Genomic DNA, 144,179 nt, shown 5'->3' on the forward strand with positions numbered 1-144,179 from the left:
ATAGCGATGTGATGATAAGCATCTTTGTGATCTAATATTATCATAAAACTCAAATGAGAGATGAGAGATGACAGGTAACAGGCTGTGAGGGGTCAGCAGTTTGAATTTTGGTACTTTCACAAACATGGTAAGAAATGAAAGATCTTTAACTGGTCTCCATGAAAGCTCTTTCTTTGGAACCAGAGACTTTCTGGAGTAGAAGCCTTTCTCACTTTGATCTAAAGACACAGATTCAATGACTCCTATTGGCAGTAAGTGATGAAGAACCTGAGGGGAAAACTCTGGTTCAGAGGCTGGTGAGGTATTTCTATCCAGTGCCAAAAATAAACCTCCTTAAATACTTTTATCACTCAAGAGTCCGATACAATCTGTTACCAATGGGGCATGTACAGCGCTAATTTCTGGGATGGATTTAGACAGGAAGGGACGGGCAAAAGGATAGAATGCTGGCATAATCATTCTAAAATATTACACTGTCCGTTTTTGAAAGCATTGCTGGTTTTTGTTGTCCCCCCCCCCACATCTCTTTGTTGATCCACTTACCAGGAGGTAGCAGGGATTGCTTGTTTTGCCTCTTAAAGGGAGTAGAAGATTTTAGACACTCCCTGAATTAATTTCCCACTTTCATCAACTTGTTCCAGGACCTGAGTATCAGCAGTTGGGCCAAACAGAATTTGCTTATCTAACATAGAATTTCAAACTTCAGACTTTACTTCATCAGCAAATGTTTGGTTACACATCTAGGCATACCACCTCAAAACTGTAGCATTAGTAGTGTGGCCCTAGACACGGTATCTGTATAATCATGCACACTCTTCAAAGCATGTTTAGAAACTTGGGATAGATTAGAAATAAAAGGATTCAAAATGGAGCTACCTTCTGAAGGAAGTGTGGAAGAGTATTCCCTCAAACTGTATACACAACAAAGAATAACTTCCATGTGTGCTTGGTGGAAGAACAGAAAATACTCTGTTCAAAATTGCCCAATACCTTACCTTCTTTATCCACTGTGAAAGAATCAGTACTGAGCAAAAGTCTGTTTCCAACTGGTGAAGAGGTCATAATGGCAGCGAGTTCTGATCTTAGATGAGAAAACAAGAATTTGTTAGCTTGAGGTACTTTATAAAGTCTATGCCTTTTCAAGGACTGAAGGATGAGAGTCAGGGTTATTACAGGTAGCATTAAACACAGCTTCCCATGCTGACAAAATATGTGTTGGGTGTAGATTGAGGTACGTTCCCTTATTGTGATATCATTATATCTCCTCAGTTCAGGGCAAGCATCCAATTGCTCCCACAAAAATAAGGAAATAGTCTGTGGAACGGAAAATTCCTCCACGATAGGCACAGAGGACCAGCTTTACTCAGAATCAGGGATTTGGGCTTGAGAATCTCCAGGAGAAGCCTTGTCTCTGTCAATATTGGAATCCTCTGACAAACTTTAACACGTCTCTTTTCCCAGCCACCCCCAAAAAGAACCTCTCATAGTGTCTCTCAGGTCCAAAGAAGATGGTTCTTCCATGTCCATATCAGACACTCAAACAGCTGTTGAGGATGTGGCTAATTTTTGAAACCCAGAAAAGCAAGTGAGTAGTCAGAGGAAGAACTGCAGACTGGTACACTAATGGCTGAAGCACTGTCAGCACTGTCTGAGCCTGCAGTGCCATCAAAGGTTCTTAAGGATAATGGCCAACAGGACCAACGTAAGTGTCCATGCTGTAGCATAGAAAGAAGCCTGACTACTGGTAAGTGTTGATGGAATGGGTTTTCTGGAAGGTAAGTTGTCTTCCAAGTGTTCACAAGCAGTGCATCCACATGTACTTCCCTGTACAGTCCCCTTTCAAAAGTAAAAGCACAATTTATTTTCAGAAATGAAGACCTCTTCACAGAAATGCGCTGATAGAAAATGCAGCAGGTAAGTTGTGACTCAATGTGCACAGCATTAAACACAAAAAAAAAATATGTGCCCTCATATAATACTTCCAAATTCTGAAACTTACACAAACAGTTCAAGGTTTTCAAAAGCAGTATATATTTACTACAAACATTAGCCCCAATAGTAAATAATAAGCCTGAAACTAAAAGTAGCGGTGCCTGATAGGAAACTTTCAATATTGTAAGAAATACTGAATTGCTTAAAGGGGAAATACTACTGCTAATCAGAAAATAAAATACAAAAATAGGGGCTTTGGGTTGGCAAGATCATCTTACAGACACAAAGTCCAGAGTTTGATTGTCAAATAAAATAACTGGCTAGGTTTAAAATGGTCCACAAGGACAGTTAACCTAGTAGCAAGTCTATTAATCTATATAAGTATTTTCTTAAAAGGGCAGCAATGTTTGTATGGAACATTCCCTTGTGGAGGCTTATCAGGTAGAAATAAAGCTTGAAGCCATCCTGTGAAGCCTCAGAGATGCTTCCTCTTGAGACAGCAATGAAGTACTGAAGTTTTCTATACTCTGACTGCTAATTTCTCTTCAAGGTGCTAGTCAATCAGCCATTAGATTGTAGGCACGAAAGACAGCCAAGGCTTTGTAAAGCTGGCTGGTTATCCTTGACAGAATGCAACACTTTTAGCCAAAACGTTACTGCAACAGTGAGAATGATGAACATCTAAAATACAGCTTTAGTGCAATGCATACTTTTCACTTTCTTTGCACTTAATGATAACCTCCATCAGGTATTTAAAAGATGCAAGCAGAAATATTATTTTTGATGTTTAGCCATCTGACTTCCAAAAAGGTGAAGTTACTTGCCATTTCAGGTGCAACATCATAAAAAAAAATTACTTGGGATTCAACCATATTAATAGGTATGTATTGTTAGACTGATTTTAGTGGTAACTTCTCTTTGTCCAGATACTTTAGTAGTTTAAACATAATTTTTGCATATGATCTCTTAACTTTAATGCTGTACTCTGTAATAATGGTATCACCCAAAAACAGTTTAGCAACTTCAATGACTTAATAACTTGACTGTTCTCTTCCCCTTCTGTCTCCTCCTTATGCCTCACAAGTCAGAGGTAGTTATTCCATATTCTATTTTCAATATTCTCCTTCCAGACGGCTAACAACTTTATATCATTTTAAGAATGTACCACTGCCTAGGTATGTCTTGGAAGTGGATGTCTTGCACATTTAAGGTGGTTTTAATAAATGTGACATTAGCAGCCTGTTTGCTGTCGCTTAATGCTTAGGTTTCACTATGTTGATTTCTGCGGATGCTTCAAATACCCTAGAAACCAAAGTAGTCAATGTGTCCAATTTATCTACCAGAGGTTCTCAAAGTAGGGAATTGAGAATGGCCCTATTTGTCATTTTTACCAAAACTTCAGTGATATGGTCATTCATCCTATATCCAAAATGATTTTCTGATAAACTCTGGCTGACTACCGAGGTTTCAGTGGCTATATATTAATTCAATTATTACATGCTGCTGTATTCTAAAACGATTAGTATATTTTAAAGAGTAAATTAACAGTCAGTATTCCTGAGCAAGCACTTTTATGGAGATATCACTTTAGTCATTTATTTCATACCACAGTGCAAATATTTCAGACTTGTCACTCTTGCTTTATACTTGCATTTAGTTTACATGACTTATGTTGTCTTGTTCTATATATGCATTTAAGTAATTGTTTGAAATTTCGGGACTTGTTCTGCCAGGTCCTGAAATGTGGAGACCAAATGGCTAAAAGTCTGAATTCAAGGCCAAGATTGCCATTTCTCTGAATTATCACTTTTTCTGAGGCATGGTGATTTCATAATTGGTATACATAGGTTTGGGGAGGTGGGGGGCTTGCCTCCCTACAGAGAAGAAGTTTAAAGGAGGAGTGATGTTTGATAGCTGCTCTTTTCTCCTGTACTTTCGTATGTTTTTTCAGTCTCATGGCACAAGGCAATAACAGTCTTGAGATTTCAATAGGCTGTCATGTATTTAACAGTTGTATATGTTTTAACATAACTTGTGATTCATCTATTTAACAGTTTTTAACAAGAATTCTGCAGCATCTATTTAACAAATGCAAATGCCTCTTTATATGCTCTTCTTGTGTCTGGCACCACACTGACTATTAGTTACACTTACAACACATTTAAAGTATTCAGTTTTCTGCTACAGCTCTTTGGGACACTTCAGGTGTTGATGAAATATCATTGGGAAAACTATGAAATCTGTACCTTTTTAATGACTTATTATAGATGCAACCTTTTGGAGCTTTATTCGATTACAGGTATCTTCCAGAATCTCTAGTTTGCATCCAGTTCAGAAACTAACTTATCATTTCACCTTGCTCAGACTACTTCACATATAAGCAGTGGATAAAGTTCTCTTTAAAACACTTTAGACAGATACGGCGGGGGTGGGTCAACAGAAATGTGAAATTTACCTTGTCTTATAACAGTAATCATACTATTCTCCTGCTTTGTTGCCACTGTTTATTACTGTTATCTAACTTTTCCATTCACTTCAATTCCTGCTCTGTTCTACACCTGAGGACTACTGGTACTTTCTTAGGACCCTGTGTCAATGGCTTATAATTAGGATTTATTTGCATATGATATTCTGGCAAACTTACTAAGCCTAAACATACATCAGGATTTTGTTATGAAGAATATAACTGCAGTGGCTCTGCATAATACTTTAGATGGATTATCTTACTTTGACCATGCACATTCACTGTTTGTTTTTATAATTTTAATTTATTTTAACATTCCTAGCTTCCAAAAAGGCAAACAACCCCAAATATTAGGATAACACTTTAAGTGGCACAGTGTGAAAAACATAATGGTGTACTTTCTTATATTTCTATTCAAATAAGTAGCTTTTGCTGGTACACTGACCTTTTTTTCAGAGCCTTTTAACCCTCATGTCTCACAAGACTCTTTCAGAACAGATAGTATACACTGTATTTTCTTCTAATCTAAATTCAACGTCTTACTATTAATTCTTAGTATTTCTTGCCAGCAATCCTGTTGACTTCTATTCCTGTCTCAGCAATTCTGATTCATTATCAGACCACAGTCTATCAACTCCTTTTCTCTTTTCATTTCAATAGCACACACCAGATATTTGTGCAACTCATTTTCAACTCTTTGATCAAAATATGCAAATTATTTTACAGACATTTTCCCCTTTTACACATCTTTGTAAAATGATTCTCTCTTGCACAGTTTGTACAAAACTGATTAGAACCAGAACAATGCATCTACAAATGTTTCGGCCCACAAAGGACAATATTTCCTTCTCATGCTTATAGCCATATCCAGGACAGTTCATCTCCAAAATTCCAACTGCTTTATATTTTCTGTATACTGCATGGCACTATTTCTTGTTTCCACTGCGACTGCAACACATTCTCACCTTGTTTCTCATGTTTACCTTTGTGTTGGATTTGCACATTTTTTTCCTTTACAAAGATGCATTTCTTCTGCTGAATTTTGTGGTCTTACTCATTGTGCACATTTTTTGATAAAGCAGGGTCTGTGTCTCAGGTTGGCCTCATTGTCCGTCCATAAACCTTGGACCATCCTTCCTTCAAAATGCCTTCCCACCCCAGGGAGAATGTAACAGTTGTCACCGTTGCTACTGGAGACAGGGTCTGAAACTGTCTGCCTGTCCGAATTAAAGGAGACTGCAACTACCACATGTCTGTCTATGATCTAGTAATACCTGTCGTGAACAGAGATTGAAGACTCTAAGACCACTAGCTCTGAAGCAAGCACTGTAAAGTTCTCATATCAAAGTGGGAAGATTCCACCATAAAAACTGAAGAAGCCATCATCTCTAGAACTCTGAGAACTAAGGCTGCTGTTGGATGGCAGATGGTTAATAAGAGGCTGACCGCAGAATAGAGGATCTGAATTCTGTCCAGATGGACAGAGCTAATGCAGAAAATGGTATGTAATGACAGGCAACGAACACCAGCCTTCGAGTAGGAAACAGATTTGACTTGGGAACATTCACTGAGATGCCTAGGGATTTGTAGAGAAGGACAAGATAATTTCTGGCCTTAGCAGGGATTCCATCAAGACTGCAGCCAGAAGCAAGTCATCCAAGTAAGGGAAAATCTTGTGTCCCTGAAGCTATAGATGAGCTACTATGAGGGTCATGCATTTGGTGAACACACTGGGGACTGTGGAGAGACTAAATAGCAGTAGTTTGAAATGATTATGGCTGTTCCCTATTCAAAAGCACAAAAATGTCCAGGACTCCTTCATTCTCTTTCACTATTTTTATATGTTCAAAAAATAAACTGAGAACATCCCTTCATTTTGTCTGGGACAGGGTAAAAGTGAATGTCCTGTGCCCATTCAGAACGGAGCCTTTTTGATAAATGTGTTCAGAAGGCTTAGATCAAAATAGGACTAAGATCCTTGGATTTCTATGGAAACAAAAAGAATCAAATACAATGCTGACCCTATCTGGTCTGGTGGGACCTCCTGGATGGCTCTTTTTTTGCCACACAGAGGAACCCTCTTTTAATGCAGCCTTTGCCTATTGGGCAACAGGTCCAGCAACTCTTATGGGGGAGGAGGGAGGTTTCCAAAAATGGAAAGTAGTAGACTCTGGATATTATCCTTCATGCCCAGTTGTCTCAGGTGATGATGAACCATGTCCATGGGAAGAAGGACAGACCTCCCCTGACTGCCCCCATAATGGGGCAGTCAGGCAGACCTTCAGGAATTCTGAGGTCTCGTGTCAGATCTATCCATCTAGCCAGGATAAGCAATATCCTGGTTCAACAGACCTCTTCAGCTTACCCACCCTCTAGCCATTAAAGGGGCTACCTCTGCCACTATCTCTAATACCTGAGAGTGAGTCAAACTGATATCCTGACTTCTGAAAGCAAAGAGGTCAAGGGTTTGCTTCCTACTGTAAGATCATTGCAGGGCCTCAAACTTAACTCCTACAGCAGAAAAGAGTCTTGGCATCTTGTTCACTACATTGCAACTTTTCCTTGACTGACTGGCCAAAAAGAGATGACCCATCAAAAGGGGCATCTGTAAGGGACACTTTAAAATTGTCCACAAGATCGAGGTGCAGCCAAGCATGGTCCTACTTGTAATACTCACTCCAGATGCCCTGGCCATCCACTGCATTCTGCATCAGGCACATGAACAGGTTAGTTGTGCTGGACATGGTGGTCAAAGTAGCTTCCAGTTGCTTCTGAGACTCTGTCATAAGCAGGTTCTTCAAGGTAGATAATGCTTACTGCAACAAATCTCTCTGGAACCTTTTCATATAGATGGCATAGTTCAAGGCACACAAGGCAAAGATAACCAAAGTATATGCCTGCTTTCTGAGTCTATCCATCACTCTGGACGTTTTGTTAAAAGAAGACAGGCAGATGAAGAGTCCTCTGACAGTTATCTCTTAATGGCCATTGCCACAGTGAAGAAGTCCACTGCTGGTGATTTATCCCAATGGGACTGTTGTTTAGGGGAGCACAGAATCTTATCCAGCTTTTGGAATACCAGTTCGCAAATGTCAGACTCCTGCCATGACCTCCTAACTGACATTTCTATTTAACTTGTCAGCAGGCGGTACCACCCAAAACATAGACTGTGTCATTCCACTGGAGTCAAACAATACCTCCTCATCCTGACAGGGTGGTTCTATGGGCCAAGACTTCCCCCAGTGCATTAATTCTAGAATTTCGGTGAATGTGGCAACTTCTGGAGAGGACTGTAGATAATCCTCTTTTATCAAAGTATTTCAGGCCATAGTAATGACTCTGACCCATGGATGTTTGATGAGAAATAGATTACATTTGAGAAGGACCAAGGGATGGAACCGAGACTGGAGGAACCTGCTCATCCCCTGGTTTGTGGGTTGAAATCATTCTTCTGGAAAGCTGACTCAAATTTCACTGGATCCAAAGAAATCCTCCTTATAGATAGATCCTTCCCTCCCTTCAGAAGAACATCTGCAGCTTGGGGGGGGGGGGGATTCCCGGACCCAAAACAGAAGTTGGCACAGATGAGGAAAAAGGAACCAAAGAATCAAAGGTTAACAACTCCAAAACCACAGACAAGCCAGTGGGAAATGTCTAGTAGATGGAACCAAAATGCTGACTCGAGTCCTTGGATCAGAGACTGAAAACAGTTCTGAAGATGCTGAAGTCAAATGAGTCAGATCAAATGCCCTCAGTGCCAAATAAGCCAGGTGATTTGGCCCTTGAGTCAAAGGTTGCAGAAGTAGCAACAATTCCAAAGGAACAGTGCCAAGAGATGAACTAGTGATGGAGCAAGGATGGGTAGGTTAAGGCCAGATCCAGGCACCCCCAGAACTGATGTCAATGGAATGGCCTCCTTCTTGATCTGTGTTCTTAGAAATTTCTACATCAAACAGTCCAGACTTGCTTCTAAAGTACTCCTGAATAACTTAAAGGAACAGTCTACAACAGCAGACAAGAATCTAGAAACAGGGCACTACTATTTATTGGAAATCTTAGGAGGAAAATCCTGAATGTACATTGGATCCGCGAGTTTCAGATCTGGTGGTGGTATATAAGTTAGTGTCCAGGCCCTTGGTTCTTTGAGCCCTGGAACCTTAAGGGTAGAAAATGGACATGATGAGTCACTCGGCTGCTTTTAAGATCCACATCCTTAAAAATGGATGACTTAACTGTGTCCAGATTCAGTGGAAGGAGACTCTTAAATATCAATTTGTTAATCGTGTCCTTCAAAGGCCTGGTCCTAAAGCCAGCACAAATCTCACACTTAGTGGACAGAGGCACTCCTAAACAGACCACACACAAGTCACAGGGATATTGTGGTGGAATCTTGTAAGAACATTTAGTGCACTTTAAACTAGACTGTTTCTCCATGACCAACAACACTTCAGAAAATATCACACTTGCTTTGCTTTCAATGCAAATGTAAGTATTTATATAGTACTTGTCTCTCTCTCTCTCTCTCTATTATATATATATATATATATATATATATATATATATACATATATACACACACAAACACACACACACACACACACACACACACACACACACACAAATGCATATTATTTTAGCTGCTTAGCTGCTATATAACTATCTTAAAAATTCTGAAAGTACAAAAAGCATTAATTGCAAAAAGAAGACATGGAGCATTTAGCAGACAGAAATCATGCTTCCGGTTATGAAGAACAGTAAATAAGATCTGAGGTAAGGAGAGACAGTGGGGCATTATGGAAATAATTTTTTTTTAAAAGGGCTCATGGTTGGAGCACTAAAACTGCCAGGTTAGATCTGACAAGTGTGTCAAGGTCCCATATGTTGAACTGAATGGACTAAATGCATAGGATTACTATATTTCTTAACATGAGTCTGTGTACAATAGACTAGTGTTAAGACAGAGAACAGTCACCAATTTAAAGAATGCCAGTGGTTGTTATGAAACATAACTGTTACACTTTCCTGTACACTATTCATCATTTAGATCACAGTTTTCCTTGCATTATTGTGGGTGTCATTTAAGTTAAGAAAGAAGGAGGGGGCTGCAAATATAAAGCCCACAGGGTACTCCTTGAAGAAGAGAAAGTGAACTTTACTGGTATCTGAAGAAAGATCATTCAAAGCTGTTACGTTTCTCATATGGAATCTTTTTTTCTAACAAGAACCATAAAATGATTGGTAACTTGTACATTTACCTTGAACGTTTGGTTTTCTGATATCAGAAATGTATAGCACTATACTTTGCTTCCTTTTTTAGATAACTTCTGTCTACAGACTTTCCTATGGCCACAAGTTCTTTTGCAAGGTGCTCTTGTTTTCCTCTGTATCTCAAGCTCGTGTTGTGAGGTGAACTGACAATGGTTCAAACTGATGACGTGTGTGTGTGTGTGTGTGTGTGTGTGTGTGTGTGTGTGTGTGTGTGTGTGTGTGTGTAATGGATTGATGTCACATTTAGGACAGGACAGAAGAACCAGTTGTCTAGCTTATTCTAGGTCTATATTGGCTAATGCAGGTATCACAGAATGAATGAAAAAAATAAAGAAAGAATGAAAATCTCATGGATTACATAAGTGATTCTATATATCCAGATTCTGTCATTTTTCAAAAAATGTACAAGTGAATTTCTAGCACATGTATTTAGTTTTTTTTTTTTTTTTTGACTGTGGGGTTTCTCATAGGGAGTAAATGCATCCCTTTGGAACACTGACTGACCAGTCAAATGTCATTTTTTTTAAGTCTGCTTTCTAATATAAGTAGAGCTTTAAGCATAAGCAGACACTTAACAGCAGAAGATGATGTTTCAGTAAGTATTTTATATACATATAAACTCCTCCTCACCAAAGGTCCAGTTTGCTAAACAACTGAAATATTAACAAAATAAAGCCAGGCTGATAAAACAATACAACAGAGCAATTTATTAAAATAACAAAAAACACAGATAAGTACTTTCAGGTTTATCCTTCTATCAGATACACAATGTTAAACCTGAACATTTAAAAGAAATGACATCCTATAATATTTCAATATTGGACTCTCTGCCTCTTTAGGGTGGGTTTGAGAGGTATGACACCATTCAAACCAGGGGCTTTATCTGCCCTTAGCTCAATAATCCATCTTGTTTCATTGAACTCAGTTGGATTCACCACCCCTGGCATTTAATTTCACAACTTGTAACACCATGAAATCAAATGTATGCCCCACATTACTCATAACATGTTGGTATAAAGCATTATGGACATTACCTAGGCTTATTGCTGATAAATCTTTTATGGCAGTTGGTCTTTCCTACATAAAATGAACAGCATTCTGTGTACTGAGCCGGGTATATAACATTACAAGTTTGACAATCAGATTACTGAGTGAAAGAATAACATTTGCCTGTTTTGGGGTGAACAAATAGGTTTTGTCTCATAATGTAGGCACATACCTTGCAATGCCTACATGGAAAAGTACCTTGTCGCTGTGATGGAATTTTCACACCATATTCTGTTCTCTGCAAAGCAAATATTACAAATTTTGTTACGCTTAAAACTAAAGGAAGGTGTTTCCCCAACTACATGCTTAAGATTCTCATCAGTTAACAAAATCTTCCAGTTATTTTATATAATATCACATACTTCCCCTATATTATTGCTATACCTTAAAACCACACCCAACTTATCTGCCTTTTTATTACTATGGACCTGTTGTCCCATAGTTTCTGTTACATCAGAGAACCAGGGCTTTGCCTTCATTAACCTATCCCTTCTACTTGCATCAATGTCATCTTCAATAACTTCTCTACTATAACCCCTATTACCAAAATTAGTAATCAAGCAATCAGACTCTCTATTAAACTGTTCTTCCTCAGTGCAGAGTCTGGATGGCCTGTAGGCCTGCCCCTTCACAATATTCCTAAATAAATGCTGGGGTGCATACTATCAAAAGTCAAAAAGCTGTTCTTCCAACAACTTTTCCTATACATGGAAGTTTGTATAACACCCTCACACCTAAAACTGGCAAATGTTATTCTCTCACTCAGTATGCCTATTGTCAAACTCGTAATGTTTGCTCAGTGCAGAGAATGCTGTTCATTTTATGCAGGCAAGACCAACTGCCATTTAAAAGAGAGAATTTTAAAACATTTATCAGCAATATGCCTAGGTAATGTCCATAATGCTTTATACCAACATGTTATGAGTAATGTGGGGCATACATTTGATTTCATGGTGTTACAAATTGTGAGATTAAATGCCAGGGGTGGTGATATAGTGAATATGAGTTCAATGAAACAAGATGGATTATTGAGCTATGGGCAGATAAAGCCTCTGGTTTGAATGGTGTCATACCTCTCAAACCCACCCTAAAGAGGCAGAAAGTCCAATATTGAAATATTATTGGTTGTTATTTCTTTTAAATGTGAATTTTTAACACTTTTTAATTTCTCCAAGTCTTTTCGGTTTCTAATACCGTGACAGGAATGGACCCCATTCCTAAGTCAAAATACGATTAAAGTTCATGAAATTAGTATTGTTTCAATCTTTGATGTCAGTCAAAAGTGTTCTTCGGAGAACCCGCAATGTTCCCAGTAATGACTCTTTCTGCAATTCGTATGGATTTACATGTATTAGTAAGATATCTAAATACCATTGTAAATTCTTTTTTATAAGACACATTGCTCCTACTACTATTGAAACTGTCTGGGTAACTTTCTTCCACATTATTCTCATTTCTGCCTGCAGATCCTGATAACTTTGTGTGTCTGTGTGCAAGACACAGTAGTCACTGGGTGTGGTGATTTCAATTATCAATGCTACTCTTGTCTTCTTTTCTTGAACTACTATATCCAGTTTTCTAGCATCTATCTTTTGAACTGTTGGTAATGGGTGAGCCCATGTGATATAAACTTCATCATTTTCTATGATGCTTTGTGGCTCATGTTTCCAGTGTTTTTCAGCCACTTCAATACCATAATGTTTGCATAATCCTCAGTGCAACAATCTTGTCACATTATTATGCCTTTCAGTATACAGTCCTTCTGCCATTAGTATGTTGCAACCTGCAACAAGGTGTGCAACTGTTTCCAATTCGGTTTTACAAAACCTACATTTGTCTGTTTCTCCCATGTTCAATGGACTTTGTAAACCAACGTTTACATAGTTCACTATCTTGGGCTGCCAATATTAACCTTTCATCTCTTTGTTTGAATTAGCCTCTCCTTAACAATTCCTGCATTCATTCCTGATCAACATGAGGTTCTTCCACGAGTTTTCTGTACTTGCAACTATATTTTGCTTTTTCCACATTTCTTGCCTTCTCATCTGGTCCTTCAGCTTATATTCTTTCTTTTGTTTTTTTGGCACATTCAGTTGCTGCCTGATTTTTATTCACTTCTGGTTTGATTTCCATTCCTGCTTGATGTCGGTATGTTTCTGTTAAATTAAGAAGAGAAGTCATCTTAGATTTATTCTCCTCATGTTTTAAAACTTTCACTACGTTTGGGTCTTGTGAGGTCAGCAGATATCTGTGGAATCCCACGATTGCAGATCTATACATATAATCAATTTCAAGGGGGCCCATCCCTCTCACAGAAAGGAGAATATATAATCTTGGTGTGCACTAATTTTTATAAATCATTTGGTGAGCATGAAGCATCCTTCTTTTCCTGTTTAATCTATCCAACACATTTTGGGCCAGTCAATCACTCCAAAACTAAGTTAGGACAGGAAGAGCAAATCGGTTTATAGCTTGAATTTTGTTCCTAGATGTCACTGCTGTTTTCAGGATTAATTTAACTCTTCTGAAATATTCCTTCCTAAGTTTTATTTGCATTTGTTCATGTTTTATTGTTGATCCCTTATCAATTCCCAAGTACTTATACACTCCCTTTTGCTCAAGTTCTTTTATATTACATTCTTGTCCCAAAAAAGAAGTTATGTACTTACCATAACGTTCCATGTTTGTAGTCCATCTCGCCTACATTCTTGCTGGAATCGGCTCCGACTCAGCCTATACTAAAGCTCGAGAGCTTTTACTGGCTCGAGGCTAACCCCTATCCCATGATGCCTCACGGCAATTCCCCAGACCTTGTTTGCAAGAAAGTAAATAGGTACATAATAGTCAGCAGCTATCAATAACTATGCCCATACAAACAGAATACTCTGTATTATTATCCATGCCAGGTGGATGGACAACTACAACCAGGTCAGACAGCATAATTGATAGTCCATCAGTTCCTCCAGAAAACAGGAAGGGGGAAGGAGGGTGGGATGCAAGAATGTAGGCGAGATGGACTACAAACATGGAACGTTATGGTAAGTACATAGCATCTTTATGTTATGTAGTCCTATCTCGCCGTAATTCTTCCTGGACGGGACAGCATCCCTAGCACCTCTATCCCAGGTGGCTCAAGCGAAGAGACTCTTCAGCACAGTGGACCCAAAGGATGACCTGTCCTGGGAGGCCAAATCCAATTTGTAATGAGTGACAAAGGTATGAGGTCTTGCCCAAGTAGCTGCTGCACAAATGGTATCAATTGGGAGATCCCTTTGAAGTCTAGTAAAATGGGACAGGTAATTCAACGATCTTAAGGTAAATGCCGCTGAAGAGAAGGTACGCTTTCCATACCTATCCATTGTCCTGGACTCCTTATTAGGAGGATGGATATTAGAAGATGTCTCAGACAACTCCTTTTTCATGGCCGCTGCTACCACCATAGCATCAACAGGAACTCCCTTAGAAAGAAAGGACTTACCTTCCGGAGCAGTCATAAATTTGTTTGGCCTCCTCAGGATAGGCTCCACTGTGTACGGGGAGGCCCAGGCTTTCCGGGATATGGCCCCCAAGAGCTGGTCATAAGGTGGTGTCACCCAGGAGGTGGAAGGTCAGGAACCAAAGGCCTCAAGGTACACTGATTCGTCCTCAGTAGGGTTAGAGGTCTTCCAATTGTCCCTCTAAGGATTTCAAGGATGTCAGAAAAAGAGACATCCTCAGAGGGAGATCTAGGGGACCCTTCTGACTCATCCAAATTAGTGTCTGATGTGACAGACTCAGATGAGTCAATGTGCTTCCTCTTAGAAAATCTCTTCTGAGGAAGCTCTCCAGTGGGATAATCTGGGGAGGTCTCGGAAGAGGAGACACCCCCAATGGGAGCTGTTTGAGTCTCTGGTTCCTTATGCTGAGGGGGGTGGCAGGGGAAAAGAGGTTTCTGCCAGCTGCTGATAGGACATCAGGTCCAAAGGCAGTGCTTTGGCACCGGCCAAAGCTTTCTCTGTTGCTTCGAAGGCCTTTCCACCCTGCTCTGAAAATAACCTCCATTCCGAGGAGGCGGAAGGTCGGCTCCGAGCAGGAGGGACAGGTTCCGAAGCAAACGTGGGAACTGAGCTCAGTTGAGCTGAAGCACTGAGAGGGAGGGTGGGTTCTGAAGAAAAGCCGGGGTGGCTATCCCTCGCGGGAGTCGACTTGAGAGCATCGGCTCACAGATCCCTTGGCTCCAGATTGAGCTGCTGAGGATAGAGTTATCATTTCCAAGGAAGCAGGAAGAATTCTCAGAACCGAAGGATCAAACACGGAAGAACCCAAAGTGTTTGGCTCCAAGAACAAAGCAGTCCGGGGAGGAGCAGTAGTCTGTAAATGGGATGGTTTCGAAGCCTTTGGGTCTGGAAGAGTTAACTTTTTCGCCAGAGCCGGGTCACAGAGCAGCCTCTTCACCACCCGCTCGATGTCCTCATCTGAAAGTGTCCTGGAGGAATGGGTGGAGACAGAAGGAGATCTCCTCCTCTCTAAAATAGGAGACCTCAACATTGGTGAAACAGGGTCGATAGCTGGTGAATGTCTCGATACCGAAGGTTGCCTTGACACCGAAGAAACCAATAGCACCAAGACAGAAGAAGCGGAATCAGAGCCAGAACTCCTTGGCTCTGTCGCTTTAGACTTTTTAGATGGCTCCGACATTGGAACTGAAGATTTTCTCTTCAAAGTTTTGAGCTGTCTGACCAAGTTCCAGCTGTTCCTGGAAGGAACTAGTCATAAGACCCCTGTCTATTAATTTGCTTTTCCTCTCATTAAGAACACTAGTACTGAAGGCATGACAAAAGGTACAGGGTTCTTGTAAGTGAGCCTCTCCCAGACAGTACACACCTAATGTGACTGTCAGTCAATAACATTTTTTGGGAACACTTGTCACATTTCTTGAACCCCGAAGGGTGGTGTTCCTTATGTTCTCTTTCTCTTTGGACATGCTGACATGAAAACCAGGCTAACAACAATTTTCAATAACAACAACACTAACTATAACTATAGCAAAGTTGAAGAGAAGAAAAAGTTTTTTTTTTTTTTTTTTAAAGGAAGAAGGACTAGCACTCAGGGAGGGAAGGCCCTCTAATTTAAATGGGCAATTACAGCCCTCTAACTAAAACAGGCCATACAATCCTAAAAAGGTGGAATAGAGGATCAAGCACTAAACCACAATCACACAGGTAATAACTAACAACTATTAAAGGTAGAAAGTGAAGAAAAAGGACGAGAAATAAGATTTATCAAAAAAATCTTCTACTTAGCCAACAAGCCAGTAAGGAGACAACCTCAAAGCTTTCGTGACAAATGAAATCTGGGGAATTGCCGTGAGGCACCATGGGATAGGAGTTAGCCTCGAGCCAGTAAAAGCTCTCGAGCTTTAGTATCGGCCGAGTCGGAGCAGTGAATCGGCTCCGAACCCATCCAGTAAGAATTATGGCGAGATAGGACTACATAACATCTGATGTTTTCCTGATGTTGCAGTTTTCCTGACATTGCAGTTTTCCTGCTTTAAAGGTTGCTTTTACACATTTATCAAGACCAAATTACATTCTTATATCATCTGAAAAAGTATTGACAACTTGCAGTTGTGCTTTCAGTTCCTCATCTGATGAGCTATACAGTTTTAAATCATCGACAAAGAGAACATGAGAAATCTTTACACTTTGTTGTTTTCTAGGAGCCAAATTATAGCCACGGCCTAAGCTGTTAAGTAGACAGCTTAATGGGTTAAGAGCAAAGCAGAATAGTAGAGGTGACAGAGAGACACCCTGGAATATCCTCCTTTGAATTTTTATCCCTGGGATAATAATTTGTCCTTTATCATGGCTTAATTGCAAAGTGGTTTGCCACTGTTTCACGGTCACTGTAATGTAGTCGATCAGTGTAGGGTGTATCTTATACAGTTTTAAGCACTCTTTTATCCATGAATGTGGGATACTATCAAATGCTTTTTTGTAGTCAATCAATGCCATACTTAGATTCTTACCCCTTTTATAGTTCTCCACTATGACTTTAACAACAAATGATTCTTTGTTCCATATGACTTTCTTTTATTGCCCTTTTGTTCTACTGCCATAATTGAGTTTTCTTCTAAATGACTATAAACTCTGTCAGCATCAATTCCCATGTACAGTTTATACGTCGTTGGAAGGCAAGTTATTGCTCTATCATTTTTAGGGTAGCTTGCAGGTTCACTCTTAAGTAGGAGCATTGCTTTTGCTGTTGTTAACCAGGTTGGTGTCTGTTCGGGGTGTGCATACAAATAGTTCTTACTCATGGCTAAATCTTTGTGCAAAGATGTTAATACTTTCAGCCAAAAATTAGGTACTGCATCTGGGTCTGGGGTTTTCCGGTTAGAGGCTTTTCTCAACTTTGTTTCAAACTTTTTGGCTGTTACTTCATCCCATTTCATATCCTGTATCTTTGAACCTCTTATTCTTTCTTCAACTTCTTCTATCCATTTAGCATCTTTGTTATGTTCCACAAGATCTTTATAGATACTTCTTCAAAATGTATCTATTTCTTCTTTTTTGGCAGTCTTTCAATTCCATTTACCTTATTTCCCAATTCTCTATAAAACTTTTTTTGATTATCAATAAATTGCTTATTTTGTACTTTTCCTTTATATTTATTTTTGTATCTTCTAAGTCTTTCTGCCTGTGCTGAAATTTTTAGTTTGTTATTTGCAGTAGTGCATGATAGATCTATACTGTTCTAATACTGCTCATTGCTTTTATCACATTTATTTTCTTAGTATTTTTGTTGATCTATTCCCTCTTCTATAAACTTCTAATAGTGACACTTCTTGTCTTAACTGCTTTATCATTTTCTCTATTCGATATTTCCATGATGGCATTCGATTTCTCCCCTTCCTTTCCCTCACTACTCAGTGTTCTTGTGGTAGAACTTTATCAGTTATTAATTCAGCTGCACAGTAATATATCCTGTTTACTTATAGCACATGGGTCTCTATGAACAGTCAATTACTTTGTTCATTTGTTTTATCAAACTTCTGACTTTTTGGGTTTCATTAACCTTCTGCAGTCTATTTTTTTTCATTGATCTTGATATATCTGTCTATGTCTATTAAATCAAGCAACTCTTCTCTTAACTCATTTTCTTCCAAACTAAGGACACATTTAGAAGTTATGTACTCACCATAACATTCCATCTGAGTAGGTATCTTCATTTGTCTGCAACCTTTGGGACACGGATCCAATCTCGGATCCGAGCCTGCAACTTTTACCACAGCATAGATCCGAGCTCCTAGCTCCTCCCTTTACCCATAATCCCCTGCCAACCCTAACTGACCTCAGATCAAGTTTGCCCGATATAAGCAATATAAAGGTGCCCGGAAGGCTAATCCAAGACAGATCCTAAAGGTCAGGGGGAAGGAGGGGGGGATGGTTGCAGACAAATGAAGATACCTACTCAGATGGAACGTTAAGGTGAGTACATAACTTCTAAATCTGAAGTAGGAACTTCATTTGTCAGCAACCTTTGGGACAGAGTCCCCAGCTACCTGAATCCTGGGTGGCCTTTATGGAAGAACATTCCGGAGCACTGCAGAGCCAAAGGACACACTACCTCTGGAGACGACATCCAGTTTGTAATGGCTGATAAAAGTATGAGATGAGGCCCAAGTGGCTGCGGAACAAATATCATCTAAGGGAACCCTAGATTTAAAAGCCGCCGAAGCAGCGACGGCCCTAGTAGAATGGGCTCGAACCCCTTAAGGTGCAGGCCTTCCCGAACTCTGGTATGCTAAAAGGATACCGTTAGCTATCCACCGTGATAGAGTAACTTTAGAAATTGACTTGCCTAAACTTGTTTTGGCAAAGGAGACAAACAACTGGTCAGATAGCCTATGACCAGCAGTTCGATGAGTATAAAAAGGTAATTGTCTGTGCACATCCAAGGAATGCAGCTTATATTCTCCTTTGTTCTGGTAATGGGGAAAGAACATGGGAAGATTAATGGTTTGATTAATATTAGCTTCTGAAGACACCTTAGGCAGAAAAGACGGATTGATCCTGAGGTAAACTCTACCTGGGTGGAAGGACAAATAAGGCGGCTTAACACATAGAGCCTGAAGTTCAGAAACCCATTTAGCTGAAGTAATGGCCACTAAGAAGGCTGTTTTCCAAGAGAGATGTGTAAGATCAACCGTGGCTGCTGGTTCGAAAGGGGGGCTAGTCAAGGCTTGGAGGACCAAGGACAAATCCCATGGGGGTACTACCTCCCTGACTGGAGGTCTGAGAAGGAAAGTACCCTTGAGGAACGTCTTACAAAGCTTAGCAGTCATCAGAGGGCCTGATTCATGCCCTACATGATAATGCGAAATCGCTGCCAGTTGTACTTTGACTGTAGAGCAGCTAGCCCCTTGATGAAAGAGGGTAGTTAAGAACTCCAAAACCGACGTGAGAGGCGCCGTGAAAGGATCCAAGTGATGGTGCTCTGCCCAGATGGAGAAACGCTTCCACTTGCTTCGATAGACTTTTCTGGTGGAAGGTTTATGTGCTGCTACTAGGATGGCTTTGACTGGTGAGGAGATTCCGGGAGTCCTAATCAGGAGTGGAACTGGAGCAACCAAGCCGTTAGCTTGAGGTTGACCAGGTTGGGAGTCTGGAGACCCAGAGGGTGGGTAATGAGATCCGGGAGTGGATCTAGAATCCATGGTGGATGAATTAGGTGAGACCACAGGTACGGGAACCATGTTTGACGAGGCCAGAATGGGGCAATGAGGATCATTCTGCTCCCCAGCCGACTGGCTTTCTGTAGGAGTTTCAGCATCATGGGCAACGGGGGATAAGCGTAAAGGAGACCGGGAGGCCAAGCATGTACTAGAGAGTCTCTTGGGGACTCCCCCTGCGGGGGAATTAGAGCGAAGTAACTGTTGCATTTGGTATTTGAAGGAGAGGCAAAAAGATCGCAACAGGGTTGCCCCCATAGGGCAAATATTTGCTTCACTACTAGGGGATTGAGAGACCATTCGTACGGAGTCAGAATCGAACAACTGAGCCTGTCTGCTAGAATGTTGGACCGTCCCGGAATGTGCGTTGCAATAAGAAAGCGGTTGGTGGAAATCGCCCATTCCCACACTCTCATGGCCTCGCGACAAAGGGGATAAGACCTGGTTCCCCCCTGTTTGTTGATGTACCAGACAACTGACCTGTTGTCCATCTGTACTGCAATTGTCCCAATCGGTAGAAGGCTGTGAAGTGCCTGCAACGTCAAAAGCACCGCCCTCATCTCTAGGACACTGATATGCAAGGAGGTCTCTGTGTCGTTCCATGTGCCTTGGACCATTCTGCCTGAATAGTGCCCCCCCCCCACCCCAGGCGAGAGGCATCCGTGGTCACTGTGGCGATGGGGGAAGACATCGAAAATGGTCGTCCCATGTGGAGACTCGGGAACTGGAGCCACCACACGAGCGACATTCTGCAAGCCCTGCTTAGGGGAATAGGATGAGACAGGGACCATTGTACTTGGAGGGTCCACTGCAGAACCCTCATATTTAGGTGGGCTCAGGGTAGAAGAGGAATAGCTGCCGCCATGGACCCTAGAGCCCTCAGGATCAATTCCGCAGGTGGAGCGGAAAGAATGAGAATGGCCTTGACAAGCAACCTCAGGTTTTGAAGCCGATCGGGGGTTAAGAAGGCAAGCATTCCCCTGGAGTTTAATCTGGCCCCTATGAAATCTATCACCTGTGAGGGGACTAGAGATGATTTGATCATGTTGATAGTTAACCCTAGACATGGAGCAAGATCGAGGAAGTAATCCCTGCCTGAACAGAGTAGATGCCTTGTTGGGGCGATGAGGAGCCAGTCGTCCAGGTACGGAAAGACCTGAATTCCCTGAAGCCTCAGTTGGGCCGCTATGACCGCTAAGACTTTGGTGAACACCCTGCGGGCTGAGGTGAGACCAAAAGGAAGGGCCCTGAACTGAAAATGACTGGCTCCCAGCCGGAAGCGGAGGGACCTCCTGGAGCGTCTGTCCACTAGGATGTGGTAGCATGCATCCTTGAGGTCTATTGAGCACATCCAATTGTTCTCCCGTAATAGGGGGAGAATAGATTGTAAGGTGACCATTCAGAACTTTTCTTTGGGTACTGCCAAGTTCAGGAGAGAGAGATCGAGGATGGGTCTCAAGTCCCCCGTCTTTTTTGGCACCAGAAAGAACCTGGAGTAAAACCCCGATCCAAACTGATCTGGGGGGATGGGTTGGATGGCTCTTTTTTGTAAAAGCTGCTGAATTTCTGTAGCAGCTGCCTCCCTCTGATTGGGTGGTACGTCGGGGAGGCTTCTGATTTTGGGGGTTACAATAAAGGGAATTTGGTAACCTCTGGATATGATGCGAAGCACCCAGCGATCTGTTGTTATGGACTCCAACATTGCTAGATGCTTCGAAAGACGCCCCCTGACTGCCTCCAGAGTGGAGCAGCCGGGTAACCCCTCAGGGGTTCTGCGTGGGCCTCTCAGAGAAGGGTTCTCTGGACCCAAAGTTTCTGGGACCCCCTCTGCCTCTTGGGCGGCGTCCTCCCTGTCCTCCTCTGCCACGAGAGAACTGGTTGTCCGGAGCAGACTGGGACTGATGTGATTTTCGGAACCACATCTTCTTCTGACCCTTTTGGTTCTTAGAAAAAGACCTCTGGGGAGCAGAGAAGTGGACTGACGGCAGACAACGTCTTCCCGTCTTTCTCGCTCTGGACTAAGGTGTCGCGAATGGTTTTGCCAAAAAGTGCATAACCATCAAAGGGTGCATTCGCGAATGATGCCTTAAAGGGTTCCAAGAAGTCACAGTGTCAGAGCCAGGCCTGATGTCTGATTACCAGGCCGGCTCCGCCGGCTCTAGCGGCTCCTTCAGTGGCATGTGACAACAGCCACATAGAGGTATTAGAAACTGAGCGTAGAGTAGACATTCAGGAGGAGTACAGCTGCTTGTCTCCTTCCGACATGGACTCCGGGGGGATGCAGCGTATTCTTTTATTAGATCCCGCTGCATCCGGATAACGTGTGCCATATAGTTCAGCGCTCTCATGGAGAAGGTTGCTGAACTAAAGACCCGCTTCCCCAGGCAGTCCATCGCTCGAGAGTCTTTACTCGGAGGGTGGACCGCAGAGCTCTCCTGAGCCAGCTCTCTCTTGGTGGCCGCCGCCACCAACATGGCACCCACAGGGGGACCTCTACTCCAGTGGGTTCTCTCAGCAGGGGGACTCAGGATCCTGTCCAGGCGCTTGAGGATAGGCTCCACAGTGTCCGGCTCCTTCCAAGCCCTGGTGGCAATAAGGTCCACCAGGGGATCGGGGGGAGGGGACACCCAAGAGGTAGATGGCCCTGCTTCGAATGCCTCTAGGAATACGGACTCATCGGAGGAAGCCTTAGGGGCAGACCACCCTCCCTAATCCTGAGCATTTCCATGATGTCTCCAAAGGAGACATCCTCGGGGGGTGATCTTGGGGAGCCTTCCCCTTCATCTAAGTCCGTATGTTCGGTAAGGGACTCAGGGGAGTCTATGTGCCTCCTCTTACACTTGGCTTTGTGAGGTACCTCCTCGGGGGGGCTGTCCGAGGAAGACTCACCAGCAATATGAAGTTCCGCAGGAACACCCAGAGACATCGGAGCAGGCTGTCCCGAAGGCCGGGTGATGGGAGCCCGGACCAGCTGAGAGAGAGTGCAGGGAGGAGCCGAAGCCAGGACCGGGGGTCCGGATACACTCAACAGTGCCCTTTCCACCACAGCGAAAGCCGAGGGGGAGCCACTCTCAATAGGCTCCGAGAGTCGGCTCCCACTCGGATCCGAGGCAGGGACCGGATCCGGGGCCGAGACCCTCGGATCCGAAGGACCCATGTGCTCCGACTGGGACTGGGCCGAAGTCACACAAAGTCCCTCGGATCCGAAGCTCCGCCCATGGCTCCGAGAGGTCAGATCCGACAAACTCGACGGACCAGTCAGAGCCAAAGTAACTAGTACTGTCGGCTCCGACATACCCCCGGATCTGACGCAGCTCGGCTACGAGTGCTCCGAACCCGGGAAGCGGGACGGAGAAGGAGCGATTGGGGAAAAAAAGGGGGTCGAGCTCCCCCCCAGAGGGGGGGGGGCAAGAGCACTCCCATCTGCAGCTGGGCCTGGATGAACCTCCTCATCATCCGGTCCATGTCTGCATCTGACATGCTGTAAGTAGACCTCAAAGAGGCCACCGAGGCAGACCTAGAGTGACACCTCGATGACCTCGATGGGGACCGGGTTGCCTCCTTCCCAGGTCCTGGTGAAAAGCAAGGGGACCGGAGCCGAGGAGGAGGCGATCCAGAAACCCTGGAAGGAGAAGCCTGCTTGGCAGGCGGGGCCGAGGAGGAGTCCTCGGCCCGCCGCTTATGGTGCTTCTCCTTCTTCTTGGTTTTTCCGGCCTCCCTATCCTCCGGGGCCAAAACGGGAGGTTGAGTCCCGACCGGAGGGAGGGAGGAAGGGGTGGTCGCTACCAAGGACTGGGTAGTGGCCACTGAAGAACCGGAGGTCGGTGCCGAGTCGGGGGGCAAAAGGCCCGTCAGAATCAGCTTCGATCTTCGGTCCTTAAGTGCTCTGGGGTTGAATGCTGCACAAATCGTACATCCCGAAGAGAGGTGTTCAACCCTAAGGCACCTAACGCACCGAGTGTGGCCATCCGCCGGTGAGAGTTTATGGCCACACTCGGTACATTTAGAAAAGATGGCTTTGGGGGCCTCCGACATTGTTTAAAGTAAATCACACTCACTAGGCCCCTAACACACCACAAACACAAACTACGGTACAGCGAGGGTAGGGAGGAAAAAATTTTAACAAAAAATAGATAAATAGGAGGGAACCTACACAAACTCACTCAATCACACAAGAAAAAATAAAAATTCTTAGCTTTTCTTCACAAAAAACTACCAAATGCCAGGAGCTCAAAATCCAGCTTGTTGGCTTGAAGTGCGGCAAACTAGATCTGAGGTCAGTTAGGGTTGGCAGGGGATTATGGGTAAAGGGAGGAGCTAGGAGCTCGGATCTATGCTGTGGTAAAAGTTGCCGGCTCGGATCCGAGATCGGATCAGTATCCCAAAGGTTGCTGACAAATGAAGTTCCTACTTCAGATCCCTTGTTTTCCAATTCATGCAGGCATTCTATAGAAGATTCTATAGCATCTTCCTGTGGCACATTCTCTTTAACTTCATCCCATGCCATTTGTTGCTCTATCATATGGGAACTCATTGGCCTATCACTCCTCAACATTGACTACATCAAAGTTTCCACAGGTTCCTGTTCCTTCCCTTGCTGTCTAGCTTCAAGTGAATGTTTAAACTGCTTTCCTGTAGAAGGCTCCAAACTATTTTCATATGGCACCTGACCAATTGGTTCCTGTTTCACTGATTTCCCCTTAATTTGAATATCAATTATTCTATCCTGTTGTGCTTTCTGAATTAGATTTTCTACACTGAATCCTTCACTTTGCAGGTACTCCATGACCTCAGTTTCTATTTCTTTAATTTCTCCATTACTAATCTCCTTTTCTACCTTTCCTCATTGTCTTCTTATCTTCTTATTTTTTTGTATTGTAAAGTTGTCCATGTCTGGATTCCTTTGCCTGTATTTCTCTTCAGATATCTTTGGTGCTGCTCATTTTGTATTGGCTAGTTTTGCTTTCTCCTTTGCATAAATATTACACCAAATTAAATCTCTTTTTCTTTCCCATGTCCATTTGTCTTCTTCAGATGTTTCCTGATATTCCTGTTTCTTCCTACTTTGGAGACTCACTCCATCCTGTTGTGATGTAAACTGTGCTAGGCCTTTTATACCTAATCCTTCACTTCGCAGGCACTCCATAACTTCAACTTCTATTTTTTTTAACTTCTGCTTTACTAATCTTCTTTTCTATGTTCCATCTTTGTGATGTTATTTTTTATTGTGAAATTTTCCATATCTGGATGCCTTTGCCTATATTTCTCTTTGAATATCTTTGGGACTGCCTTCTTCACATTAATTTGGCTTTCTCCTTTGCATAAATATTGCACCATATCAAATTTCTCTTTCTTTCCCATGTCCATACTTCTTTTTTATACTTTTTAAATAGCTCTTGATTAACATTTAACATTATGTGTGTCATCTGATGAAGGGATAAACCCAAAAGCGCTTATCTGTGTTCTTTGTTATTTTAATAAATAACTCTGTTGTATTTCTTTATCAGCCTGGTGGTCTGGTGGCTTTATTTTGTTAATAAGTATTTTAATTGACCCAAACACTATCAGCTACAAGATACAGAAACCTAGCATGTAATACAGTTTAAGCCAAGGGCAGTGAAGAAAAATTACTCAGTAGTTAATGTTTTTGAGTGTGATAATTACAGTGGATGCCTTGGAACAGCTAAAGCAAGAGAAGAGATTACAAAAGTACCACAACCTGTGATACATGAAGGGCCAGGATGGTGAGGTCAATGTGAGGCTATATAGCTACAATAATGAACTGCTATGGCAGATCTGACCAGAATGTTATGCCCTCTACGTAACCATTCAGGCTATATGCTCATGCACACAAAGGCCACATGATTGGGGGGGGGGGCACTTCCTTGACATTCAATGGCACTTACTGCTACTTCTAAAAAGCATTATTTGAAAGGCAATGCCAAGGTTTCTCATAAAAGAGCTGTGCACAGACTATTTTACTAAAGAACTAATAATAGCAAACTGGCATTTAAAATTATGTCACCATGTGCTAGAGAAGTCTAGTGATTTTTCAAATAATCTCAGGTATTGCATCCCATCTATTTTCTCATTTAGAAGTCTTTTTCATTGTCAAGTGCTAACATTTTTACATACTATTAGCTTTGTATTTTATTTGTAAAACAAGGCACTTTGGAGAATTGGCTGCAGTAATTGTATTCTAATTAGAAATAAATGTACTTTATATGGCATAATGTAAACTTAGTCATCTGAATTAATCATAAAGCTCAATAAATGGTTCTTCACGTTGTAATGTACTTGAAATATTTTATTTTCAAACACAATGTTAAAATAACACACTAGGAGCATTATGTTCTACATAGACTTTCAACAGCAAAAAAGAAGAATGTTCTACCAGCCAAGCTAAAATACCAGCCTAAATGTGAAACATAATAGTCAAAGTAGAAATATGCAATAATCTGTTTAAGAGTAACAGACTTGCACCAGCAAATGATAAACAGAATCTTTATAACCATGTATGTGTTCATTACATATGGTTTTAGTTTTTGCCATTTAGTAAACATGCAGCTCTGCCTATTAGTGTGAGCAAGGGGTTCATTCTTCAGTATGCTGCAGTTTAACCAACAAAGTATATGTTTATTTATTTTAACCTGTAACAAAGTGCACTAAGCAAGGAAAATCTTTGAGTTAATCTGGGAACTGAGTGGGGGCAACTAATTTGACCTAAAAAAGGACAACACAATATCAAAGAAAAAAAAAGTTATGTACTCACCATAACATTCCATGTGAGTTGTTTATCTCGCCTTTATTCTCACTGATGGGTTCGGAGCCGATCCTCAGCTCCGACACGGCTGATAGCAAAGCTCAAGGTTTGCCAGTAGCTCGAGACCAAGCCCCTTACCCGACAATGCACTTCTGGAATTACCTCAGATCTTGTTTGCTGCGAGTATATATACCCCTTTTTATTTTTTTATTTTTCTACAAGGAAGCACTTCCCAAAGGGGAATAAGAAGTATTGAATAACCAGGATGGTACTAGCCTCTAAGTCAACTGTCAGCCAGGAGGGGGAAGGAGGGAGGGACATGAGAATAAAGGTGAGATAAACAACTGACATGGAACGTTATGGTGAGTACATAACTTCTTTATGTGAAGTTGTTAAATCTCACCGTTTATTCTCACTGATGGGTAGTGTCCCTAGCACCCTCAATCTTGAGTGGCTCATGGAAGTACGTTTTGCAGAACCATGAAACCAAAGGAAGACCTGTCCATGGAAGCCTTATCTACTTTGTAATGTGTGATAAAGGTATGAGGCTTAAACCAAGTGGCTGCAGCACAAATATTGTCAAGGGGCAATTTAGCTTGAAAGGCAGAAGACGTAGAAATGGCTCTGGTAGAATGAGCCTTAGGTTTGTGTGTCAATGGCATGTTTGCATTCTCATAAACAAAGGATATACAATCTGATAACCATTTAGATAGGATTGTTTTAGCCACTGGATTACCTTTTCTGGCCTCCGAAAAGGATACGAAAAGTTGATCTGATTTTCTAATATCCTTAGTTCTATCAAGATAAAATCTGAGCTGTCTGTGTACATCAAGTTTGTGTAGCATGTATTCCAATTTGTTAGAGTGGTCGGGAAAAAAGACTGGCAACTCAATGACCTGATTGATATTGGATTCAGAACAGACTTTAGGCAAAAATGAGGGGTTTGTTCTGAGAGATACTCTATCAGCATGGAAAATCATGTAAGGAGGCCTGATAGATAATGCTTGAAATTCTGACACTCTGCGGGCAGAAGTAATGGCTACTAGAAATATAGTCTTCCAGGACAAATATCTGAGATCACAAGAAGATGCTGGTTCGAAGGGGGGAAGAATTATTTGAGACAGCATAAAATTCAAATTCCAGGGAGAATAAGGGATTTTGACATGAGGTCTCATGTGAAAAGCACCTTTAAGAAAAGCCTTAGATAACTTGTGGCCCATAATGTTCAACCCATCGAATCCAAGGTGGAAATTTGATACGGCGGCTATCTGGACTCGAACTGTGGCAGCTGCTGCTCCTTCCTTAAAATTCTTTGTCAAAAATTCTAAAATGGACAATAGAGGAGCTCGGAAAGGGTCGATTTTCTGTATATTGGCCCAACTTGAGAACCTGTTCCACTTACTGCGGTATAGTTTCCTGATGGATGGCTTGTGAGAAGATAAAAGGATTTGTCTTGTATCATCTGAGAGCGAATGAAGCCTGGCAATTAGGGGAAGTGGATTAGCCAAGCAGTCAGTTTTAGGAACTGCAGTGAAGGATGGAGGTCCCCTGACAGGTGTGTCAGAAGGTCCGGAACTGGGTCCAGGATCCATGGATCCTCCAGTATATGATGGTGAAGGAAGGGGAACCAAATCTATCAAGACCAGTAGGGGGCTATGAGGATAACTGTCCTTCCCAGCGATTTTGCTTTCTGTAAAACCTTGGGTATCAATGGAATAGGTGGGAATGCATATAGGAGACCCGGAGGCCAATAGTGTACGAGTGCATCTCTCGGGGAATGTCCTGGAGGTAGAATTAGGGCAAAGTAACTTCTGCATTTGGTATTGATGTGACTGGCAAAGAGGTCGCAGCAAGGCTGTTCCCATTTGTGGAAAATCAAATCCGCAACTCGTTGGTTGAGAGATCACTCGTGAAGCAACAGTATTGCCCTGCTCAGCTTGCCCGCTATCACAGTGGATTTCCCCGGGATGTGCATTGCTATCAGAAAACGGTGGGACGACACAGCCCACTGCCATACCCTGAAGGCTTCTCGACAGAGGGGGTAAGACTTGGTTTCGCCTTGTTTGTTCAAGTACCAGACCACTGACATGTTATTCGTCTGAACTGCAATTGTCCCTAGAGGAAGAGAGTCCTGAAAGTACTGCAATGCCAAAAGTACTGCTCTCAACTCCAGAACATTGATATGCAGATGTGACTCTTGATCCATCCATGTGCCTTTGGCAGTCTTTCCTTGAAAATGCCCCCCCCCCTATCAGGGAAGCATCCATGGTCACAGTGGCTACTGGGGGGGGGGGACAAAGGTCTTCTGATTGTAACATGAAGACACATCAACCACCACCGAAGGTCTCTCTTGCAAGAATCTGTGATGAGAATCATGTGGTGCATCGGTAGCTTTTGGTAAGACCACTGAGCGAAAAGGAGCCATTGAAGGATTCGCATATACATCCTTATGCTGCCGCCATCAAACCTAGCACCTTCTAGACCTCTGCTGCTGTAGCTTTGTTCTTTGACACCAGTGAGATGACGTGTTGGCGAAGAAGTGAGACTCTTTCGATTGGAAGACGTAGAGTGGTGGTTGAGGTATCTAACTCAGCTCCTATAAAAAAATGGTATGCTGCGATGGCAATAAGGCAGACTTTTCGAAGTTGATTGTAATGCCTAATTGATGGCAGAGTGTCAGAGTATATTGTGTTGCCTGAGTCAACTGACACCTGGTGGTAGCAGTGAGGAGCCAATCATCTAGGTATGGAAACACCTGGAATCCTAGATGCTTCAGGTGAGCCGTGACCACTGCTATGCATTTGGTGAACACCCTGGGGGCTGTAGTGAGACCAAAGGGCAGGGCTCAAAACTGGTAATGATCAGCTCCCAGCCGGAAACGCAGGTGATCCTTGGAGTGTCTGTTCATCTTTATGTGATAGTATGCGTCCTTGAGATCTATGGAGCACATCCAATCACCTTTCCCTAGGAAGGGAAGAATGGACTGAAGCGTGACCATTCAGAACTTCTCTTTCTTTACAAATTGGTTGAGTCTGCTTGAGGTCCAAGATAGGTCTCCAGTCCCCTGTTTTCTTTGGTACCAAAAAGAATATTGAGTAAGTTCCGAATCCAACTTGGTCTGCTGGGACTGGTTGGATGACTCTTTTTTCTAGCAATTTTTAGACCTCTACAATTGCTTGTTCCCTGAGACTGGGTGGAACATCTGGGATTCTGTTAACAGGAGTAGGAGGGGAAGAGAACGGTATGAAATATCCTCTGGAAATTATGCTTTCTACCCATGTATCTGATGTTATGTCTAGCCAGGCTTCTGGGTACAAAGATAAGCGACCACCGACTGCCTCCAGAGCTGGACAGCCATGCCTCCTTTCAGGAGTGCTGGTACGGCTGACTGGAGAACTGGCCTCTGTCACCCTGTTGCTGCGGACCCCCTCTGCCATGCAGGCGGCGTCTTCCATTATAACCCCCTCCTCTGCCTCTAGAGGGGGTTTCTCCATGTGTGTCCTGAAAGGCTCCCTGTGCTTTTCAGAACCACATTCTTCTGCCCTTGGGGCCCTTAGGATAGGGCCGAGTAGGGGCAGAAAAATGGACTCCAACGGCAGATAGGGATTTGCCCTCCTGCTCACACCTGGTTAGTTTCCTTTACTTTAGGTTCAAACAGTGATGAGCCATCAAATGGGATGTTGATAAAGGAAGACTTAAAGGGCTCCGCAAAAGAACAGAGATGCATCCAGGCTTGTCTCCACAGAGCAATGCATGAACTAGCAGCTCTACTCGAACCATCAGCTGCATAAGATATGAGACGCATGGACGAGTTCACAACCGAGTTTAGGGTAGCGAGCTGTGTGTTGACTTTGTCGGCAATCCCTGCAGCTACTGTACCCTGGAGAGTATCTCCTAGCTCTTTCAGGAGATCTCTTTGTAATCTCTTGAAATGGGTTAAATAGTTCAGCAATCACAGAGAAAAATTCACTGAACTAAATTAGAAGTTATGTACTCACCATAACGTTCCATCTGAGTAGGTGACTTCATTTGGATGCAACCTGTGGGTATCGGATCCGACCTCGGATCCGAGCCGGCATTTCAAAAGCTTAGGATCCAAGCTCCTAGCTCCTCCCTCTACCCATAATCCCCTGCCAAGCCCTAACTGACCTCAGATTGAGTTTGCCTAGTGAATACTAGTAGAAAAAGTATCTGAACACAGGAATAAACTCTTACTCTATATAGGTCAGGGGATGGAGGGGGGGATGGTTGCATCCAAATGAAGTCACCTACTCAGATGGAACGTTATGGTGAGTACATAACTTCTAAATCTGAAGTAGGCAGACTTCATTTGTCTGCAACCTGTGGGACAGAGTCCCCAGCTACCTAAATCTTGGGTGGCCGTCATGGAAGGATGTTCCGGAGCACCGCTGAGCCAAAGGATGCTCTCCCCCTGGAACCAACATCCACCTTATAATGAGAAATGAAGGTATGAGATGAGGCCCAAGTGGCTGCTGCACAGATATCATCCAATGGCACTCGGGACTTAAAAGCGGCTGAAGTGGAAACTGCCCTAGTAGAGTGAGCTGTAACCCTCTGAGGAGCAGGCCTACCTGAAGTGTCATAAGCCTGCAAAATACAATTAGCAATCCATCTCGATAGTGTGACTTTGGGGACTGCTTTACCCATAGCAAATTTAGCAAAGGAGACGAACAGTTGATCTGATTGTCTATGACCAGCCGTTCTGTGAATGTAGAAGCGCAATTGTCTATGAACATCTAAAGAATGCAGCTTATATTCTCCTTTGTTTTTATAGTTGGGAAAAAAAAACAGGTAAATTGATTGATTGGTTAATATTAGATTCCGAAGAAACTTTTGGAAGAAAAGATGGATTGGTCCTGAGGCACACCCTATCGGGAAAAAAGGAGAGGTAAGGCAGTTTGACGCATAGAGCCTGGAGTTCTGACACTCTTCTGGCTGATGTGATGGCTACCAAGAAGGCAGTCTTCCAGGAAAGGTACTTTAGATCTACAGAAGCTGCAGGCTCAAAGGGGGGAGCAGTAAGGGCCTGTAGGACTAAGGATAGGTCCCAAGGTGGTACAGCTTCTTTGACCGGGGCTCTCAACAGAAAAACTCCTTTAAGAAAGGTCTTGCAAAGTTTTGCAGTCATGAGGGGAGCTGACTCATGACCCACATGATAATGGGAAATCGCTGCCATTTGTACCTTTACCGTGGAAGAACTGGCCCCCTGAAGAAAGAGGTCTGTTAAGAAGTCCAGTACCGCAGACATTGGTGCCGAAAAAGGATCAACATTGTTCTGAATCGCCCAAATAGAAAACCTTTTCCATTTGCTCTGGTAAACCTTCCTAGTGGAAGGTTTATGAGCCGCCACTAAAATGGCCTTGACAGGTGACGAGATACCGGGAGTCCTAATCAAGGATGGAACTGGCGCAGCCAGGCTGCCAATCTCAAGGTGTGTAGATTCGGAATCGGGAGTCCTTGAGGATGGGAAATGAGATCCGGGATCGGATCCAGAATCCAGGGTGGATTCACTTTGTGAGACCATACATAAGGGAACCAAGGCTGACGAGGCCAGAACGGGGCAATGAGAATCATTCTGCTCCCCAAACTGTTGGCTTTCTGCAAGAGCCTCTGCATTAGAGGTAGTGGAGGATAGGCATAAAGGAGACCAGGAGGCCAAGCATGCACCAGTGCGTCTCTCGGGGATTCCCCAGGTGGGGGAAGCAGAGTGAAGAAACTGTCGCATTTGGCGTTTGAGTGAGAAGCAAAAAGATCGCAACAGGGTTGCCCCAGATGGCAAAAATCTTCTTCGCTACCAGAGGATTGAGAGACCATTCGTGAGGGGAAAGAATGGTGTGACTGAGCTTGTCTGCAAGGATGTTGGACCTTCCCCATGTGCATTGCTACAAGAAAGCGTTTGGTAGAAATTGCCCATTCCCAGACTCTCATGGCCTCTCGACAAAGGGGATAGGACCTGGTTCCCCCCTGCTTGTTGATGTACCAGACTACCGACATGTTGTCTGTCTGGATCGCAATAGTCCCTGTAGGAAGAAGGCTGTGAAGTGCTTGCAACGCTAGGAGCACCGCCCTCATCTCCAGGACATTTATATGCAATGAGTTCTCTGAACTGTTCCACATGCCTTGGACAATCTTGCCCGCAGAATGCCCCCCCCACCCGAGGCAAGAAGCGTCCGTAGTCACCGTGGCTAGGGGGAATGTTGCACAAAAGGGTCTCCCTGCTAGAAGCTCCGGTGACTGGAGCCACCAAAACAGGGAGTCCCTGCATGCCTTGCTGACCGCTATCGGGCTGTTGAGAGAAGAGTACAGCGGAGACCACTGGACCTGTAGGGTCCATTGAAGAACCAGCATGTGTAAGCGAGCATGGAGAAGAAGTGGAATAGCTGCTGCCATTGAACCCAGGGCCCTCAGGACCGAAGCCGCTGTCGGAAACGGTAGCAGGACTGCTGTGATATGACACCTCAGGCTGGACAGTCGATCTGGAGTGAGGAAGGCTCGCATTGATCTTGTGTCCAACCTTCCTCCTATGAAATCTATAAGTTGTGTGGGGTGCAGTAAAGATTTTCCCAAGTTTATGGTGATGCCCAGCCTTGGGGCTATAAGGAGGAAATAGTCCCTGGCTGAGCACAGTAGATGCCTTGATGATGCCGTGAGGAGCCAGTCGTCCAGGTACGGAAAGACCTGTAATCCCTGGAGTCTCGGATGGGCCGCTACTACTGCTAGTACCTTGGTGAACACCCTGGGGGCAGAGGTGAGACCAAAGGGAAGGACCCTGAACTGGTAGTGGCTGGCTCCCAGCCGGAAGCGAAGGAACCTCCTGGACCATCTGTCCATCCGAATGTGGTAGTACGTGTCCTTGAGGTCAATAGAGCACATCCAATCGTTCTCCCGCAAAAGGGGGAGTATAGATTGTAGAGTGACCATCCGGAACTTTTGCTTGGTTACAGACAGGTTCAGCAGGGAAAGGTCTAAGATCGGTCTTAAGTCCCCCATTTTCTTTGGCACCAAGAAGAACCTGGAGTAAAACCCTGATCTGGTCTGATCTAGGGGGACGCGCTGGATGGCTCTTTTTTCTAACAGCTGCTCGATTTCGACAGCTGCTGCCTCCCTTTGGTCGGGTGGTACATCGGGGAGGCTGCGGGATCTGGGGATTTTGCTCAGGGGAATGGCATAACCTCTGGATATCACACGAAGCACCCAACGGTCTGATGTGATTGACTCCCATGAAGTCAGGTGCCTCGAAAAACGCCCCCCGACTGCCTCCAGAGATGGACAGCCAGGCAACCCTTCAGGGCTGTTGCGTGGGTCTGTCAGAGAAAGGTTCTCTGGACCCAAAGTTCCTAGGAGCCCCTCTGCCTCTAGGACGGTGACCTCCCTGTCCTCCTCTGCCACGGAAGGACTGGTTATCCGGAGCAGGTTGGGACTGCTGCGACTTCCGGAACCACATCTTCTTCTGTCCCTTTTGGTTCTTCAAGAAGGACCTCTGGGGAGCTGAGAAGCGGACTCCGATGGCAGACAGCATCTTCCCATCCTTCTCGCTCTGGACTAACGTTTCACGAACGGCTTTGCCAAACAGGGCAGAACCATCAAAGGGGGCATTCACGAAGGTCACTTTGAAGGGCTCTGCAAAGTCACAGTGGTGGAGCCAGGCCTGACGCCTCATGACGAGGCCCGCTCCACTAGCTCTAGCAGCTCCCTCAGTTGCATGAGAAAGTAGCCGCATAGAAGTATTAGAAACTGATCTGAGAGTGGCCATTTGGGTGGAGTACACGTGCTTGTCCTCCGCCGACATGGACTCTGGGGGAGATGCCGCGTACTCTTTAATCAGGTCCCGCTGCATCCTGATGACATGCGCCATGTAGTTCAACGCTCTCAAAGAGAAGGTTGCTGAACTAAAAGCTCGCTTCCCAATGCAATCCTTCGAGCGGGACTCTTTGCTCGGAGGATGCATAGAGGGACTTTCCTGGGGTAATTCCCTCTTTGTGGCTGCGGCCATCATCATAGCATCCACCGGGGGGCCCTTGCTCCAATGAGTGCGGTCCGCCGGTGGACTCAGGATTCGATCCGGACGCTTGGGGACAGGCTCAACGGTGTCCGGTTCCTTCCATGCTCTGGTGGAAATAAGGTCCACCAGAGGATCGGCAGGAGGGGACACCCAAGAGGTAGATGGGTCCGCCTCGAATGCATCCAAGAACACAGACTCGTCTGAGGAGGCCTTGGGGGCAGACCCCCCCCCTGATTCTAAGCATCTCCATAATGTCTCCAAAGGAGACGTCCTCCGGGGGTGATCTTGGGGAGCCCTCCCCTTCATCCAAGTCTGTGTCTTCGGTAATGGACTCAGGGGAGTCCACGTGTCTCCTTTTACACTTACGCTTCCGAGGCACTTCCTCGGGGGGGGTGTCTGAGGAGTCCTCTTCAGCAGCCAGATGTTCCAAAGGAACTACTTGGGACATCGAGGCGGGCTGTCCCTGGGACCGGCTGATGGGAGCCTGGCCCAGCTGCAAGGGAGTGCGGGGTGGAGCCGCGGCAGGGACGGGGGTCCGGTAGTCTTCAACAGTGCCCTTTACACTACGTCGAAAGCCGAGGGAGAGCCGGCCTCTCTAAGCCCCGAGAGCCAACCCCCACTCGGATCCGACGCACGGATCGGAGCCGGTGCCGAGACCGTCGGATCCGAGAGACCGATGTGCTCCGACCTAGATGGAGTCGAAGACACACCAGCTCCCTTGGATCCGAGGCTAGGCCCTCGGCTCCTAGAGGTCGGGTCCGAAGTACCCGAAGCAATCAAGGGATGGATCGGATCCGAGGTGCACCGACCAATCGGATCCGAACCACCACCGGATCCAACTCTGCCCGGCTCCGACAGCTCCGAATCCGGGAGACGGGTCGGAGAAGGAGCCAAGGGGGCGAAAAATGGGGTCGAAGCCCCTCCCGGTTGGGGGGAGGCTAAGAGCACTCCCATTTGCATCTGGGCCTGGATGAAACGCCTCATCATCCAGTCCATGTCTGCTTCTGACATTGAGAAAGTGGATCTAGATGAGGCCACGGAAGCGGACCTAGAGAGCCGCCTCGGAGACCTCTCCGAAGAGCTATCCTCCTCCTCCTCGGGTCCAGAAGAGAACCGAGGGGAATGGAGCCGAGGAGGAGGAGATCTAGAAGACACAGGAGAGGCCCTCTTAGACGGAGGGGCCGAGCTTGAGGTCTCGGCCCGCCGTTTGTGGTGCCTCTCCTTATGTCTCTCCTTCTGTCTCTCCTTCTCTCTAATGGTCTCCCTATCCTCCGGCTTCTTGGTGGGAGGTTGAGTCCCTGCCGGGGAAAGGGAGGCCGAAGCACCCGTGGAAGGTTGCTGGCTAACAGGGGCAGAGGCCGAACCTGTATCTGGAGGGAGAAGTCCCGCCAGTACTAACTTCGACCTCCGCTCCCTTAAAGCTCGGGGGTTGAACCCTGCGCATATGGTACAACCAGATGACAGGTGTTCAACCCCCAAGATGAGACGCAGTGTGGCCATCAGCTGGGGACAGCTTGTGGCCACACTCGGTACATTTCGAGAAAACTGCCTTAGGGGCTTCTGCCATTGCACCCTAGGCCTAACACACAAATAAAAACACACAAATAAAACGAAATCTCACACAAACTACGAAAAACCCGAGAAAAAGTTTTAAGGTAAAGAGAGGAAAGCCTAAAACACACACACAACTAAGAGAGTAAAAACTTTAAAGATTTTTTTTTTTTTTTTTTTTTGTCAAAACTTATCTGAACAGTAATTCTGCCAGGAGCTCGAGGAATCCGTTGCTACTTGAAACGCGGCAAACAAAATCTGAGGTCAGTTAGGGCTTGGCAGGGGATTATGGGTAGAGGGAGGAGCTAGGAGCTCGGATCCTAAGCTTTTGAAATGCCAGCTCGGATCCGAGGTCGGATCCGATACCCACAGGTTGCAGACAAATGAAGTCTGCCTACTTCAGATCATGCGTTTCCCATATCTCTCCATGATCCTAGAATCTTTGTTAGGAGGATGGATAGATGCGGATGTTTCAGACACTTCTTTTTTGGTGACTGCAGCTACCACCATGGCAACAACAGGCACTCCTTTGGTCAAAAAGGCTTTGTCCACTGGGGCAGAGATGAACTTATTCGGCTTCCGAAGGACAGGTTACATGGCCTCCGGTGACTCCCACGCCTTACGAGAGATCAGCTCCATGAGCTCATCATAAGGCGGAGACACCCAAGAAGTGGAAGGTTGAGACCCAAAAGCCTTCAAGAGCACTGACTCGTCCTCAGTAGGGGTTTTGGACTGCCAATCACCCCTCTGGCTCAGGATCGCTAATATCTCTGCAAAGGAGGTATCCTCAGAGGGGGATCGAGGGGACCCTTCTGACTCATCCAAGTCAGTGTCAGATGTCAAAAACTCCTGTGGGGAGTCTAAGTGCCTCCTCTTGCACAGTCTCTTCCTGGGTACCTCCTCAGTGGGGAGATCTGGGGAGGTCTCGGAAGAGCAGGGGATGCCCTGTGGGGCTACTTGAGGCTTGGGGTCTCTACACTTAGGGGGACCAGTAGACATAGAAGCGGACACAGGAGCTTGAGGGGAGAAGGAAGCCTGAACTGATGCCGACGATGTCTTAGGAGACAGGACTCTCCTCATGGCATCGAAAGCACTATGGCTCTGACGAGAAGGGGTAGACAGAGGTGGAGGGACCTTCCCATCCTCCCGCAGCGAAACCATGGGCTCCGAGCCTGAGGTAGGAGCCAAGCTCATCCGAGCCGAAGCCCCGAGAGGAAGAGTCAGCACTGACAAATCGGTCTGATTATCCTCCCCGGACCCGACAGGAGAGTGTTGGCTCCTAGCGTCCCCGGTCGGCGCCGTGGACGTCCGAGTAGATGGAACCGATAACAAAGGTGCAGGTCTCGGTTTCATAGGTTCGACAACTATCAGCTCCTTCGGCTCCGAGAGTCCAGTACGGCTCGAAGGAGGAGTAGTCAAGTCCGGTTCAATGGTCTTCGGCTCCGACGAAATGGTCGGGGCCAACAACAATTTAGCAAGTCCTGGTGCCCGTAGAAGCTTCTGCACTAGCAGATCCATATCCATATCAGAGAGGCTGACCGAAGACTTCGAGGAATGCACCGAAGGTGCTGACTGGAGCAGAGGAGATGAGGGAACTTCGGAGATCAGCTCCAAGACTGGGAGCTGGCTCCAAACCAAAGGGATACTCGGTTCCAAGGACTGTGGAACCGATGACCCTGTACCCTCTGATCTTTCTGCCTTCTTGGTGAGTTTAGAATCTGAAAATTTAGAAGATTTTGAAGAAGTGCTGGCACCTTCCTGGCTACCCAACACCTCAGAGAAAGTATGCTGCAGCAATCCCCTGTCAATGAGTTTTCTCCTTCTCTCTAAGAGTACCCCAGAGGAAAAAGAGTGGCAAATACTGCAACAATCTTGGAGGTGTTTAGCCCCCAGACAGTAAACACATTGGACATGCCCGTCAGTGACGGACATTTTCTGTCCACAATCTAGACATTTCTTAAACCCTGATTTGGGGTGAGACTTTTTCCTCTCATCTGACATGTTTAAAACAGACACACCACAAAATTAACCTGTAGAGGTTAAATACAAGGCTAACTATGCCCACACTAAAAAAATACTAATAACAAGAATAACATTGTTAAAACTAAATAGGGCTAAGAAAAGGCCCAGCACTACGAAAACTAAGCCAGCACAGGGCACTATCTCTACAATCTAACCTACTTAAAACTATATTATTTTAATGAGAAAAACACACACACACACACACACACACACACACACACACACACACACACACACACACTAAATAAAGAATATCTATCAAAAAGAAGGATAAAGAACTTTTTTAAACTTGCGATTTAGCAAAAAACGATCCAAGCTGACTGGATCACCGAGATCTCTCTTGCCGTGGCAAACTAGATCTGAGGTAATTCCAGCAGTGCATTGTGGGATAAGGGGCTTGGTCTTGAGCTACTGGCAAACCTTGAGCTTTGCTATCGGCCGTGTCGGAGCCGAGGATCGTCTCAGAACCCATCAGTGAGAATAAACGGTGAGATTTAACAACTCCTCATCAGAAATTATTTAAGATGTTGCAGCATATTATAAGTAGCTGTTAAGAAAGAAAAGCAATTGATTAATTATTGGTTGTTGATGCATTCATTTTACTTACACAAGGCAGTAACACCAAGCCTTATAAGAAAAGTTGTTCAATACAGACAGTGAATGAACACTCGGCCTTTGAAACAAAGTAGAAGTATTTTTACGACAAACAAATCATAGACAAAACAGTTAAACATAACTGCAAAAGCAGACACTGCATACAGCATTACTGGCTTACAGGTTAAATATCATGTATAACTGCAAGGAGATGGGTTGCCACCCATTATCTCCTGCTGACTTTTCTTAGTAAGTAACTTTTTAACTAAATACATAACATCCTCTGAAATAAAGAGAAACTTTCTGAGTTAAGAAATGAAATGCATTCAATAAGGTACTTCACAGTGAAACTGACAGCTGACATTTGAATGCTTAGCCTAGATCACTGCTAATCGAGGTAGTGAGGTTGGTTAGTCTCCTTTGCATTAATTAAAGTCTGTAGCACTTTAGAAGAAAATCCTAGTTTAAAGCCTGAATCTTCGATTAGAAGCTCAGTTTGAACATATTACTGACAGCTCAAAGCTACAAGTTCTCCCTCGATGGCTCCATAGGCAACCCAGACCAGTTCAGTCTTCTACTCACTCACTGGAAAAGCATTTTAAGTAGCTCCTGCAGCAGAAGGGTTTATAGTTGTAATAGTTAAAATGCATATGAAAGGGCAGAGGCAATGCTAAGCTGGTATTGCTAATAAAAAATAACTGCACAAAGATGCCTAAAATAAAGGAATATCAAGTAAGATTCAGATACAAGATGAATATTCAGTGTGTTTAATGGATTTTCGTAATGCTCAGTAAATCTGGACTTTATATTTGCACAGTAATCCTAGATGTGTGGCTGGCATTTTCTGTACTGTTATTCATTTTTAGTGAAAACTTGATTTCAAGCAGGCCATATTATAGGACCCACTTGTAAAAACAGCACGTACGAGAAGGCATATTATTCAGCTGGCATTAATCAGTAACGTTTCCTTTAAAAATAAGACATTTAATAAACACTTAAGTTAATGTGTTTTAAAGCAGAACAGAGTATTATTAATGGCGCAAAGTCTGACTCCTTTAAATAACAATGATTTACGTTACTTGGCTGACAGCATGCTGACTGAAAGAAAACTATGGGCCAAAGCAAGCTGACAAAAAAAACAGAAAGTCAAAAATGTTTTTCTGTGGAATTTTTTTGTTGTGGGGGACAGGAAACTGGATAGGTTTAAAAATGGCCCACAAGGCAGCTAGGCTAGTACTTAACTATGAAGCGATGAACAACAACCCCCCAACTCACAGACTCCTCATATAGCAAATTTTGCTCCCTCTATCGCCTACTTTATTTACTTAACTCAAGGGCCATTTTGTTTGGGGAGAAAAAAGGAAAACCCCATCTGCCTTGGCAATAAAAAAAGATACTTGTCTAACAGTTTTGTCTGGCTGCCTTGATTTTATGACCATAATGATCTTTTGGCTGTGTTTCTGACAAATCAACACTCTGCTTCCTTAACAGGGAGCCATACTCTCTGACAAAGGTGTTGACACTACAGACCTGTGGCCTCCAACTTCTTTTCTTAAAATCTGAGGCAACCAGAGACCCACCTAATATGATAACAGCCAGTAGTTTGGAATTCAGAGGGTGAAGTTCACTTGCTCAGAACAATATCAGCTAACCTTGTCAGAAAGAACAGAAGCCACCCCAAGATCTGTCAGCAGCGATTGCAAAACATAACTAATCAAAGAATGAGGATCTTCAGCTATTAGATTTTATATTAGATTGCAACATTTACATGTTCTGAAATAAAGAAACTATGCAGTTGCCATCCCCATAATGTGGCACTTAGATAATCAAGATTTATCAAGAAATTAGTTATCTATTGTCACTTTCGTGTTAGGACACCAATAACCTAATCTTTGTGGATTCTGTTCAAGCAGCTTTATTATCTACTAACACATTACTATTGTTGACTATAGACTGTAACTTAAGTAACTTATATACAATTAATGACTATGATCATGCATGCTTACTCCCTAGCTGCTCTTTCAAAATAGCACTAAGGTTGTGCACGTGTGCGAGTTATATATGTGCACATACAGCCTTGCATGCTTCTTAAAAATACAAGCACACGCATACTTTACACTCTGATCTACATCCTCCATCTTTGAGAAATAGACCATGCAATTGTTATGAGACTAAATCACAGACAATCTATAGACTTGCATCATGCATTATACAATATTAGACATACAGGTATGCGCAATCAAGTCCACGTTGCTGCATATTTCACACTTGGTTTAGACATTCGTCCATATAATGTGACATAAAACTGAGAATTAAATTTATCAACTGGGACAGTTTCTGCAAAAATGGTTGACCTGTGGAATGTTTGAATCACTTTCTGGAACAGAATCAGACTTTTGAACACATTCTGGTCTGGAAACAGTGCTTGACTCATTCTTTGATTTAGAGTTTGCATCACAGATACAATGTCATGATTACAATGATGATGATGGTTCTGGAACAGGAAAAAGATGATTGCAATTCCTCCCATACTCCACTCCCTCGGAATTTACCAAGTAAGATCTCAGCTCTGCTCAGATGCCTGTAATCTGTCCTATTCTATCAAAACCTTTTGTTTTCTGGATTTGTACCATCTGTCCTTCCCTCAACAGATGAAGTAATCTGCTCGATCTGTCATAACTAGATTTCTGGTTATTTTTCTTGTTGTTGTTGTATCTTTTGGCTTTTCCTGGTTAGGGGTCACCACAGCGGAACTCCGGTCTGCTAATGATTGGCAGCAGATTTTTACGTACTGAGTTGCCAGCCCTAAAGTACAACCTTCAACGAAGGTACGCCCATTCATTCATGTCTCCACACAGAAGACGCTTTAGCTGAGAATCGAACAGGACAACGTCTTACTGTGAGGCGACAATGCTACTTATGCCTCTTAAACAATTGAGCCTTGATGGTTTTATTGTTCTTGGGTTTAGGCTGCAACAAACTTGAGGAAATAAGTAGCGTAGTTCTAGGTTGCCTGGAAAGTAGTCTTTGAGCAGGTGAGCCAAGAATATCATCACAGGGTATGTTTCTGAGATAAAGTAAATTCAAGAATACTTTGGTTTTGTCATGCTTTGACTTTTCAAGTAACTGCTTTTCACTCTGTACTGCTCATTCAGCTAGACAACTGGACTGCGGGTATTCAGGACTATTAGTGATATGTACAAAGTCCCAATCTTTTGTAAATTTCTGAAACAAAGGGCTAGTGAATTGAGTACCATTGTCAGAAAAAAAGTTTGTGTGGACTACCATGAACTAAGAATAAGAAGTTATGTACTCACCATAACGTTCCATCTGAGTAGGTAAACTTCATTTGTCAGCAACCTATGGGATCCGGATCCGACCTCGGATCCGAGCCGGCAGTTTTCAACAGCTTTAGATCCGAGCTCCAAGCTCCTCCCCCTACCCATAATCCCCTGCCAACCCTGACTGACCTCAGATCAAGTTTGCCCAACAGAAGAGATTGCTATAAAATTATCATTCTCAAGATAAGTGGGTAAATCCCATGGACCTGAGTATGAAGACATTCACAAGTGAGGGGGCAGGAGGGAGGGACGGTTGCTGACAAATGAAGTTTACCTACTCAGATGGAACGTTATGGTGAGTACATAACTTCTTAATCTGAAGTAGTTAACTTCATTTGTGCAGCAACCTATGGGACAGAGTCCCCAGCTACCTAAATCTTGGGCAGCCTTCATGGAAGGATGTTCCGGAGCACTGCATAGCCAAAGGATGCTCTCCCTCTGGAGACAATGTCCAATTTATAGTGATTGATAAAGGTATGAGATGAGGCCCAAGTGGCTGCTGAGCAAATATCATCCAAAGAGACTCTAGCTCTAATAGCCGCAGAGGTAGACACAGAACGAGTAGAGTGGGCATGGACTCCCTTTCATATGCTAAAAGGATACACTGCGAAATCCATCTAGACAGTGTGACTTTAGACACAGATTTACCCAAATTAAATTTGGCAAAGGAGATGAACAACTGGTCGGATTTCCTATGACCAGATGTCCTGTGGATGTAGAAGCAAAGTTGTCTATGCACATCCAGTGAGTGTAATTTGTATTCCCCTTTGTTATGGTGATTAGGAAAAAAGACCGCCAGGTTGATGGATTGGTTAATAGTAGACGCAGAGGCAACCTTGGGAAGAAAGGAGGGATTGGTCCTGAGGTAAATTCTATCCTTGTGAAAAGTCAAGTATGGGGGTTTTACACAGAGGGTCTGTAGTTCAGAGACCCTTCGAGACGAGGTGATAGCGACAAGAAAGGCCGTTTTCCATGACAAGAATTTAAGATCCACTGTAGCTGCAGGCTCAAACGGGGGAGCTGTCAAGGCCTGAAGCACCAGCGTTAAATCCTAAGGAAGGACTACATCCTTCACTGGCGGTCTGAGCAGAAAGGTGCCCTTCAAAAAGGTCTTGCATAATTTCGTGGTGATCAAAGGGCCCAGTTCGTTTCCCATGTGATAATGAGAGATAGCTGCTAGTTGAACCTTGACTGTGGAGGAGCTAGCCCCCTGATGGAACAGTCCTGACAGAAAGTCTAATACAGTGGGTAAGGGAGCTGTAAAAGGATCCAAATTTTTGCGTTCCGCCCAAATGGAGAAACGTTTCCATTTGCTGCTATAGATCTTTCTAGTAGAAGGCTTGTGCACTGCTACTAGAATAGTTTTAACTGGGGAAGAGATCATACCTCTCAACCTGGAAACATCAAAAATCTGGACAAGGCTCATGATTAACATCTAATTTGCATACATACTTGCGTAACCGCACCCTCTCCAATGGAATTGTGGGATACCAACTTTTAAATGCAAACTGAAGCACAGACGACCAAAATATGGCACCAGAGTCCCCCTGCAGCCATTCTAATGTCCTATTACCTGGCTATTTCACCCCATTTACCATAAACACTAATGTGTGCATACTGCTTTACTCCTACAATGATTATTTGGATTTTATTTTTACAGCACAACAGTGCACAAACACTAATAGGCATCTGGTAAATAAAGCAATACTGTCTCGCAATGAAAATAGACTTGGCATTAAAACTTCTCTGTCCTTGAAACTCATATTCATTGAAACAGCATTGAAACCCACACCACATCCAAAGAAAATGCATCTGGCCACTGGTGGATAAAGATTATCTTTGGGATGTTTTCAAATCATTGGCCCCTTGCACACAAAACAAGAAACATACATGTATTCTTTGATACACCTTTCTGACTTTATTAAATTATATTACTTGTATAATACAACACACTTGTTAGATAGAGAGCATTTTACATTTATTGTTTGAACATTTTTCCAGTAGGTTGTACTGTAGGCAATGAAACAAAATGCATGAACCAATAATGACAAAACTGCCCAATTCAGAACATTTCCATAATAAAAGTCTACTTTCACACCCGCACTATAAATAGAATGACAGTAGTGTAAGCCATAGGCATCTTGCACAGCTTCTCGCACTTATTTTCAATTTCATTTTTTTTTGGGGGGGTGGACAAAAGGTCAAAAACCAGGGACACATTTTAAACATTGCTTGTATAATTTTGTAAAGTTGCTAGAATAACATGTTGTGTTACCACCATGCATTTCACTGGCAAGTCTGGAACCTATGCACTACAGTCAGAGCAACATAGCACTATGCCAAATCAGCAGGTTCCTGAAAAATAGGAAGACTGAAACTTAATGGCTATCATTTAGAGAATTCATTTCTCACTTCTCACCATAGATGTCAACCTTTTAGCACAAAAAACCTGGACAAAGCTCACAAGTGGTTGTGGCTAGGGACTTTAGACTCTTTTTACCCTGTACTCAAGGTACAGGGTTTGAGCCTGAGTATCTCTAGCCACCAATGGGGGGGCATTTTCACACACACACACACACACACACATATAATTTTCACGAGTGTGGGAAGCATTTATAAAGCATACTTGACAAGCATTGTATTTTTTCATAACAGCTGTCAGCTGATTGTTGAAAAATAAATTTGTGATTTGCAGTGCTTCTTATAATATTTGCTATAGACTTATGATACAGTTTTTTTTTTAATTTTTACATTTTGAAATTACTTGATGCATTATGACAATCTTAGTACTGAGGTAAATCCTTTTCACTATTTGTGCATGTGACTTAAAGATCTAGAATATAGTTTATAACAATAGGAATTTAACTTCTGACTTACCTAAAAAGTGCAGCATAAATAACTGTTATTAACTACATGTAAATGAGGGCTGGTGTACATGACGTATCTTTTTTATGTCTATTTTTGTTAACTAAAGTGTAACTGTTAGTGCTGCTGCCACACAGCAGCCCCAAAAATGTAAGTCAAAGCAGATAAGTCCTTGGGCCGTATATCAGTCAGGAAATAAAACAGAAAAAAATGGCTCAAGAAAACCACAAGTATTTAATGTTAACAAGGACGCATATAAAAAACACAAGCCCTCAGAGCCTTCGCATTACAACTTTCTCATGTGTTAAAAAACAGTTGCTTACAAAGCACATCCTTTTATACACATTTATCACATGACAATTAATTAACAAGCAATTCATAAATTGTCTTCTTAAGCCGCTTTGCTTAAGATAGGTATTAAGCAGACAACCCAATGTAAACCAGGTCCTAGACCGCTCTAAAAGTACTGATCCACTTATATTCTAAATGTTTAGTTTTACCTCGTATATTACTACCTCTGCCATCTAGCTTTAATTCTTCTAATACAATTCAGACATATGATTAACCCCTTTAACTTGTATAAGCTTGTGTAACGCATTTGTCATCACTTTCTTGTTTGTATTTGAAACATAATCACAGATTCTTTCTCTCAACTTCCTATTCACATTTTTTGCACAGCGGAGTATAAACTCTATACTCTATGCACAGAATCAATCTACACACACACACACACACACACACACACACACACACACACACACACACACACACACACATACACCCCTTACCTCTAGTTACATCCAGCAAGCGTACGTCTTCTTCTAAATAAAATCCCAGCTCGCGAACATTTTCTAAATAAATAATCCAGCCAGTGTCTTCAAACTCCTTTCCTCGAGCGTCTTCTCTGCTAATTAAATAGATCCAGCCAGCGAAATCCTTTCCGGCTCTTCTTTACTAACTAAATAGATCCATCATCCAGCCAGCGAAAACATTTCCGGCTCTGGTGATTGCCGCTCACAAAAGCATTTGAACCAGAGCCGGAAATATGTGGTACGTGATAAGTACGAGTGCAAGCTGAAGTCCGACGGGCTGGTGGAGCTGACGTCATCGCGCACATGATGACGTCAGCTCACAAAGCGCGAAAATTAAAAAAATAAAAAAACAGCGTGAATAAATCGGAAATGAAGGGGTGCCACTCGGGAATCATGGCACCCCTTTATCTGGACCCCAAAACTCGGTAAAAAACGAGTAATTCGGGACAGTTGAGAGGTCTGGAAGAGATGCCGGGAGTCCTAGCTACGAGTGGAACTGGAGCAGCCAAGCTGTGAGCTTGAGGTTGACCAGGTTCGGGACTGGGAGATCTAGGGGGTGGGATATTAGATCCGGACTGGGATCCAGAATCCAAGGAGGATTCACCAGATGAGACCAAAGGTAAGGAAACCAGGTTTGATGAGGCCAAAACAGGGCAATGAGGATAATCCTGCTCCCCAACTGACTGGCTTTCTGAAGAAACTTCAGCATCAAGGGAAGAGGAGGGTAAGCATAAAGAAGACCGGGAGGCCAAGCATGCACCAGAGTGTCTCTCAGGGGTTCCCCGGAGGGGGAAATGAGAGCGAAGTAGTCGTAACATTTTGTGTTCGAGGGAGAGGCAAAGGGATCGCAACAGGGTTGACTCCATTTGGCGAAAATCCGATTCGCTATCTCGGGATTCAGAGACCACTCGTATGGCAACAGGATGGTGTGACTTAGTTTGTCCGCTAGGATGTTGGACCATCCCGGAATGTGCATTGCTACGAGAAAGCGGTTGGTGGAGATCGCCCATTCCCACACACTCATGGCCTCTCGGCAGAGTGGGTAAGACCTGGTTCCCCCCTGTTTGTTGATGTACCAGACAACTGACATATTGTCCGTCTGAATCGCAATTGTTCCTACAGAAAGAAGGTCCTGAAGTGCTTGCAATGCTAACAGCATTGCCCTCATCTCTAGGACATTGATATGCAGTGAGGCCTCCGTGAGGTCCCACGTGCCTTGGACTGCCCTGCCCGAACAATGCCCCCCCCCTCCTGAGGTGGGAGGCATCCGTGGTCATTGTGGCTAGTGGAGGGGTCATAGATAAGGGGCGTCCTTGCTGGAGGTCTGGGGATTGGAGCCACCATAGGACTGCCCTCTTGCAAGCCCTGCTGAGTGGAACGGGATGGCTCAGAGGATAGTGAAGAAAGGACCACTGCACCTGAAGGGTCCATTGTAAGACCCTCATGTTCAACCGAGCCATTGGCAATAGGTTGATTGCTGCCGCCATCAAGCCAAGAGCCCTCAGGACCAATTCTGCTGGGGGAGCTAGAGACTGCAGAATGGCTTGCACATGTAGCCTCAGGGTTAATAGCCTGTCTGAGGTCAAGAAAGCTAGGAGTTTGTTCGTGTCTAATCTGGCCCCTATGAAGTCTATAGTCTGAGTCAGAGTAAGAGACAACTTCTCTATGTTGATAGTGATCCCCAGCCGGGGAGCTAGAAGAAGAAAGTAGTTTCTGGCTGCACAGAGTAGATGCCTTGTCGGGGCGGTCAGGAGCCAGTCGTCCAGGTACGGGAAGACCTGAATTCCCTGGAGCCTCAGGTGGGCCGCTATCACTGCTAACACTTTGGTGAACACCCTGGGGGCTGTGGTGAGACCAAAGGGGAGGACCCTGAATTGGTAATGACTGGCTCCTAGCCGGACGTGGAGGAACCTCCTGGATCACCTGTCCATCAGAATGTGGTAGTACGCATCCTTGAGGTCTATAGAGCACATCTAATCATTCTCCCGTAAAAGGGGGAGAATGGATTGAAGAGTGACCATGCGGAACTTCTCTTTGGTTACTGACAGATTCAGGGAAGAGAGGTCGAGGATTGTTCTTAAGTCCCCCATCTTTTTTGGCACCAAGAAGTACCTGGAGTAAAACCCGGACCCGCACTGGTCTGGGGGGATGTGTTGGATGGCTCTTTTTTCCAGCAAATGTTGGATTTCCATTGCTGCGGCCTCCCTCTGATCGGGTGGGACATCGGGGAGGTATCTGGGGCTGCGTGGGTAACGAGAGAAGGGAATCTGATATCCTCTGGATATGATGCGAAGCACTCAGCGATCTGTCGTGATGGACTCCCAAGCTGCTGGGTGCTTCGAGAAACACCCCCCAACTGCCTCCAGAGTGGAGCAGTCGGGCAACCCCTCAGGGGTGTTGCGTGGGTTCGTCCGAGAAGGGTTCTCTGGATCCAAAGTTCCGCGGGCCCCCTCTGCCTCTAGGGCGGCGTCCACCCTGCCCTCCTCTGCAGCGGAAGGGCTGAGAGTCCGGAGCGGGACGAGATTGTTGCGACTTCCGGAACAACATCTTCTTCTGTCCCTTTTGGTTCTTAGAGAAGGACCTCTGGGGAGCAGAGAAGTGGACTCCAAAGGCAGACAACGTCTTCCCGTCCTTTTCGCTCTGGACCAAAGTATCTCGCACGGTTTTGCCGAAGAGGGCAGAACCATCAAAAGGGGCATTAGCGAAAGATGCCTTAAAGGGTTCCGCGAAATCACAGTGCCAGAGCCAGGCCTGACGTCTCATAACGAGGCCCGCTCTGCTGGCTCTAGCGGCTCCTTCCGTGGCATGAGAAAGTAGCCGCATAGAGGTGCTAGATATGGATCGCAGAGTGGCCATGAGGGTGGAGTGCAATTGTTTGTCCTCCGCCAACATGGACTTGGGGGGCAACGCAGCATACTCTTTGATAAGGTCCCGCTGCAGTCGTAGCACATGTGCCATGTAGTTCAGCGACCTCACAGAGAAGGTAGCCAAACTAAACACCCGCTTCCCTAGGCGGTCCATCGACCGAGACTCCTTGCTCGGGGGATGAACCGAGGGGCTCTCCTGAGCAAGTTCCCTCTTGGTGGCCGCCTCCACCAACATGGCATCTACAGGGGGGGCTTTGCTCCAGTGGGATTTGTCAGAGGGTGGGCTGAAAATCTTGTCCGGGTGCTTGGGGACTGGCTCCACAGTGTCTGGCTCCTTCCACACCCTGGTAGTAATCAAGTCTACCAGGGGGTCGGCCGGAGGAAACACCCAAGAGGTAGACGGGCCTGCTTCAAATGCCTCCAGGAACACGGATTCGTCCCAGGTAGGCTTTGGGGCAGACCACCCCCCCTAATTCTGAGCATCTCCATGATGCCACCAAATGAGACATCTTCGGGGGGTGATCTTGGGGAGCCTCCCCCTTCCTCCAAATCCGTATCCTCAGTCAAGGACTCAGGGGAGTCCAGGTGCCTTCTCTTGCACCTTCACTTATGAGGAACCTCCTCGGGGGGGGGGCTGTCCGAGGAGGTCTCAGCAGCAACGTCTTGTTCCAATGGAACTACCTGGGACGTCAGAGCAGGCTGTCCCTGGGGCCAGGTGATGGAAGTCGGACCCAACTGAGAAGGAGTGCAGGGTGGAGCCGTGGCAAGGGCCGAGGGCCTGGAATCCCTTGACAGAACCCTCTCCACCACATTGCATGCTGAGGGAGAGCTGCTCTCTCTGGGATCCAAGAGCAGACCCTCCCTCAGATCCAATGGACAGATCGGAGCCAGCGCCGAAGCAATCGGATCCGACGGACCAGCATGCTCCGACATGGACGGAGCCGAAGCCATGCCGATACCCCCGGATCCGAAGCTCAGCCCTCGGCTCCGAGAGCTCGGATCCGAAGAGAATGGACCCGACAGACTCGAGGGAAGTGTCGAAGCCGAAGTACTCGAGACTATCAGCGCTGACACACCCCCGGTTCCAAGGCTGCCCGGCTCCGAAGACTCCAAACCCGGGAAACGGGACGGAGAAGGAGATATCGGGGCAAAGAAGGGGGTCGAGCTCCCCCCCCCATGGAGGGGGGGGGCAGGAGCACTCCCATCTGCAGTTGGGCCTGGAGGAATCTTCTCATCATCCGGTCCAAATCTGCATCGGTGAGACTTCGGGTCGATCTCGACGAGGCCACCGAGGCAGGGCGGGAGTGTTGCCTCGATGACCTCGATAGAGATAGGGTCTCCTCCTCCTCAGGACCCGGTGAAAAGCACGGGGACCGGATCCGAGAAGGAGGAGACCCAGAAGTCCTGGAGGGAGAAGCCCGCTTAGCCAGGGGGGCTGAAGCGGAGGTCTCGGCCCTCCGCATGTGGTGCTTCTCCTTCCTCCTTTCTTTCCTAGCCTCCCTCTCCTCTGGGCCAAAGGCGGGAGGTTGAGTCCTGGCCGGGGGGGAGGGAAGCAGGAGTGGCGGCCACCTCAGCGGGAGCCACGGGAAGACCGGAGGTAGAAGCTGAGTCCGGGGGCAGAAGACCCGCCAGAATTAGCTTAGACTCCGGTCCTTGAGTGCCCTGGGGTTGAATGCTGCACAGATGGTACAACCAGAGGACAGGTGTTCAACCCCAAGGCACATCACACATCGAGTGTGGCCATCCGCTGGGGACAGCTTATGGCCACACTCGGTGCACTTCGAAAACAATAACTTTGGGGCCTCAGACATATTAGAAGGAAAAAACCACAAACACTAGGCCCCAAACACAACCCTGACAGAACCACGAAGGGAGGAGGGAGGTTAGAACATAGGACAAAATAAATTAAACTACGATGGTTCTAACGGATAAGGGACCTGAAAACACAATCACACCAAAAGTTAAGTAAAAGGGTTAGAAAAGTTAAATTTTCTCACGAAAATTACGAACAACGCCTGGAACTCGGGATCAAGCTGCTGAAGTAAACCGCGGCAAACTAGATCTGAGGTCAGACAGGGTTGGCAGGGGATTATGGGTAGGGGAGGAGCTTGGAGCTCGGATCTAAAGCTGTTGAAAACTGCCGGCTCGGATCTGAGGTCGGATCCGGATCCCATAGGTTGCTGCACAAATGAAGTTAACTACTTCAGATATGATGTTTCAACTTGGTAATAACAGTATAAAGCCACAAAAAAATACCAAAGGATCCGGACAAACGTTCCACTTAACAAAAATGAAGAGCCAGCAAACAGAAAGAAAACGGAACAAACCGATGGCTCCAGAATCTGGTACAATATAAAATATTTATTTAACAAATGTGAACGCTTTCACAGTTGAACCTAACTGCTTCATCAGACGTTAAAATATATATAAGACAGAGGTACATTTAAACATGCAAGTATTACATCACTTCCCTTAATTATCCCTTGCTCCCTATTACATCCCACTTAAAACCTTAAAGTAACCTCACATAAAAACATATTGTCACAATCTAATGACCTTAAAACATCTCATATAAACCATAAAATATACAGAAGGAACATGTAGAAAAATCTAAAGATAACATAAACAGATATATAAAGTACATAAAACTTATATTCATGGTACTTTCACTGATACAACCACATTCCTTAATAACGGAAAATAAAAGTACATACTAGTGTATCATACTGTGTATATATATATATATATATATATATATATATATAGATAGATAGATAGATATCTATATATATATTTACATTCATTCAAAGCTACATATGTACATATAAAAAATAAAAATAACCATGTATGTAAACATATTGCTAGACAGACTATGTACATAGAATCACAACTGGCTTCCACCCTGAATATGCATTTCCTCTTAAAATCAGAGTGAAAAGACTCACCCAGCATATCAATATATTTGCAAAAATTACAAACCCTGCAAGGTGTGGTGGTTTTGATTACCTCATTGAAGCTACCAACTTCTTCATTCATCGGGTAACATAATAATCTCTTAAGGGACTTCATATTCTTATATAGAAAAGTGGGTCTAGATCCTATGACCGCTTTAATTTGATCATCAGCTGTTAAAACTGGCCAAAATTTTCTATATATCCACTGCTTGTTTCACATTACTGGAATAACAAACAGGCATCCTAACAACTACACCTCCTGTAACCATCCTATTATCACTATTGTTGCTGTTTTTGCTACTAGAGCTATCTATGCACATAGTCTATCTAGCACATTGTTTGGTCTATGAATTATTTTACATAGGCAAAACAGATAGACGCTTAAGGGACAGGGTCAGACAGCATTACTATAATATAGGGAATATGAATATAACCAATGCATTGGTGAAACCTGCCCAGGAAAATGATAATACACACCAGTTTAAGTTTTTAGTTATAGAGAAGTCCAGCATAGAAGGAAGGTTGTGTGACATCAGGAACAGAACCAAGGTTAATGAGACTAGGTGGACTATAAGACTGAGGGAAGATTCTGGGAAAGGTCGGAATGATGAGGTTCCTATTAAACCCCTATTAAAAGCTAGACTACTTCTTAGGTAGGAGGGGATATATCATCCTGTTTTCACAATGCATTTGTACACTCTGAACTTTTTATATGTCTCAATATGCTTACATACATGTTTTTATTTTTTATACATGCATATGTTTATATTTATGTAGGTTTGAATGAGTATATATATATATATATATATATATATATATATATATATATATATATATATATATACATATATACATACATATATACACAGCATGATACACTAGTTTGTTTGTTTGTGTCTTTCGGCTTTTTCCTGGTTAGGGATCACCACAGCGGAACTCCGATCCGCTAATGATTGGTAGTGGATTTTTACGTACCGGGTTACCAGCCCTGATGCACAACCTTCAACGAAGGCACGCCCCATTCATGTATGCCTCCACACAGAATACGCTCTAGCTGAGAATCGAATGAGACAATGTCTTGCTATAAGGCGACAATGCTACCGCAGCACCACCACCGCAGTCTATGTACTTTTATTTTCAGTTAGTAAGGAATGTGGTTGCATCACTGAAAATACCATGAATATAAGTTTTATGTACTTTATATATTTGTTTATGTTATCTTTACATTTTTCTACATGTTCCTTCTGTATACTTTATGGGTTATATGAGATGTTTTAGGTCATTCGATTGTAACAATATGTTTTTATGTGAGGTTACTTTAAGGTTTTAAGTGGGATGTAATAGGGAACAAGGGATAATTAAGGGAAGTGATGTAATATTTGCATGTTTAAATGTTCCTCTGTCTTATATATTTTGTAACATCTGATGAAGCAGTTACGTTCAACTATGAAAGCGCTCACATTTGTTAAATAAATATTTTATATTATACCAATTCTGGAGCCATTGGTTTGTTCCATTTCCTTTCTGTTTGCTTAGTAATAACATTAGTTGCTGGTAAGTTTGGTAGTAGATCAATCTCAAACCTATTTGAATAAGAGTCTCCCAAAACTAATTAGTGTTGATTGTTCCGCTCAAAGGTATCAGTTGCTACAGTAGACCAAGGTAGTTCAGGAATTGGATGCAGCTGAAAAGGTTCTCTTTGCAAATGCGGTCTAGTACTATTGCATACTGAACAAAAAGAAAGAACTCTATCAATGTCTTTTGATAATGTAGGCCAACATATCAATTCTCTGGCTATTCTCTTAGTGGATGTGGATCCTGTGTGACCACGATGCAAAATTTGAATATATTCCTGTTGTAAGGAAGCAGGACCAACAATTTTAGGACCTTTGAAAATAATGCCATCTTACATCAACAATTCATCTCTGTAAGGAAAAGAAGCTTGCACCTCAAGTGATGCACTAAATTGCTTTGACGGCCATCCAGCATAATGATTGAGCTTCTGAGCTTCTGTGAAACTGGATCAGTCTGAGTGCGATCTCTTAACTCATCAAGTCTAGTGGTGGAAAAATTATGTACTGACATCACATCAAAGTCAAAAGTCTCAGCATCAAACTGTTCTGTTGCATGTCTAGAAGATCTGGATAAAGTATCAGCCAGATAAAGCAACTTGCCTTTAGTGTAGACCAATTTGAAATTGTACTTTTGTAATTTGAGCATTATTCTTTGCAATCTTGCTGGAGCAGAATGCATAGGCTTCTTTAGAATAGTAATTAGAGGTTGATAATCAGTTTCAATCTGAATAGCATGAAATTTGGAGCATGCAAATACTATAGCCAAAAAAGCACTTTCACAGTTTGAGAATACTGCATCCCAGTTTGGGTTAGTGTTCTAGATGCATAGACTACTGGTCTGCCCTCTTGAAGTATGACTGTGCCTAGGCCAAATTTTGAAGCATCACAGGAAAGAATAACTGGTTTGTTCACATCATGGTATCTTAACATAGGCGCGGTGGCAATTGTCTGTTTAAGGTCTTCAAATGCCTTTTGATGATGTTCCAACCATGACCATGCAACATTTTTGCATGTTAGCTCTCTTAAAGATGCTGTTAACTCACTGATGTCTGGTACAGATGTGCCTAAATAGTTGACAATGCCCAGAAAATGCTGTAAACTTTGTATATTGTCTGGCACTGACATCTCTAGAATAGCTGCTTGCTTGGTCAGGTCAGATCTCAAGCCTGTACTTGTAAACAAATGTCCTACGTATGGGACTTCTGGAAGTCTGAATTTTCACTTCAGAGGATTGAGCTTTAAGTTTACTTCATGTGCTCTGTCTAGTAATTTCTTGAGATTTCTGTCATGCTCTTCTTCACATTGCCTCCGACCAACAGATTGTCTACTATTATGGCACAAGGATAACCCGAAAAATGTGTTCCATTGCACTCTGAAAAACTTCACTTGCAGAATTTATTCCAAATGGCATCCTTACGAATCTGTATCTGACAAAAAGAGTACCAAAAGTAGTCAGAAATGAGGATTTGTGATCAAGCGTCACTTGCCAAAATGAACTCTCTGCTTCCAAAACAGAAAATACAGTGGCATTTGGCATTAGAGCTGCAACTTCTTCAACAGTGCGCATTGGATGATACGGTCTTTTTATTGCTTTGTTCAAATCTCTTGGGTCAATGCATATTCTGATTTCATCTGAGCCTTTTTTGTGAGTGGCTATCATGGACAATACCCATTCAGTTCTGTAATTGGACAAATCACACCTTGCTGAACCATCTTATCCAACTGAGCTTTTACTTTATCTTGCATAGCTGTCAGAACTCTTCTTGCTGGTCTGACTACTGGAGAGATCTCTGGGTCTCACTTCATGGAATATACAACCAAACGCTTTCCCAATTTGTCATCAAAAACATCAGCATACTCTGAGAAAATGGCTTCGGAGAAACTGGAACATGGAACTGCACTTACATGATTAACTGCTTTAGCAAGAGAAAGCAGATTCATTCTTAAACTATCTTTGATACCCAAAAAAGATTGAACAAGCCTTCAGACTGCGTAAAATAATAAGTTGTAACATTTCTTGGCCAAATAACATGAACGTACCACTCAACCTTCGGTTTGAATTTCTTCACCTCTATATGCAACAAGTCTCGCACTACTGGTTACATTGAGTTGTTCATTAGTTATCACTTTTACAAATGTATCCGTTGATATAACATTATACTTTGATCCAGTGTCTGCTTTGAGCTCTGTGGATTTTCCATTCATACGGACTGTACAAAACACCTCACTTCTCGTTAATAAGTTTACTGCATCAACTCTTTCACCAAGCACTGATACACCATCTACAAAGAAAGCTGACTGTTTTGGCTCTACTTAATCAACTAGCTTTTTTGTGTGACCTTTCTTTACAACTGCATGAGGCTTACCTGATTTACAAAACTTTTGAAAATGGTTCCATTTTTTACACTTGTGACTTTGCTGATCAAATGGTAAGCACTTTTCTCTTTTAGACTCATGATTCACACCACAATCGCAACAGTTAACAATAAAGCTAGATTTGAGTTTTGCTGATTCACGTGTGTGTTGCACTGAGGTGGCGTTGAAGATTGCACGTTTCTGGAACGATCTAGAAAACCTCATGGCTTCTTTGTAAATACTGTAGCTGCTATGTTCTTAGGCCTGTTCTTGTATGTTATGTGTTGCATACTGTCTACATGTGCTCTGGAGCCAACTGAACCCATGCTTTTGTCACTCTCAAGCATTCTTGTATGTTGTTTTGTCACCTCATGGATTTGACAAATCTCTATGGCTTTGCTCAACATTAAATCACTGTCACAAAGTAAAATCTTTCTCACAGTAGCATTATTAATACCACATCCAATCCTGTCCATTATTAGCTCATCTTTTCGCTCACCAAACTGATATGTCTTAGCTCTGTTTCTCAAGTCAGTTACATAAGCTGCAAATGTTTCCCCTGGTTTCTGCTCTCTTGTGTAAAAGAAATGCCTCTCTAATGTAACATCCATCTGGGGGTTGCACATTTAAAAAAACTTCTGCTTCAAACACTCGGGGTCTTCCTTGATTCAGCTTGTACACCAATATGGTAGTCTGTACCTTCTCCTTCATACACTGCTGGTGCATACACAAATGAACACTCTCTTTCTATGGCCTCTGACCCTGCTAGGTTTAGCAAAATGAATGCCCTGGTGCATGCATCTCTATCTGCATAAGCTGCTTGTATGAAAATATTGTACTCTTCCTCAAATATTCTCCAGTTCTCTGCAATATTCTGATCAAACTCAAGAGGTAGGGTTTTTCGCAATCTGTCTGCCATATTAACACATACCATTGAAGGTTTTTTTGCAAATAAGCATGAACATACACACATACACATATGCAGGAGTTTCTGGCATAAGCAGAACTTGTCCATTGCCTTCATGCTCTGAACTTATATTCTCATTGGACTTATCGGAATTATGTGAATGAACGAACTTATAGTACTTATGAATAACTGGACTTTGCAAAATAAACTTCTCAGGCTTTTCGATACTTTACTGAACTTGTGAAGTAACTTTTCGCTACTTTACTGAAGTTTGTGAAATAACTTCTCGGGCTTTTCGATGCTTTTGGAATATTATCAGTAAAGGCAGAAATGCTAATGTAATTTATCATCACTTGTGAATTTTATCAGTAAATGCAGAAATGCTAAAGTCATTTACCATCACTTGTTAAAGTCGTCACTCTAAGAAACATTCAAGAACTTCATGAGGCGAAGGAATAATTCACGAGCACTGTAATCCTCTTGTAATGTAGTCTTTTGCAAGAAAACACCTCTTATCAGTGTAAGAAACATGTCAAGCAACTGAACAATGTGAATAAATTGAACATCTGTTATCCAAAACTCAATAACTTTCGAGGTAACTGCATACACCACACTATAATGCCCCCAAAATGGCAGTATCTTGCTAAGAAACTCTTTACAGTACAAGAAGCACTCTGTAATGGCGACACTTTGTGACTAGACACACCAAGCACAAGAACTTTTTCAGAATAGCTATACATTGACTGGATTACATGAAATAGTTGCACTTTGCACACAATGAACTTTTTGAAATACATGCACAGAAATAAGCACATACTGTAAGCCCTTTTACACACTCTAAGATACTTAGAATAATAAGAAGTTATGTACTTACCATAACGTTCCATGTTTGTTGTCCATAATCTCACCTTCATTCTTGCTGGTTGGGTTCAGAATTGAGCATCGGTTCTGACTCAGCCTATTACTGAAGCTCGAGAGCTTCCACTGGCTCGAGGCTATACCCTTTCCCATAATGCCTAAGGAAGATTACCCTGATCTTGTTTGTAGATTACTAACATATTAGAAAACATATACTAAAAACAATGATAATAATTCTTAGCCTATGTCTCATGAGGCAAGAAGGGAAGCAGAGAACATTTTACCACCAATAAAAATTTCCTCTTGATCCTCCAAGAGCGAAGGTTGGGGGAAGGAGGATGAAATGCAAGAATGAATGTGAGATTATGAACAACAAACATGGAACATTATGGCGAGTACATAACTTCTTAAAGTTATGTTGTTCCATCTCACCTTCATTCTTGCTGGTTGGGACAGCATCCCCAGCACCTTCTTTCTCGGGTGACTCAAGGGAATAAGCTCTTCAGAACAGTGGAACCAAAGGAAGCCCTGTTCCTGGAGGCCACATCTACTTTGTAATGAGTGATGAAGGTATGAGGACTGACCCATGTGGCTGCAGCACAGATTGAGTCCATAGGTAGTCTGACCTTAAAGGAAGTCGAAGTTGACATAGCTCTTGTTGAGTGGCCTCTAATCTTTCCCTGCAGTTGTTTATGCTGAGAATTATATGCATATGTAATAGTGTCAGTAAGCCATTTTGACAAGATAACTTTTGAAACTGGTGCACCTTTTCTGTTATCTGAGAAGGAGATGAATAGCTGGTCAGATTTTCTAAACTCCTTTGTTCTATGCAAGTAGACACGTAACTGCTTCTGGACATCCAGTTGATGTAGTTTATATTCTGCCTTGTTGCCATAGTTTGGAAAGAAGACAGGCAGGTCAATGGACTGATTCAAATTGGTCTCAGAACATACTTTGGGAAAGAAAAATAAGTTATGTCTTACCATAACGTTCCATCTGTGTTGTTGATCTTCTTCCATTCATCATTGATGGGTCAGCTCCAAGCCCTTCGGAACCGTGTCGGCCTAATACCAAGCTCATGTACACCAAAAAAACTCTCGAGCTAAGCTGCTACCCACAATGCCCTTCTCCCTGTTACCTCAGATCGAGTTTGCATAAGACATACAGAAATAAAGTAGAGGCCATTTCTGAGCAAAAACCCAGACACACCACAAGGACCCATGAGATCCACCAGGAGCCTTTAGTGGGCGACTGAGGGTGGGGTGTGATGAATGGAAGATCAACAACACAGATGGAATGTTATGGTAAGACATAACTTCTTTATCTGATGTTGTTAATCTTCTTTCCATTCATCACTGATAGGACAGAATCCCAAGCTACCTTGACACATGGGTGGCCCTGATGGAAAAAACATTCCTGAGCAGCACTGAGCAGAAGGCCGCTCTTCCCCTGGAGACCATATCCAACTTGTAATGTTTGATGACAGTGTATGGTTTAGCCCAAATGGCTGTTGCGCAAATGTCGTCCATAGAGGCTCTGGAGTGAAAGGCTACAGAGGTTGCTATAGCTCTAGCTGAATGTGCTTTGATATTGTGAGCTCTAGGCTCGTTTCCACATGAATATGAAAAAGAAATACAATCTCTGAGCCACTTTGATAAAGTGACTTTTGAAACAGCATATCCCGTTCTTGGACCAGAGAAAGAAATGAAAAGTTGGTCCGTCTTGCGGATAGATTTAGTCCTATCTAGGTAAAAATGTAGTTGCCTATGCACATCCAAGAAGTGTAGGCAGTATTCTCCTTTATTCGAATAGTTCGGGAAAAACACTGGGAGCTCGATGGACTGGTTCACAGAAAAATCAGAAACCACTTTGGGGATAAAAGATGGATTAGTACATAGAGATACTCTGTCTTTATGAAATATTAGGTATGGTCTCTTGATGCATAAGGCCTGTAATTCTGAGATCCATCTAGCTGAAGTGACAGCTACCAAAAGAGAGATTTCCATGAGAGAAATTTGAGATCACATTTTGCAGCAAGCTCAAATGGGGGTTGAGACAGTGACTGCAGTACTAGGGACAGATTCCACGTGTCTAAGGGACGCCTAATTGAAGGTCTACTGTGAAACACTCCTCTGAGAAAGGTTTTGCATAGATGAATGGACATAAGTGGAATGCCCTCTAATCCATTATTTAAATTGGAAATTGCTGCTAAATGGACTCGTACAGTCAAGGCTGATGCTCCGTTTTCAAAGAACTCAGATAAGTATTGAAGGATAACAGAGACCGGAGCTGAGAAGGGATCATTATTTAGACCATAGAGAAACCCTTTTCTGTTTATCTCTATAAAGTTTTCTGGTGGATGGTTTATGGGAGGCCAGAATAATATCTCAAACATGTGAGGAAAGGGCTTCTTGCCTGGCAACTATTGGAAGTGGAGAAACCAAGTTGTCAGCTTGAGACTGGACAGATTTGGGTGAGTCAAGCCTTGGGGGTGAGAAATCAAGTCTGGACAAATGTCCAGGATCCATGGAGGCTGTAACAGATGAGGCCGGAGGAAGGGGAACCACACTTGAAGCCAGAATGGGGCAATGAGGATCACCTTGCCTCTCAACCGAGTAGCTTTCTTTAAGAATAGAGGTACCAAGTGAATTGGAGGATAGGTGTAGAGGAGACCTGTAGGCCAATCGTGAGTCAGAGTGTCTCTCGGGGACTCCCCCTCTGGGAGAAAGAGGGCAAGGTAGCTGCTGCATTTGTTGCTCATAGGGGAGGCAAAGAGGTTGCAGCAGGGCTGACCTCATCGGCAGAAAGTTTTTGACATCACTTTGGGATTGAGAGACCACTCGTGTGGAAGGAGAATGCATCTGCTCAACCTGTTCATAATCAAGATGGAACTCCCCGGGATGTGCTTTGCTATTAGAAAGCGGTCAGAAGCTATCGCCCAGTGCCAAATATCATGGCCTCTAGACACAGGGGGTACCTTGGACTGTCTTTCCCTGAAAATGGCCCCCCCACCCTATCAGGGAAGCGTCCGTGGTCACAGTGGCATTGGGGTGAGGGGGCTGAAAGGGGCGACACTAAAGTTCTGCATCTGGCCTCATCCACCAAAGGAGATCTTGCTTGCAAGAGTTGGTTATGAGCACCTGCGAGTTTAGGGGGTGAAGATTTGTAAACCACTGGGACTATAGGAAGCATTGTAACAGTCTCATGTGTAACCTTGCCAGAGGAATTATTGGAATGGCTGCAGCCATGGTCCCCAGAGCCTGGAGAACTTCTCTTGCTGACACCTTCTTTTGACAGAGTATCACACGCACTTGCAATCTTAACCTCTGAAGCCTGTGAGCTGGGAGAGATACCAGACAGGCTTGAGTATCGAAAACTGCCCCTATAAATTCCTGCTGTTGGGTAGGTTCTAAGTTGGATTTCTCCCAGTGTACAGTGATTCCCAGGGACTCTGCTAGTGAAAGAGTGTATCGGAGGGCCATAGTCAGAAGACGCTCGGTGGGGGCAGAGAGGAGCCAATCGTCCAAACATAGAAACACCTGGAATCCTTGAATTCTCAGATGAGCTGTCACCACTGCTAGACATTTTGTGAACACTCTGGGGGCCATCGAGAGACCAAATGGCAAGGCTCGGAATTGGTAATGATTGTCTCCTAGCCAGATGCGAAGGAGACTCCTGGAGCATTTGTCCATTTTGATGTGGTAATATGCATCCCAGAGGTCTATCGAGCACATCCAAACATCCTCCCTTAAAAAGGGAGAATGGATTGAATAGTGACCATGCAGAATTTGTTTTGCACAACTGATTTGTTTAAGTGGCTGAGATCCAGGATGGGTCTCCAGTCCCCGGTCTTTTTTGGCACTAAAAAAAATCTTGAGTAAAACTCGAATCCACATTAGTCTGGAGGGACTGGTTGGATGACTCTTTTTTGACACAGCTTTGTTATCTCTGAAGCCGCTTCTTTCCTTTGATTGGGTGGAACATCAGGAAGGTTTTTTGTAGGTTTTGGACAGGAGGTTAGAGGGATGTAGTAGCCTCTGGAGATTATTCTCTGCACCCTTCGATCATTTGTAATAGAGCTCCAGGCAGTTTTGTGCAGAGAAAAACGAGCCCTGACTGCTTCCAGAGGAAAGCAATCAGGCAACGCTTCAGAAGCACTGTAAGATGGCCCATAGAAGGAATCTCTGGAGTCTTGGTTTCAGGGACCCCCTCTGCCCCTAAAGAGGCATCTTCCACCATTGTAACCCCCTCTACCTCTGGGGGAATTCTCACCACGTGTGTTACGGGAAGGACCCTGAGATTTCTTGTGCCAAATTTACCCAATTCGCTGGTTCCTGGAAAAGGAACATTGAGGCTTGGAATAAAGTAGGCCAATGGCAGACAGAGTTTTTCCACCTTGCTTGCACCTGGCTAGCGTGTCCTTCACTTTAGAACCAAATAAGGAAGATGGTTCAATAGGGGCATTCAAAAAGGAGGACTTGAAAGATTCCGCGAGGTTGCAGATGTCTATCCAGGCATGACACCTCATGACTATGTCTGCACCTGCAGCTCTGGCCGCCCCTTCAGTTGCGTGGGAGAGCAGTCTCATGGAAGAACTGGAAATAGATTCAAGGATGGCAAGTTGAGATGCAGCCTTGTCCCATGCCTCATCAGAAATTTGATGAGCGAGGGATCCAGAACGTTTGGTAATCAGATCTCTTTGGAGCCTCATGAAGTGTGCCAAGTAGTTCAGGGACCTCACAGCAAAGGTCGCTGAAGCAAAGACTCACTTCCCCAACCTGTCCACTGCCCGAGACTCCCTGTTGGGCAGATGGACAGTAGGAATTTCTTCCGCTAGATACTTTTTAGTGGCCACCGCCACCACCATAGCATCTACTGGCAAACCTTTGGACCAGTGTGGATGCTCTTCCGGGGGAGAAAGAATCTTATCAGATCTCCAGGGAATAGCCTCAATAGAGTCAGGGTTCTGCAAGCGCACTGCACGACGAGCTGGATTAACTCATCGGCAGGTGAGGTCACCCAAGAGGTAGAAGGCTGGGAGCGAAAAGCCTGCAGGAATACGTATTCCTCTGAGGAGGGGTTGGAGGGCTTGGATGAAGTTCCAACGTCGGAGCACTTCCCGAAGCAAGCACCCTCTCCATCACCTGGAAAGTGGGCCTGCCTGAACAGGAGTGGGAGCCCTGAACCAAGAAGGACAAACTTGGAACCAGGGTCACACTCCCGCTCCGCTGGACCCACTCCCAGAGATAGAGCCTCAAGCAGGATCAGGGCAGGCGTTATCCCCGGATCCAAGGATGGAACCAATAAAACAATCAGAACCATGCCCTGAACCAAGGACTTTGCCCCCCAACCATGAGTCTGAGGAAGGTATGGTTCTATCGGAACAGAGAACTAAAGGGATGGCCTAGAAGCCTCAGTGACAGTCACTGTCGGCGCCGAGGAACAGGGTTCCACAAGAGACGTCAGAGCAATGGGCTTTGGAGCTGATGGGTCCAAAGGAGGAGAATACGTCAGAGTCCTAGGAGACCTAGACTCAAGTTCCAGAGGGGGATGAGTCTTTGAAACATTTGGTATCCCTCTGGCCATTAACAGCTGATCCAACAGGCACACCACATCAAGTTCGGAAAGACTCCTGGTGGACCTTGTGGATACTCCTGAAGGGAAGTCGGGTTGATCCAAAAAAGGGCTATACATTTGACACAGGAATGGATTCTAAGAGGAGTATCGGGTCTGTGGTGTCTGAGCTAGTGGCACCGTAGTCTCTAATTTGGAGACTGTAAGTAAAGGAATCAATGGTGTAGTAAAAGGGCTCTGTGCCGATGGGACACTCAGAGTAGATGTCATCAGTTCCAAAGTAGTAGCAGAGGTCAGTACTGCTTTCGATGTAGTCGAAGGCAAGGTCGGTGCCATAGCCAGAATGGTCGGTGCCGAAGGCGGCACCAACATCGAAAATCTGGTAGTATCCAAGGCTTGAGTCGTAATAGTAGTCAGAGCCAAAGAAGCAAGTCTATGCTCCAAGGAAGTTTTGTGTGCCTTATGTTTAGGCGTCTTACCTCTATCACCAGCGGATGAAGAGGGATCAGAGTGGAGACATTTCTTCTCCTTCACTGGAGAGATTGAGACCTCTGACACAGAAAGGGCCTCTGAAAAAGGAGAAGCAAGAAGGCCTTTCAAAATCAATTTGTTCTTGTGTTCATTCAGTGTCTGCTGACTGAAGCTTTGACAGATATGACAGGGGGGTTGAACAGAGAGATGAGGAACCCCCAGGCAAAAAACGCAGTCATCATGAAAGTCATTATTAGGAAGTTTAGCATTGCAAGAGGTGCAATGCTTAACTCATTAACCTCGAGTACCTTCTCATGGCATCTCTGTGCTTAACCCTGAGCACGCCATGAGAAGATAGGAATTCCATCATGTTAACCCCGAGTGCCTTCCAACACTGCAAGTAAGTTTACAGCCCTAATTTGAAGTTATTGTTGAAAAATAACTTGATAAAGTAACTGAACCTTGTCAGTTACCTTCTCAACTCAGGATTTAGAGTGGAGTTACCTGATGGTCTTATTGGACTTCTATGAGTAAATCAGGTTGGAATGCTCCCTGTCTTTTCCTATGATTACAGCAAAGCCGACTCTGTATGTGTTTCCTAAATGAAGCGGTGGCAGCCAATTGGATTCGTATATAACTCTTGAGTGTGTTACGTGATTTATCTATGCATAGTATATTTATATTTCTGTACTGTTTTAGTAATTTTTTGAGGAGTGCTGAGTACATGTTGCTTAGAAAGTGTTCTTACTAAGAAAGGAAGGGATACACAATATTGCATCATGCTGCTTCTTGAATATTTAGTCAGGTTAAGTAGTGATATGTACATGTGCTAATTGTGAGTTTCCCAAACAGCTGTTTCTATGTGCAGCCCCCCTTATCTCCTAACTTTTTAACAAGGAGGAATGCTGAGCGCCAGTCTGACAAGTTTATATTGCTGCTGTGACTTTCCCTATTGTGTTACTTGTGGGTGTGTTCGTAGATTACATAAGGTGTCAGTCGAGCTTTCAAGGAGTTCAACGCTGTGGGATGCTTCAACTCAGATTTGACATACAATTACTTTGTGTTATAATAATAATAATATTAATAAACTAGTGCTGTCTAAGGCAAAATAATGTTTAACAATTAAACTTAGACAATTATTTTAAATAAGCTGCGTTGTGCTGTGTAAAATGTTCTGCCGTCAGCTGTTTTGAGTAATGGAGGCGGGGCTAGCACAATTTTGCCGGTTTTAATAGGTTTTAGTACCGGCAAAGAAATCATTGATCACTATGAGCAAGACATTGACTTGCCTGTAGTGTTTCATTTTAATGGGCTTTGTCTGACTTTCTGTAGGAGTATATGACCCCCCCCAGCAGCCTTGGTCATTGTGGCCCTTTGAACATGTATTGCTTCCTTTTTTTGCACCATTGATGCTCCATTTCCTGTGGACTATACTGTTGATGTTTTACTAAATGTGTGCTCTGACTACCCGTTACTGAGTATGTGTACGTCAGCAGTAGTAACATCATCAGACCTCAACATCTGTAATTAACTCTAAGATGCCAAACCAATATCTATATAGTAATATTAAACTATGTACTTTAACATGTATATTGATGTGCGACATCATGTTTTACATCATTATTCTGCATATTATTGGACCAAATAGTTATATATACTGATCCTTTATTCATGCTGTTACATTCCTTACCTGGTTTATCTGTTTTGTAATTATTTTTACACTGCATCTGCTGCCTTAATATACTACTCATTTTTCATGGACCGTGGCTAAAATGGTACCTTTTGGGCTCAGTCTACTGTTCAGTTAAGCCAAAATGAAATAGACTGAAAAGTCCCAAAGGATAACATGCCTCTCAGAAACAAAACCACAAGTATCACAAACAAACCAGTGAAGCACAGGCACGGCTGTAAAAATGAAGTGAAAGCGCTTACTGTTTAGATCACTACTCAGTTAATAAACTTCAATAAATAAATACATTAAATAAATCATGCACAAAAAGTAAAAAGGCTAAATGTATCTTTCAGAAGAGGCCATAATGATGGAAAGATCTTCTCTCGATTTGTAGGTATAATCAGGGTAGAGCAGGGCAGTCTCTGTCGGAAGAGGAGATGTAAAAAGACAGGGGTGATAAAAGACTCCAAGTGGCAGCAAGATATTTCTTTGCAGAACAATATGGATGCTGCATGGAAATGGAAAAGTGGTGGTGGTAGCAGATGCAGTGATTTTTATAGGGAATACCTGTGGCAGGGCATAAGACATATTGAAGAAATTACTGAAGTAAAGACAGAGGTAATGTGCATAGTCGTTTGCAACATAGGGAAAAGAGTAGATTCCATGAGCTTAAGGTCTTATTCTGCCAAGAATGTCTCTCCTATAACATTTCAAATATTTATTTTATTGGTGTTGCTATGGGTTGCATTCATTTAAGGGAATAAAAGCAAATGGGCACAGACTGTTAATGTAACTCCCTAGTGGAATATGTGACATTCCTCCGTGACTCTTATCTACATTCAGCAAAGAAGCAAATCTTTTCAAACTTTTGTTTGAACAAACAAAATGTATGTCTTTGGGGCAGTGAGTCCATTGTAACTTTGCCTCACCAATCTGCCTGCATTGAGCCTGCTCCCAAATTCAGGTAATTGAGTCCATCAGTTTTCCCTGCATTTCTGCAGCATTAATTGAAAGTATTGTACTGCCAAAAGTGCTGCAGTATAAAGGAAATCCTGTGACTTGTCTTACTAATAAACTTCTGCAGTGGCTGAAATGTTATAGTGAAATTACTTGTATGAATAAAATGTCACAGTTACGGGATGCAGTGGTTAGCATTATCGCCTCACAGCAAGAGGTTCTCTGGTTCGATTCTTGGCTGGGGTGCCTTCTGTGTGGAGTCTGCATGTCCTCCCTGCAGTTACATGGGTTTCCTTTGGTTGCTCTGGTTTCCTCCCATGTTCCATAGACATGCAGTAGGTGGACTGGACACTGTAAATCGGCTGTAGGTGAGAGTATGTGTGCAAGTCAGTGGTACATATCAACTACTGTGGCACGGCTAGCCATCTGGCATGTTAACCTTGGCTCGAGATGATTGGCACTGCTTAATTTGATTTAAACTGTGTTGAAGGAATTTTAACTGAACTGGCAGTTTTTCTGCTCTTCTGCTCTTTAGTAACTTGAACAGAAGCTAGTGTTTGCTGAATTTTGTTATTTGCTAGTAATTACAGGTGTGGGGGTAGCCCCATTCTTTGATTTCCTGTCCTTGCCTAGTTAAGTGGTGCATTGTGAAGTATTTTCTGCTTAAAAACCTCAGCTTTGGCCGGCTAACAACTTGGTTATATTCAACTGGACGTATAAGAGAATTTAAGTACCTTTATCTGCACTTTTAAAAAAAAAAAAAATATATATATATATATATATATATATATATATATATATATATATATACGGTATTTAATTTGATTTAAACTGTGTTGAAGGAATTTTAACTGAACTGGCAGTTTTTCTGCTCTTCAGTTATTCCCACCCACCCTCCCTGTCCCTGGTTTTGTTTTGGTGTTAATCTTAGTGGCTTTGAAACTGCCCACCCCTCAGCCTGCCTCTGGGCTCATCTCATTTGCTCACTCAACTGAGTGCAGTGAGATCATATTCTGATTTCAGGCATTCCTACTGTGTACATGGGAAACAGACAAAAAAAAATTTAAGCTCATTTCCTGCCTTTCCTGTTAAGTGGTATAGACTATTTGTAGGCTTCTGAGCCCCCAAGCCCTTCTGTGTTTGAGGGAAGCCTTCTAGCTTGTTTTTTTTTCTTATAACTAGCCAGTTTTCTAGTTTCAGCTCTCAAATCTGTTTCTTTGATCTCAGCACTTGTTCAGATAAAAAAAAAAAAAAAAAAAAGAATTTTCATCTGCTTTTACTGTACTTGTGTTTCTACCTACTTCATTTTACTTTTGCATCATCTTAAAAATACTCAATTGTATTTATTACTGCTTGGTGTAACTCATTCTAAGCCTTTTGGTTTAAACACTTGGGCTTCGGACCAGTTGTTTTGCACTGAGAGGGTTTGTGGTCTGCACTGTTGTGGCAGAACAGGTAGCTTACATCCTTCTAGGTTGGGAACTGCTGATTGAGGGCTCAGTGTCTGTTATTCTAAAAGTGTATTAATTCTGGTTTAAGCACTTGGACTTTCAGGCCAGTTATTTTACATTAAGAGGGTTCGTGGTCTGCACTCTTGTGGGATGAGAGGCTGGACTCTGCCCTTCTGAGCTGGGAATTTCTGGTTAAAAGCTTATAGTGCATGCATATCTGAACTGCTTCTTACTGAAGTTGGTGCGCCTTGTTTGCTGTGGCATAGACTGGATTCGGGCCTGCTGGATCTAGCGTTGTTTGTGTAACTTGAGCACTAATCCAGACATTCTCTAAAGTATTCAATTGTATTTATTACTGCTTGGTTGTAACTTGATAAAGTGTAGCTATCATTCTAAGTCTTTTGGATTAAGCACTTGGGCTTCAGACCAGTTGTTTTACATTAGGAAGGTTTGTGGCAAGCACTGTGGTGGCAGGACAGGTAGCTTTCATCCTTCTAAGTTGGGAACTGCTGACTGAGAGCCCAGTGTCCAAGTGTATTAGTTCTGGTTTAGGCACTTGGGCTTCAGGCCAGTTATTTTACATTAAGAAGGTTCGTGGTCTGCACTCTTGTGGGAGAAGAGGCTGGACTCTGCCCTTCTGAGCTGGGAATTTCTGGTTAGAGGTTTATAGTGCCTGAATATTTGAACTGTATCTTACTGAAATTGGTACACCTTGTTTGCTCTAGCATAGACTAGATCCAGGCCTGCTGAATCTAGCTTTGTTTATATGCTTGTTGTTTGTTTGCTTGTTATTTCCCTGGAAGCTAATTCCACCTAATACGTGGCTTCTCAGTGCTTCTGTGGATCACTAGTGATATCTGCATTGCTTACTGTACTTATTTCCTTGTTTCACTTGAAAGAAAGTTACTGTTTGTCGTTTTTGCATTTAGTTACTTGTAACACATTGCACTCAAGTTACCTGGCACTTGCTCACTAAAGCAATTATATAAGTCAGCACTAAAAATTAAAAGCACTACACCCTCACTCCCCACTGGCCCTTGTTTTCAATTATTAAGGAATTCCCAATATTATTCTAGCATGTCCAAAGGTCATTTGTCAATCTCCTCTCCGGTCCAGCTGGTGGATCTGAGAATCTTGAGGCAATGTTATAACTGCCTCATGTACACAGACAACCCTCTCCTCCTCCCACATAACACAAATACTTGCGAGAGATGCAGCTATTTAGCCAAACTGGAGGCTGAGCTCTCTCAACTCAGGACTGGCAAGACCAGACAGGAGGAGAAGGCAACTACACACACCACAAAACCAGCCTCACATAATGCTACCACACCACTGAATCAAACACATAAACACACAAAGACATACTCGGAGACTCTGAGTAAAAATTTACCTAAACAACAGAGGCCTCCAAAGCAGACACCCAAACAACTGCTACCTCAAGACACCCCACAAGCAACACATAAACCACAAAAGCAGTGTGCAAAGCAGTCACAGCCCTTAAGGCCAAATACAACACCAAACATACTTGTCATAGGTGACTCCATAGTCAGACACACTGACGTCCCACTCACCAGGCTGAACAAGGAGAGGGTCACAGTAAGCTGCCTATCGGGCTAGAATCCGCCACATAATACAAGCACTCGGGTCACTCCACGGCAAGTACAAATATGACACAGTCATTGTCCATGCTGGTGTGAGCGACCTGAGACGTACCTCCCTGGACTACATGAAAAGAGACATAGAGGAGCTCTCTGATTATGTAGCCCAGGCAGGTATGACCCTAACCCTGAGCAGTATCCTTCCTTCACCAAGAATGATGCCACAATATAGAGAGAAGATGATCAGCTTTAACAATTGGCTTAATGTCTGGTGTCATTCAAAGGGGATCCAGTGTCTGTCTGCCTGGGATGACATGCTTGACAAGCCATGCTGCCAAGGGACGGCTTGCACCTGTCACCCTGGGATTCGGATATTGACTAAGGCTCTTGCCACCCCCATAGTGCCTTTTTTAGGCAAGGCTCAAATTCTAAACCTACCACCCTAGAAAACAAAAATGGAAAGAAACTGAGGGTAATGCTGCTCAATGCCAGAAGTCTAAATCTCAAAATGCACGCACTCGAGGCCCTTCTCAGTATGGAGAACATCGATGTCTGTGCTGTAACTGAAACCTGGTTCCAGGCTCCTGAGAGCACCCCTGCACTATTTGGTTTTACCTCATATCATGCGTTCCGGCCCCAAAACCCAGACCACACCACAAAAGGAGGGGGTGTATCCATATTCATAAAGGATACCCACCCCGCCAGGTTGGTGGCAACGCACGAAGCTTCGGAAACCATCCAGGTGCAACTAACCATAGGCAAAACTGCTCTACAAATTGTAGCATGCTACAGGCCGCCCTCTCAAACTCAGGAACCCCACACAGCCTTCCTGAAGACACTGGAGGGTATAAATGTATCTCCAAACACCATCATATTGGGTGACTTCAACTACCCGAATATAGACTGGGAACATTACTCAAGCCCTAACTTTCTAGCCCAATGGTTCCTGGAGTTCATAAATTCAAATGCCATGGAACAGCTAGTCACTGTTCCCATGAGAGGAGAAAATATACTAGATCTCATTATCACAAACATGGGGACAAAATGCTCCACACGGAAGTATATCCCTCATTGGTGAGATCTGATCATAAACTAATCTCACTGGAAATCCACATCCCGCCCCACCCCAAACAAAAAGACCACAGTGAAGAACTTCTCTAAAGCAAACTTCACACTACTCAAGACTGGTGTGGTATCCTTCAAGGCCCCTGAGACAGTGGAAACCACAACCCAAGCTGCGGAAGCCCTTACAAATGCCTTCTATGAACACCTCCAGGACTGCATGGATCAGGCAATCCCAAATAAAACCAAGACTCTTTCCACAAAGGGCAAACGTCCAGTCTGGTGGACCCCAGCCATTAACAAACTTTACAATAAGAGGAGAAAGCTATTACATGATAGAATAAAATCCATAAAAGGGAAGTCACCCCTGATCATTATTAGTAAAAAAATACGAGCACTCATAAAATCAACTAAGGCCAATTTTGAGAGAAAAATTGCCATGGATTCAAAGGACAATCATAAGCTATGTTAGGAACCTGGGTGGAAACTCCCAGATATGCTCAGAATTAGTCCAAAATGATACAAAAATCACTGAACCCACAGACATTGCCAACATACTGGCAGACAGGTTCAGTGCAAACTTCACCCCCCTCTCCCCCCCTAAAGGAGAGATAACTATCCCAGCGGAGTGTAGCCTCCCAGACATCTCAAATGCGCAGGTGAAAGCTGCTCTCTCTAAAGCTAAAAACACAGCATCAATGGGACCGGATGGTGTCCCCTGCTGTGTGCTACATGAGCTAAATAAGGAATTAAACCCACACATAAGGCAGCTGTTTAATCTCAGCCTTACCACAGGATACGTGCCCAAGGAGTGGTGTACGGCAACTGTGGTCCCACTCCACAAAGGCGGTGCCTCTACGGACCCTGGTAATTACCGCCCCATAAGCTTAACAAGTCTAGTCTGCAAAGCTATGGAGAGGATCATAATGGAGCTCATAAACAAAGATATAGGGGACTTGCAGACATTGGACCCAACCCAGTTTGGCTTCGTCAAGGGAAGATCATGCCTTTTGAACTTGGTCGACTTCTTCGAAACAGTCACCAAGGCCATTGATGAGGAAAGGCAGTCCATACAGCCTACCTTGACCTTGCAAAGGCTTTCGACACAATACCCCACTCGGGTATTGTAGAAAAACTTACCAGCTTAAATGTAAACCCATATGTCACAAGATGGGTTGCAAACTGGCTTAAGGACAGAACCCACAGGGTTAGAGTTGCTGGCGCTATGTCAGACTCCAAGCCGGTCACAAGTGGTGTCCCACAGGGCTCGGTCCTTGGCCCCCTATTGTTCGCCATCTACTTCTCAGAAGTACAGGCCAGCATGGGAGGACTTTGGCTGACAAAGTTTGCAGACGACTGCAAACTGGGCGCCATAGTGGAAAGTGCATCGGACACGGATATCCTTCAGAAGGGACTCACGGAAACAGATAGCTGGTGCCAGAGCCATGGCCTGAAGTTAAACACCAAAAAATGTATTGTCATACCCTTGGGGAAAAACAAGGTAACCCCAAGCTACCATATAGGTGGCAATCCACTAAGCACAGAAGAGGTTATCAGGGACCTGGGGACCCAGGTTGACAGTGGCCTTTCTTTTGACACTCACGTTGCTAAAGTGGTTAGAAAGACCTTCTACATTGCCCACCTGATCATGAAGGGATTCACATCCAGATCTAGTGAGGTCATTGTTCCCCTGTACTCTTCACTTATCAGACCAATGATCGAGTACAATGCCCCATTCGGGATGTATCTCGCCCGACATCTGCAGCAATTGGAGAGACCCCAAAAGTTTCTCACCAAAAGGATAAAGGGACTCCAAAATCTGTCATATGCTGCCAAATTGAAGAAACTCCAGCTCTATTCAGTCGCATACCGTCTGCTCAGAGGTGACATGTGCCTGACATACAAGGCCATGTCCAACCCAGAATTAATGGACATGCTCCACCTCAAAAAATCCAAATCCACCAAAACCACTAGAGCAAGTGACTTAAACCTTAGCACGGATATAAATAGGACGTGCTGGAGGGATAGATTTATCACTCAGAGACTCCCTATGCTGTGGAATAGAGTCCCGGTCCATGTGAGGCAGAGCACCTCGCTGGCTCTGTTCAAGAGAAATCTTGACCTGTGGGTGGGAGATCGTAGGTTTACCCCGGGAATCATCTCTGTGTCACTGCTGGACAGAGGCACAACAAACTAATGAGTACAGTATTTTTTCATATAAGGGGTGGCGTAAGCCACAAAAATTCGGGCTAGGCTTATAAATGCCTTGGGGCAGATAGCCTAGTATAAACCTATGAACCTATGAACCTATGAACCTTAAATGACACCCCAACCCCATATGGAAAATGGGAAAAGGGGTTGAGGATGGATGAATGGATGGGATTAATGGAATGAATCTCATCACATACTCAGTTATTCTAATGAGCTTCATATAAAATGGAACAGTAGATACAAACCCTTGGATGCATCTAAGTTCAAACAAATGACAATTTTGCACATTATGTATGTACTGTACAATATATTCTGAGATTTTTTTGCACCACAATTTATTTTCTCTTGATATGTCTACTCTCATCTGAATAATAGAAAAAAGGGATAAAGATAAGAGACTAATGATTTTATGCCATTAGCAATATTGCTACAGTTTTTACAGTAGCTGTCTTTATCCAGGATTGTCTATTATAAGCACGTTTTTTCACAAATCTGTCCTTATTTCTATATTCCATTATTGCTGTGAGACCATTTTATAGGATAACTGCCTCAGTGCTTCATTTATATTCCATGAAGCTTTCAGGCCTGATGCTGTGGTAGTCCGTTAGTCTTTCAACACCTTGCAAGAAAAGGGGTCTATCTGTGAAACATTCCCATTAGATCAGTTCTAAGAATGGAAGAGAACTGGGTAGTTTAAAGCACATGGGATGAACAAAAGTGCCATGGTTGGAAAACTCTCCAAATCAGTTAAGTTATTTTTATCTCAAGCTCTCCCCAAGTAAACGTATACATGTAGACATGAAGAGACATCTCTCCTCCCGCAGCAGAAAAAAAATACTAATTAATATTGGGAGTTGCATAATGCACTTAAAACTTTTCACATTCTTTCCTTTCTTTCTTTATTTTTGTTTCATTTATAAAGGATTTTCAGTGTTAATTTTAATGCATTTCTATTGCACACATCTGTTTAGGTATCCCTGTCTGTGTGGTATCTGCCCTTATAACCAGGGAATAGATATCATTTTGTTTTGATAATTATAATTCAGAATTTAACATTAAAATTCCATCATTATAGTCTTGTAGTTGCCTACCATTTTTTTTATTTAGCAAACAAATGCTAGAAGGCTATCAGAATGGCAGAATATATGTATCAGTAGTAAAAGGTAGGAAGCATAATCAAACAAAGTTTAGGTTTCCAGCTATCTGTGTTCCTAGGTCCCTCACCAGTAGGTCTACTTTTAGGGGTGCACTATCAGTATTGTAATTTGCAGGGATATGTGATTTACTGAAGGGAAGGGTATGATTACGCATATTTTAGCATTTTGACTCAAATCGTGGTTTTGGCACCAGTCATTTGTAATTTTTATGACCTGCTTGTAGGATGTCAACATCATTTGGGGATTCAGTGATTGCTCCAAGCTTAGAGTTGTTGGCTAATTTGGTGTGCCTGAGGCCCCTGAAACTGGCCTTCACTTCAGAAAAGTATATACCACACAGGTGAGGTCCCAACACTGAGCCCTGTGGGACATCGCTAGTAAAAGGCATCTTATTTGAGGTGGATTCACCTATCCAGACAACATGTATCCTGTCAGTGAACCAGTTTGTTATCCATCTGATGATGTAGGGGTTCATGCTAACTCAGTACGTTTATCTATGATCCCTGAGTGGGAGATTGTATCAAAAGCTTTTGCCAGATATATATTAGTATATACCATTTTACCCTCATCCATATTAACAATATCCAAATACTTAGAAAAGTTGTACACAGCTCAATGCGTAAATGACACGATAGAGGCTATTAGAATTAGAGCTTTCTTCCACTTTATTAAAAACGTGAACTTCTTCAGAAAAAAGACAATGTGCCCTCCCAAACACATGTCTTATAAATCTTTTAAACAGGATATGATGTCATAAATTCTTTTTTTAAAAAATAAAAATATATATGTTACATTTCAAATATCTGAAAAAACACATTAACATTGAATACATTAAAGTACTTTGTAATAAATATTGATGGTACTTGTATGTACCATCAATTTAAAAATATATCTATGTATATTAGTAAATCAATATAGCCCTACAATAAACGGAAACGGAAATATTTCAACTGCCACAGTGATCATGTTGTCTACTTAGCTTCCTGTGTCACCTGTGAATGTTACTATGTAGGTAAAACTGTTAGAGTCTTGAAGCGTAGAATATACGAACACATTCTTGCTATAAAGAATAAAGATAAAAACAATGCTCTTGCAAGACATGCTTTGGGATGTGGAGAATTCAAAAAGTTTGAATTTTTTGTTTTAGACTACATAGAAAAAGGTACATTCATGGGAGATGTTAATAATAAATTAGAACAAAAGGAAGCACTTTGGCAACTACTGTTGGGGGCAGATCAGTTTCCAGGCCTTAACGAAGTTATCAATATTAAATGTTTTTTGTTGTACAAATAAGTAATATTTTATGTGTATATACATACAAACTAGTATAGATATTATCTGGGATGTTTTTTTTTATTTTTATTAGTATTGACTATGTTGTTAGATAGATACTAGTATATTATTTATTCAATTAGTGTTTCATGTATAATGTCAGTCTATGTGGAGATACATTCATATATATATATTTTTTTTGGCATAAGTAGATTGTTTCATCCAACACACATTGTTTGGTGCACACATCAATTTATTATATTTGTTTAGGGTATCAATAAACATATAAACAAATACATTCATTATCCATGACCACATATAGCTTTCACCAGTATGAGAGGATGTTTATTGTAGGGCTATATTGATTTACTAATAAACATAGATATATTTTTAAATTGATGGTACATACAAGTACCATCAATATTTATTACAAAGTAGTTTAATGTATTCAATGTTAATGTGTTTTTTCAGATATTTGAAATGTAACATATATATTTTTATTTTTTAAAAAAAGAATTTATGACATCATATCCTGTTTAAAAGATTTATAAGACATGTGTTTGGGAGGGCACATTGTCTTTTTTCTGAAGAAGTTCACGTTTTTAATAAAGTGGAAGAAAGCGCTAATTCTAATAGCCTCTATCGTGTCATTTACGCATTGAGCTGTGTACAACTTTTCTAAGTTTTTGGTTTGCGGCTAGTCCGTTTGTTTTGTTTTAATATCCAAGTACTGTCTTCAAGAACATTGGTGATAAATAACACTCTATAGAAATGTTGATATGCTGGATAAAAAGAACACTGCTGATAAATATATCCAAAGGTTCTGCACATATATTTTGGTTTTCATGAATAATATCAACTGAAACAGTCTTCTCTACTGAGTAATGCTGGGAATGTTACTGAAGGGTAGTTTGGGGAAATATTTCATTCAGGTGCTTGTGCATACATCAACATTTTATTGAAGGGGTCCACTTGGGTGAATGCTTCATTCTGGTGATTGCATAATAGGAAATGCTACTGAAGGGTCATTTGGGTAAATGGCTCATTTTGGTGATATATGCATACCTCAGTGTTTTACTGAAGGGGGTCAGTTGGGTGAATGTTTCAATGTTAAGTTGTCAATCTCGCCTTCATTCTTGCTGGATGGGTTCGGAGCCGATCCTCGGCTCCGACTCGGCTTATGCCAAAGCTCAAGAGCTATTTTTACCGGCTCGAGGTAACCCTGTATCCCGCAATGCTAAGTGCTAACTACCCAGATCTTGTTTGCTGCTTAGCTGCGAGGTTGTGTTTTTGCCGGCTCTCTGGTAATTTTGCAAAAAGAACAGCTTTTTGGGTAAGATTTTTTCCCTTTTTATTTCAGGTTAGTGTTCTTTATACCCCTTGTCCCCTACTTAGAGTAACCCGCCTTGTATAGTCCCCTTCTGGGTCTATTTTCTACTCCCCCGGCCCTTCCTTCCCCTTATACATCTACGCCTTAGGGCCAAGTTAGTTTTTGGGTAAATTTGTTAAAGTCTGTGTTACTTGTAGTTTCAGTCTTTGGTGTGGTGTTGTGACTGAACTAGGTTTTTTATTTACTGTAGTGTGTGTGTGTGGTGTTTGGGTGTGTTCCATTATGTCTAAGGAATCCAAGGTCTCAGGCTTCAAGAAGTGTGACTTGTGCTGCCAGAAAATGTCTCTGACAGGCGGTCACACTTCTTGCGTGTATTGCCTAGGCCCTCTGCACCTGCAGGACTCTTGTTCCGTCTGCCATGCATTCAGTCCAAGAGTCCTGCAGGAACGCAGGAACAAATTGATTTTGAGAGGCTTATTGAAGCCTGAAGGCTCCCCGGCCAAGTCTTTGTTGGGCAAGCCTTCTAAGCCCACTAAATCGTCGGCTCCGAGTTTAGAGCCTCCGACCAGTGGTGCTACTTCTGCTTTGGCATCGGCTCCGGCCGGAGCCGATGCTTCAAAATCTCAGTCGGCTACGATAGTTTTGTCGGAACTGACTTTGACCCGTAAGCGTCCCCCTCTTTGGAGTCGGTCCTCTCGGCTCCGAGATCTCTTTTGCTTTCGGAGCGCAGTCACCGGTCCCATTCCTCTCGGTCTTCTAGGCTTTCGGACCATGACCTCGAGAGGGTGGTTAGTAGACTCCTTAAGTCACAGGCACTGGCCCAGATGCTTCATAGCCCTTCTCAACAGATAGTGGCTATTCCCATTCCATCATCGATTCCTCCTCCGACTCTTCCCTTGAGTTCAGAGGCGGAGTTTGTGGGAGCCAGGACTGTCGAAACGTTGGAGCCGATACCATCCATTTCAGCTCCGTCGTCGGCTCCAATTTCTTCTATGGTACCATCCTTGGAAGGATCCAGATGCCGTGACTCCCTCGTCAGCTCCGAGGGGGCGAGTTGCATCGGATCCTTGTCCGACCCCGTTCTCCCTCTCGGAGCCTTGGCGCAGGTGAGTTCAGCTCCGACATCGGCCTCAGAGCCATCCCTCTCGATGCCGGGAGGGGTCCTTATCTCCTCAGAGCGGGGACCTTCTTCTCTGCCTGATAGGGGTGCTTTCGAGGTCATGAGGAGTGTGCTGGCCCCTGTGCCTGTTCCTCAGTTGGCTCCCTCAGCTCCTCCCACTGTAGTGCCTGCTACGGTCTATACTCATCCTCTCGACCCTGACGGCAGAGATCCTACACCTCAGGGGCCCCCATTGAGAGTATCCTCCTCTTCTGAGGCCTCCCCTGATCCATCAGGGGAGCCCCCTCAGAAGAGGAAATGTAAGAGGAAGCATCTGGACTCTCCTGAGTCCATCACATCTGATACCGACTTGGATGAGTCAGAGGGGTCCCCAAGATCCCCCTCTGAGGATGTCTCCTTTTCTGACATCCTTGAGATCCTCAAGCAGAGGGGGAACTGGTCTACCCTCAACCCTTCCGAGGATGAGTCAGTCTACCTAGAGGCGTTTGGTTCTCGCCCTTCCACCTCCTGGGTGTCTCCGCCCTTTGACCCCCTTATGGAAGTGGTGGCCAGGAAGGCATGGATGGCCCCTGACTCGATGGAACCAACCCCGCGGAGGCCTTCAAAATTTATCACAGCCCCTGCTGATAAACAGTTTTTGACCAAGGGTGTCCCTGTTGATGCCATGGTGGTGGCAGCAGCCACTAAGAAGGAACTGGCTGATCCTTCGGTACCTATCCATCCTCCTAATAAGGAATCTAGGACCATGGATAGGTACGGCAAGCGGATGTTTTCTTCAGCGACCTTTACCATGCGGTTGCTGAATTACTTATGTCATTTCACCCGTCTTCAACGAGACTTGCTCAAAGAAATGGGTGACACACTGCAGGATCCAACAGCTGCGGGGTCTCAGGTCAAAATCAACTCCCAGCTGGCAACCCTAAACTCGATTGTTAACTCCTCCATGCGGCTTATTTCTTATGCGGCCGATGGGGCGAGTAGGACTGCAGGCACAGGTGTGGCCTTAAGACGACATGTCTGGATGCGGCTTTGTAACTTTGCTGACCCCTTCAAGGCGTCCCTCACCAACTCTCCCTTTGATGGTTCAGCATTGTTTGGACCTCAGGTGAAGGATACTTTGACCAGATGTGAACAAGACGGCAAGACTCTCTCTGCCGTGGGAGTCCGTTTTCCCACCCCATCCAGACCATACCCCAAAGGTCAGAAGGGTGGAAAAATGTGGTTACACAAACCACGGGGAGTCGCGCCGGACGCACGAGGCGAGTTCCCCCCTAGAGGTAGGGGGGGACAACAATAGACGCCGCCCCAGGGGCAGAGGGGATCTGCAGAATCGGGGTAGCAGAGAAGCTGTCTCTGGCCAACCCATCCAGCATCCCTGAGAAGCTGCCCGACTGTCCACCTTCGGAGGCAGTCGGGGGAAGATTATCACTGTACCCAAAAGCCTGGCTTTCCTTTACCGAAGACACATGGGTACGGTCAATCATATCCGAGGGTTACAAAATTCCCTTTGTCCACACCCCAAAACAGCCAAACAGGCCCCTTCCAGATGTTCCACCCAGTCTAAGGGAACAAGCAGTATTAGAAATCTCAAAACTGCTAAGAAAAAGGGCCATCCAGCCAGTCCCAGCAGACCAGCAAGGATCCGGAATCTACTCCAAGTTCTTTTTAGTACCAAAAAAGACAGGGGACTGGAGACCAATTTTGGATCTCAGCAGACTGAACAAGTCTGTTCAAAGAATGAAGTTCCGGATGGTCACGCTACAGTCCATTCTACCCTTTTTGGGTCAGGACCATTGGATGTGCTCTATAGACCTTCAGGATGCGTACTACCACATCAAAATGCAAAGACGCTCCAGAAGGTTTCTCTGCTTCCGGCTGGGAGCCAGTCACTACCAGTTCAGGGCCCTGCCCTTTGGTCTCACTACAGCCCCCTGAGTGTTCACCAAATGCATGGCAGTGGTTACGGCTCATCTGAGGCATCAAGGATTCCAGGTGTTTCCATATCTAGACGACCGGCTCCTTACCGCCACCACCAGGCTTCAACTTATTCAATCCAGAGATTACACCATTCAGATTTGCGAAGAGCTAGGTATCTCATTAAACTTCAAAAAGTCTGCCTTGTCGCCTTGTCAGTCTATTACCTTCATAGGTGCCATATTAGACACAGTTGAACTCTCTGCAAAACTGATGGCTCAAAGAATCTCAGATATTCGTGAACATGTTCATATCCTGCTTCAGAACAACAAAATTCAGGCCAAGTTTGTACTGAAGACTCTAGGTTTCATGGCGGCTGCCATTACGTTACTTCCCTTAGCTCGATTCCACATGCGACTCCTGCAATGGATGCTCTTCTCTCAGTGGTCCTTCCAGCAGCTCCCGATGTCACACTACATTTTGATAACCCAATCATGCAAGAAACACCTGTCTTGGTGGATGGTCTCCCTTCAAGTGTTTCAGGGCAAACCCTTCGTCCCCCCGTCCCCCCCAGTTGCCACAGTGACAACGAATGCCTCCCTGATCGGGTGGGGGGGGGGAATTTTCAGGGCAGGATGGTCCAGGGCACTTGGCAACCTTTTGAGTGCCACCTGCACATCAATGTCCAAGAGATGAGAGCAGTTATTTTAGCGTTGCAAGCCCTTCAGGACTCTCTTCCCATCAGGACGATTGCAGTTCAGATGGACAATATGTCTGTAGTGTGGTACATCAACAAACAGGGCGGAACCAAGTCCTATCCCTTATGTCGAGAAGCACTCAGACTCTGGCAATGGGCGATCTCCTCTCAACGGTTTCTGATAGCAACGCATATCCCCAGGAAGTCCAACATCATAGCGGACAGGCTGAGCAAAGCCATTCTCATGCCGCACGAGTGGTCTCTCAAGCAGTCAGTAGTGGAAGAAATTTTCAAAAAATGGGGTCAGCCTTGCTGCGATCTTTTCGCTACACCCCAGAACAGCAAATGCCACGAATTTTTCACTCTCTTCCCGGCCACCCTCCCAGAGATGCTCTAGTCCACGATTGGCCCCGGGGTCTCCTGTACGCCTTTCCCCCCTTTTCATCAATCACTCAGTTGATTCAGAAAGCTACCACCTTGAGATCCACGATGATCCTTATTGCTCCGTACTGGCCTCGACAAATATGGTTTCCGTTCCTGCACCATTACCTCTTGGAGCAGCCCTGGCATCTGGACCCAGTTCCAGATCTCTTGACCCATCAGTCGGGCAAGCTGCAACAATCTCTCCCCTCTCTCAACCTCACAGCTTGGTTGCTCCACTTCCAACCTTAGCCAGGCTTCCCTTTATCTCCCATTCGGTACGTGACATCATTTTAGCTTCTCACAAATCTTCTACCAGGAAGATTTATGCCAGCAAATGGAAACATTATTCCTTCTGGGCAAAATCTAGGAACATAGACCCACTTGTAGCTCCTATCCAATCGGTCTTAGATTTTTTTGGCCGAACTCTTTCATTCGGGTTCTTCTTCCTCCACTATCAGAGTCCAGTTAGTGGCCATTTCAAATTTTCATGTTGGCTTGGCAGACTCCTCCATTATGTCTCATAAACTTTGTAAAGTATTCCTCAAAGGTATTTTTTTACTCAAGCCCCCAGTTAGACATCCCCCACCGCAGTGGGATTTTAATCTAGTTTTAACCTCTTTGATTCTCCCTCCCTTTGAACCTGTGGCTTCCTATTCCTTGAAGTTACTCTCATGGAAAACTTTGTTTCTAGTCGCCATAACCTCTGCGAGGAGAGTCTCAGAACTTCACGCCCTTTGCGGTTGTCCTCCTTATCTTGTTTTCCATAAAGATAGAGTGACCCTCAGAACAAACCCCTCCTTTTTACCCAAGATATCTTCTGAGGCAAATCTAAACCAGACTATCGATCTCCCAGTTTTCTTCCCTAATTAATCTGACAGAGCGGAACAAAAGTTGCATTTCTTGGATGTTCATCGCCAACTCGTTACTACTTGGATAGAACCAAGCAAATTAGGAAATCTGACCAGCTCTTCCTATCTTATGCTGAAGGGAAGAAAGGCCTTCCAGTTTCCAAAGTAACCCTTTCTAGATGGTTGGCCTCTGTCATCACTTTCATCTATGAACTGAGGCATCAAAAGCTTCCTTCAAGACCTAGAGCCCATTCATCTAGAGCCTTCGCTACGTCTATAGCCTTTCAGGACAGGTTGCCCTTAGATTCAATTTGTGCGGCAGCCACATGGGCCTCTCCCCATACCTTTATTTCTCATTACAAATTGGACATGGCCTCCACAAGCCGAGCTAATTTTGGTTCCACCGTCCTCAAGAGTCTGTTCCAACGAGCCACCCAGGGTTAAGGTGCTAGGGACGCGGTCCCATCCAGCAAGAATGAAGGCGAGATTGACAACTTAACATTGAGAAGTTATGTACCTACCATAACGTTCCATGTTAGTTGTCCTCTTCTCGCCTTCTTTCTTGCGTCCTGCCCTCCAACCCCCTAGCCTGGACAGACCGTTAGGATCCTAAGGAGCCTTGCCTTTCTCCCACTATGATCTCCAGTGGTTATCCCTTTCTTGGGATGGCTATCTATATGGGTATGTCATTCTCTCCTTTGTTCTGGGGGCAGAACTGCTATAGTGTTAGCTATCAAACGAGATCTAGGTAGTTAGCGCCTAGCATTGTGGGATACAGGGTTACCTCGAGCCGGTAAAAATAGCTCTCAAGCTTTGGCATAAACCCATCCAGCAAGAAAGAAGGCAAGAAGAAGACAACTAACATGGCACGTTATGGTAGGTACATAACTTCTCATTTTGGTGCATGTGTATACCTACACATATTAATGAAGACGTTGCTTGGGGAAATAATTTGTGTATCAGGGAAGTGCTTCTGCATACATGGTCAGACTGTCATAACATGTTTGGGTGGGATGAAAGGCTGAGTGAGATATATTATATTGTTGTTTTTTGGCATAGTTCAACCAGATATTTTGGAGAATATTGCTGCCCATTTCACTGCTAGAGGGATGGTTAGGCAAGATAAAATGATTTACTACTTTTGTAGCAATTCTTACATGGATCAGCCAGGTAATTTACATACTTACATTCATATAGTTCTGACTTTATCATTTCTGTTTATAATTATACTCAGTGTTTGGCTCAGTGACATAAATGTTATTACTTGCACAAAAGAACCAGCATGGAGAACTATATATTTTGGGAGATATTCCTGGCTCTGTCAGTCATGTGTGGAATTTAGGTGGGAGGAAGGGTACATATAAGTGTTCTCCTACTTTTACTGAATTACTCTGGTCTTCTCTTAACAGATGATACTGAGTTTCTGTTATATAACAGCTGCACAAGTTAATATAATAAATGCCTACTTAACAGGTTTTGTGCAGCAACTATTACCTGTGCCCGAATGTGCAGAACCTGGCAGCAATGAAATGCAGGTCATTATCACATTAACAATAAGTGCAGTTACAATACATCACTGAGTCATTCTCACTTGTCAGGTAAAACTGTCAGCAGCCACTGTTATTCACATAAGTAGAAGTCGTGCAGCGGTTAGCGTTGCCGCCTCACAGCAAGAGGTTCTCCGGTTCAATCCTTGGCTGGGGTGCCTTCTGTGCGGAGTCTGCATGTCCTCTCTGTGGTTGCGTGGGTTTGTTCTGGGTGCTCCGGTTTCCTCCCACATCCCACAGACATGCTGTAAGTGGACTGGACACTCTAAATTGGCCCTAGGTGTGAGTGCATGTGTGTGTGCCTTCTGTGGAAGGTTGGGTGCCGGGCTGGCAACTCGACACCGTAAAACTCCACTGTCAATCATGAGCGGACAGGTGATCCACTGTGGCGACCCCTAACCGGGAAAAGCCAAAAGGAGAAGAAGAAGATGTCATTAGCACATTGATGAGGTTAAGGGAGTTAGGACATTTTTTCATATTTTGGTAAATAACTTTGCTAGGGAGGAAGTAATTGTGCTAAGTAATACCTCATTGTGAAGACAGTTTTAGTCCTTACATCATGGGAAAAGAACTGTGCCCATGGGCTGTACACATGTACAGATATCACAGTTTGTTTAGGAATTGGGTTATGAAAGTTATGACATTTATTTCATATTCTGGAAAATAAGTTTGCTAGAGAAGTTGTCAATGTGCTAAGTAATACATCATTTTGAAGACAGTATCAGTACTTTCAACATAGTACAAAAACTGTGTATGCTCAAAACATGTACAGACATCAGAGTTTGGTTTAGGACACAGGTTATAGAAAGTATGATTTGTTTCATATTTTGGTAAATAACTCTGCTAGGGAGCATGTAATTGTGTTAAGCATTACCTCATTTTGAAGACAGTATTTATAGCTGCAACATGGTAAAAGAACTATGCTTGTATGTTGTACACATGTACAGATATCAAAGTTTGTTTTGAACTTATGGTTATGGAAAGTATTTTTTTTCATATTTTGGTAAATAACTTTGCAAGGGAGCATCTGAATGTACAAAGTAATAACTCATTTTGAAGACAGTATTCATAGTTCCAACATGGTAAAAGAACTGTGCCTGTATGTTGTACTCATGTACAGATATCAAAGTTTGTTTTGGACATAGGTTATGGAAATTATGATTTTTTTTCATATTTTGGTAAATAACTTTGCAAGCGAGCATGTCAGTGTGCCAAGTAATACCTCATTTTGAAGGCAGTGTTATTCCTTATAATATGGTAAAAGAACTGGGTCTATGCACTTTACACATATACAGATATCACAGTTTTAGTCTTGTAGGATTATGAAAATTATACCTTTCCAATACTTTTCATTATTATGCCCATATCTTTGCAAGGGAGCATGGTAATGACACAAATGATGCATCATTTTGAAGCTGACATTGAGACGCACAACTTCTACACTGATATGTAGCCTCTGTCTGTTACAGGTGATGAGATATTATGCTTTATCAATTATGAGAAATATTATATTAATCATATTTCTGTGAAAATCTCCATAAAGGAGCATCACACAGTAATAGTTAAGGTATACTTTTAAAGCTGACATTCATACAAACAAATTAAATGCAAATTGTATGGGTCTACATGGTACATTGACCAAGATATTGTGCTTTTCTTTTCCCAAAAGGTAAAAAATATGCACAATATCAGCATTCCTTGCCAAATATTTAATAATGACTTTGATACACACTAGCAACATTTATACTCTTGGAAAGGTCAGTGTCTGCTGAACAACTTTTGCGTTTACATTTTTAGTCTAGCTCTTATAGTTAAAGAGTTATGAACATTTGTTTTCTGTATGGTATTAGAAATGGATTTTATGAAAATGAGCTCAGGCTGCACTGTTGTTCCTATGGTGGAATTCAGCAGGCAGCTTTTTCTGAGCTGCTCTGGAGTGAATGAATTAAATCCCAAAGATACTTTTTTCTCAGACATGTCCACAAACACACTAACAACAAGTTTACTAAACTAGAGTCAGGAAAGATAGAGGAAAGAAAATACCAACTATGGTATCAAGAGATACCACAAGGATGAGGAGAGGGCGTAACAGCAATGGATTACCCAATGGGTAGAGCTAGTTATGAGAAAGTTACAAATAACTCTAAACGAGTAAAGTAGAAAAGAGATAGTTTTAGAAAGTGACTAGGTAAAAGATATGTATCAGAAATATCCAAAAAATACCACTTAGCTTGAGAGCTTGGTGAAACGTGGCTATATGGCTATGCGGCAAATGAGATCTGAGGTACCAAGGAGAAGGGCATTGTGGGTAGCAGCTTAGCTTGAGAGTTTTTTTGGTGTATACAAGCTTGGTATAAGGCCGACATGGTTCTGTGGGGCTCAGAACCAACCCATCAGTGATGAATGGAAAGAAGATTAACAACATCAGATTGAAGGGTTTGTTCTAAGAGAAACTGTCTTTGTGAAAAACTAAATAGGGAGGGTGTATGTACAGAGCTTGGAGCTCTAAAACCCTCCTAGCTGAAGTAATGGCTGTTAAAAAGACTGTCTTCCAGGTCAGAAATTTTAGTTGGCAAGAGGAGGCTGGAGAATCTGAGTAGTCATTACCAAACTAAGGTCCCAAGGAGGTGGTGGTTCCCTTATTGGAGGCCTTAGTAAAAATGTACCTCTCGGGAAGGCTTTGCACAATCTGCGAGACATTATTTTTGATCCCATGTCTCCTATGAGGTAGTTAGATATGGTGGCTAGTTTTACTCATACGGTAGCTGCTGCAGCACCTTTACTGAAAATCTCTGCTAATAAATTTAAAATTGTATTAACAGGGGCTGTGAAGGGGTCTATGTGATTCTTGAAAGCCCAACAAGAAAACCTTTTCCATTTGTTAGCATGCAGTTTTCTAGTTGTTGTCTTATGAGATGAAACCAGAATGTGTCGCACTGCCCGGGGATATGTCTGGAAGCCTGGCTAATACTGGAAGTGGAGCAGCCAAGCTGTCAGTTTGAGGGTTTGAAAAGAGGGACCGTTCCTGACTGATGAGTCAGAAGATCTGGTGCCGGGTCCAGAATCCATGGCTCCTATCAGAGATGGGGCCATAGGAAAGGGAACCAGATCTGACAAGGCCAGTACAAAGCAATGAGAATTAACCTGCAACTCAATGATTTGGCTTTCTGTAGGACTTTGGGGATGAGTGGAAATGGGGGAAAGGCATAAAAAAGTCCCGGAGGTCAATCATGAACAAGTGTATCCCTTGATGATTTCTCTGGAGGGGGAATTAAGGAAAGGTAGCTGCTGCATTTGGTGTTCATGCATGTGGCAATGGCTGGCCCCACTTGCGAAAACTTTGGCTCGCAACTTCCTGTTTCAGGGACCATTCGTGAGGCATCAAAATTGCTCTGCTTAATTTGTCCACTATCACATTGGATTTCCCCGGAATAAAACATTGAGAAGAGATTGCCCACTGCCATACCTTTTGAGTGTCTGAACAGAGGGGCTAGTATCTGGTTCTGCCTTGTTTGTTGATGTACCACACTACCAACATATTGTCTGTCTGTATTGCAATCGTACCTGGTGGAAGAGAGTTCTGAAATGCCCGCAATGCCAGAAGCACTGCTCCATCTCTAGGACATTGATGTGCAAATGTAACTTTTAGTTATGTACTTACCATAACGATAGATGTATGGGATCCATCTCGCCTACATTCATTACTGACGGGCTCTGAGCCGAGAATCGGCTCCGACTCGGCCGCTATAACTAGCACGAAGTCTCTCATTGGCTGGGCCAACCCTGTATCCCAGGATGCACCACGCCCAACCCCCCAGATCTTGTTTGCCCCCGTATTATCTTGGCACACACACCACACCACAAGGATATATAGGTAAGAGGAGAGAAAAAATAATATCCTCAGAGGGATCAGAATACAAGTTTCCTCCAAGTCCAACAGGTAGGGGGAAGGAGGGCGGGTATGTAAGAATGTAGGTGAGATGGATCCCATACATCTATCATTATGGTAAGTACATAACTAAAAGATGTAATGTGATCCTATCTCGCCTACATTCATTACTGACGGGACAGCGTCCCTAGCACCTAAATCCTGGGAGACTCACTGGAAAACACTCCTGAGCACTGTGGAACCGAAGGAAGCCCGACCTCTAGAGGCCACGTCCAGTTTGTAATGAGAAATAAAGGTATGTGGAGAAGTCCGAGTAGCCACTGCACATATCTCATCTATGGATAGTCTCTCATGAAAAGCCACTGAAGTTGACATAGCCCTGGTAGAATGCGCCTTAACTGGAAAGGGAAGATCCCTACCCGCTAATGCATAAATAAATGAGATGCAGTCCCTAATCCACTTAGCTATGGTGCCCTTAGTTACAGATCTGCCAATTCTATTGTCCGAAAAGGACACAAACAACTGATCTGATTTCCCCTCCTGTTGTGTCCTATTTAAATAAAACCTCAGTTGTCTATGCACATCCAACTGGTGAAATTTGTATTCCGCTTTGTTGGAAAATCGTGGAAAAAAGACCGGAAGCTCAATAGACTGGTGGAGACAAAGGGCAGAAGAGACCTTAGGGAGAAAGGAAGAATTAAGTCTCATTGATACTCTGTCCTGATGAAAAATCAAATAAGGAGGTTTAACAGAAAGGGCTTGAAGCTCCGATAGCCTTCTGGCTGATGTTATGGCTACCAAAAAGGCAGTCTTCCATGACAAAAATTTCAATTCGCAAGAGGCTGCCGGCTCAAAGGGAGAAGACATTAAAGCTGTGAGCACCACATTTAAATCCCATGGCAAAACGGGTTGCGAAATCGGGGGGTGAAGCAACCAGGCTCCTTTCAGGAAAGCTTTACACAGCTTATGACCCATGAGGGAGGGCTCGTGTGCAACATGATAATTAGAGATCGCTGCCAACTGCACCTTTATAGTGGAGGCAGCCAAACCCTGTCTAAACAGCGTTGCTAAGAAATCTAACACCGCCGACACAGGGGCTGTAAGGGGATCAAGATCACGTTGCTGAGCCCAAATTGCAAATCTCTTCCATTTACTAGAGTATATTTTCCTAATAGAAGACTTGTGGGAGGAGGACAGAATATGTACTACTTCCGGGGTAAGGATATGCTGACTGACTAAGGTCGGAAGTGGAGAAGCCAGGCAGCGAGCTTGAGAGTTCGTAGGGATGGATGGAGCTGTCCTGACTGATGAGTCAATAGGTCTGGAGCTGGGTTCAGAATCCAAGGACCATCCACCGCATACTTTCGAAGGAAGGGGAACCAAACTTGACGGGGCCAGTGTGGTGCGATCAAGATCATCTTGCTTCCCAAGCAGGTAGCCTTCTGAATCACTCTAGGTAGAAGTGGGACCGGAGGGAAGGCATAGAGCAGACCGGAGGGCCAATTGTGGACTACAGCATCCCTGGGTGACTCCCCCTGTGGGGGGATCAGAGTGAAAAAATTGCTGCACTTCACATTCAGGGGGCTGGCAAAGAGGTCACAGCAGGGAAGGCCCCACCTGGAGAAGATCTGAGCAGCCACTCGATTGTTCAGGGACCACTCGTGAGGCATCAGAATAGCTCTGCTCAGCCTGTCTGCTATCACACTGGACTTCCTCGGAATGTGTGTTGCCACTAGAAAGCGCTGGGAAGCGATCGCCCAATTCCACACTCTCATGGCCTCCCTACAAAGGGGGTAGGACTTGGTTCCTCCCTGCTTGTTCAGATACCAGACAACGGACATGTTGTCAGAAAGAATCGCAATAGTTCCCCCGGGAAGAGAGCTGTGAAGTGCCTGCAATGCTAGAAGCACCGCTCTCATCTCCAGAACATTGATATGCAAGTGAACATCGTGGTCTTGCCACATACCTTGAACAGTCTCGCCCAGATAATGCCCCCCCCACCCTATCTGGGAGGCATCCGGGGTTACTGTGGCAATAGGGGATGGGGGGCACAAGGGTCTCCCTTGATTCAGGTTGGACGAGAGAAGCCACCAACACAGATCCTGCCGGCATCTCTCCATGATGAGAATCGGATGGGACAAGGGACGATCCTGATATGTCCACTGGGCCGAAAGGAGCCACTGAAGTAATCGCATGTGTAACCTGGCTAGCGGAACTAGAAGAATGGTAGCCGCCATTGATCCCAACAACTTTAGAACCATCCTGGCTTGTGCTTTTTCCCGGGGTAGTAAAGCCAGAACTTGGGCCTGTAATACTTTTATTCTCTCTGCCAGTAGGAAAGCTCGCATTTCTACAGAGTCTAGCTCTGCGCTGATAAAGGCAACACGCTGTGATGGCAGCAATACAGATTTTGCCCAGTTGAATGAAATCCCTAGTAGATGGCCCAATTTGACAGTAGCTCTCATGGCTTGAACAAGTAGATGCCTGGTGGGGGTGGTGAGGAGCCAGTCGTCTAGATAAGGAAACACCTGGAATCCTAGACGTCTCAGGTGAGCTGTCACCACTGCCAGACACTTGGTGAACACCCTGGGGTCTGTGGTGAGACCAAAGGGCAGGGCTCGGAATTGAAAATGATTGGCTCCCAGGTGGAAGCATAAATGATTCCTGGAGGCCTTGTTTATCTTGATGTGATAATAGGCATCCTTGAGATCGATGGAGCACATCCATACTCCTTTCTCCAGCAAGGGGAAAATGGATTGCAACGTGACCATTTGGAACTTGGACTTCTTTACAAAGCAGTTTAAATGGCTGAGATCCAGAATGGGTCTCAAGTCCCTTGTTCTTTTTGGCACCAAAAATAATCTTGAGTAAGTTCCTAATCTGATCTGGTCTGCGGGGACTGGTTGGATGACTCCTTTTTCTAGCAGCCTTGAGAGCTCTATTGCTGCCTGATCCCATTGACTGGGTGGGACGTCCGGGATTTTCCTTGATGGCGGGGGGGGACAGATAAAGGGAATGGTGTAACCTCTGGTGATGATACGAAGCACCCATCAATCCTGAGTGATGGACTCCCAGGCCTGAAGATGCTCCAAAAAATGACCCCCGACTGGCTCCGGAGACGCACAGTCGGGTAATCCCTCAGGGACGTTGGTAGGAGGAACTATGAAAGGACTCGCGGTCTCCTGTATTGCGGGGGCCTCCACCGCCTATAGGGCGATGCCTTCCATTAAAATTTCCCCCTACTCTGCCCCTAGAGGGGGGGTCACTATGATGGGCAGGGGAATACTTTTGAGACTTTCTGAACCACATTTTCCCCCCCTCTGAGCCTTGGGATAAGGTCTAGTGGGAAGCGAAAAACGGGCCCCAACGGCAGACAAGGTCTTACCCTCCTGTTCACATCTAGTGAGGGTGTCTTTCACTTTAGGTCCAAAAAGGGAGGACCCGTCGAATGGGGCGTCCATGAAAGAAGACTTGAAAGCCTCCGCAAAATGACACAAGCGCATCCAAGCTTGCCTCCTAAGGGCTACGCCCGAACTCGCTGCTCTACCCGCCCTCTCGGCTGCATAAGATATGAGCCTCATGGACGAGTTGATGATGGAAGAAAGGGTAGACAGCTGGGCATTAACAGGCTGGGCCAATGCCTCAGGCAAGTTACCCAACAGGGTATCTCCCAACTCCTTTATGAGATCCCTTTGGAGCAGCGTAAAATGATTAAACCCTCCTTTGAGGAAACCTTGAGGTCGCTGAAGCCAGGGTACGCTTCCCATACCTATCCATACTCCTAGACTCCTTATTAGGAGGATGGAAGGAAGTAGAAGCCTCTGCCACGCCCTGCTGAGTGGCAGACGCCACCACCATAGCATCCACAGGTACTCCCTTGGTCAAAAATTCTTTTCCAGGAGGCGCAGATAAGAACTTATTAGGGTGACTAGGAACTGGCTCCACAGAGTCAGGGTGTTCCCACACCCTTCGACAAATAAGGTCCAATAATTCATCGAAGGGTGGAGACACCCAGGAGGTGGAAGGCTGGGCTCCGAAGGCCTTGAGGAAGACCAACTCCTCCTCAGAAGGGTTTTTGGATGGCCAATCACCCCGCTGTCTCAAGATCTCCAGGATATTGGAGAACGAGACATCATCAGAGGATGACTTCGGGGACCCTTCTGCATCATCGAGGTCAGTATCCAAGGTGACAGACTTATCTGGGAAGTCTACGTGCTTCCTCTTACACAACTTCTTTCTGGGAGGCTCTTCAGGCACAGACTCTGAAGGGCCCTCAGAAAGTAGGGGACTATACATGGAGGTATCCTCAGGCCTAAGAGCCCTGCTGTCCAGAGATAGGGGGGCACCAGAAGCTCTAGTCACAGCGTCTGGGAAAGGAGTTGCCAATTCAGGTGAAGTCACTATGGACTTGGCCAGCGCGCTCCTAATAGCCTCAAAGACAGGTCCACCAGAATCGGATGAAAAACCTGCCTCCGAGACCATGACCGGAGTCGGGGTACCCCTAGCTGAAGCACCAAGGGGGAGACTCGGAGCCGCAGCCTGAAGCACCGATGTATCCCCCTCAGGTTCGACTGAGGACACCAGAGTACCGAAACCTGTAGAAGGAATGGAAAAGGTTGGAGCCGAGGTCGGATCTGAAAGACTAGCAGGAGGTTTCGGAGCTGACCCAGGGACTTCACTCGATTTGGCAGACTCCGGCTCCGACGACACAGAGGTTGTCGGAGGAGGAGGAAGAAACGGAACCGATATAGTAGCTGACTCTGGAGCCGAAAATAATTTAGTTAACACTTGCGACTGGAGGAACCTCTGGACCACCCTATCGACATCCGAATCCGAGAGCCTGGAGGACATGGAGGAGACAGAAGGGGGTCGAGAAACCTTCTCTTTTGGAACCGAGACAAGACTGGGGGAACGGCTCCAAATCGGCTCCAAAAGGATCGAAGCCGAAAGCAGGTTTGAGAACCACCGCAACCTCCTTCGGCGCCGACGACCGTGGAGTCGAAGAAGCTGACCCCACAACAGACAAGACTTCCTGCGGCTCCGAGACCGGTGGAGCTGAGGAAGGAGACATAGCCTTGGACAGTACCTCCTGTGGCTACGAGACCAGTGGAGCCGAGGAAGGAAATATAGTTTTTGACCTTTTCTCCGGAGGCTCCAATGAACTAGTCGGAGCCAGAGACTTCATTTTAGTCTTGGACCTGGATTTCTCAGAGGGAGGAGAAGACGCCAAAGTTTCCTCAAAGGAGGGTTTAATCAAACCCTTTAGGATAAGTTTATTTTTTCTCTCCTGTAAAACCCTGGCAGAGAAGGCATGACACACACTGCAGGATTCCTGCAAGTGTATGGCACCAAGACAATATACACAGATGGAGTGGCCATCAGTCAGCGACATCTTATATGCACGTGTCGCATTTTTTAAAGCCAGATGGCTTATGTTCTTTTGGTTCCTTGCCCGACATAAGGACCACAACCCATAAGTAGAGCAACAAAAATTCGATTTAAACTATAAATCAACAGGAAGCACACTCAGCAACACAAGGTAGGGAGGGAGGAAAGGGCTCTAACTTAAACGCCCAAACACTAACGACACAAGATAGGGCAAAGGCCCTCTAACTTAAACAGGCCTAGTCCGCCAAACAGAAGGATTAACTAACAACAAACGCAATCAGTCACAAAAAATGGATACAACAGACAACGTAGCTATTAGAATAGTTTTTTTGGTATAATAACTGGAGCAACAGATATAAGTTCAAAAAAAAGAGAGGGTACTTAGCCACAGCCAAGTCGGGACCACGTCGTTACTCTAGGAGCGGCAAACGAGATCTGGGGGTTTGAGAGTGGTGCATCCTGGGATACAGGGTTGGCCCAGCCAGTGAGAGACTTCGTGCTAGTTATAGCGGCTGAGTCGGAGCCAATTCTCGGCTCCGAGCCCGTCAGTAATGAATGTAGGCGAGATAGGATCATATTACATCTCATGTTCCTGCCAAGTTCCTTAAACGGTCTTTCCTAGATAATGCCCCCCCACCTTATCTGGAAAGTGCCCACGGTCACTATAGCTACTGGTTGAGGGACAGTGAATGGTCTGCCTAGAGTTATCTGTGTGGAATAAAGCCACCATTGTAGGTCCTTCTTGCAGGGGTCTGTGATGAAGATCCTGTGGGACATGGGCAACTCCTGCATACAACATTGAGCAAATAGTAGCCACTGTAGGACTCTCATATGTAGATGTGCCAGAGATACTAGTGTTACAGAAGCTGCCATAGTGCCTAAAACCTTTAGAACAAACTTTTCCTGTACTTTCTTCTTCAAGAGCAAGATGAACACTTGATGTTGCAGTGTCTGTACCCTGTCTTGAGGCAATTTTGCTACCATGCCTTTTGTGTTTAAGTCTGCTCCTATGAATATAATATGCTGTGATGGCAACAAGGCAGATTTTTTGAAATTTATGGAAATGCCCAGTTCTGAGCATAGATGGATGGTGGCGTCTCTTGCTTTGGTTAGTAGACACTCAGTGGTGGTGGTCAGGAGCCAGTTGTCCTTAGAAACACCTGGAATCCTACACGCCTCAGGTGAGCCCCGACTACTGCCATGCATTTGATAAACACTCTGGTGGCTGTAGTGAGTCCAAAGGGCACAGCTCTGAATTGGTAATGGCTGGCTCCCAGCTGGAAGCATAGATATCTCCTGGATCACCTGTCCATTTTTATATGGTAGTACATATCCCTGCAGATTGATTGAGCACATTCAATTGTCCTGTCCCAGAAAAGGGAGTATAGACTGCAGTGTCACCATCTGAAACTTTGCTTTTTTATAGACTTGTTCAGCCTGCTGAGATCCAAGATGGGTCTCCAGTCCCCTGTTTTCTTTGGCACTAAAAAGAACCTTGAGTAAGTTCCTGATCTGATTTGGTCTGCGGGGACATCTTGGATGACTCTTTTCCTTAGCATCCTCTGTACCTCTAGGATTACCTGATCCCTTTGACAGGGTAGAATGTCTGGCACTGATCTTATTTGTGGGGGTGGGATGGAGAAGGGTATGTAGTATCCCCTGGATATTATCAACTGTACCCATTGGTCTTGAGTGATGTTCAGCCAGGCTTTTGGGTACAGTGCTAGTCTGCCCCCAACTGCCACCAGAGGTGGGCAGGCGGGCCTCCTTTCAGGAGCACTGGAAGGGTCTACCAGAGAACATATCTCTGTTGCCCTGATTTTGTGGACCCCCTCTACCATGAGGTCGGCGTCTTTCATTGTTATTTTCCCCTCTGCCCCTGAGGTAAATGTCACCACGTGTGTCCAACAAAACTCTTTGGGATTTACGGAACCACATTTTCCTGCCCTTCTGGCCTTTGGCATAAGGCCTGGTAGGGACAGAAAAAAAGTACTCCCACAGCAGACAGAGTTTTATCTTCTTGTTCGCACCTGATCAGAGTCTCTAACTTTTGGCCTGAACAAGGATGAGCCATCAAAAAAAAGTGGAGTTTATGAAGGAAGACTTGAAGGGCTCAGCAAACTCGGAAAGATGCATCCAGGAATGTTTCCTCAGAGCTATTCCTGTTCCTGCGCCCTATTAGCTCCATCAGCTGCATAATAGATGAGCCTCATAGAGAAGTTGACTACAGAACTTAAGGTAGCAAGCTGACAGGTCACCTTGTCTGACACCCCCGCAGCTGTAGAACCTTGGAGGGTATCTCCTAGCTCCATCAGGAGATCCCTCTGACGTCTGGTAAAATGACTTAAGTAGTTCAGTGACCCGAGTGTAAAAGCCGCTGACGAGAAAATACGGTACCCATATCTGTCCATCGTTCAAGATTCCTTATTCTGTGGATGGACAGACGAAGAAGTCTCAGCTAACTCCTTTTCGTTGGCCACCGCCACCACCATAGCATCTACTTGGACATCTTTGGTCAAGAATTCCTTGTCTGAAGGGGTGGTTATGAATTTGTTGTTCCTCCTCGGAACAGGTTCCACAGATTCTGGAGCGCTCCATGCCTTTTGACTGACTACACCAAAGAGCTGATCAAAAGGCAGAGACACTCAAGAGGTGGAGGGTTGAGATCCAAATGCCTCCAGGTATACAGACACATTTTCAGAAGGAGAAAGGGTCTTCCAGCCACCTCTCTGCTTTAGGATCTCTAGGATGTCTGAGAGGGAGACATCCTCAGAGGGTGACCGTGGGGACCCTTCTGAATCCTCTAAATCCGTATCCGACATGACAGACTCCTCAGGGGAGTCTAGATGTTTCCTCTTACAAGTCCTCTACCAAGGAACATCTCCAGAGGGGTCCTCTGGGGAGGTTTCAGAAGACAGTGACTTTCCCAATGGGGCATCCTGGGACACTGGTTCTCTACACCTGGGGGGAAGGGATGGTACAGAGGCAGACACCGGCACTTTTGGGGGAAGAGTGCCTGGATCCAAGGGTGGAGCCAGCAGGGGATGACAGCACACTCATCACCTCGAAGGCACCAAGACCCGGGCCTGAGGGAACCTCCAACTCTGAAGAGCCAGGAGACTTCCCCAGTACCAAGGACGTGGGCTCCAACGCCAATGTAAGCGCCAAGCTCACCTGTGCAGATGCCCAGAGAGTTAGGTTCAAATCCGACAAGGGTCTGATCCGACTCTCCTCCCTTGACCCAAAGGAGGAGCATCAGCTCCCAGACCACTCAACAGAAGATGGGAACGAAGAGGTCGGAGCAGAAGTCGAGACTGAAAACCCAGGGTTGAGTCTCAGACCCGACGGTTCCACCACAAACACATCCAAACCCTCTGGCTCTGAAACCACTCAGACTGGAGGAGGAACAGAAGACTGGGCAGTAACAGATGTCGATTCCACTTCCTTATGGGCTGGACTTGAAAGGATCTTGGCTAGAGCTGGAGTCCAAAGCAACCTTTTGACCACCCACTCCACGTCGTTATCTGACAAGACTCCTGGAAGATCGAGAGGAAGGGGTCGTGGATTTTAGACTACCAGCCACCGACTGCAAAAGAGGTGACTGAGGAATGGAGGAGACTGGCTCTAAGGTTGGGGACTGGTTCTGTCTATGGCTCCTAGTCGGTTCTGGCTAAACTGCTGGAACCGAAGGAGTTGTATTTTCAGGCATGAAAGCCTTCAGGTCCGTAATTGTGTCCTTAGATGGCTTTTTTGCCGGCTCAGAAGCAGGAGCCAAAGAAGAAGCTCTTTTTGTTGATTTTTCAGACCTTGGGGATTGAGAAGATTTAGATGATGTCTGGTTTCCTTCTAATGCCTTAACAAAAGGACATTTGAACAATTCCCCTAACTATAAGTTTATTCTTGCATTCCTGCAGGACCCTGGAACTAAAGCCATGGCAAATGGAGCAGGAATCCTGAAGGTGTACTGCACCTAAGCAATAGACACAACTAGTGTGTCCGTCAGTTACGGACATTTTCTGTGTACAAGAGTCACACTTCTTGAAGCCTGACTGCTTCACTTCTTTCCCTTCCTTGGACATAGTGGAAACACAACCAGAACAACAACACTGTCCAGGAAAAAGCTATATTAAAGATAAGAAAGGGTACCAAAAAACTATCCAAGTATTAAGCACACCACACAAAAAACAGGTAAATACAAAAAGGTTGCCCTACTACTTTTTTTTTTTTTTTTTTTTTTTTTTTTTAACAGACACGCAGAGAAGGGACTATAGGAGAGGTCTCTAACTAAAATGATAATCTCCTCTTGGCAGAAGAAATGTCTCTAACTAAAACGACGAAACCGCAGAAATGGGGGGGGGTCTCTAATTTAAACAGGCTAAAACCAGAAAACGAAGATGAACCCTCTAACTTAAACAGGTTCGGAAAGGATAAACTAAAGTTTTAGAGAAGGGATAGGGTTTGTGGGTCTAGCAGAAAGTGACAGCCAAGCACAACAGAATGCAACAAGTGAAAACTCAGAAAATTAGCACAAACTAAAGTCTAAATATACTTTAAATAGCAAGACAATAATAATTATGTCAAAAACTATTAGAATAATAGAATGTTATGACCTAAAGAAATTCACTTAGCTTGAGCCCACTGACAAGCACCCAATCGAGTTTAGAGGCAAATGTGATCTGGGTAATCTTCCCTAGGCATTATGGGATGGGATATATAGCCTTGAGCCAGTAGATGCTCTTGATCTTTAGTAATAGGCCGAGTCAGAACTGATGTTCCATTCCGAACCCAACCAGCAAGAATGAAGGTGAGATGGGATGACATAACATCTTTAGTTACGCCCTTGATACAATACGAAGTCATAGTTATGGCCAAACACAGCACTTTGCCCAAATACAAGCAGTCGCCTTGCTTCATTTTGCTTAATGGGCCCTTATCTTATTTTAATAGTTTTGCTCATTTAAGCCCTTTTCATGCCCAATGTACTTTTCTTGTGCTCATTTTACTCTAAACATGCCCACCTTTGCCTCAAACACACTTTGCTTTAAACATACTCGGTTTCTGCTTTAAACATACTAGTTTTGCTTTACAGTTAATCATTTCATCAATACTTTTATCTTAAACATTTTCTTTAGTTAACACACTTTTCGTACTTTAAGGTGTCTACTTAACAGCTCAGGTCATGGCTATAATTTGGCTCCAAGAAAGCAACAGAGTGCAAAGGCTTCTCATCATCTCTTTGTCGATGATTTGAAACTGTATAGCTCATCAAATGATAAACTGAAAGCACAACTACAACTTGTCAACCTTTTTCAGATGATATAAGAATGTCATTTGGTCTTGATAAATGCGCAAAGCAACCTTTAAAGCAGGAAAACTGCAGCACCAAGAAAACATCAGTTTGGGACAATTATGTGATATAAAAGAACTTGAGCAAGACGGAATGTATAAATATGGGAACTGATGAAGAATCAACAATAAAACATGAACAAATGTGAATAAAACTTAGTAAGGAGTACTTCAGAAGACTTAAATTAATCCTGAAAACAACTTTGACATCTAGGAACAAAATCCAGGCTATAAACCAATTTGCTCTTTCTGTCCTAACTTACAGTTTTGGAGTGACTGACTGGCCCCAAATCATGCCGGATAGATTAGATAGGAAAACAAGAAGGATGCTTCATGCTCACCAAATTATTTATAAAAATCAGTGCATACCAAGATTATATATATATTCACCCGCTCTGAAGGAGGGATGATCCTCCTTGAAAATGATTACATGTACAGATCTGCAATCGTGGGACTCCACACATCTGCTGACCTCACAAGACCCAAATGCAGTGAAAGTTGTGAAACAGGAGGAGAATAAATCTAAGATGACTTCCCTGCTTAGGCTAGCAGAAGCATATTGGCATCAAGCAGGAATAGAAATCAAACCAGAAGTAGATAAAGATGAGCAACTGAATGTGCAAAAAAAAAAGAGAGAATATAAGGTGAAGGACCAAATGAGAAGGCAATAAATGTGGAAAAAGCATAAATAGAGTTGCAAGTATAGAAAACTTCTGGAAGAACCTCATGTTGATCAGGAACGAACACAGGAATGGTTAAGGAGTGGTGAATTTAAACCAAGAGATGAAAGGTTAATATTGGTGGCCTAAGACAGTGGGCTACGTACACGTTGGTTTACAAAGTCCATTGAACATGTGGGAGAAACAGATAAATGTAGGTTTTGTAAAACAGAATTGGAAACAGTTGCGCACCTCATTGTTGGTTGCGACATACTAATGACAGAAGGATTGTACACTGAAAGGCATAATAATGTGGCAAGATTGTTGCACTGGGGATTTTACAAACTGTGGTATCGAAAAAACACTGGAAATATGAGCCACAAAGCATCATAGCAAATGATGAAGTTTATATCACATGGGACCACCTATTACCAACAGTTCAAAAGATATATGCTAGAAAACCAGATATAGTTGTCCACAAAAAGAAGACAAAAGTAGCAATGATCATTGAAATCGCCATACCCAGTGACTACAATGTTCTGCATACAGAGAGACACAAAGTCATAAAATATTAGGATTTGCAAGCAGAAATGAGAGCAATGTGGAAGAAAGATACTCAGATAGTTCCAATAGCAGTAGGAGCAACAGGTCTTATAAAAAAGAGTCTACAATCATATTTAAATACGCTACCAATACATGTAACTCCATATGAATTACAGGAGTCTTTACTGGGTATATTGCGGGTGCTGTGAAGAACACTTTTGGCTGACATCAAAGAGTGAAACAATACTAATTTCATGAACTTTAATCGTACTTTGATTTAGGAATGGGGTCCATTCCCATCATGGTATTAGAAACCCAAAAAATATGGACAAATTAAAAAGGGGAGAAATCATATAAATGTGTAGTATGCAGTAAATGTTTTACAGAGCCTAGTAGCCTTCAGCAGCATCATATCACTTACTCAGAAAAGAAACACCAGTTTGGGATAAACATGTGATATAAAAGAACATGAACAAGAGGGAGTGTATAAATATTTTGGAATTGATGAAGGATCAACAATAAAACATGAACAAATGTGAATACAACTTAGTAAGGAGTATTTTAGAAGATTTAAATTAATCCTGAAAACAGCGTTGACATCTAGGAACAAAATTCAAGCTATAAACCTATTTCCTCTTCCCGTTCTAACTTACACTTCTGCAGTGATTGACTGGCCCCAAAACATGTTGGATAGATTAGATATTAGAAAAAGAAGGATGCTTCATGCTCACCAAATGATTTATAAAAATCAATGCATACAAAGATTATATATTCCCCGTTCTGAAGGAGGGATGGGCCTCCTTGAAATTGAATATATGTATAGATCTGCAATCATGGAACTACATACATATCTGCTGACCTCACAAGACCCAAATGTAGTGAAGGTTTTAAAACATGAGGAGAATAAATCTAAGATGATTTCCCTTCTTAGTCTAGCAGAAGCATATCAATGTCAAGCAGGAATGGAAATCAAACCACAAGTAGATAAAAATCAGGCAACAACTGAATGCGCAGAAAAACAAAAGAGAGAATATAAGGTAAAGGACCAAATGAGAAGGCAAGAAATATGGAAAATGCATAAATATAGTTGTAAGTATAGAAAAAAACTTCTGGAAGAACCTCATGTTGATCAGGAATGAATGCAGGAATGGTTAAGGAGAGGCAAATTCAAACCAAAAGATGAAAGGTTAATATTGGCGGCGCAAGACAGTGGGCTACAGACACATGGGTTTACAAAGTCCACTGGACATGTGGGAGAAACAAACAAATGTAGGCTTTGTAAAACATAATTGGAAACAGTTGCATACCTTGTTGCTGGCTGTGACACACTAATGGCAGAAGGACTGTATACTGAAAGGCATAACAATGTGGCAAGACTATTGCACTGGGGATTGTGCAAACATTGTGGTATTGAAGTGGCTGAAAAATACTGGAAACATGATCCACAAAGCATCGTAGAAAATGATGAAGTCTGCATCACATGGGATCACCCATTACCAGCAGTTCAAAAGATAGATGCTAGAAAACTGGATATAGTGGTTCATGAAAAGAAGACAAAAAATGTATTGATCATTGAAATCACCACACCCAGTGACTGCAGTGTCTTGCATACAGAGAGACACAAAGTCATAAAATATCAGGATTTGCAGGCAGAAATCAGAGCAATGTGGAAGAAAGATAGCCAGACAGTTCCAATAGTAGTAGGCGCAATGGGTCTTATAAAAAAGAATTGACAGTCATATTTAGATATGTTACCAATACATGTAACTTATACAAATTGCAGAATGAGCCATTACTGGGCAAACTGCAGGTGCTGCAAAGAGCACTTCTGGCTGACATCAAAGATTGAAACAATACTAATTTCATGTACTTTAATCAAACTTTGATTTAAGAATGGGGTCCATTCCCATTATGGTATTAGAAACTCGAAAGATTTGTAGAAATTTAAGAGGGAATCTGAAAGTTCTTTTAGCAGATCCTTTGAACTGTGGTGAAATGAGTGACATAGTTCAGCGATTGCAATGTAAAAGCCGCTGAAGAGAAGACATGCTTCTCATACCTATCCATGGTCCTGGAATCCTTATTAGGAGGATGGATAGAGGAACTGGTCTTGGAACATTCCTTTTCGTGGAAGCAGCCACAACCATGGCATCTACTGCTACTACACCTTTGGTATGGAAGGCTTGGTCCTTAGGGGCTGTGATGTACTTGTTTGGTCTCCCAGGAGTGGGTTCTATGGAATCTGTAGTCTCCCAGGCCTTCCAAGAGATTAACTCAATAAGGTCATCAGAAGGCAGTGTCACCCGTGAGGGTGAAGAGCAAGATCCAAAGGCCTTCAGGTATACCAACTCCTTGGCCGAAGGGGATGAGGACTGCCAGTCACCTCTCTGTTTCAGAATTTCCAGGATGTCTCTAAAGGAGGCACCCACAGGAGGTGATCATGGAGACCGTTCTGCCTCATCGAGGTCAGTATCTGAAGTGATGGACTCCTGTGGGGAGTCCAGATGCTTCCTCTGGCATGATCTCTTCTGAGGGACTTCCTCAGTGGGATATTCTGGGGAAGTTTTGGAAGAGGGGGGAGTCCCCTGGGGAACATCCTGAGGCCTGGGATCTCTGCAGACCTGTGGATGAAGGTGATGAGGTAAAGATACCTGTGCCAACAAGAGAGGAAGCTCCAAGGAGGACTGTATATGAGACTGAGGAGCAGTCATGACCCTCCTCATAACCTTGAATGCCATCCACCCCTGCTCTGAAGAAATCCCCGGACATGGCAAAATGGATGTTGGAGCTGAAAGATCTTGTAGAGCAGGAGACAGAAGTTCTGAAGATGAGGTGGGAGCCAAACCCATCTGCAACAAGGCCCTGAGAGACATAGGCGGATCCGAGGAGATCCAAGCCGGCTCCAAGTACCCGACCAGTAAGTGTTGGCTCCCAGAGGTCTTCTGCTCCATCTGGGTGGAGACACTCAGGGCTGACACAGGATCCGAGGAGCCAACCGACCCTGGACCCGAAACAAACACCAGTTGGATACTGGAGTCTTCTGGCTCCAAAACCAAAGGTCAGATTGGAGGAGGAGTAGACACCATAGGGGTAGGATGAGTCTGATCTGACTCTTTTGGGTTCGGATCCAAAAGAAGCTTGGTCAAGGCAGGTGTCTTAAGAAGACTCTGCACCACCCTATCCACATCTTCATCTGAGAGTCTCGTAGTAGACCTAGTAGACAATGTCAAAGATCTGGATCTGGTCAGAAACGGAGAAGGGAGATGAGACATAATCGACTCCAAGGATGGAGATCAGCTCCGATAACGATACTCAGCTGGAGTGGGTTCTTTTGGAGCCAATGAGTCAAAGGATGATTTTGGAGCTGAAGATTCTGACTACCTGCAGAAGTCCCCAGCTGCGGAGAGTGCCATCTGCTCTGTGGATGCTGCTGGAGTGGACATCTTCGGATATTTAGCTTTCGGCTTCGATGATGCTTTTGGAGCCGGAGAAGGTAACTTTCCAGCTCTCTCAGATTTATCAGACTTAGGAGAAGTGGGATCAGAAGAGGTAGCCTCAGAAAATGGGATTTTTAATAACCCCTTCAAAATCATTTTATTTTTCCATTCCATAAGCATCCTCTGGTTAAAGGCACGGCATATGGAACAAGACTCCTGCAAATGAAGAGGCCCCAATCAGTAAATACATAAGATATGAGGGTCACTGAGGTGCAGCTTTTTACTACATTTCTTGCACTTTTTAAACCCTAAAGACTTACTCTCTTTTTGGGACATACTGAAAATTTAGTAACACCAAACAACACAAAGTAGCTAAAGAGAAAGATACAGTAGTTTTTTTTTTTTTTTTATAAATTAGAACTACAGTAATGGGAAAAAAAGGGAGAAAGTCCTCTATCTTAAATGGACTTTGTTAACCGTTCTCCAACTAAAACGAACGGTTAACCGGGGCAGAGGAAGAGATTACTAACACTACAAACAAAGGGAAAGGGAGACCCTCTAACTCAAATGGGTGAAAGTTAGATGTCCTCTAAGATAAACAGACACCAATGCAAAGGGAAAAGCTAGCCTAGGAGAAAAAACGACTGCTATAATGTGACGGCACTGACTACAGTGTGAAATAACAGTGAAATTTAAAGAGAAAAAGATACGAAAAGGCTAAAATAGCCAAAAACTTACCTCAGAGCTTGCTTAAAGATCCTTCTAGCAGCACAGCAAATGACATCTGGGAAAGTCAGGGAATTGCATTACAGGTAGGGAAGGAGGCCCACGAGCTTTGCTGAAGTCCTCGAGCTTTTGTAAAGGCCGAGATGGATCAAACATCAGATCCGACCCATCAATGAGAATAAAGGCGAGCTTGACAACAACACATCATATATTAAAATATAGTAGCAGCATACTAGAATACACATATTTGTCTTCTCCCTTCAACCCATTAAATGTGTTGCCTTTGTAGTTCATTAAGGAATAAAAGTGAACTTTCCAAACCTACAAAACTTGGCATTGCTTGGAGAAAAAGAAGTTATGTACTCACCATAACGTTCCATGTGTGTTGTCCATCTTGCCTTCATTCTTAGCAGGTTCAGTTCAGAACCGATCCTCAGTTCCGACTCGGCCTTATACAAAGCTCAAAGTCTTCCATTAGCTCGTGGCAAAAACCATATCCCGTGATGCACTATGAGAGCTCCCTAGATCTTGTTTGCAGATATAGCTAAATAAAGGTCACTGAATACGTGAGAGCAATGAAGAAGGTCACATGACATTAATAGCCAGTTGCACTAGCTCAGTCTTCCAGGAGTGAAAGGCTGGGGGCAGAAGGGTGGGATGTAAGAATGAATGCAAGACGGACAATACACATGAACATTATGGTGAGTACATAACTTCTTTATGTGATATTTCCTATCTCACCTTCATTCGTAGCAAGTTGGGACAGCATCCCTAGCACCTTCCTTTTTGGGTGGCTCACGGGAGAATATTCTTCAGGACAGTGGACCCAAAGGAGGCCCTGTTCCTGGAGGCCAAATTAACTTTGTAATGAGTGATAAAGCTATGAGGCCTTGCCCATGTTGCTGTAGCACAAATGGTGTCAATAGGTAGTCTTACCCGAAAGGCAGAAGAGATTGCATTAGCTCTTGTAGAATGACCTTTTACTTTATGGGAAAATTCTTTGTTTTTAGATTGGTAAGCAAAGGTAATACAATCTGATAGCCATTTTGAAAGTGTGACTTTTGACACAGGAACACCCTTTTTTTAATCTGAAAAGGATACAAATATTTGGTCAGATTTTCTGAAATCTTTTGTCCTGTGCAAGTAGAAATGTAATTGTCACTGCACATCCAGTTGGTGTAGCATATATTCTGACTTGCCACAGTTTGGGGAAAAAATGGTAGTTCTATGGAATGATTCAGGTTAAATTCTGAGCATACTTTGGATAAAAAGGATGGTTTTGTTTGTAGGGATACTCTATCTCTGTGGAAGAGCATGTAGAGGGGGGCTTTATTGATAACACTTGCAGCTCTGAAACTCTTCTTGCAGAAATAATAGCTATCAAGAGGATTGTTTCCAAGTAAGATACTCAAGATTGCAAGATGATGCAGGTTCAAAAGGGGGAAGGATCAAATGAGACAAGACAAAATTCAAGTCCCATGGCAGTAGAGGAACCTTGACAGGTGGTCTTAATAAAAGAGTACATTTAAGAAAGGCTTTGCAAAGTCTGTGGGATATCACATTAGGGCCTGATTCTCCTAAATGGAAATTAGATACGGCAGCCAACTGGACCCAGATAGTAGCTGCAGCTGCCCCTTCATTAAACAGCTTTGCTAGGAATTCAAGAATAGAAGCTACTGGGGCAGAGAAGGAATCAATGTGATTATTCAAGGCCCATGAAGAGAATCTTTTCCATTTGCTTCTATATAACCTTCTTGTCGAAGCCTTATGGGATGAGATTAGAATATGCTTTACTGACATAGAAAGGTTAGGGTGCCTGGCTATGGTTGGAATTGGAGCAGCCAAGCTGTCAATTTGAGGGTTTGAAGGGAGGGGTGGAGCATCCCTGATGCATGAGGCAGGAGGTCCGGAACTGGGTCCAGAATACTCCTGGAGATGAGGCCACAGGAAGGGGAACCAGATTTGATGAGGCCCATATGGGGTGATGAGTATTAAGTTTCTTCCCAAGTGACTGGCTTTCTGAAGAACTTTGAGTATCAAGGGAAAGGGAGGAAAGGCGTAGATGAGACCCGAGGGCCAATCGTGAACAAGTGAATCCCTTGGTGACTCCCCCGGATGGGGGGGGACAAGGCAAAGTAGCTGCTGCATTTGGCATTTATGGATGTGGCAAAAAGGTCACAGCAAGGCTGGCCCCATTTGCGGAAAATCTTTTCTACCACTTCCTGTTTTAGGGACCACTCGTGAGGCATCAGAATCGCTCTGCTGAGTTTGTATGCAATCACGGGGATGTGTGTTGCAATCAGAAAGCATTGGGAGGAGGTTGCCCACTGCCATACTCCCAGGGCCTCCCAACAAAGGGGGTAAGATCTGATTCCTCCTTGTTTATGTGCCATACAGCTGACATGCTGTCCGTCTGTACTGCCACAGTTCCTAGAGGAAGAGAGTCCTGGAATGCATGCAACACTAAAAGCACTACTCTCATTTCTAGGACATTAATGTGCAAATGGGCCTCGTGGTCCTGCCAAGTGCCTTGAACTGTCCTTCCCAGATAATGCCACCCCCACCCTATCTGGGAAGCATCCATGGTCACTGGGGCTAATGGCTGGGGGGAAACAAAGGGATGACCTAATGTCACATGAGTGGAGTAAAGCCACCAACAAAGGTCTTTCCTGCAGGATTCCATTATCAAAATTTGGGGAGACGTGTAGTTCCTGCATGGACCACCAAGTGAATGGTAGACATTGTAGTATTCTCATGTGCAGGTGTGCTAATGGAATCAGGGTTATTGCAGCTGCCATGGTTCCTAATACTTTGAGGACTGTTCTTGCTTGTACTTTTCTCCTGGAAAGAAGATTTAGGACCTGACTTCGTAGGACTTGAACCCTTTTGGGGGGGGAGTTTTGCCATCATGTTTGTTGTATCTGGATCTGTTCCTATAAAAACAATACACTGAGATGGCAACAAGGCAGATTTTTCATAGTTTATTGTGATTCCTAGGTGAGAGCAGAGATGTAAAGTGGTATCTCTGGATTTGGATAGTAGATGCGCAGTGGCAATTAGAAGCCAGATGTCTAGGTACAGAAACACTCGTAATCCTAGGTGTTTCAAGTGAACCGCTACTAATGGCATACTCTTGGTGAACACTCTGGGGGCTGTAGTGAGGCCAAAGGGAAGAGCTCGAAACTGGTAGTGACTGGCTCCCAGCCAAAAGCGCAAATGACTCCTGGATCGCCTGTCAATTTTTATATGGTAGTACGCATCCTGGAAGTCTACAGAGGACATCCAATCTTCTCATCCCAAAAAAGGGAGTATTGACTGCAGTGCTACCATCCAGAATGTTGACTTTCTCTCTGATTTGTTTAACTTTCTGAGATCCAGGATGGGTCTCCAGTCTCCCGTTTTCATTGGAACTAAAAAGGACCTTGAGTAAGTTCCGGATCCTATTTGGTCTGCAGGGACTGCTTGGATGACTCTTTTGTCTAGTAACTTTTGTATTTCTAGAGTTGCCTGATCCCTTTGATTGGGTGGAACATCCGGGACGTTTTTTGTGTTTGGGATGGGGAAGGAAAAGGGTATGGAGTAACCTTTGGATATTTTACTTTGTACCCACTTGTTTTTTGTTATTGTTAGCCAGGCTTTTGGGTGCAAAGATAAGTGACCCCCAACTGCCTCCAGAGATGGACAGGTGGGCCACCTTTCAGGAGTGCTGAAAGGACTTACCAAGGAAGGATTCCCTGTCACCCTGGTTTTGCAGACCCCTTTGCCACGTGGTCAGCGTCTTCCATTAGCACTTAACCCTCTGCCCCTGGGGGAAGACTCACCATGTGTGTCCTGGAAAGCTATCTGGGATTTTCAAAACCACATTTTTCCTCCTTTCTGAACCTTTGGGTAAGGTCTGGTAGGTAGGGAAAATGGACTCCAATAGCAGAAAGTCTTTCCTTCTTGTTCACACCTGGTTAGTGTGTCTTTGACTTAGCCCAAACAAACATGAGTCATTGAAAGGGCCATTCACAAAAGAAGATTTAAAGGGTTCCACAAAGTCACACAAGTGCATCCAGCAATGTCTCTTTAGGAAAATTCCTGAACCTGCTACCCTGCTCGTTCCATCCGCTGCATAAGAAATGAGCCCTATGGAGGAGTTGACCACTGAGGTTAAGGTGGAGAGCTGAGAGGAAACCTTGTCTGATACCCCTTCAGCTATTGAACCTGAGAGAGTATCTCCTAGCTCTTTCAGGAGATCTCTCTGAAGCCTAGTAAAATAAGTCAAATAATTCAGTGATCTGAGTGCAAATGTCGCTGAAGAGAAGATGCGTTTCCATATCTGTCATCGTATGAGACTCTTTGTTCACCAGATGGGCAGAAGAGGACATCTCAGAAAGTTCCTTTTTGGTGGCTGCCGCCATCACCATAGCATCTACTGAGACTCCCTTGGTAAGAATTTCCTTGTCTAAAAGGGAGGTGATGAACTTGTTTGGCCTCCGAGGAACAGGTTCCACTGCGTCTGGAGACTCCCATGCCTTCTGACAAACTAACTGTATCAGATCGTTGAAGGGCAGAGACACCCAAGTGGTGGAAGGATGAGACCCAAAGGTCTTCAGGTATACAGACTCCTGCTCAGAAGGGTTGATGGGCTTTCAGCTGCCTCTCTGTTTTAGTATTTCCAGGATGTCTGTAGTGGGCAACCACGAGGACCCTTCTGAATCATCAAGGCCTGTATCTGAAGGGATGGACTCATTTGGGGAGTCTAAATGCTTCCTCTTGCATAGTTTCTTCCAAGGGTATTCTGGAAAGGTTTTGGAAGAGAGGGAGTTGCCCGATGGGGAATCCTAAGGCCTAGGGTCTCCGCATCTCTGTGAATGCAGTGACACCGATACAGATAACGGTGACCCTGGTCCAAGGAGACTCCTGGCTCTGAAGACCCAGAGGGAATCCCAGAACCAAGGGGGTTGTCTCTGAGGCTGAGGTAGGAGCCGAGCTCTGATAGGCAAGTTTGAATCTGATAAGTGTCCGATCCGACTGTCCTCCTCGGACCCAACTGGAGAGCATTGGCTCCTAGACTCCTTGAGTTCGTTAGGAACCAAGGACATCGAAGCAGTAGTCAGACCTGAAGATCCTGTGATAGGTCTTGGCTCCAACAGTTCCACCATGATCAGTTTTGGACATTCTGGCTCTGAGGTCTGAGATCAGATCGGAGGAGGAATCGATGGTGACAGGGTAGGTTTGGTTGGTTCTGAAGCCCTCTGGGCTGGATCCAACAAGATTTTGGCAAGCGCCAGTGTCCTCAATAGCCTCTGCACCATGCGATCCACATCATCATCAGACAGGCTCATGGAGGATTGAGTGGAGGGAGCAGGAGATCTGGAAGACTGCAATAAAGGAGACCTTAAAGTGGGAGATACTGGTCCCAATTCAGGGGACTGGCTCTGCAAATGAAACTCCAATGGTACCTACAAGGAAAGAGCCAAAGTAGAAGTCTTCTTGGGCCTGATGGCCTTCGGGTCCTAAGAAGAAACTTTAGTTAACTTTTTTGATAGCTCCGACTGAGCGCTTGAAGAAGAGGACCTTTTCCCCGACTTGTCTGATTTTGAAGAAGGGGATTGACTGGACTTTGAAGGACCCTGACCTTCTTCAATAGCTTCTGAAAAAGGAGTCTTCAACAAGCCCCTCAGAATGAGTTTGTACTTTTTCTCCAATAACACCCTGTACCTAAATGAGTGACAGGACTCCTGAAGGTGAACCATTCCAAGGCAGTAGGCACAAATGGTATGTCTGCCAGTTATGGACGTTTTTTGGCTGCACTATACACATTTCTTAAACCCAGAGGGTTTAGTTTCCTTAGAATCTTTGGAAGACATGCTAACAGCAACAATAACAGGAAAAAACAGAGAAAAATGTAAGTATACAAAATCCACTACTACTACTAATTTCTAAACAACTCTCTCTTTTTTTTAACAACAATTACAACAGCGATCAGCAAAAACACACAGAAAGGGCCCTCTAACTAAAAAGGGCAGAGACAGCTCTAGAACTTAAACGAGCTAGCCCTGAGTATATCGAGAGGAAAACCAAAGGGAAAAGCCTTCTAACTTAAACGGGCTAAGGCAGCTCTCTAACTTAAACAAACTAGCCTATACTCACAGGAAAGAAAAACTGTCTAACTAAAAGGGGCTTTCTAAATTTAATGCTGGAATAGGGAAAGAAAGGCCTAATGGAAACAAAATGGCCAACAGCAAAAACAGCAGAAAAAAGTGGAACACAGATAATTTTCTTTGTAACAATTAGTTGGAATAAACAGGATTGAAAAACAGTGTAACAATTTTCAAATATAATGCAGAAAAAAAGCTACTTAGCCAGAGCCAGTATGAAGCACATGATCTTGTTTAGCAGCAAACGAGATCTGGAGAGCTCTCATAGTACATCATGGGATAGGGTTTTAGCCACAAGCTAGTGGAAAACCTCGACCTTTGTATAAGGTCAAGTCGGAACCGAGGATCGGTTCCGAACCCAACCTACTAAGAATGAAGGTGAGATAGGACAACATCACATCTGTTGTTACATATATTAATGATGGACTGGTGAGATAAACAATGTTAGACAAACAGCAAATAAAACACATTTAGGAAAGGATGTGTCTATTTTCTGTAAAGATCACTCAACCCTTATAAAACAAGACAATGCCCCTGGCAACTTTGGAATTCTCGATATAAGTATTCAGCAATCTGAAGATTAGAAGTGTTTAGAAGAAAATAAAAAAAAAAAAAGAAAGGAGAAAATTCATAACAAATAAGGAAGAAAAAGAAACTGATAAATGTCTGTAATGTATACTGAAAAGGACATTGATTTATTATGTAACACAGAGATTAACAAGAAATAATATTTTTTATCATAAAACCTTCGGTCTACAGAAAAAGGCAGCATGTTTTCATAACAGAAGGTAGAAAAAAAAGAGGCAAAGGGCAGGTGAAAAGAAAGAAATCAAAACTGAACATGGAAGGACTAAAGAACATTACTGTAATAAAAAAAGAGGAGAAAGACAGACGTTGACAACTTGGCTCAAGTTGTGGATGTATAAAGCCAGCTGGATGAGTATTTTATGCTTGCAAATTTAATACACAATGAAAACAGGGGGATTAATAAGACTAATGGTGATGAAGATCATTCCTTTGTAACAACTGATAGAGCAGATACAGTATTACTGAATTAAAAGTTAAAGATTCTTCAGATCTGGTCAGAAAAGATATTCTTGTAAGTGGAAAGTCAATTATTAGAGGAACTGATACTAACATCTGCAGAGAAGATAATGAACAATGAATTGTGTTATGCTTGACTGGAGCAAAAACAAAGCCTTAGAATGCCTTAATGTAAGGAAGTATGATCTGTTTTTATTCATGTCGGGACAGTACAATGATCTCATCTGCAGGGACTCTGTTAGTAGGGAACTTACAAGCCCTCTTAGATAGTACTAGTGTTAGGACACAGCTTTCACAAATCACATGTAGAAAGGAGAGTCAGGTCACTGTGAATGAAAATATTTTTTTGGGTAAATACATGAAAAAAGTGTCTCATAAAAAAATGGAAATGTGTAGAGCATCTGAGCCTAATTTTGGGGGCACATGCTCAGACAGGGTGGCATGCATCTGTCAGGATCAGTGAAGGGAATTTTTGCTGCAGATATTTTGCAATATTTGACAAACACAAGGCAGGATTTTTGCCAGGTTGAATATTTAACAGTTCACAGACGGCAACATCTGATGCATCTCTGTTGGTTGATAATGCTAGGAGCATTAATAATAAAGTTTTATTTATTTATTTATTTATTTATTTATTTATTTATTTATTTATGTATTTATTTTATTTATTTATTTATTTATTTAACATTTGTTTACCAGGATAGTCCGATTGGACAAAAGGTGTCCCTTTTCAGTGGAGTCCTGGGGAGAAAAGCTCCATACAGTACATCATATTGGATACAAAGTGAAAATTTTAGGTTACATAGTGAATAAAAGTCAATAACAATACAGAAACATGCTTTATATAGTGGAAAAACTTGCTATTTTCTCATCAGATTGATGCTGTTATTATTTATGAAACATGGATAAAAACAATGACTGGAAACCAGTTCTGTCAGGGTATAAATATTTTTACTGTAACAGACATTCGAACAAAATAACATGTGGAGGTGTTATGATAGGGATTATAGATAGTTACGAGACCTGTAATTATCACATATTCAGTGAAAACACCATTACTATAGATTGTGTAACTGTGACAATAAAGACAACCCTGGAAAATAAATAAATGTTGGAGTGTATAGACTACGAAAGTCAAGTGCTGATGACCTAGAGGAATTCATCCATTTCTTACATAAACACAGGAGGGAAGAATAATAGTGGCTGGAGACTTAAATTTACTAGAAACAGACTGGAATAATATTAACTGAACATCATTAGTAAGGAAATTATTTACAACACATGTTCATGAAAAGCAATTGCTTCAGATCATGAAAAAACTACCAGGGGACGGAACATACTAGACATTGTTTGTGTCCCTAAAGAAATTATTGTTACTTCATGTCAAGTTTTACAACCATTGATGTGTAGTGATCATGGGGTTATAAAGGTTAATTTATTGCTAGATAATTCTGCCAAACTGAAATCTAAACCAATGCACAGATTAATAGCAGATTATATCGAAGCAAAACAGTTACAATATAAAGCTAATTGGTGTAATGCGTTCAGTGAAAAAACTGCAGAAGGAATGAGACAGTTTTGAAAGAGACATTTTGTGCAAAAAAAAAAACAAAAAGTTTAACTTCAGGATCTAGGCATACAATATCAAGGGAATATATTTCCATAAATCCAAGATACCTGATTAAGGTGAGAGACAAAAAATATAATTAATAGAAAAGAGGTTGAACTACAACTCTGAAAACTGAAATAAATAAGCTGCACAAATAAATTATGCATAGTATGAGATAAGAAAAATTTGAAGAAAATTTACATAAAAATATTGAGCAAAATAGGAAAGCATTTTATAGACACATAAGATGTGGAAAGAGTAAAGACATACAAACTGATAAACTGTGTGCAGATTCTAAAATTTACTGTAAGACACAACAGATTATAGATAAAGTTACAAAATCTTATGCACAACAGTTTATTACCCCCACAAATTAATAAGTTGTTCTAGTGATATCCAGGTAACCTCAGATACTGGTATCAAAATAGATTATATTGAAAAAGAACTATGCAAACTGTATCCAACCAAAGTACTGGGAGGGGACGGAATAAGTAATAATGACATGAGAACACTTCAAGTAAGAACTTACAGTACCATTATATTTATTATTTACTAGATCATATAAATATGGGAGATTCCTCAAGATTGGAGACATGCACTTATTAAACCTGTCTTTAAGAGAAAGGGAAGTAGGACCCTTAAGTCTAGTTTTATGTTGTGGAAAAATAATGGAGAAGGCAACATTGGATAAGTTATAGTCAGAACTGGAAAGGTTAGGACTTGAAACCATATATTAGCATGCATATATTGAAGATAAATTTATTACCACCTGTAACAAGATGTTCTATAACAATATCATAACCGCTATGAATGAAAATTTGTGCTGTTATGTAAATTATATTTAACTTCAGTATTTAACAGGGTCATACAAAAACACTGATCAATAAATTACAACTAGGCATTAATTTGCTCTTGATAAGATGGATAGCTGCATAGCTTACAGATAGGTTATGGCAAGTATCATACAGCAATTGGATAGGTGAAATTCTTGGTTACAGTCAAGGTGTCCCACAGACCTCTCCCCTAGACCCTTACTTGTTTAGATTGCATCTTTCAGATATATCTTTTTCATCTGAGGTGTCCTATAGTCTGTATGCAGATGACCTGAAATTGTGTAAACTGATTACATGTGTTACAGATAAGGCAATTATCCAAAAGAACTTGACTAAATTGACCATTTGAGCACAGGAGAATAATATGCTGATAAATACATCAAAACCTAAGAATATGAGATTGGGAAACATAAACGGAAAGGTGAATGTTTAATACAGAACACACTGATTGAAACTGGACATTCATTTAAGGACCTGGGTATATGGGTAGATCCATCTTTGAATTTTTCTAATCATAGCAATCAATTGATTAATGATAGTTATAGAACTATAGGTTGTAAAAAAAGATTTATAAAGTCTAGGAAATCAAAAATGATGAAGTCATTGTTTGTTACATAAGACCCAAACTTGGGTATGGATAACAATATGGAAACCTTATAAGAAAACAAGCATGAGTGAAGTGGAAATATTACAGTGGAAATATCAAGAGTGTGCATGGATGTGAACATTTAAGTTATTATGATAGACTGAAATATCTGAACTTGTACGTCATCTTATAAATATTTAAAATGAGACCTTACTCAGGAATATAGAGCATTTATAAGCAACTATCTCTTGGAATGTTTGGGATTATAAAAAAGTAGTAGAGAATCATCAGGCAACCTATGAAGATTTTATAGGAATTAGAAGTGCATTAATTTGGTCCTCTGAGAGAGCAGGTGATATACAGAACAGACTACCAAACTACATTAAATCATGTACTAGTGTAGATATTTTTAAGAACAGCCTGGACACTTATTATGGGAACAACTGTTTTTGTATTTTGGCAGACTAGAAGGGCATTAATGCCCATGCTTGAAGTATTTATATGTATGCATGTATGTGTGTGACTGGATAGGACCAGTAAAAAAAAAGAAAAAAAAAGTAACATCACAGAGGACTTAATGAGTCTTAAGACCTCTGAGGGAATATAAACTCTGTATACTTTCCTGTCCTTTTCAATCTAGCTATACTCCAGCACCTTCATAGAGATATGGGCCAGCTTGACATGGCATGTAAAAAATAGTCTACGCTGAATAATCTGACAGTTAATCACATCTCTTTCAAAAAATCACCTAAGATCACTATTATGTAATAGATTATTCCAGATATGCATCACCATGCAGTATACATATTTATATTTGTCCTCCTGGCAAATGCTTGAATAGACTTAGTGTCACCTTTGACAATATATCAAGACTGGAGAGAAATAGGCTGCTATGAGCCTAGCATTGAGCAGCATTTTACCTTCTCCAAGGATAACGCCACAATACAAACTTAAGATGACTGACTTTAATAATTGACTTAGTTTCTGGTTATCATTCAAAGAGGGTGCAATATCTGTCAGCATGGAAGCAGAAGATCAACAGACTACACTGCTTTGGCAAGGCTGGTCTGCACCTCTTCCCTCTAAGCATCTGCATATGTGCTAAAACACTGTCCTTCCCCATAGTCTTTTTTAGGCAATGACAAACTGGAAGTGCTTCTGACAAAGCAAATGAAAACCAAGAAAATCTAAATATGTTACTGCACAATGCTAGTAGTCTAAACAAGAAACTTCACACCTTAAAAGCTCTCCTCACCCTAGGGAATGCTGACGTCTGTGCAATCACTAAGACATAGGTTAAAGACATAGAGAGCATACCAGCAGTGCAAGGCTATAATGCCTTTCATATATTTAGACCAGCTAATACACAAAGAGGGACCAAAGGTGGAGGTGTCTCAATTTACATCAACAATAAATAAATATACTTCAAGGCTGTCAGACAGGACAATGTACTTGAGTTTCTCCACATTCAAATCACCACAGGTAAAATCTCATGCCACTTCCTTACAAGTATAGATCCCCATCTATGACTGAGGAAACCCATAACATGCATTTAAACTTATTGGAAACATTCACCATCCAACCCATTACTATATTCATTGGTGACTTTAATTACCCCACTTATTTTTCTTTTTTCTTTCAGCTGTTCCCATTAGGGGTCACCACAATGGATCATCTGTTTCCATTTCTTCCTGTCCTCTGCATCTTGCTCTGCCACACCAACCACCTGCATGTCCTCTCTCACCACATCCATAAACCTAATCTTAGGCCTTCCTCTTTTCCTCTTACCTGGCAGCTTCATCCTTAGCATCCTTTTCCCAATATACCCAGCATCCCTCCTCAGCACATGTCCAAACCAATGCAATCTCGCCTCTCTGGCCTTGTCTCCAAACCATCCAACCTGGGCTGACCCTCTAATATGCTTATTCCTAATTCTGCCTACCCTCGTCACACCCAGTGCAAATCTTAACATCTTTAACTCTGCCACATCCAGCTCTGACTCCTGCCTTTTTGTTAGTGCCATTGTCTCCAACCCATATAACATAGCTGGTCTCACTACCCTCTTGTAGACCTTCCCTTTCACTCTTACTGGTACTCATCTGTCACAAATCACTTCTGACACTCTTCTCCACCCACTCCACCCTGCCTGTACTCTCTTCTTTACCTCTCTTCTACACTCGCCATTACTCTGAACTGTTGATCCCAAGTATTTAAACTCATCCACCTCCGCCAACTCTACTCCCTGCGTCCTCACCATTCCTCTATCCTCCCTCTCATTCACACACATATATTCTGTCTTAGTCCTGTTGACCTTCATTCCTCTCCTCTCTAGAGCATATCTTCACCCCTCCAGGGTTAACTCGACCTGTTCCCTACTCTCACTACATATCACAATGTCACCTGCAAACATCATAGACTATGACGACTCCTGTCTGATTTCGTCTGTCAACCTGTCCATCACCACTGCAAATAAGAAAGGGCTCAGAGCTGATACATGATGTAATCCCACCTCCATCTTAAAAGTATCTGTCACTCCCACTGCAGATCTCACCGCTGTCACACTACCCTTGTACATATCCTGTACCACTCTTGCATACTTCTCTGCCACTCCCGACTTCTTCATACAATACCACAACTCCTCTCTAGGCACCCTGTCATATGCTTTTTCTAAGTCCACAAAGACACAGTGCAACTCCTTCTGACCTTCTCTATTACCCCAGTATTAATTAGGAATCATATATGACACCAAACGTGCAGGCAGAGAGATTCCTTAATTTTCTAAACACAAACTCCATGTACTAGATTGTCAATACGCTGACCAAGAGCACAAACCTACTGGATCTGATTCTCACTAATATGGGAGAATGCTGCACACATCTTAGTGTAATGTCTTCTCTGGTTACGTCAAAACACAAAATGGTCTCCTTTGAAGTAAAAATTAAACCTGAAACCTCAGCTAATCCTGGAATGTTCAGGAACTGCTCTACTATTAAGTAATAATCTGGCAAAATTTCAAGCCCTCATAAACCCTGACAAAACTGTTGCCTACGCAGATCTGTTCACAGAAACCCTATACAAGTATGTTAATAGCTGCATAGAGGCAGCTGTACCCAGCAAAAAGCAGTACAGAACTAACTCAAAAAACAAGCCACCATGGTGGAATCACATCATCAGTAAGCTGTATAACAGAAGGAAGAAAATCATGGCAAACATTAGGAGGTGTACCACCCAGCAGGATAAAAGCACTATCATCAATGTAAACCAACAATTCATGGGACATATAAAGTCTACCAAAGCCAAATTTGAGGTTAATTTGGCCCACGAGGCCAAGGAAAATCCACAAGGCATTCTTTAGCTATGCCTGCAATCCCAAAGATAATACACAGTTGAGTGTGGGGCTCATTGTTAATGGAGCCACACATACTGAGCCAGAAGATATAACAGACTTACAGGCAGACAAATTCAGCTCTAACTCCCCCTCCCTCAATCTCACCTCAGAAAATACCATCATATATAAATCCCCCTACTATCACTAAGGAACAGGTCATCAATGCTCTCGCCAAGGCCAAGAACACTGCAGTGATGGGCCCAGACAACATCACAGGATACCTTCTAAATAGCATGAAACATGACTTATCAGGCCGTCTGGAATTTCTATTTAATTGTAGCCTCCAAACAGGCTTTGTGCCTCATGAACAGAGAACAACAGTCATCCCTCTGCACAAAGGTGAGTCATCTACAGACCATGGAAACTACAGACCCATAAGTCTCACTAGTCTCATATGCACAGCCATGAAAAAGAATCATCATGGAAATGATCAGTAATGACATAAGAAAGCTCCAGATATTGGATCCAACCCAATTTGGTTTTGTCAAGGGCAAGTCATGCCTACTCAACCTGGTGGACTTCTTTGAGAAGGTCACCAAAAAAATGGATGAGGGCAAAACGATTTATACTGCCTACCTTGACCTGACAAAAGCATTTGACACAACACCCCACTCGGCTATTGTTGACAAACTCAAAAGATTAGGTATAAACCCTTATGTCACCCAGTGGATAGCCAGCAGGCTCACAGACAAGACCCAGGAAGTTAGAACTGGGGAGTCCACCTCTAGAAAGAGGCTAGTCACTAGCAAAGTCCATCAGAGATCAATCCTGGGACAACTCCTTTTCAGCATTTACTTCTCTGAAGTCCAGGCCAATGTCAAGCGCCTCTGGCTGACTAAATTTGCAAATGATTGCAGATTAACAGAAGTCACAGAATGAATCCTCCACTGATAGTAATGTTCTCCAGGAAGGGGAAAGGGCTGACGCAAACAAATAACTTGTGTGAGAGTCACTGACTAAAACTAAATGCCATAAAATGCAAAATAGTATCCTTTGGGAAGTCATCCACCCCCTGGTAACTACAATATTGACAACACACCCTTAAGAGTTGACTCAATAGTGAGGGACATGGGGAGACACAGACAATAATCTAGCCTTTGACCATCATGTGTCTATATTAGTGAGGAAATCCTTCTATGTTGTGCAACTTATATACAAAGGTATGGCATCTAAGTCCAAGGAGGTCATTGTCCCACTGTATTCAGCACTCATCAGACCTATCATTGAATACAATGCCCCCACTGCTATGTACCTAATCAGGCACATCCACTAACTGGAACATCAGAAGAAGTTTCACTAAATGAATACAGGGTATAAGTAACACATTCTGTGCAGACCACTTCAATGGCCTATTCCTGTATTCTGTCTCTTACAGGCTGTTCAGGGGAGATTTATGCCTGACATACAAGGCACTGTCAAATTCCACCTGGACTGACCTCTTTAATACCTGTAAAACAAAGCAGAGCCAGAATTACCCACTCTAAAGACCTAAACTTTGCCTGTGATATAAACAGAACCTGCTAAAGAGACAGATACATATCCCAGGGACTGCCGCTTCTCTGGAACAGGCTCCCCTATAAATGGGAAGCAGGGTTCCTCCCTAACCCAATTCAAGTATAAGTTGGACAACTGGATGGGACACAGGAAATTCATTCCAAGTTTGGCAAGTACGTCTCTAATGGACACAGGCACCCTGTAAATGATTCATCTCACAGGCCCTTGCTTATAACTGTTTCTTCTCTCAAGGCTCTGCTTACATTTATCAAGGTTACCAGTACTTGTCAGAGATTTGAGATGCATGACTAGGCTTAAAAATGGCCTTGCGGTCATTAGCCTGCTACACAGCTATGAACCTACAGGTAAAAGCAGTAAAAGCACTAGGGAGACAGAGTGAGAGGCATGATGATAAATCACTGCTGCCCTACTGCCAATTACCTAAGACAGAATGAGGTTCTGTCTCTACAAAAACCTATATAACTAATGCTCTTCAGAGGCCAGTGCTCAGTGCTTCAAGCCTTTTAATAGAATTGTGCAGTTGCTCCTAACTACAATTCACTTCTCTAGGAATCACAGAAAGAGGAGACACAGAGAGGTTATGTATATTTTACTCACTGTCATTCAGCACTAAGATAAAAATAAAATGTGCATTTTGGTTCATCACATTTTTATGCATCAGCTTACAATATACTTAGTGGATGGAAGTAAACAGAATGGTTTAAAGTAATGAAATAAACTCAGCAGACTATGGTTTGATTCCCATAACTTCCACTGCAATACTTCATGAGTGGACAGCTCACTTAAGCAGATCACAGCACTGCAGCATTCCACTCATCAGATGTAAAATAAATTATCTGCAGTAACAGTAGTGACTCAGCTTTTAAATAGGTCTACACCAGCCTGTTATCTGTGCAGCTACTGATTCATCTTCATGGCCCCTAAAAGACAGTATGAGTACAATGTCCTTCAAAAGGCAAAATGGATTCCAGTTAATCAGAGGTGCAGTCCACTCATGGCCACCCTCACCTCTAAAATCTTAAACCTGCAGACCTTCCCCTTTTTGCCAGCAGATTAACTAAAAAATACACTACCTATACCCTACAGTCACAGTCCCATGAAACTCCCTCTTTACTTACCACAGGAGTAGATTTCATGGTATTGCTAAAAATATGATCACTCCCTTTCCACCAGACCACCTTAAAAATACTTGACTCAAGAAACCTCCTGTAAGTGCTACACAATCAACTGCATAACCCAAATCCATTTCGTCTGCCGTCTCATTTCCTTCATATTATATTCTATTACTCTACCAATGAAGTATCCCCCCACCCCATAGTTCTTTCCCTCCTTCCTTCATCTCTTCCCTAACTTCTTTGTCTCCCTTCCACCTTCTTTCCTTCCATATACCTTATTGTATACAGTGAACAATTGCTATGTATGCGGCATTTTGATCTAGTTATTTAATTTGTCTTGTAGTTTGAATGTTGATAGCTGCTTTACGTTATGGCTGTTCTTTTACTTATAAAATAATATTAATTTCTTGGAAAACATACTTCGTTATTTATAATTATCCCTGCATCTATTTTAAAATGTCAGCTTTGTTATCATTGCCTACTAACAGTCTCAGACTGACCCTGAAAATGGTCGACTGGTATCTGTGTTCTAATCTGGTTAATAAATGAAAGAAATAAAAGTACTACATAAGATATTATTCTGTTTTTTTTTTTTTTGTGTCTGTGTGCGTGTGTGTGTGTGTGTGTGTGTATATATATACACACACACATTTATATATATAAATATATATAAATGCACACAGTGGATATAAAAAGTTTACACACCCCTGTTAAAATGCCAGATTTTTGTGATATAAAAAAAGAGACCACAATAAATCATTTCAAAACTTTTCCCACCTTTAATGTGACCTATAACCTGTACAATTCAATTGAAAAACAAACAAATCTGTTAGAAGAAAAATATAAAAAATAAAAAATGTACATTAAGCTGGTTGCATAAGTGTGCACACCCTTAAACTAATATATTGTTGAAGCACCTTTTCATTTAATTACAGCATTCGGTCTTCTTGGGTAGGAGTCTATCAGCATGGCACATCTTGACATGGCAATATTTGCCCACTCTTCCTTGCAACAGCGCTTCAAATCTGTCAGATTGCGAGGGCATCTCTTGTGCACAGCCCTCTTCAGGTCACACCACAGATTTTCTATTGGATTTAGGTCTAGGCTCCGGCTGGGCCATTCCAAAACTTTTTTTTTTTCTGGTGAAGCCATTCTTTTGTTGATTTGGATGTATGCTTGGGGTCATTGTCGTGTTGAAAGGTGAAATTCCTCTTCATCTTCAACTTTCTAGCAGACGCCTGAAGGTTTTGGGCCAAAAGTGACTGGTATTTGGAACTGTTCATAATTCCCTCCACCTTGACTAAACCTCCAGTTCCAGCTGAAGAAAAGCAACCACAAAGCATGATACTGCCACCACCATGCTTCACTGTGGGGATGGTGTTCTTATGGTGATGCAAAGTGTTGTTTTTGCACCAAAGGTACTTTTTGGAATTGTGACCAAAAAGTTCATCCTTGGTCTCATCAGACCATAACACATTTTCCCATATGCTTTTGGGAGACTTGATGTATTGTTTTGCAAATTTTAATCAGGCCTGGATGTTTTTCTGTGCAAGAAAAGCCTTCCGTCTTGCAACTCTACCGCATAGCCCAGACATATGGAGAATACGGAAGATTGTTGTCACATGTAGTACACAACCAGTACTTGCCAGAAATTCCTGCAGCTCCTTCAGTGTTGCTGTAGGTCTCTTGGCAGACTCCCTGACCAGTTTTTGTCTTGTCTTTTCATCAATTTTAGAGGGATCTCCAGTTCTTTGCAACATCACTGCTGTCCCATATTTTCTCTACTTTTTGATGACTGTCTTCACTGTGTTCTATGATGTATCCAATGCTGTGGAAGTTTTTCTCCTGACTGATATCTTTCAACAATGAGATCCCTTTGATGCTTTGTAAACTCTCTGTGAACCCTGGCTTTTGCTGTAGCAGGCAACTGAGTAAATGTCAGGAAAATCCTACTAGGACAGCTGAACTTTATTTGGAATTAATCAAAGACTTTTCAATTGATGGCAGGTGTGTATGCAAGAAGACTGAATACTGTAATTAAATCAAAAGTGCTTCAACAAAGTATTAGTTTAAGGGGATGCACACTTATGTAACCAGCGTATTGTACGTTTTTTTATTTTTTATATGTCTTCCTCTAACAGATTTGTTTGTTTAACAATTGAATTGTACAGATTATAGATTACATTAAAGGTGGGAAAAGTTTTGAAATTATTTATTGTGGTCTCATTTTTTTATACCACAAAAACAGAGCATTTTAACAAGGGTGTGTAAACTTTTTATATCCACTGCATATATATATCTATATATATATATATATATATATATATATATATATATATTTAGAAGTTATGTACTCACCATAACGTTCCATCTGAGTAGGTGTATTCATTTGTCTGCAACCTGTGGGTTATGGATCCGATATCGGATCCCAACCGGCATGGTTTACCAGCTATGGATCCAAGCTCTCAGCTCCTCCCCTCACCCATAATGCCCTGCTCTACCCTCATGACCTCAGATCGAGTTTACCAACAGCAAAAATCACCCTGAAAAGGGCAACACATAATATGCAGGAAACTGAAAGGCCAGGGGGATAGGAGGGCGGGATGGTTGCAGACAAATGAATACACCTACTCAGATGGAACGTTATGGTGAGTACATAACTTCTAAATCTGAAGTAGGAGATTCATTTGTCTGCAACCTGTGGGACAGAGTCCCCAGCTACCTGAATCTTGGGCGGCCATCATGGAAGGATATTCCGGAGCACCGCGGAGCCAAATGATGCTCTACCCTAGATGCAAGATCCAACTTATAGTGGGAAATAAAAGTATGAGATGAAGCCCACGTGGCTGCTGCACAAATATCATCTAGAGGAATCCTAGCCTTAAAGGCTGCCGAGGTAGATACTGACCGGGTTGAATGGGCGTGTACACCCTCCGGTGCGGGCCTTCCTGAAGCTTGATAAGCCAATAAGATGCACTGTGAAATCCAGCGAGACAGAGAAACTTTAGAAATTGGCTTGCCCAAATTAAATTTAGCAAAGGAAATAAACAACTGGTCGGATTGCCTATGACCAGCCGTTCTGTTTAGATAAAATCTAAGTTGCCTGTGAACATCTAAGGAGTGAAGCTTGTATTCACCTTTGTTTTCATATTTAGGAAAGAAAACAGGGAGGTTAATGGACTGATTAATGTTTGCTTCAGAAGCTACTTTAGGAAGAAAGGACGGGTTGGTCCTGAGGTAAACACGGTCCGGATGAAATACCAAGTAAGGAGGTTTAGCTGATAATGCTTGGAGCTCTGAAACTCTCTTGGCCGATGTAATGGCTACTAAAAAGGCTGTCTTGAAAGACAAGAATTTGAGATCCACCGAGCAGCTGGTTCAAAGGGGCGGTCAAGGCCTGGAGAACTAAGGAGAGGTCCCAAGGAGGAACCGCTTGTTTTACAGGGGGCCTGAGAAGGAAAGTACCTTTAAGGAAAATTTTACACAACTTGGCTGACATGAGTGGATTAGAGTCATGACCAACGTGATAATGAGAAATTGCCGCCAGTTGTACTTTGACTGTGGAACTGCTGGCACCATCGTTAAAAAGAGTGGTTAGAAAGTCAAGCACTAAAGGGAGAGGAACCGTGAAGGGATTCAAGCCTTGCCGCTCCGCCCACAAAGAAAACCATTTCCACTTGCTGCGGTAGACTTTCCTAGTGGACGGTTTATGAGCTGCCACCAGGATTGCCTTAACAGGTGACGAAATACCGGGAGTCCTGATCAAGAGTGGAACTGGAGCAGCCAAGCGGTCAGCTTCAGGCTGTCCAGGTTCGGAGGAGGTATGCAGGATGGGTGGGATATCAGATCCGGAATGGGATCTAGAATTCAAGGAGGATTCACCGAGTGAGACCTTAGAAAGGGGAACCAGATCTGTCGAGGCCAAAACGGAGCAATGAGAATCATTCTGCAACCCACCCGAGAGGCTTTCTGAAGAACTTGGAGCATCAGAGGCAAGGGGAGGATCCTATCGGGCCTCTTAGGGATTGGCTCCACAGTGTCCGGTTCCTTCCACGCCCTGGTGGTAATGAGGTCCACCAGGGGGTCGGCAGGAGGGGACACCCAAGAGGTAGAAGGGCCCGCTTCAAATGCCTCCAAGAACATGGACTCGTCCGAGGAAGACTTGGGGGCAGACCACCCCCCCTTATACAGAGCATTTCCATGATGTCTCCAAATGAGACATCCTCGGGGGGTGACCGTGTGGAGCCTTCCCCTTCCTCCAAGTCCGTGTCTTCCGTGAGAGACTCGGGGGAGTCAATGTGCCTCCTTTTGCACGTATGCTTGCGAGGAATATCCTCTGGGGGGCTGTCAGAGGACTCCTCGCAAGCAGCAACCTGTTCCAGGGGAGCAGCTTGGGGCACAGAAGCGGGCTGTCCCAAGGGCCGGATGGTGGAAGCCTGACCCAGTGCAGAGGGAGGGACGGAGCTGAAACAAGTGCCGGGGGTCCGGAGACCCTCAACAGGGCCCTCTCCACTACATCAAACGCCGAAGGGGAGCCGACCTCAACCAAAGGATCCGACAATCGGCTCCCCCTCGGATCCGAAGAGTGGATCGGAGCCGGCGCCAAGCGCCGGATCCGAAGGGACAGTGCGCTCCGACACAGTCGGCGCCGAAGGAGCACTGATCCCCCCGGATCCGAGGCTCGGATCCAGGCTCCGAGAGGTCGGATCCGATGCACTCGAGGGCAGGGTCGGATCCGAAGTACAAAGAACTATCGGCGCCGACCCACCCCCGGCTCCGAAGCTGCTCGGCTCCAACTGCTCCGAACCCGGGTAGCAGGTCGGAGAAGGAGCAATCGGTTTGAAAAAGGGTGTTGAGCTCCCCCCCGGAGGGGGGGGAGCAAGAGCACTCCCATCTGCATCTGGGCCTGGATGAACCTTCTCATCATCCGGTCCAGATCAGCATCCGAAAGGCTATACGTAGATCTCGATGAGGCTACCGAGGTAGGCCTAGAGTGCCTCCTCGATAGCCTCGACGGAGATCAGGTCTCCTCCTCCTCAGGTCCCGGTGAAAAACACACTGGAGACCGGAGCCGAGGAGGAGAAGACCGAGCCGACAATGGAGCCGGAGGAGAAGCCCGCTTGGCTGGCGGGGCCAAAACAGAGGTCTCGGCCCGCCACTTATGGTGCTTCTCCCTCTGGTCCCTTTTCTTAGCATCCCTCTCCTCCGAACCAGAAACGGGAGGTTGAGTCCCAGGATGAGGAGGGGGAGCCGCAGAAGGAATAACCGTGGGTACGGTTACTCCCGAAGGAGCGGAGGTCGGAGCCGAGTCCGGCGGTAAAAGGCCCGCCAAAACAAGCTTGGACCTCCGCTCCTTCAATGCCCTGGGGTTGAACCCTGCACAAATGGAACATCCAGATGTGAGGTGTTCAACCCCCAGGCATCTAACACACTGAGTGTGGCCATCAGCTGGGGAAAGCTTATGGCCACACTCGGAGCATTTAGAAAAAATAGACTTGGGTTGCTCAGACATCCCAATCTACAACAGTAGTTACTATAACTAAAGAAGTAACTAAAGAAACACAAAATCACTCACAGGCCCAATACACACACACTACGCTAACAGCAAGGGGAGGGATATAACTTTTAGTTTAAACACTAAAAAAAAATAAATATATCAAAGGGGAAACCTACACTTTCACACAAATAACCAAAAAAATACTGTAAATTTTACAATTTAAATACTTGAAACTAGCACTTAGCTGGAGAGCTGGAAAACAATCTGGTCACCATGCGCGGCAAACGAGATCTGGGGTCATGAGGGTAGAGCAGGGCATTATGGGTGAGGGGAGGAGCTGAGAGCTTGGATCCATAGCTGGTAAACCATGCCGGTTCGGATCCGATATCGGATCCATAACCCACAGGTTGCAGACAAATGAATCTCCTACTTCAGATCTATATATATATATATATATATATATATATATATATATATATATATATCTATCTATCTATCTATATATATATATATATATATATATATATATATATATATATATATCATATATATATATATATATATATATTTATATATAGGATTACGCTCATATTTTCAAAACTGCATCGGTCAACTGATCACAATGTCGATCTGAAATGCTGAATACGGATCATTGATATGACAGCCAAGTTGAAATTGAATACATTGCCACTGGTAGTTCGATGTATTCGACATAGCTGGAGGTAACGTCAGTCACCCATGCTATGCACCCTAGCGTACCATTACACTCTACAGTGAATGGTAGCTTTACTTCACTATTTTGCAGGGGGACAAGCCTCCCTGCACCCCCCACACCCCTTGCAAATTATACATGCCAACGTAGAGATCGCACTATAATGAGGAAATGGGTTAGTTCCCTGTTCATCATTGTACAGTAATCTCTATTCAGAATGCCGAACTCAGATAATCAAAGTACACTATCCATTCACTGTTGTGTATTCGATGTTAACTGGTTTGGCATTCTGCCTCCTGGAAAACTGCCTTTTGACTAACACATGCTCAATCAGCTACAGTTCAAAAATACAATAGTAAACCATATATATATATATATATATATATGGTTCCCATTCAAAAGCCTGAAACATCATAAGCCTGAAAATCAAAATCCTGAAACCAAAAGCCTGAAAATTCAGAATCCTGAAAACTCAAAATCCTGAAAGCCCAAAATCCTGAAAGACCAAAATCCTGAAACTCAAAATCCTGAAAACACAAATAATGCTAATATGTCACTATAAAGACAATAATATCTACCAACTGACCCTGACCCTAACCCTAACACGAAGGTCCTTCAATATCGCACACTCACTTGACTCGCCTAACCTAACTCACTTAAACTCCCCTAACCCCAAGATTTGTCTCTATTGCATACATGCCTAACCTGCGCCCTAACCCTAACTCACTTAAACCGCCCCTAACCCTAACATAAAACCAACCGCACACTTACCTGACCCCAACGCATGACCTAACACCACAGGGCTAACAATGGCAAAGCCACAATGACATCAGTATGTCTATTTTGTGTTTTCAGGATTTTGAGTTTCAGGATTTTGGTCTTTCAGGATTTTGGGCTTTCAGGATTTTGAGTTTTCAGGATTCTGAATTTTCAGGCTTTTGGTTTCAGGATTTTGATTTTCAGGCTTATGATGTTTCAAGCTTCTGAATGGGAACCATATATATATATATATATATATATATATATATATATATATATGTATTACAATTAGATATAAATATATGCATATGTGTGTGTATATTTATATATATATATATATATATATATATATATATATATATATCATCATTCATCATCATCTTCTTTCGGCTGTATATATATATATATATATATATATATATATATATATATATATATATATATATATATATCATCATTCATCATCATCTTCTTTCGGCTGTTCCCATTAGGAGTCACCACAGTGGATCACCTGTTTCCATTTCTTACTGTCCTCTGCATCTTGCTCTGTCACACCAACCACCTGCATGTCCTCTCTCACCACATCCATAAACCTTATCTTAGGCCTTCCTCTTTTCCTGTTACCTGGTAGCTTCATCCTTAGCATCTTTTTCCCAATATACTCTACATCCCTTCTCAGCACATGTCCAAACCATCGTAATCTTGCCTCTCTGGCTTTGTCTCCAAACCTTCCAACCTGGGCTGACCCTCTAATATACTTATTCCTAATCCTGTCCACCCTCGTCACACCCAGTGCAAATCTTAACATCTTTAACTCTGCCACATCCAGGTCAAACTCCTGCCTTTTTGTCAATGCCACTGTCTCCAACCCATATAACATAGCTGGTCTCACTACCCTCTTGTAGACCTTCCCTTTCACTCTTACAGGTACTCGTCTGTCACAAATCACTCCTGACACTCTTCTCCACCCACTCCATCCTGCCTGTACTCTCTTCTTCACCTCTCTTCCATACTCACCGTTACTCTGAACTACTGACCCCAAGTATTTAAACACATCCACCTTCGCCACCTCTACTCCTTGCATCCTCACCATTCCTCTATCCTCCCTCTCATTCACACACATATATTCTGTCTTAGTCCTGCTGACCTTCATTCCTCTTCTCTCTAGAGCATATCTCCATCTCTCCAGGATCCCCTCCACCTGTTCCCTACTCTCACTACAGATCACAATGTCATCTGCAAACATCATTGTCCATGGGGACTCCTGTCTGATTTCGTCTGTCAACCTCCTTCAGATGGTCGAACTTTTAAAAACTTGACTGTCATATGGCTGAGACCATATGATCGAACTTTTAAAAGTTCAAAGGGTCTGACTGGGGATCTCCATAGAGTACGGAACAGGAAGATTTCCCTTTACCTCAATGTAGTGCGATCTCGGAGTTGATATCTTTAAATAGCGTGGGGTGTGGGGTGCAGAGAGGCTTGCCCTCCTGCTAGCACTGTTTAGTTTTTTTTTGTTTGGTTTATTTTTTTTTTCACATTGTCGAACATTCAAATGTTCGATCATATGGTCTCGGCCATATGAAAGTCGAACATTTGGATGTTCGATTATGTGACGTAGACCCATATATATATATATATATATATATATATATATATATTTATATATATATATATATATATATATATATATATATATATACATGGTTTACCTTTACATCGTCAATCCCAATATGGGCGAAACGACTTCCAGAATACCGAAGTGCGAATGTCTCCAATGTCGAATTCAGAATAAGCGAACGACAAAACCTCTCCCCTTTTTGACCCATGGTAGCAATGGTGTAGAGGTGTGGTATAGCCGGAAATGTTGAATGTCGAAGTATTTTCGACATTTAAATTTTTTTGTGGTTTTGGTTCGCTTAAATGAGTTGATTAAGTGGCCGGTCGACGAAGTATGATCGATGATATAAAGGTAAACCTATATACATATATATATATATATATATATATATATGTGTGTGTGTGTGTGTATATATATATATATATATATATATATATACACACACACACACACACACACACACACACACACACACACACACATAAAATTTCATTCTCAGCCTTAAAGGACAAGTAGAAAAAAATTTTATGCTGTGAGTGTAACATATTGTTTGTACATGGTAGGAAATGTAATGTCATTTCCTATGCCCTTGCAAAGAAAAGATTGTCATGAAATGTAATGAACTTATAGGTTCATAAGTAAGTACTAGTCTATCTACCCTTGCAGGCCACATTAAACGTAGCCAATTTCTCTTTTGATGCCTGAATTAACCCATGCCATTCATAGGAAAGTACCAGGCTAGCTGTTCTTGTGGATCATTTTAAGACTAAACAATTTCCCGTTAGTGAGACTCAATACCTGTACCTCTTAAATGTGAGATAAACTCCTTAATCATTATGCCAACTACCAACTGTTGGGTGTTAAATTGGCCTTACCCATCTCATGGTTGATAATTACATATCATCACTAGTAAGAATGACTGGGATCATAACACAGATAATTTGAGAGGACCCAGAGGTGAGAAAAACATTTTGGAGCTACCTCTGTCCATTAGTAGTACAGGGAACAGTCCAGATTATGACTACAATTATACAGGTTAAACATCAACATTATATCTCTTATATACTATTCAGAATTATGTAAATCACCTTTAGATTCTTAATTTTGTTCTCTTCATTTTCAGCACCAGCTAAGTTAATGTATTTATACGTAACAGATCATTCAGGGTACATATCACTTTTGTGCATTATCAGTATTTGAAAATAGTATGTTTCATATCACAAAGATAAGTCTTCTTAAACATTTCTTTCTGATTTTGTCTGCCCTTTACCTTCATACATATTTAGTCAGCTTTTCAATATACTGCTCAATCAAATGTTCTAATCATAGGTCAACTCAGAAAGATTTGGATATATTAATAACCTTACTCAATGAAAAAAACATCTCAGAAGCTAAAAAATAAAAACAGTCAACTGGGGGGTTTTTATTTACTTTTTGTGCTGAAGCTTTGGGCATTTCACACAGCAGCTTGCACAACAACAGGCAAGAATGACAAACTTCCCATACTGACCTCTGTTGCTGTTCTCTCTCTGGGTGAAATACTCTAAGCTTTCTTCTCACTAGGGACAAATTAGCATTTCCACAGCATGCATAGTAAACCCACATTAAACTGCATTCTGTATTCAGAAAATTAGCCACAGGGCAAAAGCTTTTAAATATAGCAGGCAAAGAAAACCATCCAAAAAAAAAAGCAGGCACTGAAATGCAAAATTAGCCCAGCAGAGAAAACAGCAAAGGTAGCAAATGCAGAGTATACGTTTTAAAAGCAAAGATGGTTATGGTAAGGTAAGAGGTACATATCTACAGCAGCTGCAGACCAGAAAGAAAACAAGGGAACTGTACAGTACTCCAGTAAATTCTATACATCTGTGTAGGAGTAGGGTAGCCTTATCATTCTAAAGCCTAAACACTTTTATCATGGGTTAACTTTTTAGCACGTCTCAAAAGCTTGTTTTAAAAAAGTTTGACAATACAATGATATACACATTTGACCTACTTAGGCAAACTGTGTCAAAAAAAAGTTATCATTTTGTAAAAAAATGGTTAAAAAAATAGTTTACTAAGTGACACTGCCTGGGAAATGTCAAGATATATGCTGTAGCACCTTATAGAAAAACGTTCAAGTTCCAGTAATTTTCAGTGATGCCCGAAACACTGTATCAGACTTTTTTTTTTGTCCGTCATAAAACTTTGATCTTTTGATGGTACCATGAGCATGAGGACTACAGCAACTAAGTAATACTAAACATAGCTGCTACAGACATCTTATATTTCAGGAACGTCATGTTACTGCAAATCCTGCTAATCTGTTAAATACCCAACGGCATAATACCAGTATTAATAAAGTTTTTTTTTTTTTTTGTGGCCCTCATTTTAATTTTTGTACTTCATTTATGAGTTAATGCAATTATGAGTACTCAAGAAGTCCTGGAGTCTTAATCTTTATGAAAACTTAGATTGACATATTGTACTATGATCTCCAACTATCTCTAATACTATCTTTACAAAACTGCTCATAAGAACAAGCTACAGAAAGATGGTCAGTACCACACTCATCCAAATGTTAATGAAACTGCACTTTGTGGTGGAAAAAACATATCAATCATGCTGTAAGTAATATCTCCCTCAACATTTTGATTGTCTAAAAGTGGTCATTCCCAATGTAAATAAATAAATAAATAAATAAAAGGGTATGTACTCACCATGACATTCCATCTGTGTTGACCATTTTCATTCTTCCTTAACAGTTGGGTTCAGATCCAATCTTTGGATCCAACTAGGCTGCTTCTTCCAGATCGTACAATACTTGAACTCTCAAGCTTCACCCTTTACCCATAATACCCCACCAACCTAACATACCTCAGATCTAGTTTACTGCCCATATAGTAGCTAGAACAGTGGAGAGTTAGAATGAAATGAAAGCTGAAGATGAAACAAGGAACAGAGGCTCCTAAAAACCTCTTCGATCTCTCTATAAGTAGGAGGGGGTAGGTGGGTGGAGAGTTGAGGAAGGATGAAAATGGATTACACAGATTGAATGTTATAGTGAGTACATATATTTTTTTTATCTGATGTTGTTGTTTTCATTCATTCATTCCCTAACAGTTGGGACAGAGTGCCCAGCTATCTAAATCCAGAGAGGACTTTAAGGAAGGATATTCTGTAGCACTGCTGAGCCAAAGGCTGCTTTTGCCCTAGAGACCAGATCTAGTTTGTAATGAGCAATAAAAGTATGAGGATTAGCCCAAGTTGCAGCTGTACAACTATCTTCTAAGGAAGTTCTAGACAAAAAGGCTGACAAAGTCACCATAGACCTTATCAAATTGGCTCTTGGAGGTTTTAGTAAAGGCAAATCCGCTTTCTCATAAACAAAGGTAATACAATCAGTTAATCATTTGGCCAAAGTCACTTTAGATACTGGTTTGCCTAGTTTTCTGACTCAGAAAAAGAAACAAACAATTGCTCAGATTTTCTTAAATCTTTGATTCTGTGAAGGTAAAAACATAACTGTCTGCGGACATCCAAAAGATGTAACATACATTCTCCTTTGTTGGAAAAAAAAACAAATACTGGAAGATTGATGACCTGATTAACAGTAGATTCCGACACCATCTTTGGCAAAAAGGAAGGATTAGACAATAAGGAAACCCTATTCTTGTGAAAAATTAAATAAGGAGGTTTAGAAAACAATGCTTGAAGTTTAGACACTGTTCTGGCAGAAGTGATATTAACTAAGAACACAGTTTTCCAGGTCAAAACCTTAGCCGATGGTTCAAAGCGGAGGTAGAGTCAAGGCCTGAAGAAGTAAGCAATAATGCCTCTACACCCCTGGAAGGGCATTAATTACACATTAACACACACTCTGGAGGGCATTATTGCACTTAGAGAATGGGCTCTCTGTAAAGTTGTTGTCTTTTACTTACTTATGTATTTCTTAAGGGGTCTATATTATATTAGCGAATGCCGTTTTGACGACACAAAGAGCGAAATTCAAAAACTGCGAAAGCTCAAGTCAGCGATTTTTTTTCCTAGGCTTGAGCCATGAGATTGCTCTTTACCCACTGTAGTGCGATTTCAGAGTTGGTATATTTAGTTAGAGGGGTTTGGGGGGCACAGCCCCCCGCTTTGAAATGTTTTAAGTGGTGTGTTGTGTAATATTGGTCTACCGATTTTTTTCCCTAGAAAAAAATCGGTGACCTGGGGTTTCGTTGTTTTTGAATTTCGCTCTTTATTTGTCATTGAAATGGCATGCACTGTAATGCCGTTTCAACAATATAATATAGACCCTTTAAGTACTATTTTATTTTTCTAATATATTTTTGATGTAAAATAGCTCCTCATCCTAATGTTACATACTTGCTGTAGTATATGTTAATGGTGTTAGAGGAAGCATTTTACATCCAAAATTTAACACTTTAGAAAAATCCAGGTATTTACTTTATACTTTTGGTCCCTTTCTCCTAAAAGTCACTGGAAACAGAAGTTACTAAACAATGACATACATTTGAGTTTCAAAGTTTTGCTTCCTTCAGATAATGACATTCATTTGAATTTCATATTTCATATCCTTTAGAAAATACATGCTAACAACACAAATCTTGTTCTTCTAGCAACTTTCAAAGTTTATAAGAGCAATATTTAAAATGTGTTCCTATTTCTTAGCACCTCCCCCCAATTATAGGTGCATAGGTTCATACTAGGCTATCTGCCCTAGGGCATTTATAAGCCTAGCCAGAATGTGTTTGGCTTTCGCCACCCATTTTAAATTTATTTTGCTATGCCCTTTTTCGAGGTTAGTATACTGTGCCTCTGTCAAACAGTGACACAGAAGTGATACCCGGGGTAAACCTACGATCTCCCATCCACTCATCAAGATTTCTCTTGAAGAGAGTCAATGAAGGACTCTGCCTTACCTGGACTGGGATTTTATTCCAGAGTGAAGGGAGCCTCTGGGTTATGAATCTGTCCCTCCAGCATGTCCTATTTATTTCAGTGCTGAGGTTCAAGTCTCTCGAGCGCGTAGCTCGATGGGATTTGGATTTTCTGAGGTGCAGCATGTCCATTAATTCCAGGTTGGACATGGCTTTATACGTCAGGCACAGATTGCCTCTGAACAGGCGGTATGCCACTGAGTAGAGCTGGAGTTTCTTTAACCGGACAGCATATGGCATCTGTTTGAGCCCTTTGATCCTCTTCGTGAGGTACTTTTGGGGTCTTTCCAGTTGCTGCAGGTGTCTGGTAAGGTACATCCCAAAAGGGGCATTGTACTCAATTATGGGCCTGATGAGGGATGAGTAAAGAGGCACGATGACCTCCCCTGATCTAGATGTGAATCCCTTCATGATTAGGTGGGCTATATAAAATGTTTTTCTAACCACTTTGGCCACGTGTTTGTCAAATGAGAGATTGCTATCAACTTGGGTCCCCAGGTCCCTAATAACTTCTTCTGTACTTAATGGATTACCACCTATGTGGTAATTTGTGGGCACTTTGTTTTTGCCAAAGGGTATGACTATACACTTTTTGGCATTTAGCTTGAGGCCATGGCTCTGGCACCAGTTGTCTGTTTCTATGAGGCCCTTTTGGAGGATGCTTCTGTCGGCTGGAGAGTCGATTATGGTGCCCAGTTTGCAGTCATCTGCTAACTTTGTCAGCCACAGTCCTTCCGTGTTGGCCTGTACCTCCGAGAAATATATACCGAACAAGAGAGGTCCCAGGACTGACCTTGTGGAACACCACTTGTAACTGGTTTGGAGTCCGACATGGCTCCAGCAATTCTAACCATGTGGGTTCTGTCCTTGAGCCAGTTTGCAATCCATCTAGTGACATAGGGGTTTATATTTAAGCTGGTGAGCTTATCTATAATGCCAATTATGTCAGGCTTTCTCCAGATTTCTTGTGCTAAGAGGTTGCAAGTATGTCTAAGAGGTGAAGATGTACACAAAAGTGCTGCTGCTGTCAGGGATCATTCTCTCACTCTCTGTCACACATGCTACCACAGATAGTTCTATCACATTCACACTACACTGACACTCTCTCTCTCTCTCTCTCTCTCTCTCTCTCTCTCTCACACACACACACACACACACACACACACACACACACACACACACACACACACGCACACACACACACTGTTTTGTTCGCTGGAGCGATAGCTCTGTCTGTCTCTCTCCCTCTTACTCTCACACATATGCTTTATTTTAATTTTTTTGTTTGTTTTGCACCCCCTAAACAGCAGAAGCGCTGCTTAGCGAATTTAAAATAATGTTTCTCTCACTCTCATTTCACAGTTACAGACATGCACCCATACACTCGTACAGACAGACATAAACACACACACACACACACACACACACACACACACACACACACACACACACACACACACACACACACACACACACACACACACACAGTTTAATTTTTCAGTTTCTTTCTCTTTTTAATACATTAGTGAGCGTAAAATAATGGTGGCTGTTCTGTTTTCTCAGTCCAAGCTCCACAGCGGCTTGCCATGAAGCATCGGGCTAGTTTTTCAGCGGGCATTACTTGTACATTAATACCCTGCTGGAGAATGCTCTTTCTCCAGTCAGGGTACCGATGTACAGTAAGCCCATTCTCTAACAATATTTAAATCCCAAGGAGGAGTAGGATCCTTTAAAGGATGTCTAAGCAAGTAGGTTCCCCTGAGAAATGCTTTCCAAAGGTTTGAGGAAGCTAAGGTAGAATTATTTACTCCAACAGAAAAGTTGGAAATGTCTACTAATTTTGGGTTCAAAGTCAAGGACCTTTGAAATTGGTGCCAAAAAGGAATCTAAATTCTTGTCATGGGACAAAAAAACAAAAACAAATCCTTTTGTAAATTTTTCCAATGGAAGCTTTATGGGAAGATAACAAAATGTGACAGATGGGGCAGTACAACCTCGCATGTCTAACAGTCAAGAGAACTGGAGAAACCATGTGGGTCAGTTTGAGGCCTGATATGTCCGGATGAGTCATGCCTGTTGGGTGAGACAAAGAGGTCTGGAGCTGGATCCAGAATCCATGGCGGATGTAGAAGAAGAGGCAAAAGGAAGAGAAACCAGATCTGAGAAGGTCAGTAAATGGCAGTGAGGATAACTGTGCTCTTCACTCGAGATGGGGATACTCATAAAGGAGACTGAAGGGTCAAGCATGAATTAGAGCATCCCTAGGTGACTCCCCCAGTGGGAGATCAGGGCAAAGAACTTGCTGCACTTGTTGAAGAAAGATGCGAAAAGGTCTCAGCATGGTTGGCCCCATTGATGGAAAATCATCTCCATCACATTGACATTGAGAGGCTACTTGTGAGGCATCAGAATGGACCTGCTTAAGTTGTCTGCAATCACATTGGATTGGAACATAATGTCTTTTGCCATACTCTCATAGCTTCTTGATAAAGAGGGTAAGATCTGGCTCCCCCTTGTTTGTTGATGAACCAGACTACTGACATATTGTCCATCTGAAGTGTAATAGTCCCGGATGGGAGACTGTCTTGGAAGGCCTGCAACACTAGGAGGAAAGCTCTCATCTCCAGAACACTTATATGAGTTTCAGCCTCTTTGGGGGACCATGTGCCTTGGACTGTCCTTCCAAAAAAGTGCCTCCCCAGCTGAGCTGGAAGGTATCTGTGGTCACTGTGGCCTTGGGTTGAGGGAGAACAAAGAGACAGCCTTCATGTATTTGACTAGAGTGGATCCACCAGAGAAGGTAATTTGTGCAAGCTTGAGTAATTTTGACAGGCCTGGATAACGGGTGTTGCAGAATAAATCAGTGAGTTGCAAGAGTCCATTGAAGGATTCTCATATTGTACCTGGCCAGTGGTACAAGAGTAATTGTCGTTGCTATGGATTCCAAGGCTTGGAGTATTAGACAAGATAGGAGGGAAGAATTCTGAACAATCTTTTTGTCCTGGAATTTAACAGTTTGAATCTGGGAAAAAGAGAAAGAAAAAGTGAAAGAGAAAGAGAAGCTATTTGGGTGGCTGTATTGAAATGAGCAAAAATGAATTCCAAAGTTTTAGTTGGAGTGAGCTGAAATTTGTTGTAATTGACAGATACTCCCAGACAGGAGCACAGCTGGAGTAAATATTCCCTTGTTTGATTCAGCTGATGCCTGGTTGGAGCAGTTAAGAGCCAGTCATCTAGATATGGAAACACTCGGAATACCAGCAGTCTTAGATGAGCTGCTATGACTGCCATGCAGTTGGAGAACACCCTGGGGGATGTGGTGAGATAAAAGGGCAGTGTTCTGAAATGGTAATGATTGGCTCCTAGCTGAAAGTGTAGATATCTTCTGGATCACCTGTTCATTTTGATATGATAGTACGCATACTGAAGATCTACTGAGCACATCCAGTCATCCTTGTGCAGAAATGGCAAAATGGACTGAACCGTGACCATCCGGAACTTTGTGTATCGAACCAATTGGTTAAAATTGCTGACATCCAAAATTGGTCTAAAGTTCCCTGTCTTTTTTGGCATTGAAAGAACCTTGAATAAGTTCTATACTCTCTCTGGTTTGGGAGGACCTTTGGATGACTCTTTTTCTAGCAGCTTTTTTATCTGTAGAGAAGCTACTTCCCTCTGACTGGGTGGAACATTGGTAATTTTATTTGGAAGTGATGGTGGGGGTTAGAAAAATAGTATGATATAACCTCTGGATATTATCCTCCGTACCCATGAATTTTTTGTAATAGCTAGCCAGGCTCTTTGGTGCAGAGATAGATGACCCCTGACTGCCTCCTCAGATGGACAGTCAGGCCTCCATTAAGAAGTACTGATGAGACCTATCTGAGAAGGAATCTCTAGATCCCTGATTATGCAGGCCACCTCTGCTGTGGGGGGTGGCGTCTAACATTTGAGTTCCCCCCCTCTGCCCCTGAGGGAACTCTCTCCATGTGTATCTTGAAAGGAACCCTGGGATTTCTTGAACAGCATTTTTCTACCAGCTCATTTGCTCCTGGAAAAGGATGATTGAGAAGCAGAAAAATGTACACCCACAACAGACAGGGTCTTCCCTTCCTGTTTGCATCTTGAGTGTGTGTTTTTGACTTTGGGGCCAAACACGAAGTTTCATCAAAGGATGCATTCATGAAAGAAGATATGAAGTGTTCCTCAAAATCACACAAGACCATCCAGGCATGTCTCCTAATGGAAATGTCTCACACCTTCACCCGTGAAGTACTTCAGCAGCATGAGATATCAGCCTCATGGATAAATTGGAAATAGACTGAAGGGTAGCCAACTGTGAGAAAATGGTATTCCCTTCCTTGGAAGACACGGACCCAGTGAAAGATTTGGTAAGCTCCTTGATCAAATCTCCCTGAAGTCTAGTCTAGTAAAATGTGCCAAATAATTCAGTGACCTAAGAGCAAAGGACACTGAAGCATTGCTACACTTCACAAACCTGTCTAGTGCCCTAGAGTCCCTGTTAGGGGGATGGACAGAGGAACTTTGTTCAGCTAGTTACATTGTCATGGCTGCCACAACCATGGCGTCAACAGGTACTCCTTTACTTGAGTGTGGGCGGGCTTTGGGTGGTGCAAGGATCTTGTCTGGTCCCTTGGGTATGGGCTCAGTGGTGTCGGGTTTCTTCCATTCCTGCAGAAAGACTTAATCTATGAGCTCATTGGTGGGCAGACTCACCCAGGAGGAAGATGGGCCAGACCCAAAAGCCTCCAGAAATACTGATTTGTCTTGGAAAGGGTTATGAGGGGACCAACCACCTCTTTGTTTAAGAAGTTCCAGGATGTCTCCATAACAGACATCATGAGGTGTTGATTTGGGGGACCCTTCCCTCTCATCAAAATCAGTGTCTTCAGTGACAGTCTCATGTGGGGAGTCTAAGTGCCTCCTTTTGTATGTTGTCTTCTGAGGGAACTCTTTGGTAAGATGCTCTGGGGAGGTATCGGAAGAGATAACGATACCCTGTTGGGTGGCCTGGAGACTGGCTGTCCCAGTGGAACAGATGATCAAGGTTCTGGATGCAAAACTGAATGAGACAAGGAAGTCTGATCTGAGGAGAACAGGGTTCTCTAAACTCTATCCACTACCTCAAAGGTGAAATGCTTTGGGGAAGCAGAAAGTGATAGCTCCAACAAAGTAGGCTCATGGATCCTTGGTTCACGCTGTCCCACAGGCAAATCACCTAAGGAGGAAATTACAGCTGAGCTATCTAATACTGATGCTCTGAGGGGAAGAGACAACTCAGACAATTTCAGAGTCAACTCCAAAACTCCGGAGCCGGCACCAATGCTTCAGTTCAAGAGTCATTCATCTTACAGGTACTCTGTGCTGGACAACTCAGAGAAGCCATTAGAGTCAAAGACATCACAATCTTTGGATCTGAGGAAAACAACCCCAAGACTTTTGTATCTGATGGCTTTGAAACCAAAGCATGGATCAGAGAAGGAGATATGCTAGCTGGTGTGGCTCTATGCAGGCTCTCTGGACTCAATGGCATCGGAGCTGAGATGACTTCCATTTGTACTTGCATCCTGAGGAACTTCCTCATCATTCTATCCACATCTGCTTCAGATAGGTTCCTGGAGGACCGGAAAGCAGAAGAAGTTGAAAAAGGCCTCGAGACTAAAATTGGCGAATGGATCTGGGGTATTTTTCGGGTCTTAGCTTTGCATCTGAAACAGTCAGATCGGATTTCCTTGAAAGTTTAGCCAGTGGCTCAGAAGAAAGAGCTGACACAGGTGCTGAAGCAGAAGGGTGATACAGTGATCTCTTGCAAGAATCTTCAGCAACAGAATCACCCTTCTTATTTTGTTTCTTGAGAGTTTGAGTTCCAGCAACTATAGAGAAATGTTTGAAATGAATCAAACCACTATGTATCAATTTTTCTTCCTATCTGTTAATCCTCAGCAGTTGAAATCCTTGTATATCTCACAATCAATACCTAGGTGTGCCAGGCCTGGAGAATATACACACACTGTGTGGGCATCCGAATAGGGGATTTTATGTCTAAAAGCCACACATTTCTTGAAAGCGAACAGCTTGTCTGACATATTGAAAAATTAAGAGTAAAAGAAAGAAAAGATAGAAAAGATTTTTTTTTTTTTTTTTAAATTAGAGAAGAAAAAAAGGAAAGAATAGAAAGAAAAGAGGAATGAATTACCAACAATGGTGATGAAAAGTATTATCAAAGTACAAAAAAAGAAGTTGTCTTTACCATAACGTTCCATCTGCATTGTCAATCTTCATTCATTCTTAACTGATAGGCCATTATACTAGCTTGAACCAGCCAAAAACTCTCGAGCTAAGGTTCTATGCATACTGCCTCTCTTCCCATTACCTCAGATCGAGTTTGCCTATCATAAAGAAAAATGGAAGCTCTATCTGAGCAACAACCCCAGGACAAGTTCCGAACCTCCAGGAGTCTCTATGAGGGGGCAGGAGGGTGGGATGTCAAGAATGAATGCAGATCGACAACAAAGATGAAACGTTATGGTAAGGACATAACTTCTTTATCTGACGTTGTCAATCTTCATTCATACTTGACTGATGGGACAGAGCTCCCAGCTACTGGCTATAAGGAAGGATATTCCCGAGCACCATAGAGCCGAAAGATGTTCTTCCTCTGGAGACCATATTTAATTTGTAAGGAGTGATAAATGTATGAGGGGTAGCCCAATTTGCGGCTGCGCATATGTCTTCCATACAAGCTTTGGAATTGAAGACTACTGAAGTAAAAACAGATCTTGTCGAATGAGCTCTAATTTTTGATGATAGATCAAGTTTATTCTGATAGTATATAAATCTAATGCAGTCTCTCAACCATTTTGACAAAATGACCTTTGAAACTGGTTTGCCCAATCTGGTACCTGAAAAGGAGAGAAATAGTTAGTATGATTTTCTAAAAGATTTTGTTCTATCCAAGCAAAAACAAAATTGTCTGTGGACATCCAACATATGCAAGCAGTACTCTCCTTTGTTTGAAATATTTGGGAAGAATACTGGTAAGTCTATGGTCTGGTTGATATTGGAGTCTGACACCACCTTAAGAAGGAAGGCGGGATTAGTTCTGAGTTATACTCTCTCTTTGTGGAAAATGACGTATGGATACTTCACACACAAGGTCTGTAACTCTGAAATTCTCCTGGCGGACGTGATAGCTGCTAGATAAAGGGTCTTCCAGGATACATATTTGAGGTCACAGGAGGCTGCTTGCTCAAAGGGCTGATGAACTAAGGATTGCAATAACAAGGTTAAATCTCAAGGCTCTATAGGACCTTTGAAAGGTGGCTTCAAATCCAGAGCACCCTTAAGAAAAGTTTTGCAAAGGCAGTGAGACATCAAAGAATGATCATCAAATCCATTATGGAAATTCAAAATGGCAGCTAAATGAACTCTAATGGTAGAATTTGAGGCTCTGAATTGAAATAAGGTGACTAAGTATACCAGGACCTTATCGACCAAGGCCGAGAAAGGATCAAAACCATTTGTGTTCGACCAAATAGAAAATCTTTTCCGTTTGCTAAGATATATTTTTCTTGTGGAAGGTTTGTTAGAAGTCAGAAGTATGGTTTGCACTGGGGAACACAAATTGTTTCGCCTGGCAATTACTGGAAGTGGAGAAACCAAGCTGTCAGCTTCAGATATCAAAGGCTGGGATGGACTAAGCTCTTAGGGTAAGATAACAGGTCTGGAGATGGATCCAGAGTCCACGGGCTATGAACCAGGTAAGGCCAGAGAAAGGGAAACCATACATGATGAGGCCATGCATTGGGGGAGCACAAATTGTTTCGCCTGACAATTACTGGAAGTGCAGAAACCAAGCTGACAGCTTCAGATGTCGAAGGCTGGGATGGACCAAGCCCTTAGGGTGAGATAACAGGTCTGGAGATGGATCCAGAGTCCATGGGCTATGAACCAGGTAAGGCCAGAGAAAGGGAAACCATACATGACGGGGCCAATAAGGTGCAATGAGAATTTCAACCATTGGGCTTCCCTCAGAAATTGAGGAATTAGCAGGATTGGTGGGAAGGCATATATAAGTCCAGGGGGCCAATCATGGAGAAGCGGCTCACACAGGGACTCCCCGTGAGGGGGACGTAGGGCCAAGTAGCTGCTGCATTTGTGGTTTAAGGGAGAGGCAAACAGGTTGCAGCAAGGCTGACCCCCATCAACAAAAGATTCTCGTCTCTATGTTGGGATTGAGTTACCACTTGTGAGGTAGAAGGATACACCTGCTTAGTTTGTCTGCAATCATGTTGGAATTCCCCGGAATATGCATTGCTATTAGAAAGCGGTTGGAAGTGATTACCCATTGCCAAGCTCTTAGGGCTTCTCGACATAGTGGGTAGGATCTGATTCCCCCCATTTGTTGATGTACCAGACTACTGACATGTTGTCTAACTGTATAGCAATTCTCTCTGAAGGAAGGGCAAACATCAGATGACTATGTTACTAGCATGTGACAGAAATGCTATTTAAGTCACAACAATCTGCACTGATATTTATGTAAATATTGTACAAAACCTCAGCCTGTGGCTCATGTTTACAAGTTATTTTCTGCAAAAATTACTGGAGGTAGTCAAGGACTGCTCGGGACATGTAACTGCTTCACTGCATTTTTTTTAAGTTAAGGGTCCAAGAATTCATGGAGACACTATTTAACAGGTCTAGAAATATGAACAGCAGTATTTGAATGTTAGTCTACAGCTGTCCAGGCACTGCTGACCTTTACAGATGGCATCAATGACTGACATACGCTACATAAAAATATTCCCAGTTTAGACGGTGATATAGAATTCCAGTACATGATGTGAACACTGCTACAGCATACATTTGCTTGGACTGCAAAAGCATATTCAGTGACGTGAGGAATTGCAAACTGCATCCAGTGTGTTAGATAGAAATGCAAGAAAAAAAATGCTTGAATCAATATTCCAGGACAAAGCATCCTAAAATTCAGCCTAGCTTCTAGTTAATACAGTGGATATACAAAGTGTACACACCCCTCTTAAAATGCCAGGTTTTTGTTATATAAAAAATGAGACCACAATAAATCATTTCAAAACTTTTCCCACCTTTAATGTGACCTATAACCTGCACAATTCAATTGAAAAACAAACAAATCTGTTGGGGATAAAATATAAAATATAAAAAAAAAATTACAATAAGCTGGTTGCATAAGTGTGCACACCCTTAAACTAATACTTTGTTGAGGCACCTTTTGGTTTAATTACAGCATTCAGTCCTCTTGGGTAGGAGTCTATCAGCATGGCACATCTTGACTTGGTAATATTTGCCCACTCTTCATTGCAAAAGTACTCCAAATCTATCAGATTGCAAGGGCATCTCTTGTAGGGCTGCCAGCTTTTCAAATGCCCAAAGTGGGACATTTTTGGTGCAAACATCAGATTTGGCAGGCCGAAATATACCCATGGCCAGTACAAAGGAGAAAATTTTACTTCTTTGACTACATAACAGCTTATTCTTGTAGCATTGTAGTTGTTTATTCTGTTTATTATAACATTTAGGTGTTTCAGATACAGAATAACAGTTTTATGCAACTATTACATAAAATATAGGAAATAATTTTGTCCTAATATCTCAGGACATTTGCCATTTTAACAAGTTTTTTGCAGGACACAACTGCCCTAAAAGGGACTGTCCCTTGCAAAGTGGGACAGGTGATAACCCTAATCTCTTGTGCACAGCCCTCTTCAGGTCACCCCACAGATTTTTTTTATTGGATTTAGGTCTGGGCCCTGGCTGGGCCATTCCAAAACTTTAATTTTCTTCTGGTGAAGCCATTCTTTTGTTGATTTGGATGTATGCTTGGGGTCATTGTTGTGTTGAAAGGTGAAATTCTTCTTCATCTTCAGCTTTCTGGCAGATGCCTGAAGGTTTTGGGCTAAAAGTGACTGGTATTTGGAACTGTTCATAGTTCCCTCCCCCTTGACTAAAGCCTCAGTTCCAGCTAAGAAAAAGCAACCTCAAAGGATGATACTCCCACCACCATGCTTCACATTGAGGATGGAGTTCTTTTGGTGATGCGAAGTGTTGTTTTTGTGCCAAACGTACCTTTTGGAATTGTGGCCAAAAAAATCAACCTTGGTATCATCAGACCATAACACATTTTCCCACATGCCTTTGGGAGACTTGATGTATTGTTTTGCAAATTTTAGCTGAGCCTGGATGTTTTTCTGTATAGGAAAAGGCTTTCGTCTTGCAACCCTACCCCATAGTCCAGACATATGGAGAATATGGTAGATTGTTGTCACATGTAGTACACAACCAGTACTTGCCAAAAATTCCTACAGGTCCTTCAGTGTTGCTGTAGGTCTCTTGGCAGTCTCCCTAACCAGTTTTTGTATTGTCTTTTCATCAGTTTTGGAGGGACATCCAGTTCTTTGCAACGTCACTGTTGTCCCATATTTTCTCCACTTTTTGATGACTGTTTTCACTGTGTTCCGTGGTATATCCAATGCTGTGGAAATTTTTCTGTACCCTTCTCTTGACTGATGCCTTTCAACAATGAGATCCCGTTGATGCTTTGTAAGCTCTCTGAGAACCATGGCTTTTGCTGTAGCAGGCAACAGAGTAAATCTCAGGAAAATCCTACTCGGACAGCTGAACTTTACTTGGGGTTAATCAGTCTCTTTAATTGATGGCAGGTGTGTACCCAAGAAGACTGAATGTTGTAATTAAATGAAAAGGTGCTTCAACAAAGTATTAGTTTAAACCAAACCAGAAATAAAGAAACCAAGTGAAGTAGCTGGATTGGATCCACTCACAAGTAAAAATAGATGAAAGACTCTGTTATAGTAAATGAAATCCACTTTATTCACGCCAAAAAATTACATGCATTGTTCACCACGGATAAACGCTTTCATCTAGAAGATCTAGACTTCATCAGATAACTTATCACAAGTGGGAACTTCCTTATATACAAGTACAACAGGAAGTGACATAAGCAATAAAACAATTAATCAATTAAAGAAGCAAATTAATTTAAAGTAATACAAGCGCAGTGTTAGTAGTCCTCGTAGTGAATGCATTCAAGTGATAACATGATTTCAAAAACACACACACAAACACACAACCCCCTAATAAATACAAAATAAATGCTAAATAACAATGTCATAAATATGTTTAGCATAAATATATGCATAAAATATAAATATATATAAAATATATATATAAGTGTTTAAAATGGAAATGTAAAAGGCTGTTTTATGCAATGGATACTATTAAGTTAAATACATAAACAAGTACTGAAATAAATACTGGCAAGGTAGATTTACCTCTCTAATGCTTTTAACTTCAGAACAGGGCTAATGGTAATGTGTTCATTAAAACCTGGCCAGTTCCCTGCATTTAAACGTAACTGCCAATATAATTCTCTTTTTTCCAAAAATAATGACCAAGCCCCCCTCTTATGTCAGTGCTAATACTATCCATAATAAAAAATTGAAACTTGTGATTAATGTTCTCCATTATATGCTTACTTAGGGCATTGGTCTATTTTTTTATTTTTAATATCATATAGATGTTCGTATATACGTTTTTTAAACTTCCGGTCAGTCTTGCCAATGTAATGACAAGAACAGACACTGCACATAGCACAATAAATAACTTTCTCCAAGCCACAATGATATTTCTGGTCAATCCTAATCTCTGCATTGTTGATGTAAAATGTGTTCCCCTCTTTTATGTATCTGCAGTAGTTACATCTACCACATTTATTCATAAAACCTGACCTGTGGTTGGAATAGATATTACTAGTCTCAAATATATTTTTCAAGTTCTTACCTCTTCTGTATACTATGGTGGGTTGTAATCCTATTAAAGGTCTAATGTTCTTCTCATGTCTAAGGATGGCCCAATTTTTTACTAAAATGTCTCTTAGCATAAAACTATCTTGTGTAAAAATAGTGATAAAGGATGTTTTAAAATCTCTGCTTTCTTCAATTGTAGTATTTTTATGTTGATTAGTAGATGTAACATTTATAGTAACATCACCTGAAAGTAGAGGCAAATAAAAAACACGCTCCCTCTTGTTAACAACCTCAATCATAATGTCACTTATAAATTTAAAAGTTTTTTTCACAAACATCTGTTTTAAATTATCACATTCATCCAGGAATTCCTCCATGCCAGACACCATATGT

This window comes from Protopterus annectens, chromosome 16.part0 (genome assembly GCF_019279795.1).
Source record: "Protopterus annectens isolate FY-2018-M chromosome 16.part0, PAN1.0, whole genome shotgun sequence".
Classification (NCBI taxonomy): Eukaryota; Metazoa; Chordata; order Ceratodontiformes; family Protopteridae; genus Protopterus; species Protopterus annectens.